Genomic DNA, 144,179 nt, shown 5'->3' with positions numbered 1-144,179 from the left:
GATAGTAGGAAGTGGTTTGCTTCTACTAGCCCTAGCTTTAGGGAGCACTTGGTCCATTGTTCCAGGATCCAAGCTTCCCTGTCCTTTTTGCTTTTTGGCCTGAGCCCTTGTCAAAGCAAAAATATGCCCTGGGATGCCCACCATTGCTGCATGGGCCTCCAACTCCACATCTGACCAAGCTGATGTCTCCAAATCATTCCCTAATAGACAGTCTACAGGTAAATCTGAAGCTACCACAACTTTCTTTGGACCAGTTACCCCCCCCCAGTTGAGATTTACAACAGCCATGGGGTGGCTTTGTGTTATGTTGTGAGCATCGGTTACTTGGTACTGGTGTCCAAGTATGTGTTGTTCAGGGTGCACCAGTTTCTCAATCACCATTGTGACACTGGCACCTGTGTCCCTGTAGGCCTGGACCTCAACACCATTTATTAGGGTTAGTTGCTTGTACTTCTCCAAGTTATGGGGGCAAGCAACCAAAGTGGCTAAGTCAATAGCCCCTTCAGAGACTAAAGTAGCCTCTGTGGTCTCCCTAATCAGACCAACCCCAACTAAATTACCAAAAGTGAGCCCAGCTACTCCCTTGGATTGGCTATTAGTAGGTTTGCTCCCACCACCACTGCTATTAGTAGGGACACTAGGCGTAGCAGTAGGGGTTGTAGTGGTAGGAGCTGTGGTGCCTTTCTTTGGACAACTGGGATCTGTTGTCCAATGGCCTTTTATTTTACATAAATAGCACCATGGTTTCTTTTCCTTGTTCTGATTAAAGGAGAATTTGGGCCCACCACCCCCACCAGAGTGTTTTTGTGGGCCTGATGAAGACTCATTTTTAGATTTGTCCCCACCCTTGTCAGAAGACTTACCATCCTTCTTTTTGTTGCCATCTTTGTCACCCCCTGTATGAACTTTTCTGTTCACTCTTATTCAGAGCGATTTGTCTGCCTTCTTTCCCAAATCTTGGGGAGAGGTTAGATCAGAGTCCACACAGTACTGGTGCAACAAATCAGACACACAATTATTAAGAATATGCTCTCTCAGGATCAAGTTATACAGGCTGTCATAATCAGTAACTTTACTGCCATGTAACCACCCCTCCAAGGCCTTCACTGCCTGGTCAATGAAATCAACCTAGTCTTGTGAAGACTCCTTTTTGGTCTCTCTGAACTTTATCCTGTACTGTTCAGTGGTTAAGCCATAACCATCCAGGAGTGCATTCTTAAGAACTTGGAAATTATTGGCATCATTTTCTTTCACTGTAAGGAGCCTATCCCTACCTTTTCCACTAAATGATAGCCATAGGATAGCAGCCCACTGCTTTTGAGGGACATCCTGTACAGCACAGGCTCTCTCAAGTGCAGCAAACCACTTGTTAATGTCATCCCCCTCCTTATAAGGGGGAACTATCTTGTGCAGATTCCTAGAATCATGCTCTTTTGCAGGATGACTATGGGGAATACTGCTGCTGCCACCATGGGTATCTAAACCCAACTTCTGTCTTTCCCTCTCTATTTCTAAAGACTGTCTATCCAAATCCAGCTGTTGCTTCTTGAGCTTCAGTCTGGTTTGTTCCACTCTCAATCTATTGAGCTCCCTTTCTAACAATCTGTCATCAGGGTGGGTGGGAGGGACATTTCTAGATACAGAGGTATGATGGGAATGAACAGAAGGAGACCTGTCCCTTACAGAGGGCACCCTAACAGCTTGGCTACCAGTATAATGTGAGAGCACACCATTAGTATGGTGTGATTCAACCTCTGTACCAACTATGCTAGACTGTCTAGTAATGGGCAGGCTGAGAAGTTTCTTTCCTGAACCTTTTCCTGGGGGAGTCCCTGGATCAGATTGAGAACCATTAGCTACTTTTTCTACAGATTGGGCACTTATGGCCTTATCCTGTACTCTAAGCATATTAATTAACAGTTCTAAGGAAGGATTCTTCCCTACACTCAAACCTCTCTCTAGGCAGAGACTCCTTGCTCCTTTCCAGCTAAGGTGATCATATGCAAGTTTGGACAGTTCAACATTTTTTCCTGTGCCAGACATTTTTTAGAGAGAGTTAAAGTGATAGAAAAAGAAAAAAAAGTTTTCAGAACTTTTTGGAAAGACAGAAAAAAAACTTTTTAAACTTTTAAGAACTTTTTGAAAGTTTAGAAGTACTTTTCAGCACTTAGAAAAGAGTGAAAAGAGGAAATGCAAAACTTTTTGGCTATGTGTATATACACTGACCTTGTTTTGTATATTTTTCTCTTATGAAAAGTACAATGACAAGAGTGGTAAGTAGTCTCAAGCACTTATCCCACCACTGCACAACCAATGTAGGAGGCTGGACTGGCTTGTAGTGAGTACCAAGGGGTACTTGCACCTTGCACCAGGCCCAGTTATCCCTTATTAGTGTATAGGGTGTCTAGCAGCTTAGGCTGATAGATAATGGTAGCTTAGCAGAGCAGCTTAGGCTGAACTAGGAGACGTGTGAAGATACTACAGTACCACTTAGTGTCATATGCACAATATCATAAGAAAACACAATACACAGTTATACTAAAAATAAAGGTACTTTATTTTTATGACAATATGCCAAAGTATCTTAGAGTGTACCCTCAGTGAGAGGATAGGAAATATACACAAGATATATATACACAATAGCAAAAATATGCAGTATAGTCTTAGAAAACAGTGCAAACAATGTATAGTTACAATAGGATGCAATGGGGAAACATAGGGATAGGGGCAACACAAACCATATACTCCAGAAGTGGAATGCGAACCACGAATGGACCCCAAACCTATGTGACCTTGTAGAGGGTCGCTGGGACTATTAGAAAATAGTGAGAGTTAGAAAAATAACCCTCCCCAAGACCCTGAAAAGTGAGTGCAAAGTGCACTAAAGTTCCCCTAAGGACAAAATAGTCGTGTTAGAGGGAAAATGCAAGGAAAACACAAATCAGCAATGCAACAACGATGGATTCCTGACTGAGGGTACCTGTGGAACAAGGGGACCAAGTCCAAAAGTCACAAGCAACTCGGAGATGGGCAGATGCCCAAGAAATGCCAGCGGTTGGTGCAAAGAAGCTCTTACTAGGCTGAAGAACTGTGAATACTGCAGGAACGACAAGGGCTAGAGACTTCCCCTTTGGAGGATAGATCCCACACGCCTTGAAGAGTCGTGCAGAAGTGTTTCCCGCCGGATGGACGCCAACAAGCCTTGCTACACGCAAATCGTGCGTTTGACGTTTTTGGACGCTGCTGGGGCCCAGGAGGGACCAGGAGGTCGCAAATTGGACCTGCAGAGAGAGGGGACGTCGAGCAAGACAAAGAGCCCTCACTAAAGCAGGTAGCACCCGGAGAAGTGCCAGAAACAGGCACTACGAGGATGCGTGAAACGGTGCTCGCCGAAGTTGCACAAAGGAGTCCCACGTCGCCGGAGACCAACTTAGAAAGTCGTGCAATGCAGGTTAGAGTGCCGTGGACCCAGGCTTGGCTGTGCACGAAGGATTTCCGCCGGAAGTGCACAGGGGCCGGAGTAGCTTGCAAAGTCGCGGTTCCCAGCAATGCAGCCCAGCGAGGTGAGGCAAGGACTTACCTCCACCAAACTTGGGCTGAAGAGTCACTGGACTGTGGGGGTCACTTGGACGGTGTCGCTGGATTCGAGGGACCTCGCTCGTCATGCTGAGAGGAGACCCAAGGGACCGGTAATGCAGCTTTTTGGTGCCTGCGGGTGCAGGGGGAAGATTCCGTCGACCCACGGGAGATTTCTTCGGAGCTTCTGGTGCAGAGAGGAGGCAGGCTACCCCCACAGCATGCACAAGCAGGAAAACAGTCGAGAAGGCGGCAGGATCAGCATTACAGAGTTGCAGTAGTCGTCTTTGCTACTATGTTGCAGGTTTGCAGGCTTCCAGCGCGGTCAGCGGTCGTTTCCTTATCAGAAGGTGAAGAGAGAGATGCAGAGGAACTCGGCTGAGCTCATGCATTCGTTATCTAAAGTTTCCCCAGAGACAGAGACCCTAAATAGCCAGAAAAGAGGGTTTGGCTACCTAGGAGAGAGGAAAGGCTACTAACACCTGAAGGAGCCTATCACAAGGAGTCTCTGACGTCACCTGGTGGCACTGGCCACTCAGAGCAGTCCAGTGTGCCAGCAGCACCTCTGTTTCCAAGATGGCAGAGGTCTGGAGCACACTGGAGGAGCTCTGGACACCTCCCAGGGGAGGTGCAGGTCAGGGGAGTGGTCACTCCCCTTTCCTTTGTCCAGTTTCGCGCCAGAGCAGGGGCTAAGGGGTCCCTGAACCGGTGTAGACTGGCTTATGCAGAATTGGGCACATCTGTGCCCAACAAAGCATTTCCAGAGGCTGGGGGAGGCTACTCCTCCCCTGCCTTCACACCATTTTCCAAAGGGAGAGGGTGTCACACCCTCTCTCAGAGGAAGTTCTTTGTTCTGCCATCCTGGGCCAGGCCTGGCTGGACCCCAGGAGGGCAGCTGCCTGTCTGAGGGGTTGACAGCAGCAGCAGCTGCAGTGAAACCCCAGGAAGGGCAGTCTGGCAGTACCAGGGTCTGTGCTACAGACCACTGGGATCATGGAATTGTACCAACAATGCCAGGATGGCATAGAGGGGGCAATTCCATGATCATAGACATGTTACATGGCCATATTCGGAGTTACCATGGTGAAGCTACATATAGGTAGTGACCTATATGTAGTGCACGCGTGTAACGGTGTCCCCACACTCACAAAGTTCAGTGAATTGGCTCTGAACAATGTGGGGGCACCTTGGCTAGTGCCAGGGTGCCCTCACACTAAGTAACTTTGCACCTAACCTTTACCAGGTAAAGGTTAGACATATAGGTGACTTATAAGTTACTTAAGTGCAGTGTAAAATGGCTGTGAAATAACGTGGACGTTATTTCACTCAGGCTGCAGTGGCAGGCCTGTGTAAGAATTGTCAGAGCTCCCTATGGGTGGCAAAAGAAATGCTGCAGCCCATAGGGATCTCCTGGAACCCCAATACCCTGGGTACCTCAGTACCATATACTAGGGAATTATAAGGGTGTTCCAGTAAGCCAATGTAAATTGGTAGAAATGGTCACTAGCCTGTCAGTGACAATTTGGAAAGAAATGAGAGAGCATAACCACTGAGGTTCTGATTAGCAGAGCCTCAGTGAGACAGTTAGTCACTACACAGGTAACACATTCAGGCACACTTATGAGCACTGGGGCCCTGGGTTACCAGGGTCCCAGTGACACATACAACTAAAACAACATATATACAGTGAAAAATGGGGGTAACATGCCAGGCAAGATGGTACTTTCCTACAGGCCCCTGTGAGAAGGTAGCCTCTTTCTAGCCTTGTTACCCCCACTTTTGGCCTGTTTGTGAGTGTATGTCAGGGTGTTTTGTCACTGTTTTCACTGTCTCACTGGGAACCTGATAGCCAGGCCTCAGTGCTCATAGTGAAAACACCATGTTTTCAGTATGGTTGTTATGTGTCACTGGGATCCTGCTAGTCAAGACCCCAGTGCTCATAGGTTTGTGGCCTATATGTATGTGTCACTGGGACCCTGTCACACAGGGCCCCAGTGCTCATAGGTGTGCATGTATATGTTCCCTGTGTGGTGCCTAACTGTCTCACTGAGGCTCTGCTAACCAGAACCTCAGTGGTGATGCTCTCTCATTACTTTCAAATTGTCACTAACAGGCTAGTGACCATTTTTACCAATTTACATTGGCTTACTGGAACACCCTTATAATTCCCTAGTATATGGTACTGAGGTACCCAGGGTATTGGGGTTCCAGGAGATCCCTATGGGCTGCAGCATTTATTTTGCCACCCATAGGGAGCTCTGACAATTCTTACACAGGCCTGCCACTGCAGCCTGAGTGAAATAACGTCCACGTTATTTCACAGCCATTTTACACTGCACTTAAGTAACTTATAAGTCACCTATATGTCTAACCTTTACCTGGTAAAGGTTAGGTGCAAAGTTACTTAGTGTGAGGGCACCCTGGCACTAGCCAAGGTGCCCCCACATTGTTCAGAGCCAATTCCCTGAACTTTGTGAGTGCGGGGACACCATTACACGCGTGCACTACATATAGGTCACTACCTATATGTAGCTTCACCATGGTAACTCCGAATATGGCCATGTAACATGTCTATGATCATGGAATTGCCCCCTCTATGCCATCCTGGCATTGTTGGTACAATTCCATGATCCCAGTGGTCTGTAGCACAGACCCTGGTACTGCCAGACTGCCCTTCCTGGGGTTTCTCTGCAGCTGCTGCTGCTGCCAACCCCTCAGACAGGCAGCTGCCCTCCTGGGGTCCAGCCAGGCCTGGCCCAGGATGGCAGAACAAAGTACTTCCTCTGAGAGAGGGTGTGACACCCTCTCCCTTTGGAAAATGGTGTGAAGGCAGGGGAGGAGTAGCCTCCCCCAGCCTCTGGAAATGCTTTGTTGGGCACAGATGTGCCCAATTCTGCATAAGCCAGTCTACACCGGTTCAGGGACCCCTTAGCCCCTGCTCTGGCGCGAAACTGGACAAAGGAAAGGGGAGTGACCACTCCCCTGACCTGCACCTCCCCTGGGAGGTGTCCAGAGCTCCTCCAGTGTGCTCCAGACCTCTGCCATCTTGGAAACAGAGGTGCTGCTGGCACACTGGACTGCTCTGAGTGGCCAGTGCCACCAGGTGACGTCAGAGACTCCTGCTGATAGGCTCCTTCAGGTGTTAGTAGCCTTTCCTCTCTCCTAGGTAGCCAAACCCTCTTTTCTGGCTATTTAGGGTCTCTGTCTCTGGGGAAACTTCAGATAACGAATGCATGAGCTCAGCCGAGTTCCTCTGCATCTCCCTCTTCACCTTCTGATAAGGAATCGACCGCTGACCGCGCTGGAAGCCTGCAAACCTGCAACATAGTAGCAAAGACGACTACTGCAACTCTGTAACGCTGATCCTGCCGCCTTCTCGACTGTTTTCCTGCTTGTGCATGCTGTGGGGGTAGCCTGCCTCCTCTCTGCACCAGAAGCTCCGAAGAAATCTCCCGTGGGTCGACGGAATCTTCCCCCTGCAACCGCAGGCACCAAAAAGCTGCATCTCCGGTCCCTTGGGTCTCCTCTCAGCACGACGAGCGAGGTCCCTCGAATCCAGCGACACCGTCCAAGTGACCCCCACAGTCCAGTGACTCTTCAGCCCAAGTTTGGTGGAGGTAAGTCCTTGCCTCACCTCGCTGGGCTGCATTGCTGGGAACCGCGACTTTGCAAGCTTCTCCGGCCCCTGTGCACTTCCGGCGGAAATCCTGTGTGCACAGCCAAGCCTGGGTCCACGGCACTCTAACCTGCATTGCACGACTTTCTAAGTTGGTCTCCGGCGACGTGGGACTCCTTTGTGCAACTTCGGCGAGCACCGTTTCACGCATCCTCGTAGTGCCTGTTTCTGGCACTTCTCCGGGTGCTACCTGCTTCAGTGAGGGCTCTTTGTCTTGCTCGACGTCCCCTCTCTCGGCAGGTCCAATTTGCGACCTCCTGGTCCCTCCTGGGCCCCAGCAGCGTCCAAAAACGCCAAACGCACGATTTGCGTGTAGCAAGGCTTGTTGGCGTCCACCCGGCGGGAAAACACTTCTGCTCAACTCTCCAAGGCGTGGGGGATCCATCCTCCAAAGGGGAAGTCTCTAGCCCTTGTCGTTCCTGAAGTATTCACAGTTCTTCAGCCTAGTAAGAGCTTCTTTGCACCAACCGCTGGCATTTCTTGGGCATCTGCCCATCTCCGAGCTGCTTGTGACTTTTGGACTTGGTCCCCTTGCTCCACAGGTACCTTCAGACAGGAATCCATCGTTGTTGCATTGCTGATTTGTGTTTTCCTTGCATTCTCCCTCTAACACGACTATTTTGTCCTTAGGGGAACTTTGGTGCACTTTGCACTCACTTTTCAGGGTCTTGGGGTGGGTTATTTTGCTAACTCTCACTATTTTCTAATAGTCCCAGCGACCCTCTACAAGGTCACATAGGTTTGGGGTCCATTCGTGGTTCGCATTCCACTTCTGGAGTATATGGTTTGTGTTGCCCCTATCCCTATGTTTCCCCATTGCATCCTATTGTAACTATACATTGTTTGCACTGTTTTCTAAGACTATACTGCATATTTTTGCTATTGTGTATATATATCTTGTGTATATTTCCTATCCTCTCACTGAGGGTACACTCTAAGATACTTTGGCATATTGTCATAAAAATAAAGTACCTTTATTTTTAGTATAACTGTGTATTGTGTTTTCTTATGATATTGTGCATATGACACTAAGTGGTACTGTAGTAGCTTCACACGTCGCCTAGTTCAGCCTGAGCTGCTTTGCTAAGCTACCATTATCTATCAGCCTAAGCTGCTAGACACCCTATACACTAATAAGGGATAACTGGGCCTGGTGCAAGGTGCAAGTACCCCTTGGTACTCACTACAAGCCAGTCCAGCCTCCTACATTGGTTGTGCAGTGGTGGGATAAGTGCTTTGAGACTACTTACCACTCTTGTCATTGTACTTTTCATAAGAGAAAAATATACAAAACAAGGTCAGTGTATATACACATAGCCAAAAAGTTTTGCATTTCCTCTTTTCACTCTTTTCTAAGTGCTGAAAAGTACTTCTAAACTTTCAAAAAGTTCTTAAAAGTTTAAAAAGTTTTTTCTGTCTTTCCAAAAAGTTCTGAAAACTTTTTTTCTCTTTGTCTATCACTTTAACTCTCTCTAAAAATGTCTGGCACAGGCCAAAAAGTTGAACTGTCCAAACTTGCATATGATCACCTTAGCTGGAAAGGAGCAAGGAGTCTCTGCATAGAGAGAGGTTTGAGTGTAGGGAAGAATCCTTCTTTAGAACTGTTAATTAATATGCTTAGAGTACAGGATAAGGCCATAAGTGCCCAATCTGTAGAAAAAGTAGCTAATGGTTCTCAATCTGATCCAGGGACTCCCCCAGGAAAAGGTTCAGGAAAGAAAATTCTCAGCCTGCCCATTACTAGACAGTCTAGCATAGTTGGTACAGAGGTTGAATCACATCATACTGATGATGTGCTCTCACATTATACTGGTAGCCAAGCTGTTAGGGTGCCCTCTGTAAGGGACAGGTCTCCTTCTGTTCATTCCCATCATACCTCTGTATCTAGAAATGTCCCTCCCACCCACCCTGATGACAGATTGTTAGAAAGGGAGCTCAATAGATTGAGAGTGGAACAAACCAGACTGAAGCTCAAGAAGCAACAGCTGGATTTGGATAGACAGTCTTTAGAAATAGAGAGGGAAAGACAGAAGTTGGGTTTAGATACCCATGGTGGCAGCAGCAGTATTCCCCATAGTCATCCTGCAAAAGAGTATGATTCCAGGAATCTGCACAAGATAGTTCCCCCTTATAAGGAGGGGGATGACATTAACAAGTGGTTTGCTGCACTTGAGAGGGCCTGTGCTGTACAGGATGTCCCTCAAAAGCAGTGGGCTGCTATCCTATGGCTATCATTTACTGGAAAAGGTAGGGATAGGCTCCTTACTGTAAAAGAAAATGATGCTAACAATTTCCAAGTTCTTAAGAATGCACTCCTGGATGGTTATGGCTTAACCACTGAACAGTACAGGATAAAGTTCAGAGATACCAAAAAGGAGTCTTCACAAGACTGGGTTGATTTCATTGACCAGGCAGTGAAGGCCTTGGAGGGGTGGTTACATGGCAGTAAAGTTACTGATTATGAAAGCCTGTATAACACAATCCTGAGAGAGCATATACTTAATAATTGTGTGTCTGATTTGTTGCACCAGTACCTGGTAGACTCTGATCTGACCTCTCCCCAAGAATTGGGAAAGAAGGCAGACAAATGGGTCAGAACAAGGGTGAACAGAAAAGTTCATACAGGGGGTGACAAAGATGGCAATAAGAAGAAAGATGGTGAAAAATCTCAAGATAAGCATGGGGATAAGGGTAAAACCAAAGATCCCACTTCAAATCTTAAACACTCTTCAGAGGGTGGGGATAAAACAAATTCTTCCTCTTCTTCCCAACCTGCACACATTAAAAAGCCTTGGTGCTTTGTGTGTAAAAACAGAGGCCATAGGCCAGGGGATAAGTCCTGTCCAGGTAAACCCCCTGAGCCTACCACCACTAATACATCAAGCTCTAGTGCCCCTAGCAGTAGTGGTACTAGTGGTGGGACTGCTGGCAACAGTCAAGCAAAGGGTGTAGTTGGGTTCACTTATGGGTCCATAGTGGAAACTGATGTAATCAGTCCCAAGACAGTTTCTGTCACACCTAGTGGCATTGGCCTTGCCACACTGGCTGCTTGTCCCCTTACAATGGATAAGTACAGGCAGACAGTTTCAATAAATGGTGTTGAGGCCTTGGCCTACAGGGACACAGGTGCCAGTTTCACTTTGGTGACTGAAAACCTAGTGCCTCCTGAACAACACATCATTGGACAACAGTATAAGATTATTGATGTCCATAACTCCACTAAGTTTCTTCCCTTAGCTATAATTCAGTTTAGTTGGGGTGGAGTTACTGGCCCTAAGCAGGTGGTGGTATCACCTAGCTTACCTGTAGACTGTCTCTTAGGTAATGACCTAGAGGCCTCAGGTTGGGCTGATGTAGAGTTTTATGCCCATGCAGCCATGCTGGGCATCCCTGAGGAATTGTTCCCTCTCATTTCAAGTGAAATGAAAAAGCAAAGGAGAGAAGGCCTGAAAACTCAGGACCCCTCTCCATCAACAGGTAAAAAGGGTATCACAGTATCCCCTAACCACCCTACCATTCAGGATACTATTCCTGTGGTGGGAGAAACCTCTCCTGGGGTGGCACCTGTTCCAAGGGAATCATCAGCTGGCAAAGCTGGACTCCCTGAGGTGGAAGTACCTCTCTGTGGGATAACTAACATTGGTGAGAAAAACAGCACCATTTTAGTTAACATGGAGCATCCCTCCAACCCTCCCAGAGAAACTTTAGTGCAGAAACCCTGCACTACCTCACAACACTTAGGACAGCATCCCTGCCCTAGTGTGGAGCTCATAGGACAGCATCCCTGCCCTGCTCCAACTCAAGAGAAACAGCATCCCTGTTCTCTCTTCCAGCCAGATGGACAAAGTTTTTGCCCAGCTATGGCTTTTCTGAGACAGCATCCCTGTCTGGCATTTCCATCACTACAAATAGGTTCAGTGGACAATTCCCACTGCTCTAAACTAAAACTTACTGATAGAAACTCTGAAAATATATCTTCACATTGTTGCTTAGCTAAAAAACTTCAAACAGGGTGGTTTACATCCCCACAGGGAAGTAACCATATAGTGGATGATAAAGGGAGTAACCAGTCTATTGCAGAGCTACTCTCTACTTATCACCACTTAGACAATAAAGTCTCAACTGGCCAAGGTTAGCCTTATTGTCCTTCGTTTGGGGGGGGGTTGTGTGAGAAGGTAGCCTCTTTCTAGCCTTGTTACCCCCACTTTTGGCCTGTTTGTGAGTGTATGTCAGGGTGTTTTGTCACTGTTTTCACTGTCTCACTGGGAACCTGATAGCCAGGCCTCAGTGCTCATAGTGAAAACACCATGTTTTCAGTATGGTTGTTATGTGTCACTGGGATCCTGCTAGTCAGGACCCCAGTGCTCATAGGTTTGTGGCCTATATGTATGTGTCACTGGGACCCTGTCACACAGGGCCCCAGTGCTCATAGGTGTGCATGTATATGTTCCCTGTGTGGTGCCTAACTGTCTCACTGAGGCTCTGCTAACCAGAACCTCAGTGGTGATGCTCTCTCATTACTTTCAAATTGTCACTAACAGGCTAGTGACCATTTTTACCAATTTACATTGGCTTACTGGAACACCCTTATAATTCCCTAGTATATGGTACTGAGGTACCCAGGGTATTGGGGTTCCAGGAGATCCCTATGGGCTGCAGCATTTCTTTTGCCACCCATAGGGAGCTCTGACAATTCTTACACAGGCCTGCCACTGCAGCCTGAGTGAAATAACGTCCACGTTATTTCACAGCCATTTTACACTGCACTTAAGTAACTTATAAGTCACCTATATGTCTAACCTTTACCTGGTAAAGGTTAGGTGCAAAGTTACTTAGTGTGAGGGCACCCTGGCACTAGCCAAGGTGCCCCCACATTGTTCAGAGCCAATTCCCTGAACTTTGTGAGTGCGGGGACACCATTACACGCGTGCACTACATATAGGTCACTACCTATATGTAGCTTCACCATGGTAACTCCGAATATGGCCATGTAACATGTCTATGATCATGGAATTGCCCCCTCTATGCCATCCTGGCATTGTTGGTACAATTCCATGATCCCAGTGGTCTGTAGCACAGACCCTGGTACTGCCAGACTGCCCTTCCTGGGGTTTCTCTGCAGCTGCTGCTGCTGCCAACCCCTCAGACAGGCAGCTGCCCTCCTGGGGTCCAGCCAGGCCTGGCCCAGGATGGCAGAACAAAGTACTTCCTCTGAGAGAGGGTGTGACACCCTCTCCCTTTGGAAAATGGTGTGAAGGCAGGGGAGGAGTAGCCTCCCCCAGCCTCTGGAAATGCTTTGTTGGGCACAGATGTGCCCAATTCTGCATAAGCCAGTCTACACCGGTTCAGGGACCCCTTAGCCCCTGCTCTGGCGCGAAACTGGACAAAGGAAAGGGGAGTGACCACTCCCCTGACCTGCACCTCCCCTGGGAGGTGTCCAGAGCTCCTCCAGTGTGCTCCAGACCTCTGCCATCTTGGAAAAAGAGGTGCTGCTGGCACACTGGACTGCTCTGAGTGGCCAGTGCCACCAGGTGACGTCAGAGACTCCTGCTGATAGGCTCCTTCAGGTGTTAGTAGCCTTTCCTCTCTCCTAGGTAGCCAAACCCTCTTTTCTGGCTATTTAGGGTCTCTGTCTCTGGGGAAACTTCAGATAACGAATGCATGAGCTCAGCCGAGTTCCTCTGCATCTCCCTCTTCACCTTCTGATAAGGAATCGACCGCTGACCGCGCTGGAAGCCTGCAAACCTGCAACATAGTAGCAAAGACGACTACTGCAACTCTGTAACGCTGATCCTGCCGCCTTCTCGACTGTTTTCCTGCTTGTGCATGCTGTGGGGGTAGCCTGCCTCCTCTCTGCACCAGAAGCTCCGAAGAAATCTCCCGTGGGTCGACGGAATCTTCCCCCTGCAACCGCAGGCACCAAAAAGATGCATCTCCGGTCCCTTGGGTCTCCTCTCAGCACGACGAGCGAGGTCCCTCGAATCCAGCGACACCGTCCAAGTGACCCCCACAGTCCAGTGACTCTTCAGCCCAAGTTTGGTGGAGGTAAGTCCTTGCCTCACCTCGCTGGGCTGCATTGCTGGGATCCGCGACTTTGCAAGCTTCTCCGGCCCCTGTGCACTTCCGGCGGAAATCCTGTGTGCACAGCCAAGCCTGGGTCCACGGCACTCTAACCTGCATTGCACGACTTTCTAAGTTGGTCTCCGGCGACGTGGGACTCCTTTGTGCAACTTCGGCGAGCACCGTTTCACGCATCCTCGTAGTGCCTGTTTCTGGCACTTCTCCGGGTGCTACCTGCTTCAGTGAGGGCTCTTTGTCTTGCTCGACGTCCCCTCTCTCTGCAGGTCCAATTTGCGACCTCCTGGTCCCTCCTGGGCCCCAGCAGCGTCCAAAAACGCCAAACGCACGATTTGCGTGTAGCAAGGTTTGTTGGCGTCCATCCGGCGGAAAAACACTTCTGCACGACTCTCCAAGGCGTGGCGGATCCATCCTCCAAAGGGGAAGTCTCTAGCCCTTGTCGTTCCTGCAGTATTCACAGTTCTTCAGCCTAGTAAGAGCTTCTTTGCACCAACCGCTGGCATTTCTTGGGCATCTGCCCATCTCCGAGCTGCTTGTGACTTTTGGACTTGGTCCCCTTGCTCCACAGGTACCTTCAGACAGGAATCCATCGTTGTTGCATTGCTGATTTGTGTTTTCCTTGCATTCTCCCTCTAACACGACTATTTTGTCCTTAGGGGAACTTTGGTGCACTTTGCACTCACTTTTCAGGGTCTTGGGGTGGGTTATTTTGCTAACTCTCACTATTTTCTAATAGTCCCAGCGACCCTCTACAAGGTCACATAGGTTTGGGGTCCATTCGTGGTTCGCATTCCACTTCTGGAGTATATGGTTTGTGTTGCCCCTATCCCTATGTTTCCCCATTGCATCCTATTGTAACTATACATTGTTTGCACTGTTTTCTAAGACTATACTGCATATTTTTGCTATTGTGTATATATATCTTGTGTATATTTCCTATCCTCTCACTGAGGGTACACTCTAAGATACTTTGGCATATTGTCATAAAAATAAAGTACCTTTATTTTTAGTATAACTGTGTATTGTGTTTTCTTATGATATTGTGCATATGACACTAAGTGGTACTGTAGTAGCTTCACACGTCTCCTAGTTCAGCCTGAGCTGCTTTGCTAAGCTACCATTATCTATCAGCCTAAGCTGCTAGACACCCTATACACTAATAAGGGATAACTGGGCCTGGTGCAAGGTGCAAGTACCCCTTGGTACTCACTACAAGCCAGTCCAGCCTCCTACAGCCCCCCTTCACCCAAAAGCTCAGCAGTGTCTGCTTCCAGCTCCTCTGGTGTAGGTTCTGCACAGGGAGGGAATTCTTCTTCCTCAGAAGTAGAATCCACTGTAGAGGGAGGGATAGTAGGAAGTGGTTTGCTTCTACTAGCCCTAGCTTTAGGGAGCACTTGGTCCATTGTTCCAGGATCCAAGCTTCCCTGTCCTTTTTGCTTTTTGGCCTGAGCCCTTGTCAAAGCAAAAATATGCCCTGGAATGCCCATGGCATGGCATTGCTGCATGGGCCTCCAACTCCACATCTGACCAAGCTGATGTCTCCAAATCATTCCCTAATAGACAGTCTACAGGTAAATCTGAAGCTACCACAACTTTCTTTGGACCAGTAACCCCCCCCCAGTTGAGATTTACAACAGCCATGGGGTGGCTTTGTGTTATGTTGTGAGCATCGGTTACTTGGTACTGGTGTCCAAGTATGTGTTGTTCAGGGTGCACCAGTTTCTCAATCACCATTGTGACACTGGCACCTGTGTCCCTGTAGGCCTGGACCTCAACACCATTTATTAGGGTTAGTTGCTTGTACTTCTCCAAGTTATGGGGGCAAGCAACCAAAGTGGCTAAATCAATAGCCCCTTCAGAGACTAAAGTAGCCTCTGTGGTCTCCCTAATCAGACCAACCCCAACTAAATTACCAAAAGTGAGCCCAGCTACTCCCTTGGATTGGCTATTAGTAGGTTTGCTCCCACCACCACTGCTATTAGTAGGGACACTAGGTGTAGCAGTAGGGGTTGTAGTGGTAGGAGCTGTGGTGCCTTTCTTTGGACAACTGGGATCTGTTGTCCAATGGCCTTTTATTTTACATAAATAGCACCATGGTTTCTTTTCCTTGTTCTGATTAAAGGAGGATTTGGACCCACCACCCCCACCAGAGTGTTTTTGTGGGCCTGATGAAGACTCATTTTTAGATTTGTCCCCACCCTTGTCTGAAGACTTACCATCCTTCTTTTTGTTGCCATCTTTGTCGCCCCCTGTATGAACTTTTCTGTTCACTCTTGTTCTGACCCATTTGTCTGCCTTCTTTCCCAATTCTTGGGGAGAGGTCAGATCAGAGTCCACCAAGTACTGGTGAAACAAATCAGACACACAATTATTAAGAATATGCTCTCTCAGGATTAAGTTATACAGGCTGTCATAATCAGTAACTTTACTGCCATGTAACCACCCCTCCAAGGCCTTCACTGCCTGGTCAATGAAATCAACCCAGTCTTGTGAAGACTCCTTTTTGGTCTCTCTGAACTTTATCCTGTACTGTTCAGTGGTTAAGCCATAACCATCCAGGAGTGCATTCTTAAGAACTTGGAAATTATTAGCATCATTTTCTTTCACAGTAAGGAGCCTATCCCTACCTTTTCCACTAAATGATAGCCATAGGATAGCAGCCCACTGCCTTTGAGGGACATCCTGTACAACACAGGCCCTCTCAAGTGCAGCAAACCACTTGTTAATGTCATCCCCCTCCTTGTAAGGGGGAACTATCTTGTGCAGATTCCTGGAATCATGCTCTTTTGCAGGATGACTATGGGGAATACTGCTGCTGCCACCATGGGTATCTAAACCCAACTTCTGTCTTTCCTTGTCTAATTCAAAGGACTGTCTATCCAAATCCAGCTGTTGCTTTTTAAGCTTCAGTCTGGTTTGTTCCACCCTCAACTTATTGAGTTCCCTCTCTAACATTCTGTCATCAGGGTTGGTGGGAGGGACATTCCTAGAAACAGAGCTATGATGGGAATGAACAGAAGGAGACCTGTCCCTTACAGAAGCCACTCTAACAGCTTGGTTAACAGAAACATTACTACCAGTATGGTGAGAGGAAATGCTTTTGCTATGGTGTGAGACAACACTATTTATATGGTGTGGCTCATCATCATTACCATCTATGCTAGATTGTCTAGTAATGGGCAGGCTAGGAAGTTTCTTTCCTGAATCTTTTCCTGGGGGAGTCCCTGAATCAGATTGAGAACTATTAGGTACTTTTTCAACAGATGAGCCACCTATGGCCTTATCCTGTTCTCTAAGCATGTTAAGTAACAGTTCCAAGGAAGGATTCTTCCCTACACTCAAACCTCTCTCTATACAGAGACTCCTTGCTCTTTTCCAGCTAAGGTTGTCATATGCAAGTTTGGACAGATCAACACTTTGGCCTGTGCCAGACATTTTTTAGAGAGAGTTAAAGTGATAGAAAAAGAGAAAAAAGTTTTCAGAACTTTTTGGAAAGACAGAAAAAACTTTTTAAACTTTTAAGAACTTTTTGAAAGTTTAGGAGTACTTTTCAGCACTTAGAAAAGAGTGAAAAGAGGAAATGCAAAACTTTTTGGCTATGTGTATATACACTGACCTTGTTTTGTATATTTTTCTCTTATGAAAAGTACAATGACAAGAGTGGTAAGTAGTCTCAAGCACTTATCCCACCACTGCACAACCAATGTAGGAGGCTGGACTGGCTTGTAGTGAGTACCAAGGGGTACTTGCACCTTGCACCAGGCCCAGTTATCCCTTATTAGTGTATAGGGTGTCTAGCAGCTTAGGCTGATAGATAATGGTAGCTTAGCAGAGCAGCTTAGGCTGAACTAGGAGACGTGTGAATCTACTACAGTACCACTTAGTGTCATATGCACAATATCATAAGAAAACATAATACACAGTTATATTAAAAATAAAGGTACTTTATTTTTATGACAATATGCCAAAGTATCTTAGAGTGTACCCTCAGTGAGAGGATAGGAAATATACACAAGATATATATACACAATAGCAAAAATATGCAGTATAGTCTTAGAGAACAGTGCAAACAATGTATAGTTACAATAGGATGCAATGGGGAAACATAGGGATAGGGGCAACACAAACCATATACTCCAAAAGTGGAATGCGAACCACGAATGGACCCAAACCTATGTGACCTTGTAGAGGGTCGCTGGGACTTTTAGAAAATAGTGAGAGTTAGAAAAATAACCCTCCCCAAGACCCTGAAAAGTGAGTGCAAAGTGCACTAAAGTTCCCCTAAGGACAAAATAGTCGTGTTAGAGGAATAATGCAGGAAAGACACAAACCAGCAATGCAACAACTGTGGATTTCCAATCTAGGGTACCTGTGGAACAAGGGGACCAAGTCCAAAAGTCACAAGCAAGTCGGAGATGGGCAGATGCCCAGGAAATGCCAGCTGCTGGTGCAAAGAAGCTTCTACTGGACAGAAGAAGCTGAGGTTTCTGCAAGAACGAAAAGGGCTAGAGACTTCCCCTTTAGAGAACGGATCCCTCTTGCCGTGGAGAGTCGTGCAGAAGTGTTTTCCCGCCGGAAGGACGCTAACAAGCCTTGCTAGGCGCAAATCGTTCGTTTGGCGTTTTTGGACGCTGCTGGGGTCCAGGAGGGACCAGGAGGTCGCAAATTGGACCTGAAGAGAGAGGGGACGTCGAGCAAGACAAAGAGCACTCACTGAAGCAGGTAGCACCCGGAGAAGTGCCAGAAACAGGCACTACGAGGATGCGTGAAACGGTGCTCGCCGAAGTTGCACAAAGGAGTCCCACGTCGCCGGAGACCAACTTAGAAAGTCGTGCAATACAGGTTAGAGTGCCGTGGACCCAGGCTTGGCTGTGCACAAAGGATTTCCGCCGGAAGTGCACAGGGGCCGGAGTAGCTGCAAAGTCGCGGTTCCTACCAATGCAGCCCAGCGAGGTGAGGCAAGGACTTACCTCCACCAAACTTGGACTGAAGAGTCACTGGACTGTGGGGGTCACTTGGACAGAGTCGCTGGATTCGAGGGACCTCGCTCGTTGTGCTGAGAGGAGACCCAAGGGACCGGTAATGCAGCTTTTTGGTGCCTGCGGTTGCAGGGGGAAGATTCCGTCGACCCACGGGAGATTTCTTCGGAGCTTCTGGTGCAGAGAGGAGGCAGGCTACCCCCACAGCATGCACAAGCAGGAAAACAGTCGAGAAGGCGGCAGGATCAGCGTTACAGAGTTGCAGTAGTCGTCTTTGCTACTATGTTGCAGGTTTGCAGGCTTCCAGCGCGGTCAGCGGTCGTTTCCTTATCAGAAGGTGAAGAGGGAGATGCAGAGGAACTCGGATGAGCTCCTGTATTCGTTATCTAAAGTTTCCCCAGAGACAGAGACCCTAAATAGCCAGAAAAGAGGGTTTGGCTACCTAGGAGAGAGGAGAGGCTACTAACACCTGAAGGAGCCTATCACAAGGAGTCTCTGACGTCACCTGGTGGCACTGGCCACTCAGAGCAGTCCAGTGTGCCAGCAGCACCTCTGTTTCCAAGATGGCAGAGGTCTGGAGCACACTGGAGGAGCTCTGGACACCTCCCAGGGGAGGTGCAGGTCAGGGGAGTGGTCACTCCCCTTTCCTTTGTCCAGTTTCGCGCCAGAGCAGGGGCTAAGGGGTCCCTGAACCGGTGTAGACTGGCTTATGCAGAATTGGGCACATCTGTGCCCAAGAAAGCATTTCCAGAGGCTGGGGGAGGCTACTCCTCCCCTGCCTTCACACCATTTTCCAAAGGGAGAGGGTGTCACACCCTCTCTCAGAGGAAGTTCTTTGTTCTGCCATCCTGGGCCAGGCCTGGCTGGACCCCAGGAGGGCAGATGCCTGTCTGAGGGGTTGGCAGCAGCAGCAGCTGCAGTGAAACCCCAGGAAGGGCAGTTTGGCAGTACCAGGGTCTGTGCTACAGGCCACTGGGATCATGGAATTGTACCAACAATGCCAGGATGGCATAGAGGGGGCAATTCCATGATCATAGACATGTTACATGGCCATATTCGGAGTTACCATGGTGAAGCTACATATAGGTAGTGACCTATATGTAGTGCACGCGTGTAATGGTGTCCCCGCACTCACAAAGTTCAGGGAATTGGCTCTGAATAATGTGGGGGCACCTTGGCTAGTGCCAGGGTGCCCTCACACTAAGTAACTTTGCACCTAACCTTTACCAGGTAAAGGTTAGACATATAGGTGACTTATAAGTTACTTAAGTGCAGTGTAAAATGGCTGTGAAATAACGTGGACGTTATTTCACTCAGGCTGCAGTGGCAGGCCTGTGTAAGAATTGTCAGAGCTCCCTGTGGGTGGCAAAGGAAATGCTGCAGCCCATAGGGATCTCCTGGAACCCCAATACCCTGGGTACCTCAGTACCATATACTAGGGAATTATAAGGGTGTTCCAGTAAGCCAATGTAAATTGGTAAAAATGGTCACTAGCCTGTCAGTGACAATTTGGAAAGAAATGAGAGAGCATAACCACTGAGGTTCTGATTAGCAGAGCCTCAGTGAGACAGTTAGTCACTACACAGGTAACACATTCAGGCACACTTATGAGCACTGGGGCCCTGGGTTACCAGGGTCCCAGTGACACATACAACTAAAACAACATATATACAGTGAAAAATGGGGGTAACATGCCAGGCAAGATGGTACTTTCCTACACAACCCCCCCCCAAACGAAGGACAATAAGACTAGCCATGACCTGATGAGTCTTCATTGTCTAAGTGGAAATATCTGGAGAGTCCATCTGCATTGGAGTGGCTACTCCCAGGTCTATGTTCCACTGTATAGTCCATTCCCTGTAGGGATATGGACCACCTCAACAATTTAGGATTTTCACCTTTCATTTGTTTTAGCCAAAGTAGAGGTTTGTGGTCTGTCTGAACAATGAAGTGAGTGCCAAACAGGTATGGCCTCAACTTCTTCAGAGCCCAGACCACAGCAAAGGCCTCCCTCTCAATGGCAGACCAACGCTTTTCTCTAGGGGTCAACCTTCTACTAATAAAAGCAACAGGTTGATCCTGGCCCTCAGAATTAAGTTGTGATAGGACTGCCCCTACTCCTAATTCAGATACATCAGCTTGGACATAGAATTTTTTTGAATAACAAGGGCTTTTCAGGACAGGTGCAGAGCACATGGCCTGCTTCAGCTCCTCAAAAGCTTTCTGACAGTTTGCTGTCCATAATACCTTTTTAGGCATTTTTTTGGATGTGAGGTCATTAAGAGGGGCTGCAATGGAGCCATAGTTCTTAATGAACCTCCTGTAATACCCAGTGAGGCCTAGGAAGGCTCTCACCTGAGTCTGAGTGGTAGGGGGAACCCAATCAATAATAGTTTGGATTTTCCCCTGAAGTGGTGCAATCTGTTCCCCACCAACAAGGTGTCCCAGATAAACCACCTTACCCTGCCCTATCTGGCACTTTGAAGCCTTGATAGTGAGGCCTGCCTTTTGCAGGGCCTCCAAAACTTTCCATAGGTGGACCAGGTGATCATCCCAGCTGGAGCTAAAGACAGCTATATCGTCCAAATATGCTGCACTGAAAGCTTCCAGCCCTTGCAGGACTGTGTTCACCAACCTCTGAAAAGTGGCAGGTGCATTTTTCAAACCAAAAGGCATTACAGTAAACTGGTAATGTCCTCCAATGGTAGAAAATGCAGTCTTAGGTTTAGCATCTTCTGACAATTTGATCTGCCAATACCCTGCAGTCAAATCAAAAGTGCTTAGATACTTGGCAGATGCCAGTGTATCTATAAGCTCATCTGCCCTGGGTATAGGGTGAGCATCAGTTTTGGTTACCAAGTTGAGACCTCTATAGTCTACACAAAACCGCATTTCCTTCTTTCCATCTTTAGAATTGGGTTTTGGTACCAGTACAACAGGAGAAGCCCATGGACTGTCAGAGTGCTCAACCACTCCTAGTTCCAACATTTTCTGAACTTCTTGCTTTATGCAGTCCCTGACATGGTCAGGCTGCCTATAGATCTTACTTTTGACAGGTAAACTGTCTCCAGTATCTATAGTGTGCTCACACCAAGAAGTGGTGCCTGGCACAGTAGAGAAGAGTTCTGAAAATTGATCTAGGAGATTTATGCAATTATCTTTCTGCTCAGCAGTAAGACAATCAGCCAAAACTACACCTTCCACAAGAGCATCTTGATCTGTGGAAGAGAAGAGATCAGGTAGAGGATCACTGTCTTCTTCCTGTCCCTCATCTGTTGCCATGAGCAGGGTGAGATCAGCCCTGTCATAGTAGGGTTTCAGGCGGTTGACATGGAGCACCCTAAGGGGACTCCTGGCAGTGCCTAAGTCAACCAAGTAGGTGACTTCACCCTTCTTTTCAACAATTGTGTGGGGTCCACTCCATTTATCTTGGAGTGCTCTTGGGGCCACAGGCTCCAAGACCCACACTTTCTGCCCTGGTTGGTACTGAACCAAAACAGCCTTCTGATCATGCCATTGCTTCTGGAGCTCTTGGCTGGCCTGAAGGTTTTTACTGGCCTTTTTCATGTACTCAGCCATCCTTGATCTGAGGCCAAGTACATAGTCCACAATATCCTGCTTAGGAGCTTTTAAAGGTTGTTCCCAACCCTCCTTTACAAGTGTGAGTGGACCCCTAACAGGGTGTCCAAAAAGAAGTTCAAAGGGGCTGAAGCCCACTCCTTTCTGGGGTACCTCCCTGTAGGCAAAAAGGAGGCATGGTAGAAGGATATCCCATCTCCTGCGGAGTTTTTCAGGGAGACCCATAATCATGCCTTTGAGAGTTTTATTAAATCTCTCCACCAGTCCATTTGTTTGTGGATGATAGGGTGTTGTGAACTTGTACGTTACACCACACTCCTTCCACATGGCCTTTAAGTATGCAGACATGAAATTGCTTCCCCTGTCTGATACTACTTCCTTTGGGAAGCCCACCCTGGAAAATATTCCCAGGAGGGCCTTTGCCACTGCAGGAGCTGTAGTGGTCCTTAAAGGAATAGCTTCAGGATATCTTGTGGCATGGTCCACTACCACTAAGATAAACCTATTGCCTGAAGCAGTAGGAGGGTCAAGGGGGCCAACTATGTCAACCCCTACCCTTTCAAAGGGAACCCCAACCACAGGCAGTGGGATAAGGGGTGCCTTTGGGGTGCCACCTGTCTTGCCACTGGCTTGACAGGTTTCACAGGACTTACAAAATTCCTTTGTGTCCTCAGACATTCTAGGCCAATGAAACAGGGGAACAAGCCTGTCCCAAGTTTTCATTTGTCCTAGATGCCCAGCTAAGGGAATGTCATGTGCCAGTGTTAGGAGGAACTTTCTGTACTCCTGAGGAATCACTAATCTCCTGGCAGCTCCAGGTTTAGGATCCCTATGCTCAGTGTACAAGAGGTTGTCCTCCCAGTAAACTCTGTGAGAGTCACTAACATCCCCATTAGCCTGTTTGACAGCTTGCTGTCTGAGACCCTCTAATGTGGGACAGGTTTGCTGTGCCACACTCAGCTCCTCTCTGGCAGGCCCTGTAGGAGGCTGGACTGGCTTGTAGTGAGTACCAAGGGGTACTTGCACCTTGCACCAGGCCCAGTTATCCCTTATTAGTGTATAGGGTGTCTAGCAGCTTAGGCTGATAGATAATGGTAGCTTAGCAGAGCAGCTTAGGCTGAACTAGGAGAAGTGTGAAGCTACTACAGTACCACTTAGTGTCATATGCACAATATCATAAGAAAACACAATACACAGTTATACTAAAAATAAAGGTACTTTATTTTTATGACAATATGCCAAAGTATCTTAGAGTGTACCCTCAGTGAGAGGATAGGAAATATACACAAGATATATATACACAATAGCAAAAATATGCAGTATAGTCTTAGAAAACAGTGCAAACAATGTATAGTTACAATAGGATGCAATGGGGAAACATAGGGATAGGGGCAACACAAACCATATACTCCAGAAGTGGAATGCGAACCACGAATGGACCCCAAACCTATGTGACCTTGTAGAGGGTCGCTGGGACTATTAGAAAATAGTGAGAGTTAGAAAAATAACCCTCCCCAAGACCCTGAAAAGTGAGTGCAAAGTGCACTAAAGTTCCCCTAAGGACAAAATAGTCGTGTTAGAGGGAAAATGCAAGGAAAACACAAATCAGCAATGCAACAACGATGGATTCCTGACTGAGGGTACCTGTGGAACAAGGGGACCAAGTCCAAAAGTCACAAGCAACTCGGAGATGGGCAGATGCCCAAGAAATGCCAGCGGTTGGTGCAAAGAAGCTCTTACTAGGCTGAAGAACTGTGAATACTGCAGGAACGACAAGGGCTAGAGACTTCCCCTTTGGAGGATGGATCCCCCACGCCTTGGAGAGTCGTGCAGAAGTGTTTTCCCGCCGGATGGACGCCAACAAGCCTTGCTACACGCAAATCGTGCATTTGGAGTTTTTGGACGCTGCTGGGGTCCAGGAGGGACCAGGAGGTCACAAATTGGACCTGCAGAGAGAGGGGACGTCGAGCAAGAGAAAGAGCCCTGACTAAAGCAGGTAGCACCCGGAGAAGTGCCAGAAACAGGCACTACGAGGATGCGTGAAACGGTGCTCGCCGAAGTTGCACAAAGGAGTCCCACGTCGCCGGAGACCAACTTAGAAAGTCGTGCAATGCAGGTTAGAGTTCCGTGGACCCAGGCTTGGCTGTGCACGAAGGATTTCTGCCGGAAGTGCACAGGTGCCGGAGTAGCTTGCAAAGTCGCGGTTCCCAGCAATGCAGCCCAGCGAGGTGAGGCAAGGACTTACCTCCACCAAACTTGGGCTGAAGAGTCACTGGACTGTGGGGGTCACTTGGACGGTATCGCTGGATTCGAGGGACCTCGCTCGTCGTGCTGAGAGGAGACCCAAGGGACCGGTAATGCAGCTTTTTGGTGCCTGCGGTTGCAGGGGGAAGATTCCGTCGACCCACGGGAGATTTCTTCGGAGCTTCTGGTGCAGAGAGGAGGCAGGCTACCCCCACAGCATGCACAAGCAGGAAAACAGTCGAGAAGGCGGCAGGATCAGCGTTACAGAGTTGCAGTAGTCGTCTTTGCTACTATGTTGCAGGTTTGCAGGCTTCCAGCGCGGTCAGCGGTCGTTTCCTTATCAGAAGGTGAAGAGAGAGATGCAGAGGAACTCGGCTGAGCTCATCCATTCGTTATCTAAAGTTTCCCCAGAGACAGAGACCCTAAATAGCCAGAAAAGAGGGTTTGGCTACCGAGGAGAGAGGAAAGGCTACTAACACCTGAAGGAGCCTATCACAAGGAGTCTCTGACGTCACCTGGTGGCACTGGCCACTCAGAGCAGTCCAGTGTGCCAGCAGCACCTCTGTTTCCAAGATGGCAGAGGTCTGGAGCACACTGGAGGAGCTCTGGACACCTCCCAGGGGAGGTGCAGGTCAGGGGAGTGGTCACTCCCCTTTCCTTTGTCCAGTTTCGCGCCAGAGCAGGGGCTAAGGGGTCCCTGAACCGGTGTAGACTGGCTTATGCAGAATTGGGCACATCTGTGCCCAACAAAGCATTTCCAGAGGCTGGGGGAGGCTACTGCTCCCCTGCCTTCACACCATTTTCCAAAGGGAGAGGGTGTCACACCCTCTCTCAGAGGAAGTTCTTTGTTCTGCCATCCTGGGCCAGGCCTGGCTGGACCCCAGGAGGGCAGCTGCCTGTCTGAGGGGTTGGCAGCAGCAGCTGCAGTGAAACCCCAGGAAGGGCAGTCTGGCACTACCAGGGTCTGTGCTACAGACCACTGGGATCATGGAATTGTACCAACAATGCCAGGATGGCATAGAGGGGGCAATTCCATGATCATAGACATGTTACATGGCCATATTCGGAGTTACCATGGTGAAGCTACATATAGGTAGTGACCTATATGTAGTGCACGCGTGTAACGGTGTCCCCGCACTCACAAAGTTCAGTGAATTGGCTCTGAACAATGTGGGGGCACCTTGGCTAGTGCCAGGGTGCCCTCACACTAAGTAACTTTGCACCTAACCTTTACCAGGTAAAGGTTAGACATATAGGTGACTTATAATTACTTAAGTGCAGTGTAAAATGGCTGTGAAATAACGTGGACGTTATTTCACTCAGGCTGCAGTGGCAGGCCTGTGTAAGAATTGTCAGAGCTCCCTATGGGTGGCAAAAGAAATGCTGCAGCCCATAGGGATCTCCTGGAACCCCAATACCCTGGGTACCTCAGTACCATATACTAGGGAATTATAAGGGTGTTCCAGTAAGCCAATGTAAATTGGTAGAAATGGTCACTAACCTGTCAGTGACAATTTGGAAAGAAATGAGAGAGCATAACCACTGAGGTTCTGATTAGCAGAGCCTCAGTGAGACAGTTAGTCACTACACAGGTAACACATTCAGGCACACTTATGAGCACTGGGGCCCTGGGTTACCAGGGTCCCAGTGACACATACAACTAAAACAACATATATACAGTGAAAAATGGGGGTAACATGCCAGGCAAGATGGTACTTTCCTACACAACCCCCCCCCAAACGAAGGACAATAAGACTAGCCATTACCTGATGAGTCTTCATTGTCTAAGTGGAAATATCTGGAGAGTCCATCTGCATTGGAGTGGCTACTCCCAGGTCTATGTTCCACTGTATAGTCCATTCCCTGTAGGGATATGGACCACCTCAACAATTTAGGATTTTCACCTTTCATTTGTTTTAGCCAAAGTAGAGGTTTGTGGTCTGTCTGAACAATGAAGTGAGTGCCAAACAGGTATGGCCTCAACTTCTTCAGAGCCCAGACCACAGCAAAGGCCTCCCTCTCAATGGCAGACCAACGCTTTTCTCTAGGGGTCAACCTCCTACTAATAAAAGCAACAGGTTGATCCTGGCCCTCAGAATTAAGTTGTGATAGGACTGCCCCTACTCCTAATTCAGATGCATCAGTTTGGACATAGAATTTTTTAGAGTAACAAGGGCTTTTCAGGACAGGTGCAGAGCACATGGCCTGCTTCAGCTCCTCAAAAGCTTTCTGACAGCTTGCTGTCCATAATACCTTTTTAGGCATTTTCTTGGATGTGAGGTCATTAAGAGGGGCTGCAATGGAGCCATAGTTCTTAATGAACCTCCTGTAATACCCAGTGAGGCCTAGAAAGGCTCTCACCTGAGTCTGAGTAGTAGGGGGAACCCAATCAATAATTGTTTGGATTTTCCCCTGAAGTGGTGCAATCTGTTCCCCACCAACAAGGTGTCCCAGATAAACCACCTTACCCTGCCCTATCTGGCACTTTGAAGCCTTGATAGTGAGGCCTGCCTTTTGCAGGGCCTCTAAAACTTTCCAAAGGTGGACCAGGTGATCATCCCAGCTGGAGCTAAAGACAGCTATATCATCCAAATATGCTGCACTGAAAGCTTCCAGCCCTTGCAGGACTGTGTTCACCAACCTCTGAAAAGTGGCAGGTGCATTCTTCAAACCAAAAGGCATTACAGTAAACTGGTAATGTCCTCCAATGGTAGAAAATGCAGTCTTTGGTTTAGCATCTTCTGACAATTTGATCTGCCAATACCCTGCAGTCAAATCAAAAGTGCTTAGATACTTGGCAGATGCCAGTGTATCTATGAGCTCATCTGCCCTGGGTATAGGGTGAGCATCAGTTTTGGTTACCAAGTTGAGACCTCTATAGTCTACACAAAACCTCATTTCCTTCTTTCCATCTTTAGAATTGGGTTTTGGTACCAGTACCACAGGAGAAGCCCATGGACTGTCAGAGTGCTCAACCACTCCTAGTTCCAACATTTTCTGAACTTCTTGCTTTATGCAGTCCCTGACATGGTCAGGCTGCCTATAGATCTTACTTTTGACAGGTAAACTGTCTCCAGTATCTATAGTGTGCTCACACCAAGAAGTGGTGCCTGGCACAGTGGAGAAGAGTTCTGAAAATTGTCCTAGGAGATTTATGCAATTGTCTTTCTGCTCAGCAGTAAGACAGTCAGCCAAAACTACACCTTCCACAAGAGCATCTTGTTCTGTGGAAGAGAAGAGATCAGGTAGAGGATCACTGTCTTCTTCCTGTCCCTCATCTGTTGCCATGAGCAGGGTGAGATCAGCCCTGTCATAGTAGGGTTTCAGGCGGTTGACATGGAGCACCCTAAGGGGACTCCTGGCAGTGCCTAAGTCAACCAAGTAGGTGACTTCACCCTTCTTTTCAACAATTGTGTGGGGTCCACTCCATTTATCTTGGAGTGCTCTTGGGGCCACAGGCTCCAAGACCCACACTTTCTGCCCTGGTTGGTACTGAACCAAAACAGCCTTCTGATCATGCCATTGCTTCTGGAGCTCTTGGCTGGCCTGAAGGTTTTTACTGGCCTTTTTCATGTACTCGGCCATCCTTGATCTGAGGCCAAGTACATAATCCACAATATCCTGCTTAGGAGCTTTTAAAGGTTGTTCCCAACCCTCCTTTACAAGTGTGAGTGGACCCCTAACAGGGTGTCCAAAAAGAAGTTCAAAGGGGCTGAAGCCCACTCCTTTCTGGGGTACCTCCCTGTAGGCAAAAAGGAGGCATGGTAGAAGGATATCCCATCTCCTGCGGAGTTTTTCAGGGAGACCCATAATCATGCCTTTGAGAGTTTTATTAAATCTCTCCACCAGTCCATTTGTTTGTGGATGATAGGGTGTTGTGAACTTGTACGTTACACCACACTCCTTCCACATGGCCTTTAAGTATGCAGACATGAAATTGCTTCCCCTGTCTGATACTACTTCCTTTGGGAAGCCCACCCTGGAAAATATTCCCAGGAGGGCCTTTGCCACTGCAGGAGCTGTAGTGGTCCTTAAAGGAATAGCTTCAGGATATCTTGTGGCATGGTCCACTACCACTAAGATAAACCTATTGCCTGAAGCAGTAGGAGGGTCAAGGGGGCCAACTATGTCAACCCCTACCCTTTCAAAGGGAACCCCAACCACAGGCAGTGGGATAAGGGGTGCCTTTGGGGTGCCACCTGTCTTGCCACTGGCTTGACAGGTTTCACAGGACTTACAAAATTCCTTTGTGTCCTCAGACATTCTAGGCCAATGAAACAGGGGAACAAGCCTGTCCCAAGTTTTCATTTGTCCTAGATGCCCAGCTAAGGGAATGTCATGTGCCAGTGTTAGGAGGAACTTTCTGTACTCCTGAGGAATCACTAATCTCCTGGCAGCTCCAGGTTTAGGATCCCTATGCTCAGTGTACAAGAGGTTGTCCTCCCAGTAAACTCTGTGAGAGTCACTGACATCCCCATTAGCCTGTTTGACAGCTTGCTGTCTGAGACCCTCTAATGTGGGACAGGTTTGCTGTGCCACACTCAGCTCCTCTCTGGCAGGCCCTGTAGGAGGCTGGACTGGCTTGTAGTGAGTACCAAGGGGTACTTGCACCTTGCACCAGGCCCAGTTATCCCTTATTAGTGTATAGGGTGTCTAGCAGCTTAGGCTGATAGATAATGGTAGCTTAGCAGAGCAGCTTAGGCTGAACTAGGAGAAGTGTGAAGCTACTACAGTACCACTTAGTGTCATATGCACAATATCATAAGAAAACACAATACACAGTTATACTAAAAATAAAGGTACTTTATTTTTATGACAATATGCCAAAGTATCTTAGAGTGTACCCTCAGTGAGAGGATAGGAAATATACACAAGATATATATACACAATAGCAAAAATATGCAGTATAGTCTTAGAAAACAGTGCAAACAATGTATAGTTACAATAGGATGCAATGGGGAAACATAGGGATAGGGGCAACACAAACCATATACTCCAGAAGTGGAATGCGAACCACGAATGGACCCCAAACCTATGTGACCTTGTAGAGGGTCGCTGGGACTATTAGAAAATAGTGAGAGTTAGAAAAATAACCCTCCCCAAGACCCTGAAAAGTGAGTGCAAAGTGCACTAAAGTTCCCCTAAGGACAAAATAGTCGTGTTAGAGGGAAAATGCAAGGAAAACACAAATCAGCAATGCAACAACGATGGATTCCTGACTGAGGGTACCTGTGGAACAAGGGGACCAAGTCCAAAAGTCACAAGCAACTCGGAGATGGGCAGATGCCCAAGAAATGCCAGCGGTTGGTGCAAAGAAGCTCTTACTAGGCTGAAGAACTGTGAATACTGCAGGAACGACAAGGGCTAGAGACTTCCCCTTTGGAGGATGGATCCCCCACGCCTTGGAGAGTCGTGCAGAAGTGTTTTCCCGCCGGATGGACGCCAACAAGCCTTGCTACACGCAAATCGTGCGTTTGGCGTTTTTGGACGCTGCTGGGGTCCAGGAGGGACCAGGAGGTCACAAATTGGACCTGCAGAGAGAGGGGACGTCGAGCAAGAGAAAGAGCCCTGACTAAAGCAGGTAGCACCCGGAGAAGTGCCAGAAACAGGCACTACGAGGATGCGTGAAACGGTGCTCGCCGAAGTTGCACAAAGGAGTCCCACGTCGCCGGAGACCAACTTAGAAAGTCGTGCAATGCAGGTTAGAGTTCCGTGGACCCAGGCTTGGCTGTGCACGAAGGATTTCTGCCGGAAGTGCACAGGGGCCGGAGTAGCTTGCAAAGTCGCGGTTCCCAGCAATGCAGCCCAGCGAGGTGAGGCAAGGACTTACCTCCACCAAACTTGGGCTGAAGAGTCACTGGACTGTGGGGGTCACTTGGACGGTGTCGCTGGATTCGAGGGACCTCGCTCGTCGTGCTGAGAGGAGACCCAAGGGACCGGTAATGCAGCTTTTTGGTGCCTGCGGTTGCAGGGGGAAGATTCCGTCGACCCACGGGAGATTTCTTCGGAGCTTCTGGTGCAGAGAGGAGGCAGGCTACCCCCACAGCATGCACAAGCAGGAAAACAGTCGAGAAGGCGGCAGGATCAGCGTTACAGAGTTGCAGTAGTCGTCTTTGCTACTATGTTGCAGGTTTGCAGGCTTCCAGCGCGGTCAGCGGTCGTTTCCTTATCAGAAGGTGAAGAGAGAGATGCAGAGGAACTCGGCTGAGCTCATCCATTCGTTATCTAAAGTTTCCCCAGAGACAGAGACCCTAAATAGCCAGAAAAGAGGGTTTGGCTACCGAGGAGAGAGGAAAGGCTACTAACACTTGAAGGAGCCTATCACAAGGAGTCTCTGACGTCACCTGGTGGCACTGGCCACTCAGAGCAGTCCAGTGTGCCAGCAGCACCTCTGTTTCCAAGATGGCAGAGGTCTGGAGCACACTGGAGGAGCTCTGGACACCTCCCAGGGGAGGTGCAGGTCAGGGGAGTGGTCACTCCCCTTTCCTTTGTCCAGTTTCGCGCCAGAGCAGGGGCTAAGGGGTCCCTGAACCGGTGTAGACTGGCTTATGCAGAATTGGGCACATCTGTGCCCAACAAAGCATTTCCAGAGGCTGGGGGAGGCTACTGCTCCCCTGCCTTCACACCATTTTCCAAAGGGAGAGGGTGTCACACCCTCTCTCAGAGGAAGTTCTTTGTTCTGCCATCCTGGGCCAGGCCTGGCTGGACCCCAGGAGGGCAGCTGCCTGTCTGAGGGGTTGGCAGCAGCAGCTGCAGTGAAACCCCAGGAAGGGCAGTCTGGCACTACCAGGGTCTGTGCTACAGACCACTGGGATCATGGAATTGTACCAACAATGCCAGGATGGCATAGAGGGGGCAATTCCATGATCATAGACATGTTACATGGCCATATTCGGAGTTACCATGGTGAAGCTACATATAGGTAGTGACCTATATGTAGTGCACGCGTGTAACGGTGTCCCCGCACTCACAAAGTTCAGTGAATTGGCTCTGAACAATGTGGGGGCACCTTGGCTAGTGCCAGGGTGCCCTCACACTAAGTAACTTTGCACCTAACCTTTACCAGGTAAAGGTTAGACATATAGGTGACTTATAATTACTTAAGTGCAGTGTAAAATGGCTGTGAAATAACGTGGACGTTATTTCACTCAGGCTGCAGTGGCAGGCCTGTGTAAGAATTGTCAGAGCTCCCTATGGGTGGCAAAAGAAATGCTGCAGCCCATAGGGATCTCCTGGAACCCCAATACCCTGGGTACCTCAGTACCATATACTAGGGAATTATAAGGGTGTTCCAGTAAGCCAATGTAAATTGGTAGAAATGGTCACTAACCTGTCAGTGACAATTTGGAAAGAAATGAGAGAGCATAACCACTGAGGTTCTGATTAGCAGAGCCTCAGTGAGACAGTTAGTCACTACACAGGTAACACATTCAGGCACACTTATGAGCACTGGGGCCCTGGGTTACCAGGGTCCCAGTGACACATACAACTAAAACAACATATATACAGTGAAAAATGGGGGTAACATGCCAGGCAAGATGGTACTTTCCTACACAACCCCCCCCCAAACGAAGGACAATAAGACTAGCCATTACCTGATGAGTCTTCATTGTCTAAGTGGAAATATCTGGAGAGTCCATCTGCATTGGAGTGGCTACTCCCAGGTCTATGTTCCACTGTATAGTCCATTCCCTGTAGGGATATGGACCACCTCAACAATTTAGGATTTTCACCTTTCATTTGTTTTAGCCAAAGTAGAGGTTTGTGGTCTGTCTGAACAATGAAGTGAGTGCCAAACAGGTATGGCCTCAACTTCTTCAGAGCCCAGACCACAGCAAAGGCCTCCCTCTCAATGGCAGACCAACGCTTTTCTCTAGGGGTCAACCTCCTACTAATAAAAGCAACAGGTTGATCCTGGCCCTCAGAATTAAGTTGTGATAGGACTGCCCCTACTCCTAATTCAGATGCATCAGTTTGGACATAGAATTTTTTAGAGTAACAAGGGCTTTTCAGGACAGGTGCAGAGCACATGGCCTGCTTCAGCTCCTCAAAAGCTTTCTGACAGCTTGCTGTCCATAATACCTTTTTAGGCATTTTCTTGGATGTGAGGTCATTAAGAGGGGCTGCAATGGAGCCATAGTTCTTAATGAACCTCCTGTAATACCCAGTGAGGCCTAGAAAGGCTCTCACCTGAGTCTGAGTAGTAGGGGGAACCCAATCAATAATTGTTTGGATTTTCCCCTGAAGTGGTGCAATCTGTTCCCCACCAACAAGGTGTCCCAGATAAACCACCTTACCCTGCCCTATCTGGCACTTTGAAGCCTTGATAGTGAGGCCTGCCTTTTGCAGGGCCTCTAAAACTTTCCAAAGGTGGACCAGGTGATCATCCCAGCTGGAGCTAAAGACAGCTATATCATCCAAATATGCTGCACTGAAAGCTTCCAGCCCTTGCAGGACTGTGTTCACCAACCTCTGAAAAGTGGCAGGTGCATTCTTCAAACCAAAAGGCATTACAGTAAACTGGTAATGTCCTCCAATGGTAGAAAATGCAGTCTTTGGTTTAGCATCTTCTGACAATTTGATCTGCCAATACCCTGCAGTCAAATCAAAAGTGCTTAGATACTTGGCAGATGCCAGTGTATCTATGAGCTCATCTGCCCTGGGTATAGGGTGAGCATCAGTTTTGGTTACCAAGTTGAGACCTCTATAGTCTACACAAAACCTCATTTCCTTCTTTCCATCTTTAGAATTGGGTTTTGGTACCAGTACCACAGGAGAAGCCCATGGACTGTCAGAGTGCTCAACCACTCCTAGTTCCAACATTTTCTGAACTTCTTGCTTTATGCAGTCCCTGACATGGTCAGGCTGCCTATAGATCTTACTTTTGACAGGTAAACTGTCTCCAGTATCTATAGTGTGCTCACACCAAGAAGTGGTGCCTGGCACAGTGGAGAAGAGTTCTGAAAATTGTCCTAGGAGATTTATGCAATTGTCTTTCTGCTCAGCAGTAAGACAGTCAGCCAAAACTACACCTTCCACAAGAGCATCTTGTTCTGTGGAAGAGAAGAGATCAGGTAGAGGATCACTGTCTTCTTCCTGTCCCTCATCTGTTGCCATGAGCAGGGTGAGATCAGCCCTGTCATAGTAGGGTTTCAGGCGGTTGACATGGAGCACCCTAAGGGGACTCCTGGCAGTGCCTAAGTCAACCAAGTAGGTGACTTCACCCTTCTTTTCAACAATTGTGTGGGGTCCACTCCATTTATCTTGGAGTGCTCTTGGGGCCACAGGCTCCAAGACCCACACTTTCTGCCCTGGTTGGTACTGAACCAAAACAGCCTTCTGATCATGCCATTGCTTCTGGAGCTCTTGGCTGGCCTGAAGGTTTTTACTGGCCTTTTTCATGTACTCGGCCATCCTTGATCTGAGGCCAAGTACATAATCCACAATATCCTGCTTAGGAGCTTTTAAAGGTTGTTCCCAACCCTCCTTTACAAGTGTGAGTGGACCCCTAACAGGGTGTCCAAAAAGAAGTTCAAAGGGGCTGAAGCCCACTCCTTTCTGGGGTACCTCCCTGTAGGCAAAAAGGAGGCATGGTAGAAGGATATCCCATCTCCTGCGGAGTTTTTCAGGGAGACCCATAATCATGCCTTTGAGAGTTTTATTAAATCTCTCCACCAGTCCATTTGTTTGTGGATGATAGGGTGTTGTGAACTTGTAAGTTACACCACACTCCTTCCACATGGCCTTTAAGTATGCAGACATGAAATTGCTTCCTCTGTCTGATACTACTTCCTTTGGGAAGCCCACCCTGGAAAATATACCCAGGAGGGCCTTTGCCACTGCAGGAGCTGTAGTGGTCCTTAAAGGAAAAGCTTCAGGATATCTTGTGGCCTGGTCCACTACCACCAAGATAAACCTATTGCCTGAAGCAGTAGGAGGGTCAAGGGGGCCAACTATGTCAACCCCTACCCTTTCAAAGGGAACCCCAACCACAGGCAGTGGGATAAGGGGTGCCTTTGGAGTGCCACCTGTCTTGCCACTGGCTTGACAGGTTTCACAGGACTTACAAAATTCCTTTGTGTCCTCAGACATCCTAGGCCAATGAAACAATGGTACCAATCTGTCCCAAGTTTTCATTTGACCCAGGTGCCCAGCTAAGGGAATGTCATGTGCCAGTGTTAGGAGGAACTTTCTGTACTCCTGAGGAATCACTAATCTCCTGGCAGCTCCAGGTTTAGGATCCCTATGCTCAGTGTACAAGAGGTTGTCCTCCCAGTAAACTCTGTGAGAGTCACTGACATCCCCATTAGCCTGTTTGACAGCTTGCTGTCTGAGACCCTCTAATGTGGGACAGGTTTGCTGTGCCACACTCAGCTCCTCCCTGGCAGGCCCCCCTTCACCCAAAAGCTCAGCAGTGTCTGCTTCCAGCTCCTCTGGTGTAGGTTCTGCACAGGGAGGGAATTCCTCTTCCTCAGAAGTAGAATCCACTGTAGAGGGAGGGATAGTAGGAAGTGGTTTGCTTCTACTAGCCCTAGCTTTAGGGAGCACTTGGTCCATTGTTCCAGGATCCAAGCTTCCCTGTCCTTTTTGCTTTTTGGCCTGACCCCTTGTCAAAGCAAAAATATGCCCTGGGATGCCCACCATTGCTGCATGGGCCTCCAACTCCACATCTGACCAAGCTGATGTCTCCAAATCATTCCCTAATAGACAGTCTACAGGTAAATCTGAAGCTACCACAACTTTCTTTGGACCAGTTACCCCCCCCCAGTTGAGATTTACAACAGCCATGGGGTGGCTTTGTGTTATGTTGTGAGCATCGGTTACTTGGTACTGGTGTCCAAGTATGTGTTGTTCAGGGTGCACCAGTTTCTCAATCACCATTGTGACACTGGCACCTGTGTCCCTGTAGGCCTGGACCTCAACACCATTTATTAGGGTTAGTTGCTTGTACTTCTCCAAGTTATGGGGGCAAGCAACCAAAGTGGCTAAGTCAATAGCCCCTTCAGAGACTAAAGTAGCCTCTGTGGTCTCCCTAATCAGACCAACCCCAACTAAATTACCAAAAGTGAGCCCAGCTACTCCCTTGGATTGGCTATTAGTAGGTTTGCTCCCACCACCACTGCTATTAGTAGGGACACTAGGCGTAGCAGTAGGGGTTGTAGTGGTAGGAGCTGTGGTGCCTTTCTTTGGACAACTGGGATCTGTTGTCCAATGGCCTTTTATTTTACATAAATAGCACCATGGTTTCTTTTCCTTGTTCTGATTAAAGGAGAATTTGGGCCCACCACCCCCACCAGAGTGTTTTTGTGGGCCTGATGAAGACTCATTTTTAGATTTGTCCCCACCCTTGTCAGAAGACTTACCATCCTTCTTTTTGTTGCCATCTTTGTCACCCCCTGTATGAACTTTTCTGTTCACTCTTGTTCTGACCCATTTGTCTGCCTTCTTTCCCAATTCTTGGGGAGAGGTCAGATCAGAGTCCACCAAGTACTGGTGCAACAAATCAGACACACAATTATTAAGAATATGCTCTCTCAGGATCAAGTTATACAGGCTGTCATAATCAGTAACTTTACTGCCATGTAACCACCCCTCCAAGGCCTTCACTGCCTGGTCAATGAAATCAACCCAGTCTTGTGAAGACTCCTTTTTGGTCTCTCTGAACTTTATCCTGTACTGTTCAGTGGTTAAGCCATAACCATCCAGGAGTGCATTCTTAAGAACTTGGAAATTATTGGCATCATTTTCTTTCACTGTAAGGAGCCTATCCCTACCTTTTCCACTAAATGATAGCCATAGGATAGCAGCCCACTGCTTTTGAGGGACATCCTGTACAGCACAGGCTCTCTCAAGTGCAGCAAACCACTTGTTAATGTCATCCCCCTCCTTATAAGGGGGAACTATCTTGTGCAGATTCCTAGAATCATGCTCTTTTGCAGGATGACTATGGGGAATACTGCTGCTGCCACCATGGGTATCTAAACCCAACTTCTGTCTTTCCCTCTCTATTTCTAAAGACTGTCTATCCAAATCCAGCTGTTGCTTCTTGAGCTTCAGTCTGGTTTGTTCCACTCTCAATCTATTGAGCTCCCTTTCTAACAATCTGTCATCAGGGTGGGTGGGAGGGACATTTCTAGATACAGAGGTATGATGGGAATGAACAGAAGAAGACCTGTCCCTTACAGAGGGCACCCTAACAGCTTGGCTACCAGTATAATGTGAGAGCACACCATTAGTATGGTGTGATTCAACCTCTGTACCAACTATGCTAGACTGTCTAGTAATGGGCAGGCTGAGAAGTTTCTTTCCTGAACCTTTTCCTGGGGGAGTCCCTGGATCAGATTGAGAACCATTAGCTACTTTTTCTACAGATTGGGCACTTATGGCCTTATCCTGTACTCTAAGCATATTAATTAACAGTTCTAAGGAAGGATTCTTCCCTACACTCAAACCTCTCTCTATGCAGAGACTCCTTGCTCCTTTCCAGCTAAGGTGATCATATGCAAGTTTGGACAGTTCAACATTTTTTCCTGTGCCAGACATTTTTTAGAGAGAGTTAAAGTGATAGAAAAAGAAAAAAAAGTTTTCAGAACTTTTTGGAAAGACAGAAAAAAAACTTTTTAAACTTTTAAGAACTTTTTGAAAGTTTAGAAGTACTTTTCAGCACTTAGAAAAGAGTGAAAAGAGGAAATGCAAAACTTTTTGGCTATGTGTATATACACTGACCTTGTTTTGTATATTTTTCTCTTATGAAAAGTACAATGACAAGAGTGGTAAGTAGTCTCAAGCACTTATCCCACCACTGCACAACCAATGTAGGAGGCTGGACAGGCTTGTAGTGAGTACCAAGGGGTACTTGCACCTTGCACCAGGCCCAGTTATCCCTTATTAGTGTATAGGGTGTCTAGCAGCTTAGGCTGATAGATAATGGTAGCTTAGCAGAGCAGCTTAGGCTGAACTAGGAGACGTGTGAAGCTACTACAGTACCACTTAGTGTCATATGCACAATATCATAAGAAAACACAATACACAGTTATACTAAAAATAAAGGTACTTTATTTTTATGACAATATGCCAAAGTATCTTAGAGTGTACCCTCAGTGAGAGGATAGGAAATATACACAAGATATATATACACAATAGCAAAAATATGCAGTATAGTCGTAGAAAACAGTGCAAACAATGTATAGTTACAATAGGATGCAATGGGGAAACATAGGGATAGGGGCAACACAAACCATATACTCCAGAAGTGGAATGCGAACCACGAATGGACCCCAAACCTATGTGACCTTGTAGAGGGTCGCTGGGACTATTAGAAAATAGTGAGAGTTAGAAAAATAACCCTCCCCAAGACCCTGAAAAGTGAGTGCAAAGTACACTAAAGTTCCCTAAGGACAAAATAGTCGTGTTAGAGGTAAAATGCAAGGAAAACACAAATCAGCAATGCAACAACGATGGATTCCTGACTGAGGGTACCTGTGGAACAAGGGGACCAAGTCCAAAAGTCACAAGCAACTCGGAGATGGGCAGATGCCCAAGAAATGCCAGCGGTTGGTGCAAAGAAGCTCTTACTAGGCTGAAGAACTGTGAATACTGCAGGAACGACAAGGGCTAGAGACTTCCCCTTTGGAGGATGGATCCCCCACGCCTTGAAGAGTCGTGCAGAAGGGTTTTCCCGCCGGATGGACGCCAACAAGCCTTGCTACACGCAAATCGTGCGTTTGGGGTTTTTGGACGCTGCTGGGGCCCAGGAGGGACCAGGAGGTCGCAAATTGGACCTGCAGAGAGAGGGGACGTCGATCAAGACAAAGAGCCCTCACTAAAGCAGGTAGCACCCGGAGAAGTGCCAGAAACAGGCACTACGAGGATGCGTGAAACGGTGCTCGCCGAAGTTGCACAAAGGAGTCCCACGTCGCCGGAGACCAACTTAGAAAGTCGTGCAATGCAGGTTAGAGTGCCGTGGACCCAGGCTTGGCTGTGCACGAAGGATTTCCGCCGGAAGTGCACAGGGGCCGGAGTAGCTTGCAAAGTCGCGGTTCCCAGCAATGCAGCCCAGCGAGGTGAGGCAAGGACTTACCTCCACCAAACTTGGGCTGAAGAGTCACTGGACTGTGGGGGTCACTTGGACGGTGTCGCTGGATTCGAGGGACCTCGCTCGTCATGCTGAGAGGAGACCCAAGGGACCGGTAATGCAGCTTTTTGGTGCCTGCGGTTGCAGGGGGAAGATTCCGTCGACCCACGGGAGATTTCTTCGGAGCTTCTGGTGCAGAGAGGAGGCAGGCTACCCCCACAGCATGCACAAGCAGGAAAACAGTCGAGAAGGCGGCAGGATCAGCGTTACAGAGTTGCAGTAGTCGTCTTTGCTACTATGTTGCAGGTTTGCAGGCTTCCAGCGCGGTCAGCGGTCGTTTCCTTATCAGAAGGTGAAGAGAGAGATGCAGAGGAACTCGGCTGAGCTCATGCATTCGTTATCTAAAGTTTCCCCAGAGACAGAGACCCTAAATAGCCAGAAAAGAGGGTTTGGCTACCTAGGAGAGAGGAAAGGCTACTAACACCTGAAGGAGCCTATCACAAGGAGTCTCTGACGTCACCTGGTGGCACTGGCCACTCAGAGCAGTCCAGTGTGCCAGCAGCACCTCTGTTTCCAAGATGGCAGAGGTCTGGAGCACACTGGAGGAGCTCTGGACACCTCCCAGGGGAGGTGCAGGTCAGGGGAGTGGTCACTCCCCTTTCCTTTGTCCAGTTTCGCGCCAGAGCAGGGGCTAAGGGGTCCCTGAACCGGTGTAGACTGGCTTATGCAGAATTGGGCACATCTGTGCCCAACAAAGCATTTCCAGAGGCTGGGGGAGGCTACTCCTCCCCTGCCTTCACACCATTTTCCAAAGGGAGAGGGTGTCACACCCTCTCTCAGAGGAAGTTCTTTGTTCTGCCATCCTGGGCCAGGCCTGGCTGGACCCCAGGAGGGCAGCTGCCTGTCTGAGGGGTTGGCAGCAGCAGCAGCTGCAGTGAAACCCCAGGAAGGGCAGTCTGGCAGTACCAGGGTCTGTGCTACAGACCACTGGGATCATGGAATTGTACCAACAATGCCAGGATGGCATAGAGGGGGCAATTCCATGATCATAGACATGTTACATGGCCATATTCGGAGTTACCATGGTGAAGCTACATATAGGTAGTGACCTATATGTAGTGCACGCGTGTAACGGTGTCCCCACACTCACAAAGTTCAGTGAATTGGCTCTGAACAATGTGGGGGCACCTTGGCTAGTGCCAGGGTGCCCTCACACTAAGTAACTTTGCACCTAACCTTTACCAGGTAAAGGTTAGACATATAGGTGACTTATAAGTTACTTAAGTGCAGTGTAAAATGGCTGTGAAATAACGTGGACGTTATTTCACTCAGGCTGCAGTGGCAGGCCTGTGTAAGAATTGTCAGAGCTCCCTATGGGTGGCAAAAGAAATGCTGCAGCCCATAGGGATCTCCTGGAACCCCAATACCCTGGGTACCTCAGTACCATATACTAGGGAATTATAAGGGTGTTCCAGTAAGCCAATGTAAATTGGTAGAAATGGTCACTAGCCTGTCAGTGACAATTTGGAAAGAAATGAGAGAGCATAACCACTGAGGTTCTGATTAGCAGATCCTCAGTGAGACAGTTAGTCACTACACAGGTAACACATTCAGGCACACTTATGAGCACTGGGGCCCTGGGTTACCAGGGTCCCAGTGACACATACAACTAAAACAACATATATACAGTGAAAAATGGGGGTAACATGCCAGGCAAGATGGTACTTTCCTACAGGCCCCCCTTCACCCAAAAGCTCAGCAGTGTCTGCTTCCAGCTCCTCTGGTGTAGGTTCTGCACAGGGAGGGAATTCTTCTTCCTCAGAAGTAGAATCCACTGTAGAGGGAGGGATAGTAGGAAGTGGTTTGCTTCTACTAGCCCTAGCTTTAGGGAGCACTTGGTCCATTGTTCCAGGATCCAAGCTTCCCTGTCCTTTTTGCTTTTTGGCCTGAGCCCTTGTCAAAGCAAAAATATGCCCTGGAATGCCCATGGCATGGCATTGCTGCATGGGCCTCCAACTCCACATCTGACCAAGCTGATGTCTCCAAATCATTCCCTAATAGACAGTCTACAGGTAAATCTGAAGCTACCACAACTTTCTTTGGACCAGTAACCCCCCCCCAGTTGAGATTTACAACAGCCATGGGGTGGCTTTGTGTTATGTTGTGAGCATCGGTTACTTGGTACTGGTGTCCAAGTATGTGTTGTTCAGGGTGCACCAGTTTCTCAATCACCATTGTGACACTGGCACCTGTGTCCCTGTAGGCCTGGACCTCAACACCATTTATTAGGGTTAGTTGCTTGTACTTCTCCAAGTTATGGGGGCAAGCAACCAAAGTGGCTAAATCAATAGCCCCTTCAGAGACTAAAGTAGCCTCTGTGGTCTCCCTAATCAGACCAACCCCAACTAAATTACCAAAAGTGAGCCCAGCTACTCCCTTGGATTGGCTATTAGTAGGTTTGCTCCCACCACCACTGCTATTAGTAGGGACACTAGGTGTAGCAGTAGGGGTTGTAGTGGTAGGAGCTGTGGTGCCTTTCTTTGGACAACTGGGATCTGTTGTCCAATGGCCTTTTATTTTACATAAATAGCACCATGGTTTCTTTTCCTTGTTCTGATTAAAGGAGGATTTGGACCCACCACCCCCACCAGAGTGTTTTTGTGGGCCTGATGAAGACTCATTTTTAGATTTGTCCCCACCCTTGTCTGAAGACTTACCATCCTTCTTTTTGTTGCCATCTTTGTCGCCCCCTGTATGAACTTTTCTGTTCACTCTTGTTCTGACCCATTTGTCTGCCTTCTTTCCCAATTCTTGGGGAGAGGTCAGATCAGAGTCCACCAAGTACTGGTGAAACAAATCAGACACACAATTATTAAGAATATGCTCTCTCAGGATTAAGTTATACAGGCTGTCATAATCAGTAACTTTACTGCCATGTAACCACCCCTCCAAGGCCTTCACTGAATGGTCAATGAAATCAACCCAGTCTTGTGAAGACTCCTTTTTGGTCTCTCTGAACTTTATCCTGTACTGTTCAGTGGTTAAGCCATAACCATCCAGGAGTGCATTCTTAAGAACTTGGAAATTATTAGCATCATTTTCTTTCACAGTAAGGAGCCTATCCCTACCTTTTCCACTAAATGATAGCCATAGGATAGCAGCCCACTGCCTTTGAGGGACATCCTGTACAACACAGGCCCTCTCAAGTGCAACAAACCACTTGTTAATGTCATCCCCCTCCTTGTAAGGGGGAACTATCTTGTGCAGATTCCTGGAATCATGCTCTTTTGCAGGATGACTATGGGGAATACTGCTGCTGCCACCATGGGTATCTAAACCCAACTTCTGTCTTTCCTTGTCTAATTCAAAGGACTGTCTATCCAAATCCAGCTGTTGCTTTTTAAGCTTCAGTCTGGTTTGTTCCACCCTCAACTTATTGAGTTCCCTCTCTAACATTCTGTCATCAGGGTTGGTGGGAGGGACATTCCTAGAAACAGAGCTATGATGGGAATGAACAGAAGGAGACCTGTCCCTTACAGAAGCCACTCTAACAGCTTGGTTAACAGAAACATTACTACCAGTATGGTGAGAGGAAATGCTTTTGCTATGGTGTGAGACAACACTATTTATATGGTGTGGCTCATCATCATTACCATCTATGCTAGATTGTCTAGTAATGGGCAGGCTAGGAAGTTTCTTTCCTGAATCTTTTCCTGGGGGAGTCCCTGAATCAGATTGAGAACTATTAGGTACTTTTTCAACAGATGAGCCACCTATGGCCTTATCCTGTTCTCTAAGCATGTTAAGTAACAGTTCCAAGGAAGGATTCTTCCCTACACTCAAACCTCTCTCTATACAGAGACTCCTTGCTCTTTTCCAGCTAAGGTTGTCATATGCAAGTTTGGACAGATCAACACTTTGGCCTGTGCCAGACATTTTTTAGAGAGAGTTAAAGTGATAGAAAAAGAGAAAAAAGTTTTCAGAACTTTTTGGAAAGACAGAAAAAACTTTTTAAACTTTTAAGAACTTTTTGAAAGTTTAGGAGTACTTTTCAGCACTTAGAAAAGAGTGAAAAGAGGAAATGCAAAACTTTTTGGCTATGTGTATATACACTGACCTTGTTTTGTATATTTTTCTCTTATGAAAAGTACAATGACAAGAGTGGTAAGTAGTCTCAAGCACTTATCCCACCACTGCACAACCAATGTAGGAGGCTGGACTGGCTTGTAGTGAGTACCAAGGGGTACTTGCACCTTGCACCAGGCCCAGTTATCCCTTATTAGTGTATAGGGTGTCTAGCAGCTTAGGCTGATAGATAATGGTAGCTTAGCAGAGCAGCTTAGGCTGAACTAGGAGACGTGTGAAGCTACTACAGTACCACTTAGTGTCATATGCACAATATCATAAGAAAACATAATACACAGTTATATTAAAAATAAAGGTACTTTATTTTTATGACAATATGCCAAAGTATCTTAGAGTGTACCCTCAGTGAGAGGATAGGAAATATACACAAGATATATATACACAATAGCAAAAATATGCAGTATAGTCTTAGAAAACAGTGCAAACAATGTATAGTTACAATAGGATGCAATGGGGAAACATAGGGATAGGGGCAACACAAACCATATACTCCAAAAGTGGAATGCGAACCACGAATGGACCCAAACCTATGTGACCTTGTAGAGGGTCGCTGGGACTATTAGAAAATAGTGAGAGTTAGAAAAATAACCCTCCCCAAGACCCTGAAAAGTGAGTGCAAAGTGCACTAAAGTTCCCCTAAGGACAAAATAGTCGTGTTAGAGGAATAATGCAGGAAAGACACAAACCAGCAATGCAACAACTGTGGATTTCCAATCTAGGGTACCTGTGGAACAAGGGGACCAAGTCCAAAAGTCACAAGCAAGTCGGAGATGGGCAGATGCCCAGGAAATGCCAGCTGCTGGTGCAAAGAAGCTTCTACTGGACAGAAGAAGCTGAGGTTTCTGCAAGAACGAAAAGGGCTAGAGACTTCCCCTTTAGAGAACGGATCCCTCTTGCCGTGGAGAGTCGTGCAGAAGTGTTTTCCCGCCGGAAGGACGCTAACAAGCCTTGCTAGGCGCAAATCGTTCGTTTGGCGTTTTTGGACGCTGCTGGGGTCCAGGAGGGACCAGGAGGTCGCAAATTGGACCTGAAGAGAGAGGGGACGTCGAGCAAGACAAAGAGCACTCACTGAAGCAGGTAGCACCCGGAGAAGTGCCAGAAACAGGCACTACGAGGATGCGTGAAACGGTGCTCGCCGAAGTTGCACAAAGGAGTCCCACGTCGCCGGAGACCAACTTAGAAAGTCGTGCAATACAGGTTAGAGTGCCGTGGACCCAGGCTTGGCTGTGCACAAAGGATTTCCGCCGGAAGTGCACAGGGGCCGGAGTAGCTGCAAAGTCGCGGTTCCCAGCAATGCAGCCCAGCGAGGTGAGGCAAGGACTTACCTCCACCAAACTTGGACTGAAGAGTCACTGGACTGTGGGGGTCACTTGGACAGAGTCGCTGGATTCGAGGGACCTCGCTCGTTGTGCTGAGAGGAGACCCAAGGGACCGGTAATGCAGCTTTTTGGTGCCTGCGGTTGCAGGGGGAAGATTCCGTCGACCCACGGGAGATTTCTTCGGAGCTTCTGGTGCAGAGAGGAGGCAGGCTACCCCCACAGCATGCACAAGCAGAAAAACAGTCGAGAAGGCGGCAGGATCAGCGTTACAGAGTTGCAGTAGTCGTCTTTGCTACTATGTTGCAGGTTTGCAGGCTTCCAGCGCGGTCAGCGGTCGTTTCCTTATCAGAAGGTGAAGAGGGAGATGCAGAGGAACTCGGATGAGCTCTTGCATTCGTTATCTAAAGTTTCCCCAGAGACAGAGACCCTAAATAGCCAGAAAAGAGGGTTTGGCTACCTAGGAGAGAGGAGAGGCTACTAACACCTGAAGGAGCCTATCACAAGGAGTCTCTGACGTCACCTGGTGGCACTGGCCACTCAGAGCAGTCCAGTGTGCCAGCAGCACCTCTGTTTCCAAGATGGCAGAGGTCTGGAGCACACTGGAGGAGCTCTGGACACCTCCCAGGGGAGGTGCAGGTCAGGGGAGTGGTCACTCCCCTTTCCTTTGTCCAGTTTCGCGCCAGAGCAGGGGCTAAGGGGTCCCTGAACCGTTGTAGACTGGCTTATGCAGAATTGGGCACATCTGTGCCCAAGAAAGCATTTCCAGAGGCTGGGGGAGGCTACTCCTCCCCTGCCTTCACACCATTTTCCAAAGGGAGAGGGTGTCACACCCTCTCTCAGAGGAAGTTCTTTGTTCTGCCATCCTGGGCCAGGCCTGGCTGGACCCCAGGAGGGCAGATGCCTGTCTGAGGGGTTGGCAGCAGCAGCAGCTGCAGTGAAACCCCAGGAAGGGCAGTCTGGCAGTACCAGGGTCTGTGCTACAGACCACTGGGATCATGGAATTGTACCAACAATGCCAGGATGGCATAGAGGGGGCAATTCCATGATCATAGACATGTTACATGGCCATATTCGGAGTTACCATGGTGAAGCTACATATAGGTAGTGACCTATATGTAGTGCACGCCTGTAATGGTGTCCCAGCACTCACAAAGTTCAGTGAATTGGCTCTGAACAATGTGGGGGCACCTTGGCTAGTGCCAGGGTGCCCTCACACTAAGTAACTTTGCACCTAACCTTTACCAGGTAAAGGTTAGACATATAGGTGACTTATAAGTTACTTAAGTGCAGTGTAAAATGGCTGTGAAATAACGTGGACGTTATTTCACTCAGGCTGCAGTGGCAGGCCTGTGTAAGAATTGTCAGAGCTCCCTATGGGTGGCAAAAGAAATGCTGCAGTCCATAGGGATCTCCTTGAACCCCAATACCCTGGGTACCTTAGTACCATATACTAGGGAATTATAAGGGTGTTCCAGTAGCCAATGTAAATTGGTAAAATTGGTCACTAGCCTGTCAGTGACAATTTGAAAGAAATGAGAGAGCATAACCACTGAGGTTCTGATTAGCAGAGCCTCAGTGAGACAGTTAGTCACTACACAGGTAACACATTCAGGCACACTTATGAGCACTGGGGCCCTGGAGAACAGGGTCCCAGTCACACATACAACTAAAACAACATATATACATTGAAAAATGGGGGTAACATGCCAGGCAAGATGGTACTTTCCTACACAACCCCCCCCCCCAAACGAAGGACAATAAGACTAGCCATGACCTGATGAGTCTTCATTGTCTAAGTGGAAATATCTGGAGAGTCCATCTGCATTGGAGTGGCTACTCCCAGGTCTATGTTCCACAGTATAGTCCATTCCCTGTAGGGATATGGACCACCTCAACAATTTAGGATTTTCACCTTTCATTTGTTTTAGCCAAAGTAGAGGTTTGTGGTCTGTCTGAACAATGAAGTGAGTGCCAAACAGGTATGGCCTCAACTTCTTCAGTGCCCAGACCACAGCAAAGGCCTCCCTCTCTATGGCAGACCAACGCTTTTCTCTAGGGGTCAACCTCCTACTAATAAAAGCAACAGGTTGATCCTGGCCCTCAGAATTAAGTTGTGATAGGACTGCCCCTACTCCTAATTCAGATGCATCAGTTTGGACATCGAATTTTTTAGAGTAACAAGGGCTTTTCAGGACAGGTGCAGAGCACATGGCCTGCTTCAGCTCCTCAAAAGCTTTCTGACAGTTTGCTGTCCATAATACCTTTTTAGGCATCTTCTTGGAAGTGAGGTCATTAAGAGGGGCTGCAATGTAGCCATAGTTCTTAATGAACCTCCTGTAATACCCAATGAGGCCTAGGAAGGCTCTCACCTGAGTCTGTGTAGTAGGGGGAACCCAATCAATAATTGTTTGGATTTTCCCCTGTAGTGGTACAATCTGTTCCCCACCAACAAGGTGTCCCAGATAAACCACCTTACCCTGCCCTATCTGGCACTTTGAAGCCTTGATAGTGAGGCCTGCCTTTTGCAGGGCCTCTAAAACTTTCCATAGGTGGACCAGGTGATCATCCCAGCTGGAGCTAAAGACAGCTATATCGTCCAAATATGCTGCACTGAAAGCTTCCATCCCTTGCAGGACTGTGTTCACCAATCTCTGAAAAGTGGCAGGTCCATTTTTCAAGCCAAAAGGTATTACAGTGAACTGGTAATGTCCTCCAATGGTTGAAAATGCTGTTTTAGGTTTAGCATCTTCTGATAATTTGATCTGCCAATACCCTGCAGTCAAATCAAAAGTGCTTAGATACTTGGAAGATGCCAGTGTATCTATGAGCTCATCTGCCCTGGGTATAGGGTGAGCATCAGTTTTGGTTACCAAGTTGAGACCTGTATAGTCTACACAAAACCGCATTTCCTTCTTTCCATCTTTGGAATGGGGTTTTGGTACAAGTACCACAGGAGAAGCCCATGGACTTTCAGAGTGCTCAACCACTCCTAGTTCTAACATTTTCTGGACTTCTTGCTTTATGCAGTCCCTGACATGGTCAGGCTGCCTATAGATCTTACTTTTGACAGGCAAGCTGTCTCCAGTATCTATAGTGTGCTCACACCAAGAAGTGGTACCTGGCACAGTAGAGAAGAGTTCAGAGAATTGATCTAGTTGATTTATGCAATGGTCTTTATGCTCAGCAGTAAGACAATCAGCCAAAACTACACCTTCCACTAGAGCATCTTGTTCTGTGGAAGAGAAGAGATCAGGAAGAGGATCACTGTCTTCTTCCTGTCCCTCATCAGTTGCCATGAGCAGGGTGAGATCAGCCCTGTCATAGTAGGGTTTCAGGCAGTTGACATGGAGCACCCTAAGGGGACTCCTGGCAGTGCCTAAGTCAACTAAATAAGTGACTTCACCCTTTTTCTCAACAATTGTGTGGGGTCCACTCCATTTATCTTGGAGTGCTCTTGGGACCACAGGCTCCAAGACCCACACTTTCTGTCCTGGTTGGTACTGCACCAAAACAGCCTTCTGATCATGCCATTGCTTCTGGAGCTCTTGGCTGACCTGAAGGTTCTTACTGGCCTTTTTCATATACTCAGCCATCCTTGATCTGAGGCCAAGTACATAATCCACAATATCCTGCTTAGGAGCTTTTAAAGGTTGTTCCCAACCCTCCTTTACAAGTGTTAGTGGACCCCTAACATGGTGTCCAAAAAGAAGTTCAAAGGGGCTAAAGCCCACTCCTTTCTGGGGTACCTCCCTGTAGGCAAAAAGGAGGCATGGTAAAAGGATATCCCATCTCCTGCGGAGTTTTTCAGGGAGACCCATAATCATGCCTTTGAGAGTTTTGTTAAATCTCTCCACCAGTCCATTTGTTTGTGGATGATAGGGTGTGGTGAACTTGTAAGTTACCCCACACTCCTTCCACATGGCCTTTAAGTATGCAGACATGAAATTGCTTCCCCTGTCTGATACTACTTCCTTTGGGAAGCCCACCCTGGAAAATATTCCCAGGATGGCCTTTGCCACTGCAGGAGCTGTAGTGGTCCTTAAAGGAATAGCTTCAGGGTATCTTGTGGCATGGTCCACTACCACCAAGATGAATCTATTGCCTGAAGCAGTAGGAGGGTCAAGGGGGCCAACTATGTCAACCCCTACCCTTTCAAAGGGAACCCCAACCACAGGCAATGGAATAAGGGGTGCCTTTGGAGTTCCACCTGTTTTGCCACTGGCTTGACAGGTTTCACAGGACTTACAAAATTCCTTTGTGTCCTCAGACATTCTAGGCCAATGAAACAGGGGAACAAGCCTGTCCCAAGTTTTCATTTGTCCCAGATGTCCTGCTAGGGGAATGTCGTGAGCAAGAGTTAGGAGGAACTTTCTGTACTCCTGAGGGATCACTAATCTCCTGGCAGCTCCAGGTTTAGGATCCCTTGCCTTAGTATACAAGAGATTGTCCTCCCAGTAAACTCTGTGAGAGTCACTGACATCCCCATTAGCCTGTTTGACAGCGTGCTGTCTCAGACCCTCTAATGTGGGACAGGTTTGCTGTGCCACACTCAGCTCCTCTCTGGCAGGCCCCCCTTCACCCAAAAGCTCAGCAGTGTCTGCTTCAAGCTCCTCTGGTGTAGGTTCTGCACAGGGAGGGAATTCTTCTTCCTCAGAAGTAGAATCCACTGTAGAGGGAGGGATAGTAGGAAGTGGTTTGCTTCTACTAGCCCTAGCTTTAGGGAGCACTTGGTCCATTGCTCCAGGATCCAAGCTTCCCTGTCCTTTTTGCTTTTTGGCCTGAGCCCTTGTCAAAGCAAAAATATGCCCTGGGATGCCCAGCATTGCTGCATGGGCCTCCAACTCCACATCTGACCAAGCTGATGTCTCCAAACCATTTCCTAGTAGACAGTCTACAGGTAAATCTGTGGCTACCACAACTTTCTTTGGACCAGTAACCCCCCCCCCCCCCAGTTGAGATTTACAACAGCCATGGGGTGGCTAAGTGTGTTGTTGTGAGCATCGGTTACTTGGTACTGGTGACCAAGTAGGTGTTGTTCAGGGTACACCAGTTTCTCTATGACCATAGTCACACTGATACAAGTGTCCCTGTAGACCTGAACCTCAACACCATTTATTAGGGGTAGCTGCTTGTACTTATCCATATTAAGGGGACAAGCAACTAAGGTGGCTAAATCAATAGCCCCCTCAGAGACTAACACAGCCTCTGTGGTCTCCCTAACAAGACCAACCCCAACTAAGTTACCAATAGTGAGCCCAGCTACTCCCTTGGATTGGCTATTAGTAGGTTTGCTCCCACCACCACTGCTATTAGTAGGGACACTAGGTGTAGCAGTAGGGGTTGTAGTGGTAGGAGCGTTGGTGCTTTTCTTTGGACAACTGGGATCTGTTGTCCAATGGCCTTTTATCTTACATAAATGGCACCATGGTTTCTTTTCCTTGTTCTGATTTGAAGAGGATTTGGGCCCACCACCCCCACCAGAGTGTTTTTGTGGGCCTGATGAAGACTCATTTTTAGATTTGTCCCCACCCTTGTCAGAAGACTTACCATCCTTCTTCTTGCCATCTTTGTCACCCCCTGTATGAACATTTCTGTTCACCCTTGTTCTGACCCATTTGTCTGCCTTCTTTCCCAATTCTTGGGGAGAGGTCAGATCAGAGTCCACCAAGTACTGGTGCAACAAATCAGACACACAATTATTAAGAATATGCTCTCTCAGGATTAAGTTATACAGGCTGTCATAATCAGTAACTTTACTGCCATGTAACCACCCCTCCAAGGCCTTCACTGAATGGTCAATGAAATCAACCCAGTCTTGTGAAGACTCCTTTTTGGTCTCTCTGAACTTTATCCTGTATTGTTCAGTGGTTAAGCCATAACCATCCAGGAGTGCATTCTTAAGAACATGGATATTATTGGCATCACTTTGTTTCACAGTAAGGAGCCTATCCCTACCTTTTCCACTAAATGATAGCCATAGGATAGCAGCCCACTGCCTTTGAGGGACATCCTGTACAACACAGGCCCTCTCAAGTGCAGCAAACCACTTGTTAATGTCATCCCCCTCCTTATAAGGGGGAACTATCTTGTGCAGATTCCTGGAATCATGCTCTTTCACAGGATGACTATGGGGAATACTGCTGCTGCCACCATGGGTATCTAAACCCAACTTCTGTCTTTCCTTCTCTAGTTCAAAAGACTGTCTATCCAAATCCAGCTGTTGCTTTTTAAACTTCAGTCTGGTTTGTTCCACCCTCAACTTATTGAGTTCCCTCTCTAACATTCTGTCATCAGGGTTGGTGGGAGGGACATTCCTAGATACAGAGGTATGATGGGAACTAACAGAAGGAGACCTGTCCCTTACAGAAGCCACCCTAACAGCTTGGTTAACAGAAACATCACTACCAGTATGGTGAGAATAAATGCTTTTGCTATGATGTGAGACAACACTATTTGTATGGTGTGGCTCATCATCATTACCAACTATGCTAGACTGTCTAGTAATGGGCAGGCTAGGAAGTTTCTTTCCTGAATCTTTTCCTGGGGGAGTCCCTGGATCAGATTGGGAACCATTGGCTACTTTTTCACCAGATGGGGCACTTTTTGCCTTATCTTGTTCTCTAAGCAAGTTAATTAACAATTCCAAGGAAGGATTCTTCCCTACACTCAAACCTGTCTCTATGCAGAGACTCCTTGCTCCTTTCCAGCTAAGCTGATCATACGCAATTGTGGACAGATCAACATTTTGGCCTGTGCCAGACATTTTTAGAGAGAGTTAAAGTGATAGAAAAAGAGAAAAAAGTTTTCAGAACTTTTTGGAAAGACAGAAAAAAAACTTTTTAAACTTTTAAGAACTTTTTGAAAGTTTAGAAGTACTTTTCATCACTTAGAAAACAGTGAAAAGAGGAAATGCAAAACTTTTTAGCTATGTGTACACACACTGAACTTGTTTTGTATATTTTTCTCTTATGAAAAGTACAATGACAAGAGTGGTAAGTAGTCTCAAAGCACTTATCCCACCGCTGCACAACCAATGTAGGAGGCTGGACTGGCTTGTAGTGAGTACCAAGGGGTACTTGCACCTTGCACCAGGCCCAGGTATCCCTTATTAGTGTATAGGGTGTCTAGCAGCTTAGGCTGATAGATAATGGTAGCTTAGCAGAGCAGCTTAGGCTGAACTAGGAGACGTGTGAAGCTACTACAGTACCACAAGTGTCACTTGCACAATATCATAAGAAAACACAATACACAGTTATACTAAAAATAAAGGTACTTTATTTTTATGACAATATGCCAAAGTATCTCAGAGTGTACCCTCAGAGTGAGGATAGCAAATATACACAAGTTATATGTACACAGTACTAAAAATATGCAGTATAGTCTTAGAAAACAGTGCAAACAATGTATTGTTACAATAGGATGCAATGGGGACACATAGGGATAGGGGCAACACAAACCATATACTCCAAAAGTGGAATGCGAACCACGAATGGACCCCAAACCTATGTGACCTTGTAGAGGGTCGCTGGGACTATTAGAAAATAGTGAGAGTTAGAAAATTAGCCCTCCCCAAGACCCTGAAAAGTGAGTGCAAAGTGCACTAAAGTTCCCCCAAAGACAAAGAAGTGGTGATAGAGGAATAATGCAGGAAAGACACAAACCAACAATGCAACAACAATGGATTTCCAATTTAGGGTACCTGTGGAACAAGGGGACCAAGTCCAAAAGTCACAAGCAAGTCGGAGATGGGCATATGCCCAGGAAATGCCAGCTGTGGGTGCAAAGAAGCTTCTACTGGACAGAAGAAGCTGGGGTTTCTGCAGGAACGAAAAGGGCTAGAGACTTCTCCTTTGGTGGACCGATCTCTCTCGCCGTGGAGGGTCGTGCAGAAGTATTTTCCCGCTGAAAGAATGCCAACAAGCCTTGCTAGATGCAAATCGTGCGTTTAGCGTTTTTGGACGCTGCTATGGCCCGGAGGGATCAGGAGGTCGCAAATCGGACCAGGAGGAAGAGGGGATGTCGAGCAAGACAAGGAGCCCTCTCAGAAGCAGGTAGCACCCAGAGAAGTGCCAGAAACTGGCACTACGATGATGCGTAAAATGGTGCTCATCCAAAGTTACACAAAGGAGTCCCACGTCGCCGGAGACCAACTTAGAAAGTCGTGCAATGCAGGTTAGAGTGTCGTGGACCCAGGCTTGGCTGTGCACAAAGGATTTCTGCCGGAAGTGCACAGGGGCCGGAGAAGTTGCAAAAGTCGCGGTTACCAACAATGCAGTCTGGCGTGGGGAGGCAAGGACTTACCTCCACCAAACTTGGACTGAAGAGTCACTGGACTGTGGGAGCCTTTTGGACAGAGTTTCTGGATTCAAGGGTCCTCGCTCGTTGTGCTGAGAGGAGAGCCAAGGGACCGGTAATGCAGCTTTTTGGTGCCTGTGGTTGCAGGGGGAAGATTCCGTCGACCCACGGGAGATTTCTTCGCAGCTTCTAGTGCAGAGAGGAGGCAGACTACCCCCACAGCATGCACCACCAGGACAACAGTTGAGAAGGCGGCAGGATCAGCGTTACAGAGTTGCAGTAGTCGTCTTTGCTACTATGTTGCAGTTTTGCAAGCTTCCAGCGCGGTCAGCAGTCGATTCCTTGGCAGAAGGTGAAGAGAGAGATGCAGAGGAACTCTGATGAGCTCTTGCATTCGTTATCTAAAGTTTCCCCAGAGACAGAGACCCTAAATAGCCAGAAAAGAGGGTTTGGCTACCTAGGAGAGAGGATAGGATACTAACACCTGAAGGAGCCTATCAGAAGGAGTCTCTGACGTCACCTGGTGGCACTGGCCACTCAGAGCAGTCCAGTGTGCTGGCAGCACCTCTGTTTCCAAGATGGCAGAGGTCTGGAGCACACTGGAGGCGCTCTGGACACCTCCCAGGGGAGGTGCAGGTCAGGGGAGTGGTCACTCCCCTTCCTTTGTCCAGTTTCGCGCCAGAGCAGGGGCTAAGGGGTCCCTGAACCGGTGTAGACTGGCTTATGCAGAATTGGGCACATCCGTGCCCAAGAAAGCATTTCCAGAGGCTGGGGGAGGCTATTCCTCCCCTGCCTTCACACCATTTTCCAAAGGGAGAGGGTGTAACACCCTCTGTCACACGAAGTCCTTTGTTCTGCCATCCTGGGACAAGCCTGGCTTGACCCCAGGGGGGCAGAAACCTGTCTGAGGGGTTGGCAGCAGCAGCAGCTGCAGTGAAACCCCAGGAAAGGCAGTTTGGCAGTTCCATGGTCTGTGCTACAGACCACTGGGGTCATGGAATTGTCCCAATAATGCCAGGATGGCATAGAGGGGGCAATTCCATGATCTTAGACATGTTACATGGCCATATTCGGAGTTACCATTGTGAAGCTACATATAGGTAGTGACCTATATGTAGTACACGCGTGTAATGGTGTCCCCGCACTCACAAAGTTCAGGGAATTGGCCCTGAACAATGTGGGGGCACCTTGGCTAGTGCCAGGGTGCCCTCACACTAAGTACCTTTGCACCTAACCTTTACCAGGTAAAGGTTAGACATTTAGGTGACTTATAAGTTACTTAAGTGCAGTGTAAAATGGCTGTGAAATAACGTGGACGTTATTTCACTCAGGCTGCAGTGGCAGGCCTGTGTAAGAATTGTCAGAGCTCCCTATGGGTGGCAAAAGAAATGCTGCAGCCCATAGGGATCTCCTGGAACCCCAATACCCTGGGTACCTCAGTACCATATACTAGGGAATTATAAGGGTGTTCCAGAAAGCCAATGTAAATTGGAAAAATTGGTCACTAGCCTGTTAGTGACAATTTGAAAGAAATGAGAGAGCATAACCACTGAGGTTCTGATAAGCAGAGCCTCAGTGAGACAGTTAGTCACTACACAGGTAACACATTCAGGCACACTTATGAGCACTGGGGCCCTGGAGAACAGGGTCCCAGTGACACATACAACTAAAACAACATATATACAGTGAAAAATGGGGGTAACATGCCAGGCAAGATGGTACTTTCCTACACATGTCAATCGCCTAAAACCCTACTATGACTGGGCTGATCTCACCCTGCTCATGGCAACTGATGAGGGACAGGAAGAAGACAGTGATCCTCTTCCTGATCTCTTCTCTTCCACAGAACAAGATGCTCTGGTGGAGGGGGTAGTTTTGGCTGATTGTCTTACTGATGAACAGAAAGACCATTGCATGAATCTCCTGGGTCAGTTTTCTGAACTCTTCTCTACTGTGCCAGGTACCACTTCTTGGTGTGAGCACACTATAGATATTGGAGACAGCTTGCCTGTCAAAAGTAAGATCTATAGGCAGCCTGACCATGTCAGAGACTGCATAAAGCAAGAGGTACAGAAAATGTTAGAACTGGGAGTGGTTGAGCACTCTGAAAGTCCATGGGCTTCTCCTGTGGTACTTGTACCAAAACCCCATTCCAAAGATGGAAAGAAGGAAATGCGGTTTTGTGTAGACTACAGAGGTCTCAACAAGGTAACCAAAACTGATGCTCACCCTATACCTAGGGCAGATGAGCTCATAGATACACTGGCATCTGCCACGTATCTAAGCACTTTTGATTTGACTGCAGGGTATTGGCAGATCAAATTATCAGAAGATGCTAAGCCTAAAACTGCATTTTCAATCGTTGGAGGCCATTACCAATTCACAGTAATGCCTTTTGGATTGAAAAATGCACCTGCCACTTTTCAAAGGTTGGTGAATACAGTCCTGCAAGGGCTGGAAGCTTTCAGTGCAGCATATTTGGATGATATAGCTGTCTTTAGCTCCAGCTGGGATGATCACCTGGTCCACCTATGGAAAGTTTTAGAGGTCCTGCAAAATGCAGGCCTCACTATCAAGGCTTCAAAGTGCCAGATAGGGCAGGGGAAGGTGGTTTATCTGGGATACCTTGTTGGTGGGGAACAGATTGCACCACTTCAGGGGAAAATCCAAACTATTATAGATTGGGTTCCCCCTACTACTCAGACTCAGGTGAGAGCCTTCCTAGGCCTCACTGGGTATTACAGGAGCTTCATTAAGAACTATGGCTCCATTGCAGCCCCTCTTAATGACCTCACATCCAAGAAAATGCCTAAGAAGGTATTATGGACAGCAAACTGTCAGAAAGCTTTTGAGGAGCTGAAGCAGGCCATGTGCTCTGCACCTGTCCTGAAAAGCCCTTGTTACTCTAAACAATTCTATGTCCAAACCGATGCATCTGAATTAGGAGTAGGGGCAGTCCTATCACAACTTAATTCTGAGGGCCAGGATCAACCTGTTGCTTTTATTAGTAGGAGGTTGACCCCTAGAGAAAAGCGTTGGTCTGCCATTGAGAGGGAGGCCTTTGCTGTGGTCTGGGCACTGAAGAAGTTGAGGCCATACCTGTTTGGCACTCACTTCATTGTTCAGACAGACCACAAACCTCTACTTTGGCTAAAACAAATGAAAGGTGAAAATCCTAAATTGTTGAGGTGGTCCATATCTCTACAGGGAATGGACTATACAGTGGAACATAGACCTGGGAGTAGCCACTTGTAGGAGGCTGGACTGGCTTGTAGTGAGTACCAAGGGGTACTTACACCTTGCACCAGGCCCAGGTATCCCTTATTAGTGTATAGGGTGTCTAGCAGCTTAGGCTGATAGATAATGGTAGCTTATCAGAGCAGCTTAGGCTGAACTAGGAGACGTGTGAAGCTACTACTGTACCACAAGTGTCACTTGCACAATATCATAAGAAAACACGATACACAGTTATACTAAAAATAAAGGTACTTTATTTTTATGACAATATGCCAAAGTATCTCAGAGTGTACCATCAGAGTGAGGATAGCAAATATACACAAGTTATATGTACACAGTACTAAAAATATGCAGTATAGTCTTAGAAAATAGTGCAAACAATGTATAGTTACAATAGGATGCAATGGGGACACATAGGGATAGGGGCAACACGAACCATATACTCCAAAAGTGGAATGCGAACCACGAATGGACCCCAAACCTATGTGACCTTGTAGAGGGTCGCTGGGACTATTAGAAAATAGTGAGGGTTAGAAAAATAGCCCACCCCAAGACCCTGAAAAGTGAGTGCAAAGTACACTAAAGTTCCCCAAAAGACAAAGAAGTCGTGATAGAGGAATAATGCAGGAAAGACACAAACCAACAATGCAACAACAATGGATTTCCAATCTAGGGTACGTGTGGAACAAGGGGACCAAGTCCAAAAGTCACAAGCAAGTCGGAGATGGGCAAATGCCCAGGAAATGCCAGCTGTGGGTGCAAAGGAAGTTCTACTGGTCAGAAGAAGCAGAGGTTTCTGCAGGAACGAAAAGGGCTAGAGACTTCCCCTTTGGTGGACGGATCCCTCTCGCCGTTGTGAGTCGTGCACAAGTTTTTTCCCACCAAAAAAACGCCAAAAAGCCTTGCTAGCTGCAAATCGTGCGGTTAGCGTTTTTGGACGCTGCTGTGGCGCAGGAGGGACCAGGAGGTTGCAAATTGGACCAGGAGGTAGAGGGGACGTCGACCAAGACAAGAAGCCCTCTCAGCTGCAGTTAGCACCCGGAGAAGTGCCAGAAACAGGCACTACGAGGATGCGTGAAACGGTGCTCACCTGAAGTTACACAAAGGAGTCCCACGTCGCCGGAGACCAACTTAGAAAGTCGTGCAATGCAGGATAGAGTGCCGTGGACCCAGGCTTGGCTGTGCACAAAGGATTTCTGCCGGAAGTGCACAGGGGCCGGAGAAGTTGCAAAAGTCGCGGTTTCCAACAATGCAGTCTGGCGTGGGGAGGCAAGGACTTACCTCCACCAAACTTGGACTGAAGAGTCACTGGACTGTGGGAGTCACTTGGACAGAGTTGCTGGATTCAAGGGACCTCGCTCGTTGTGCTGAGAGGAGACCCAAGGGACCGGCAATGCAGCTTTTTGGTGCCTGCGGTTGCAGGGGGAGGATTCCGTCGACCCACAGGAGATTTCTTCGGAGCTTCTAGTGCAGAGAGGAGGCAGACTACCCCCACAGCATGCACCACCAGGAAAACAGTCGAGAAGGCGGCAGGATCAGCGTTACAGAGTTGCAGTAGTCGTCTTTGCTACTATGTTGCAGTTTTGCAGGCTTCCAGCGCGGTCAGCAGTCGATTCCTTGGCAGAAGGTGAAGAGAGAGATGCAGAGGAACTCTGATGAGCTCTTGCATTCGTTATCTAAAGTTTCCCCAGAGACAGAGACCCTAAATAGCCAGAAAAGAGGGTTTGGCTACTTAGGAGAGAGGATAGGCTACTAGCACCTGAAGGAGCCTATCAGAAGGAGTCTCTGACGTCACCTGGTGGCACTGGCCACTCAGAGCAGTCCAGTGTGCCAGCAGCACCTCTGTTTTCAAGATGGCAGAGGTCTGGAGCACACTGGAGGAGCTCTGGACACCTCCCAGGGGAGGTGCAGGTCAGGGGAGTGGTCACTCCCCTTTCCTTTGTCCAGTTTCGCGCCAGAGCAGGGGCTAAGGGGTCCCTCAACCGGTGTAGACTGGCTTATGCAGAATTGGGCATATCTGTGCCCAAGAAAGCATTTCCAGAGGCTGGGGGAGGCTACTCCTCCCCTGCCTTCACACCATTTTCCAAAGGGAGAGGGTGTAACACCCTCTCTCAGAGGAAGTCCTTTGTTCTGCCATCCTGGTACAAGCCTTGCTTGACCCCAGGGCGGCAGAAACCTGTCTGAGGGGTTGGCAGCAGCAGCAGCTGCAGTGAAACCCCAGGAAAGGCAGTTTGGCAGTACCAGGGTCTGTGCTACAGACCACTGGGATCATGGAATTGTGCCAACAATGCCAGGATGGCATAGAGGGGGCAATTCCATGATCTTAGACATGTTACATGGCCATATTCGGAGTTACCATTGTGAAGCTACATATAGGTATTGACCTATATGTAGTGCACGCGTGTAATGGTGTCCCCGCACTGACATAGTTCAGGGAATTGGCCCTGAACAATGTGGGGGCACCTTGGCTAATGCCAGGGTGCCCTCGCACTAAGTAACTTTGCACCTAACCTTTACCAGCTAAAGGTTAGACATATAGGTGACTTATAAGTTACTTAAGTGCAGTGTAAAATGGCTGTGAAATAACGTGGACGTTATTTCACTCAGGCTGCAGTGGCAGGCCTGTGTAAGAATTGTCAGAGCTCCCTATGGGTGGCAAAATAAATGCTGCAGCCCATGGGGATCTCATGGAACCCCAATACCCTGGGTACCTCAGTACCATATACTAGGGAATTATAAGGGTGTTCCAGTAAGCCAATGTAAATTGGAAGAATTGGTCACTAGCCTGTTAGTGACAATTTGAAAGAAATGAGAGAGCATAACCACTGAGGTTCTGATTAGCAGAGCCTCAGTGAGACAGTTAGTCACTACACAGGTAACACATTCAGGCACACTTATGAGCACTGGGGCCCTGGAGAACAGGGTCCCAGTGACACATACAACTAAAACAACATATATACAGTGAAAAATGGGGTAACATGCCAGGCAAGATGGTACTTTCCTACACAACCCCCCCCCCAAACGAAGGACAATAAGACTAGCCATGACCTGATGAGTCTTCATTGTCTAAGTGGAAATATCTGGAGAGTCCATCTGCATTAGAGTGGCTACTCCCAGGTCTATGTTCCACTGTATAGTCCCTTCCCTGTAGGGATATGGACCACCTCAACAATTTAGGATTTTCACCTTTCATTTGTTTTAGCCAAAGTAGAGGTTTGTGGTCTGTCTGAACAATGAAGTGAGTGCCAAACAGGTATGGCCTCAACTTCTTCAGTGCCCAGACCACAGCAAAGGCCTCCCTCTCTATGGCAGACCAACGCTTTTCTCTAGGGGTCAACCTCCTACTAATAAAAGCAACAGGTTGATCCTGGCCCTCAGAATTAAGTTGTGATAGGACTGCCCCTACTCCTAATTCAGATGCATCAGTTTGGACATAGAATGTTTTAGAGTAACAAGGGCTTTTCAGGACAGGTGCAGAGCACATGGCCTGCTACAGATCCTCAAAAGCTTTCTGACAGTTTGCTGTCCATAAGACCTTTTTAGGCATCTTCTTGGAAGTGAGGTCATTAAGAGGGGCTGCAATGGAGCCATAGTTCTTAATGAACCTCCTGTAATACCCAGTGAGGCCTAGGAAGGCTCTCACCTGAGTATGTGTAGTAGGGGGAACCCAATCAATAATTGTTTGGATTTTCCCCTGAAGTGGTGCAATCTGTTCCCCACCAACAAGGTGTCCCAGATAAACCACCTTACCCTGCCCTCTCTGGCACTTTGAAGCCTTGATAGTGAGGCGTGCCTTTTGCAGGGCCTCCAAAACTTTCCATAGGTGGACCAGGTGATCATCCCAGCTGGAGCTAAAGACAGCTATATCGTCCAAATATGCTGCACTGAAAGCTTCCAGCCCTTGCAGGACTGTGTTCACCAACCTCTGAAAAGTGGCAGGTGCATTCTTCAAACCAAAAGGCATGACAGTGAACTGGTAATGTCCTCCAATGGTTGAAAATGCTGTTTTAGGTTTAGCATCTTCTGATAATTTGATCTGCCAATACCCTGCAGTCAAATCAAAAGTGCTTAGATACTTGACAGATGCCAGTGTAACTTTGAGCTCATCTGCCCTGGGTATAGGGTGAGCATCAGTTTTGGTTACAAGGTTGAGACCTCTATAGTCTTCACAAAACCGCATTTCCTTCTTTCCATCTTTGGAATGGGGTTTTGGTACAAGTACCACAGGAGAAGCCCATGGACTTTCAGAGTGCTCAACCACTCCTAGTTCTAACATTTTCTGGACTTCTTGCTTTATGCAGTCCCTGACATGGTCAGGCTGCCTATAGATCTTACTTTTGACAGGCAAGCTGTCTCCAGTATCTATAGTGTGCTCACACCAAGAAGTGGTACCTGGCACAGTAGAGAAGAGTTCAGAGAATTGATCTAGGAGATTTATGCAATGGTTTTTCTGCTCAGCAGTAAGACAATCAGCCAAAACTACACCTTCCACTAGAGCATCTTGTTCTGTGGAAGAGAAGAGATCAGGTAGAGGATCACTGTCTTCTTCCTGTCCCTCATCAGTTGCCATGAGCAGGGTGAGATCAGCCCTGTCATAGTAGGGTTTCAGGCGGTTGACATGGAGCACCCTAAGGGGACTCCTGGCAGTGGCTAAGTCAACTAAATAAGTGACTTCACCCTTTTTCTCAACAATTGTGTGGGGACCACTCCATTTATCTTGGAGTGCTCTTGGGGCCACAGGCTCCAAGACCCACACTTTCTGCCCTGGTTGGTACTGAACCAAAACAGCCTTCTGATCATGCCATTGCTTCTGGAGCTCTTGGCTGGCCTGAAGGTTCTTACTGGCCTTTTTCATATACTCAGCCATCCTTGATCTGAGGCCAAGTACATAATCCACAATATCCTGCTTAGGAGCTTTTAAAGGTTGTTCCCAACCCTCCTTCACAAGTGTTAGTGGACCCCTAACAGGGTGTCCAAAAAGAAGTTCAAAGGGGCTAAAGCCCACTCCTTTTTGGGGTACCTCCCTGTAGGCAAAAAGGAGGCATGGTAAAAGGATATCCCATCTCCTGCGGAGTTTTTCAGGGAGACCCATAATCATGCCTTTGAGATTTTTGTTAAATCTCTCCACCAGTCCATTTGTTTGTGGATGATAGGGTGTGGTGAACTTGTAAGTTACCTCACACTCCTTCCACATGGCCTTTAGTATGCAGACATGAAATTGCTTCCCCTCTCTGATACTACTTCTTTTGGGAAGCCCACACTGGAAAATATTCCCAGGAGGGCCTTTGCCACTGCAGGAGCTGTAGTGGTCTTTAAAGGAATAGCTTCAGGGTATCTTGTGGCATGGTCCACTACCACCAAGATGAATCTATTGCCTGAAGCAGTAGGAGGGTCAAGGGGGTCAACTATGTCAACCCCTACGCTTTCAAAGGGAACCCCAACCACAGGCAGTGGAATAAGGGGTGCCTTTGGAGTTCCACCTGTCTTGCCACTGGCTTGACAGGTTTCACAGGACTTACAAAATTCCTTTGTGTCCTCAGACATTCTAGGCCAATGAAACAGGGGAACAAGCCTGTCCCAAGTTTTTATTTGTCCTAGATGCCCAGCTAGGGGAATGTCGTGTGCCAGGGTTAGGAGGAACTTTCTGTACTCCTGAGGAATCACTAATCTCCTGGCAGCTCCAGGTTTTGGATCCCTATGCTCAGTGTACAAGAGGTTGTCCTCCCAGTAAACTCTGTGAGAGTCACTGACATCCCCATTAGCCTGTTTGACAGCTTGCTGTCTCAGACCCTCTAATGTGGGACAGGTTTGCTGTGCCACACTCAGCTCCTCTCTGGCAGGCCCCCCTTCACCCAAAAGCTCAGCAGTATCTGCTTCAAGCTCCTCTGGTGTGGGTTCTTCACAGGGAGGGAATTCTTCTTCCTCGGAAGTAGAATCCACTGTAGAGGGAGGGATAGTAGGAAGTGTTTTGCTTCTACTAGCCCTAGCTTTAGGGAGCACTTGGTCCATTGTTCCAGGATCCAAGCTTCCCTGTCCTTTTTGCTTTTTGGCCTGAGCCCTTGTCAAAGCAAAAATATACCCTGGAATGCCCAGCATTGCTGCATGAGCCTCCAACTCCACATCTGACCAAGCTGATGTCTCCAAATCATTTCCTAGTAGACAGTCTACAGGTAAATCCGTGGCTACCACAACTTTCTTTGGGCCAGTAACCCCCCCCCAGTTGAGATTTACAACAGCCATGGGGTGGCTAAGTGTGTTGTTGTGAGCATTGGTTACTTGGTACAGGTGACCAAGTAGGTGTTGTTCAGGGTGGACCAGTTTCTCTATGACCATAGTCACACTGGCACCAGTGTCCCTGTAGGCCTGAACCTCAACACCATTTATTAGGGGTAGCTGCTTGTACTTATCCATATTAAGGGGACAAGCAACTAAGGTGGCTAAATCAATAGCCCCCTCAGAGACTAGCACAGCCTCTGTGGTCTCCCTAACAAGACCAACCGCAACTAAGTTACCAATAGTGAGCCCAGCTACTCCCTTGGATTGGCTATTAGTAGGTTTGCTCCCACCACCACTGCTATTAGTAGGGACACTAGGTGTAGCAGTAGGGGTTGTAGTGGTAGGAGCGTTGGTGCTTTTCTTTGGACAACTGGGATCTGTTGTCCAATGGCCTTTTATCTTACATAAATAGCACCATGGTTTCTTTTCCTTGTTCTGATTTGAAGAGGATTTGGGCCCACCACCCCCACCAGAGTGTTTTTGTGGGCCTGATGAAGACTCATTTTTAGATTTGTCCCCACCCTTGTCAGAAGACTTACCATCCTTCTTCTTGCCATCTTTGTCACCCCCTGTATGAACTTTTCTGTTCACCCTTGTTCTGACCCATTTGTTTGCATTCTTTCCCAATTCTTGGGGAGAGGACAGATCAGAGTCCACCAAGTACTGGTGCAACAAATCAGACACACAATTGTTAAGAATATGCTCTCTCAGGATCAAGTTATACAGGCTGTCATAATCAGTAACTTTACTGCCATGTAACCACCCCTCCAAGGCCTTCACTGAATGGTCAATGAAATCAATCCAGTCTTGTGAAGACTCCTTTTTGGTCTCTCTGAACTTTATCCTGTATTGTTCAGTGGTTAAGCCATAACCATCCAGGAGTGCATTCTTAAGAACATGGAAATTATTGGCATCACTTTCTTTCCCAGCAAGGAGCCTATCCCTACCTTTTCCACTAAATGATAGCCATAGGATAGCAGCCCACTGCCTTTGAGGGACATCCTGTAAAACACAGGCCCTCTCAAGTGCAGCAAACCACTTGTTAATGTCATCCCCCTCCTTATAAGGGGGAACTATCTTGTGCAGATTCCTGGAATCATGCTCTTTTACAGGATGACTATGGGGAATACTGCTGCTGCCACCATGGGTATCTAAACCCAACTTCTGTCTTTCCTTCTCTAGTTCAAAAGACTGTCTATCCAAATCCAGCTGTTGCTTTTTAAGCTTCAGTCTGGTTTGTTCCACCCTCAACTTATTGAGTTCCCTCTCTAACATTCTGTCATCAGGGTTGGTGGGAGGGACATTCCTAGATACAGAGGTATGATGGGAATGAACAGAAGGAGACCTGTCCCTTACAGAAGCCACCCTAACAGCTTGGCTGACAGAAACATCACTACCAGTATGGTGAGAATAAATGCTTTTGCTATGATGTGAGACAACACTATTTGTATGGTGTGGCTCATCATCATTACCAACTATGCTAGACTGTCTAGTAATGGGCAGGCTAGGAAGTTTCTTTCCTGAATCTTTTCCTGGGGGAGACCCTGAATCAGATTGGGAACCATTAGGTACTTTTTCAACAGATGGGGCACTTATAGCCTTATCTTGTTCTCTAAGCATGTTAATTAACAATTCCAAGGAAGGATTCTTCCCTACACTCAAACCTCTCTCTATGCAGATACTCCTTGCTCCTTTCCAGCTAAGGTGATCATATGCAAGTTTCGACAGATCAGCATTTTGGCCTGTGCCAGACATTTTTAGAGACAGTTAAAGTGATAGAAAAAGAGAAAAAAGTTTTCAGAACTTTTTGGAAAGACAGAAAAAAAACTTTTTAAACTTTTAACAACTTTTTGAAAGTTTAGAAGTACTTTTCAGCACTTAGAAAACAGTGAAAAGAGGAAATGCTAAACTTTTTATCTATGTGTACATACACTGAACTTGTTTTGTATATTTTTCTCTTATGAAAAGTACAATGACAAGAGTGGTAAGTAGTCTCAAAGCACTTATCCCACCGCTGCACAACCAATGTAGGAGGCTGGACTGGCTTGTAGTGAGTACCAAGGGGTACTTACACCTTGCACCAGGCCCAGGTATCCCTTATTAGTGTATAGGGTGTCTAGCAGCTTAGGCTGATAGATAATGGTAGCTTATCAGAGCAGCTTAGGCTGAACTAGGAGACGAGTGAAGCTCCTACAGTACCACTAGTGTCACTTGCACAATATCATAAGAAAACACAATACACAGATATACTAAAAATAAAGGTACTTTATTTTTATGACAATATGCCAAAGTATCTCAGTGAGTACCCTCAGTATGAGGATAGCAAATATACACAAGATATATGTACACAATACACAAAATATACAGTATAGTCTTAGAAAACAGTGCAAACAATGTATAGTTACAATAGGATTCAATGGGGACACATAGGGACAGTGGCAACACAAACCATGTACTCCAAAAGTGGAATGCGAACCACGAATGGACCCCAAGCCTATTGACCTTGTAGAGGGTCGCTGGGACTGTAAGACAACAGTGAGGGTTACAAAAATAGCCCACCCCAAGACTCTGAAAAGTGCACTAAAGTTCCCCAAAGAGCACAGAAGTCGTGATAGGGGAATTCTGCAGGAAAGACACAAACCAGCAATGCAACAACAATGGATTTCCAAACAAGGGTACCTGTGGAACAAGAGGACCAAGTCCAAAAGTCACAAGCAAGTCGGAGATGGGCAGATGCCCAGGAAATGCCAGCTGTGGGTGCAAAGAAGCTGCTACTAGGCAGTAGAAGCTGAGGATTCTGCAGGAACGACAAGGGCTAGAGACTTCCCCTTTGGAGGATGGATGTCCCCCCTCGTGAAGAGTCGTGCAGAAGTGCTTTCCCGCCAAAAGACCACCAACAAGCCTTGCTAGCTGCAAATCGTGCCGTTAGGGTTTTTGGATGCTGCTGTGGCCCAGGAGGGACCAGGATGTCGCCAATTGTGTCAGGGGACAGAGAGGGCGCCCAGCAAGACAAGGAGCCCTCTCAGAAGCAGGCAGCACACGCAGAAGTGCCAGAACAGGCACTACAAATAGGAGTGAAACGGTGCTCACCCAAAGTTGCACAAAGGAGTCCCACACCGCCGGAGGACAACTTAGAAAGTGGTGCAATGCAGGTTAGAGTGCCGTGGACCCAGGCTTGGCTGTGCACAAAGGATTTCCGCCGGAAGTGCACACAGGCTGGAGTAGCTGCAAAAGTCGCAGTTCCCAGCAATGCAGTCTGGTGTTGGGAGGCAAGGACTTACCTCCACCAAACTTGGACTGAAGAGTCACTGGACTGTGGGAGTCACTTGGACAGAGTTTCTGGATTCAAGGGACCTCGCTCGTCGTGCTGAGAGGAGACCCAGGGGACTGGTGATGCAGTTCTTTGGTGCCTGCGGTAGCAGGGGGAAGATTCCGTCGACCCACGGGAGATTTCTTCGGAGCTTCTAGTGCAGAGAGGAGGCAGACTACCTCCACAGCATGCACCACCAGGAAAACAGTCGAGAAGTCGGCAGTGTAGGAAAGTACCATCTTGCCTGGCATGTTATCCCCATTTTTCACTGTATATATGTTGTTTTAGTTGTATGTGTCACTGGGACCCTGGTAACCCAGGGCCCCAGTGCTCATAAGTGTGCCTGAATGTGTTACCTGTGTAGTGACTAACTGTCTCACTGAGGCTCTGCTAATCAGAACCTCAGTGGTTATGCTCTCTCATTGCCTTCCAAATTGTCACTAACAGGCTAGTGACCATTTTTACCAATTTACATTGGCTTACTGGAACACCCTTATAATTCCCTAGTATATGGTACTGAGGTACCCAGGGTATTGAGGTTCCAGGAGATCCCTATGGGCTGCAGCATTTCTTTTGCCACCCATAGGGAGCTCTGACAATTCTTACACAGGCCTGCCACTGCAGCCTGAGTGAAATAACGTCCACGTTATTTCACAGCCATTTTACACTGCACTTAAGTAACTTATAAGTCACCTATATGTCTAACCTTTACCTGGTAAAGGTTAGGTGCAAAGTTACTTAGTGTGAGGGCACCCTGGCACTAGCCACGGTGCCCCCACATTGTTCAGAGCCAATTCCCTGAACTTTGTGAGTGCGGGGACACCATTACACGCGTGCACTACATATAGGTCACTACCTATATGTAGCTTCACAATGGTAACTCCGAATATGGCCATGTAACATGTCTATGATCATGGAATTACCCCCTCTATGCCATCCTGGCATAGTTGGCACAATCCCATGATCCCAGTGGTCTGTAGCACAGACCCTGGTACTGCCAAACTGCCCTTCCAGGGGTTTCACTGCAGCTGCTGCTGCTGCCAACCCCTCAGACAGGCATCTGCCCTCCTGGGGTCCAGCCAGGCCTGGCCCAGGATGGCAGAACAAAGAACTTCCTCTGAGAGAGGGTGTGACACCCTCTCCCTTTGGAAAATGGTGTGAAGGCAGGGGAGGAGTAGCCTCCCCCAGCCTCTGGAAATGCTTTCTTGGGCACAGATGTGCCCAATTCTGCATAAGCCAGTCTACACCGGTTCAGGGACCCCTTAGCCCCTGCTCTGGCGCGAAACTGGACAAAGGAAAGGGGAGTGACCACTCCCCTGACCTGCACCTCCCCTGGGAGGTGTTCAGAGCTCCTCCAGTGTGCTCCAGACCTCTGCCATCTTGGAAACAGAGGTGCTGCTGGCACACTGGACTGCTCTGAGTGGCCAGTGCCACCAGGTGACGTCAGAGACTCCTGCTGATAGGCTCCTTCAGGTGTTAGTAGCCTATCCTCTCTCCTAAGTAGCCAAACCCTCTTTTCTGGCTATTTAGGGTCTCTGTCTCTGGGGAAACTTTAGATAACGAATGCAAGAGCTCATCCGAGTTCCTCTGCATTTCCCTCTTCACCTTCTGATAAGGAAACGACCGCTGACCGCGCTGGAAGCCTGCAAACCTGCAACATAGTAGCAAAGACGACTACTGCAACTCTGTAACGCTGATCCTGCCGCCTTCTCGACTGTTTTCCTGCTTGTGCATGCTGTGGGGGTAGCCTGCCTCCTCTCTGCACCAGAAGCTCCGAAGAAATCTCCCGTGGGTCGACGGAATCTTCCCCCTGCAACCGCAGGCACCAAAAAGCTGCATTACCAGTCCCTTGGGTCTCCTCTCAGCACGACAAGCGAGGTCCCTCGAATCCAGCGACTCTGTCCAAGTGACCCCCACAGTCCAGTGACTCTTCAGTCCAAGTTTGGTGGAGGTAAGTCCTTGCCTCACCTCGCTGGGCTGCATTGCTGGGAACCGCGACTTTGCAGCTACTCCGGCCCCTGTGCACTTCCGGCGGAAATCCTTTGTGCACAGCCAAGCCTGGGTCCACGGCACTCTAACCTGCATTGCACGACTTTCTACGTTGGTCTCCGGCGACGTGGGACTCCTTTGTGCAACTTCGGCGAGCACCGTTTCACGCATCATTGTAGTGCCTGTTTCTGGCACTTTTCCGGGTGCTACCTGCTTCAATGAGGGCTCTTAGTTTTGCTCGACGTCCCCTCTCTCTTCAGGTCCAATTTGCCACCTCCTGGTCCCTCCTGGGCCCCAGCAGCGTCCAAAAACGCCAAAGGCACGATTTGCGTCTAGCAAGGCTTGTTGGCGTCCTTTCGGCAGGAAAACATTCTGCACGACTCTCCACGGCAAGAGGGATCCATCTACCAAAGGGGAAGTCTCTAGCCCTTTTTGTTCCTGCAGAAACCTCAGCTTCTTCTGTCCAGTCGAAGCTTCTTTGCACCCGCAGCTGGCATTTCCTGGGCATCTGCCCATCTCCGACTTGCTTGTGACTTTTGGACTTGGTCCCCTTGTTCCACAGGTACCCTAGATTGGAAATCCACAGTTGTTGCATTGCTGGTTTGTGTCTTTCCTGCATTATTCCTCTAACACGACTTCTTTGTCCTTAGGGGAACTTTAGTGCACTTTGCACTCACTTTTCAGGGTCTTGGGGAGGGTTATTTTTCTAACTCTCACTATTTTCTAATAGTCCCAGCGACCCTCTACAAGGTCACATAGGTTTGGGGTCCATTCGTGGTTCGCATTCCACTTTTGGAGTATATGGTTTGTGTTGCCCCTATCCCTATGTTTCCGCATTGCATCCTATTGTAACTATACATTGTTTGCACTGTTTTCTAAGACTATACTGCATATTTTTGCTATTTGTGTATATATATCTTGTGTATATTTCCTATCCTCTCACTGAGGGTACACTCTAAGATACTTTGGCATATTGTCATAAAAATAAAGTACCTTTATTTTTAGTATAACTGTGTATTGTGTTTTCTTATGATATTGTGCATATGACACTAAGTGGTACTGTAGTAGCTTCACACGTCTCCTAGTTCAGCCTAAGCTGCTCTGCTAAGCTACCATTATCTATCAGCCTAAGCTGCTAGACACCCTATACACTAATAAGGGATAACTGGGCCTGGTGCAAGGTGCAAGTACCCCTTGGTACTCACTACAAGCCAGTCCAGCCTCCTACAGGCAGGATCAGCGTTACAGAGTTGCAGTAGTCGTCTTTGCTACTTTGTTGCAGTTTTGCAGGCTTCCAGCGCGGTCAGCAGTCAATTCCTTGGCAGAAGGTGAAGAGAGAGATGCAGAAGAACTCTGATGAGCTCTTGCATTCGTTATCTAAGGAATGCCCCAAGGCAGACACCCTAAATAGCCAGAAAAGAGGGTTTGGCTACTTAGGAGAGAGGATAGGCTAGCAACCCCTGAAGGAGCCTATCAGAAGGAGTCTCTGACGTCACCTGCTGGCCCTGGCCACTCAGAGCAGTCAAGTGTGCCAGCAGCACCTCTGTTTCCAAGATGGCAGAGGTCTGGAGCACACTGGAGGAGCTCTGGGCACCTCCCAGGGAAGGTGCAGGTCAGGGGAGTGGTCACTCCCCTTCCCTTTGTCCAGTTTCGTGCCAGAGCAGGGCTGAGGGGTCCCTGAACCAGTGTAGACTGGCTTATGCAGAAATGGGCACCATCTGTGCCCATGAAAGCATTTCCAGAGGCTGGGGGAGGCTACTCCTCCCCTGCCTTAACACCTTTTTCCAAAGGGAGAGGGTGTAACACCCTCTCTCTGAGGAAGTCCTTTGTTCTGCCTTCCTGGGCTAAGCCTGGCTAGACCCCAGGAGGGCAGAAACCTGCCTGAGGGGTTGGCAGCAGCAGCAGCTGCAGTGAAACTCCTGCAAAGGCAGTTTGGCAGTACCCGGGTCTGAGCTACAGACCCGTGGGATCATGGGATTGTGCCAACAATGCCAGGATGGCATAGAGGGGGCAATTCCATGATCTTAGACATGTTACATGGCCATATTCGGAGTTACCATTGTGAAGGTACACATAGGTATTGACCTATGTGTAGTGCACGCGTGTAATGGTGTCCCCGCACTCACAAAGTCCAGGGAATTTGCCCTGATCTATGTGGGAGCACCTGGGCTAGTGCCAGGGTGCCCACACACTAAATAACTTAGCACCCAAACTTTACTAAGTAAAGGTTAGACATATAGGTGACTTATAAGTTACTTAAGTGCAGTGAAAATGGCTGTGAAATAATGTGTCATTATTTCACTCAGGCTGCAGTGGCAGGCCTGTGTTAGAATTGTCAGAGCTCCCTATGGGTGGCAAAAGAAATGCTGCAGCCCATAGGGATCTCCTGGAACCCCAATACCCTGGGTACCTTAGTACCTTATACGAGGGAATTATAAGGGTGTTCCAGTAAGCCAATGTGAATTGGTGAACTTGGTCACTATATCATCACTAATGGTGTGGGGTAGTAGGAAATAAAGATAAGACTAGGTCAGTCTTTTTACAGTGGTGTTAATAAGGTCACTATAGATCCTCAGGTCGGGAAGTCATAGTTGGAAGAATGTCCAAGCTAGGGGGTGCTGTGTTGTCCTACAGGATGAAGGGGGATTTCCCTTACGGACTAGGTGGTCTCACACACATAATAGTGTCTTGCTTCATCATATGACCACCTAGCCCCACCCAAGTAAGATGATACTACTTGGGCGGACTCGACCTCGTGGTTAAAAGAACCCGAGGGAGTGCTGAAATTAAACTGGCTGGATATTTACATTGATCCAGAAGGGGTGAATAATAAAATTACCAAGCATGTCGCCAGTGGCTTCTACTAATTTTAATAAAGGTGCATGCTGGTAAGGCTAAAACTAAGGGGGAAAGGCTTGTTGGAGAGTAATGTCTCTTGGAGTCTAAAAGAAAAAGTGGATGACCAACATGTTTCTGCCCTCACTCAGTGCTGGTAGGTCAGGGGCATTCGTCAGGGTCTGAGCACACACAGTAAGTGGGGTACTCAAAATGAAAAATGTGTATGGCCTACCTGAACGAGTAGTTCACGGTGGGGTAGGCCTGTAAAAAATAAATGCATCAATAGATAAGCCACTGATAGTTCAGAAAATATATGGGGTGAAAAAACCGTGGCAAACCACTGCAAAGCACACAGCAAAAATGTGAACAAATTGTGTCAGGCACTCACAAACACATGCAAGGGTGACTTACCCCAGAGTAAGGGGCAATTTGCCTCTGGTCTGGCTAGTGCCAGGGGGGGGGGGGGGTTTCCCTTGTAGTCACACTCTGGGGAGATTAAAGGGATTAGGAAGGATAGAGGTGAAGGGTCATGAGAAGAAAAGAGGAGGCACAAGACTTAAGGGAAAAAGTAAACAGAAGAGAACCAAGCTTACGCCAGAGGAAAAGCACATGGGAAGAAGAGAGACAAGGAAGCAGAAAATGGGGAAAAGAGAAGGGGGTAGAGGGAGAGCGAAGGGCTGCAGAAGGGTGGGGAAACAGGGAAAAAAACAGAAAAAAAAGAAAGAAAACGGGCCCGAAGGGGCCTCACTTACCACTCCAAAGGGAATACCAAGTGGGGGTACCTACATGCCGGAGCCAGGCCGCTCTGGTGCTGACTGTATGGTAGGTCTGGAATATATGTGGATCAAGAGCCAATCAGCGGGGGCGCCGGGCGCAATCTAATTAAGGAATTGTCAGGTGGATCGGGCATTGTTGCGGGACCACGCCCTGAATCCGGCCGCACCCTCTCGGGGACTGTGCCGGTATGCAATGCTTGAATTAGCCACCCGCTCGGTAAATATGGCCGTCGGTATTAGACCCGCGGGACCGTTGAGTTATAGAGGCCCGCTGGTTGGAGTGTGCCAAGCAATATAGAAATGACTGGCTCGAGTAGAGCGTTTGCACCGCGATGCGGTTTGCAAACGCGGGGGGCGCCCTGTGATGACACGCTGCGAGGAGCGCGGCGCGTCCTATGGGCACACGGGACTCTGGGAATTGGAGTCCCGTGTTGCCGGTATACGTCGTCCGGCTCAGACGACATGAAAAACGGGGGGGAGGGGTGGGGGAGAATATACAAGGAAAGAGAGAGTGGGAGGGGGAGGAAAGGAAGCAGGAGGGGGAAGGAGGGGGGAGGGAAGGGAAAAAGAAGCATACAAGAAAAAAGAGAAAAGAGAAGACAAAGAGGAGAAAGAAAAGAGGAAGAGGTTTAGGTGGGAAGAGAGGGTGAAAAAGAAGGAAAGAAGAGAAAAGAAAGGAGGAAAGAGAGGCAAAGCAAGCAGACAAAGGAGGCAAGGGGAAAAGAGGGGAAAAGAAGGAAAGAAGAAACATAATAGAGGGCCTACAAGGCCTATACAAGAAAAGAGAGAACACAGAAAGAAAGGGAGGGGGAAACAGTGAGGGGCAGAGGGAAAGAAAGGGGGGAGGGGGGAGAGGGGGAAAAAAAGGGGGGGAAAAACACAGGGCAGAGGAGGAGGGAGGACTCATAATAGGTGGAGAGAAAAGGGAGGAGCGAGGGGAAGCTGGGACCTGGAAGCTGAAGTACAGATAAAGAAAAGAAAAGGTGTGAAAGATGGGAGACAATAGCTACAATGGCAGGGGTTATGGAAATAACTCTGAACGAATGGATGCTGCCCAGGTCAGAGATAGTGACATGGGGCATTGGTGGTGAGACCCCCGATGGGACCTTAGGGGGAACCTCACATGGGAAAGGGTCGCCATAGTTTTAGTTCTCATCTTAGAGCTGACCACTGTATATTATCGTTCAATCCTCTAATGTCCGTTTGCAACCTCCATATCCACCTTTGTTCATACAGTAAAAGTTTTTGTGTGGCATTAGTTGCTGTTGATTTTAGTTGGTCCAACACTACCCATTGCATGTGATCAGGATGGTGATTGCTGGACACATAATGCTCGGTGAGTCTTGTGGCATCTCTCTTGCATCGGATGGTGCTCCTATGATCGCAGATGCGTGTGCCCACTCTTCTTGTCGTCATCCCAATGTATCTTTTATCACAGGGGCATGTGATCATATACACCACGTTTTTGCTGTTACAGTTCGTGAGTTGTCTAAGTTCCCAGGGTGTCCGTAGTCCCACATCAAGTGTAAGAGTTTTTTTTGGTAAATGCGCAGACACTGCAGCTGCCGCATGGAAAGTGGCCTTTAGCGGGAGGGAGGTCCCAGAGTGTCCTTTGTTTGTTCGGGATGAGGTTTACCCGCGGGCGGGTGTGCACAATCATGTCCCGGATACTTTTAGCTTTTTTATAAGCATTCATTGGGATCTGAAAGGGAAGACCCCCAGATGTGAGGATTTTCCAATCTTCATTGAGTATCTTTTTGATCACATTAGACGCTGGGTTGAATGTAGTCACACAGATCAATGGGTCTTTCTTGCTGGTTCTGCTGCTGGGATGTAGCAAAGTTTCCCTAGGGCTCACACGAGCACGTTTGTCAGCCCTCCTCAGAAGGTGGTCTGGGTACCCTCTGGCTCGAAGTTTGCTCGTGAGTTGCTGAGCATGCTTTTTGTAATCCGTTAATTCGGTACAATTCCGCCGAAGACGGAGAGACTGACCCACTGGGAGGTTTTCCCTGAGGGAGCGTGGGTGGAAGCTCTGGAACTGCAGGAGAGTGTTCCGGTCAGTGGGTTTATAAAAGACTTCTGTTATCAAGGAGCCATTGTTTTCGGATATTACTAGGTCAAGAAAGGAGACAGCTGGGTCACCTAGTGTGGCTGTAAATCTCAGAAAGGGGTTCAAGGTGTTTAACCAATTAATGAAGGTGGTTGCTTCTTCCCTTGTACCTCTCCAGATTATCAGGATGTCATCGATGTACCTTTTCCATAACCTGATCTGGTTGAAGTACGGGTTCTCTTCAGTGAGAACCATTTCTTTCTCAAAGTGATCTACATATAGACATGCCAAGCTGGGTGCAAAAGTGCTCCCCATCGAAGTGCCTTGGATCTGTAGAAAGAAGTTCTTATCGAATTCAAAGAAATTCCTGGTGAGGGCCAAATGGGCTAAGTCCAGGATGAATTCTGGAGGGGTGATGTAGTTCCACACACCCCTATTGAGTAGGTCACTGATCACTTCCAAGGTTGCCTCCTGTGGAATGTTGGTATATAGTGATTCTACATCCAGTGTCATGAGATGTTCTCTGTCTTTGTCAAAATCTAGGGTATCGATAAGGGAAAGCAAGTCTGTTGTATCTTTTAGGTATGTGGGGATTTGTTTCACAAATGGTTGGAGGAACCAGTCGCAAAATTGGGATAGTGGTTCCAGGATGGAGCCAATCCCAGAGACGATTGGTCTTCCCGGGGGTGGATGTTTATTTTTATGGATTTTAGGCAAAATATAAAAGTATGGGGTTTTAGGGTTGGGTTGGATGAGGAAGGCAGCCTCATGTTTGGTGATCCAACCGTTGTTCATACCCTTCTCGATCAAGAAAGTGATCTCTTCTCTGACCTCTTCTGTCGGATCCCTTGATAGTCTCTTATAGTGGTGCTCATTGTTTAGTAGACGTAGACATTCAGTATTGTACATTACTGTGGACATTATCACTATGGCACCACCCTTATCCGCTGGTTTAATGGTGATGGAAGAGTCATTGCTCAGGTTGTGAAGGGCTGTAAGTTCTTCGGTGCTAATGTTGTGAAAGATCTCCCTTTGTGTGTTCTGGAGGTCGTCGATCTTCCTGCTCACTGATTTTTCAAATGCCAGAACTTCAGGTGGCATCAGTTGGGAGGGAGGAGTAAACTTTGATTTGGGACGTAACCCGGTGTTCCTTTCTTGTTCTGTATTAGGTTCCGGGTTCATGAGGAAAAAGGTTCTTAGCCTAATCTTACGAAAAAATTCTGCTAGTTCTATCCTTAGTTTAAAGATGTCAAGTTTGGGGGTAGGGACAAAACCCAGACCTTTCTCTAGGGCTTGGAGTTCGTTGTTGTTTAATACTCTTGGGCTTAGGTTCACAACGGTAGTGGACCCCTTATTTAAACCCTGCTTGTGCTGGGTGATTCGTCGTCCGTTGGTCCTTCCTTCAGGTTCCAACTGACTCCTTTTTTCCTGCCCCTTCCCCGTCCGGGGCCTCTCCCAAAAAAAGGAACATTGGGATAGGACCAGGTTGTTTGTGGCTGGGGATACATAGGGGCTTGGAACTGGTTTAGTGGCCCATATGGGGAGGGCCAAGCCCAGGGAGGCATATTAAGTAGCGGGGGCCTGTACATGGTGTAGGCCAATTATTCTGAGTATTCCCCCTCCTACCCCGTCTTGGCCGTGTTGTCTGTGTGCGGCCGGCGTCGGAGTCCGAGCTAGAGTAGCCCCCGGAGGATGTATCGGAGGGCAACGAGGATTGGACTGCAAAGTCTTCCCTTGAGTAGGGATGTACCCTCTCCAGGGAAAACTTATCTAAGTCTTTCTGAAATTTGGCAATTTTCCGGTGGGTCAGATACTCTTTAAACTCACTGATGGTCTTGTTAGTTTCCTCTAGTTTCTTCTTAAATGATGCAGCCGTAAGTCCGGTTTTCAGGTTACTTTCTGCCGTTTTGATTTGAAGCACTAGAGCATCTGATAGTCTGGTAGCTGTCTTGATGATCAGAATTAGCCAATCACGTGTGCATTTCCAGGCTATCAGAGACCAGTCCTTCCTAAATTCTTTGTCCTCTAGGAAGATACGTGGTTCAGTGGTGATAATCAGACCATTTGGTGCAGCGTTTTTTCTTAAATATTCGGTAAGGACAGCCCCGTGCAATATTGTTTTCACTTGTGTCCTCTTTAGTTCTATCAGAGTGTCCCAATCCCCTAGTTGGGCTATTGTCTTGGAAAGTGAAGAATCTCCTAGGAGTGAAGGTGCAGCAAGGATGGCCTGAAGCTCCTCCTCGCTGAAGGCAAGCCCTTCAGCCATATTCAAGAAGGGAAGCGGGGATTTCTAATACTCCTGTGCGTATGTCGCAGGGTTTAGAGAATAAGTAAACTAAGCTCTCACAGCTTGCGCTGCGCTCACTATATGTACACAAAAGGAGAGCAATGGGAGTGTTGCTAGCCCACACCGCCTCCCTACAGAAATTATATCATCACTAATGGTGTGGGGTAGTAGGAAATAAAGATAAGACTAGGTCAGTCTTTTTACAGTGGTGTTAATAAGGTCACTATAGATCCTCAGGTCGGGAAGTCATAGTTGGAAGAATGTCCAAGCTAGGGGGTGCTGTGTTGTCCTACAGGATGAAGGGGGATTTCCCTTACAGACTAGGTGGTCTCACACACATAATAGTGTCTTGCTTCATCATATGACCAACTAGCCCCAGCCAAGTAAGATGATACTACTTGGGCGGACTCGACCTCGTGGTTAAAAGAACCCGAGGGAGTGCTGAAATTAAACTGGCTGGATATTTACATTGATCCAGAAGGGGTGAATAATAAAATTACCAAGCATGTCGCCAGTGGCTTCTACTAATTTTAATAAAGGTGCATGCTGGTAAGGCTAAAACTAAGGGGAAAAGGCTCGTTGGAGAGTAATGTCTCTTGGAGTCTAAAAGAAAAAGTGGATGACCAACATGTTTCTGCCCTCACTCAGTGCTGGTAGGTCAGGGGCATTCGTCAGGGTCTGAGCACACACAGTAAGTGGGGTACTCAAAATGAAAAATGTGTATGGCCTACCTGAACGAGTAGTTCACGGTGGGGTAGGCCTGTAAAAAATAAATGCATCAATAGATAAGCCACTGATAGTTCAGAAAATATATGGGGTGAAAAAACCGTGGCAAACCACTGCAAAGCACACAGCAAAAATGTGAACAAATTGTGTCAGGCACTCACAAACACATGCAAGGGTGACTTACCCCAGAGTAAGGGGTAATTTGCCTCTGGTCTGGCTAGTGCCGGGGGGGGGTTTCCCTTGTAGTCACACTCTGGGGAGATTAAAGGGATTAGGAAGGATAGAGGTGAAGGGTCATGAGAAGAAAAGAGGAGGCACAAGACTTAAGGGAAAAAGTAAACAGAAGAGAACCAAGCTTACGCCAGAGGAAAAGCACATGGGAAGAAGAGAGACAAGGAAGCAGAAAATGGGGAAAAGAGAAGGGGGTAGAGGGAGAGCGAAGGGCTGCAGAAGGGTGGGGAAACAGGTAAAAAAACAGAAAAAAAAGAAAGAAAACGGGCCCCAAAGGGGCCTCACTTACCACTCCAAAGGGAATACCAAGTGGGGGTACCTACATGCCGGAGCCAGGCCGCTCTGGTGCTGACTGTATGGTAGGTCTGGAATATATGTGGATCAAGAGCCAATCAGCGGGGGCGCCGGGCGCAATCTAATTAAGGAATTGTCAGGTGGATCGGGCATTGTTGCGGGACCACGCCCTGAATCCGGCCGCACCCTCTCGGGGGCTGTGCCGGTATGCAATGCTTGAATTAGCCACCCGCTCGGTAAATATGGCCGTCGGTATTAAACCCGCGGGACCGTTGAGTTATAGAGGCCCGCTGGTTGGAGTGTGCCAAGCAATATAGAAATGACGGGCTCGAGTAGAGCGTTTGCACCGCGATGCGGTTTGCAAACGCGGGGGGCGCCCTGTGATGACGCGCTGCGAGGAGCGCGGCGCGTCCTATGGGCACACGGGACTCTGGGAATTGGAGTCCCGTGTTGCCGGTATACGTCGTCCGGCTCAGACGACATGAAAAACGGGGGGGGAGGGGGGGGGGGAGAGTATACAAGGAAAGAGAGAGGGGGAGGGGGAGGAAAGGAAGCAGGAGGGGGAAGGAGGGGGGAGGGAAGGGAAAAAGAAGCATACAAGAAAAAAGAGAAAAGAGAAGACAAAGAGGAGAAAGAAAAGAGGAAGAGGTTTAGGTGGGAAGAGAGGGTGAAAAAAAAGGAAAGAAGAGAAAAGAAAGGAGGAAAGAGAGGCAAAGCAAGCAGACAAAGGAGGCAAGGGGAAAAGAGGGGAAAAGAAGGAAAGAAGAAACATAATAGAGGGCCTACAAGGCCTATACAAGAAAAGAGAGAACACAGAAAGAAAGGGAGGGGGAAACAGTGAGGGGCAGAGGGAAAGAAAGGGGGGAGGGGGGAGAGGGGGGAAAAAAAAAGGGGGGAAAAACACAGGGCAGAGGAGGAGGGAGGACTCATAATAGGTGGAGAGAAAAGGGAGGAGCGAGGGGAAGCTGGGACCTGGAAGCGGAAGTACAGATAAAGAAAAGAAAAGGTGTGAAAGATGGGGGACAATAGCTACAATGGCAGGGGTTATGGAAATAACTCTGAACGAATGGATGCTGCCCAGGTCAGAGATAGTGACATGGGGCATTGGTGGTGAGACCCCCGATGGGACCTTAGGGGGAACCTCACATGGGAAAGGGTCGCCATAGTTTTAGTTCTCATCTTAGAGCTGACCACTGTATATTATCGTTCAATCCTCTAATGTCCGTTTGCAACCTCCATATCCACCTTTGTTCATACAGTAAAAGTTGTTTTCCCCCCCCTCTCCCCACCTCACCCCTCCCCACTTTCTTTCCCTCTGCCCCTCACTGTTTCCCCCTCCCTTTCTTTCTGTGTTCTCTCTTTTCTTGTATAGGCCTTGTAGGCCCTCTATTATGTTTCTTCTTTCCTTCTTTTCCCCTCTTTTCCCCTTGCCTCCTTTGTCTGCTTGCTTTGCCTCTCTTTCCTCCTTTCTTTTCTCTTCTTTCCTTCTTTTTCACCCTCTCTTCCCACCTAAACCTCTTCCTCTTTTCTTTCTCCTCTTTGTCTTCTCTTTTCTCTTTTTTCTTGTATGCTTCTTTTTCCCTTCCCTCCCCCCTCCTTCCCCCTCCTGCTTCCTTTCCTCCCCCTCCCCCTCTCTCTTTCCTTGTATACTCTCCCCCCCCCTCCCACCTGTTTTTCATGTCGTCTGAGCCGGACGACGTATACCGGCAACACGGGACTCCAATTCCCAGAGTCCCATGTGCCCATAGGACGCGCCGCGCTCCTCGCAGCGCGTCATCACAGGGCGCCCCCCGCGTTTGCAAACCGCATCGCGGTGCAAACGCTCTACTCGAGCCCGTCATTTCTATATTGCTTGGCACACTCCAACCAGCGGGCCTCTATAACTCAACGGTCCCGCGGGTCTAATACCGACGGCCATATTTACCGAGCGGGTGGCTAATTCAAGCATTGCATACCGGCACAGCCCCCGAGAGGGTGCGGCCGGATTCAGGGCGTGGTCCCGCAACAATGCCCGATCCACCTGACAATTCCTTAATTAGATTGCGCCCGGCGCCCCCGCTGATTGGCTCTTGATCCACATATATTCCAGACCTACCATACAGTCAGCACCAGAGCGGCCTGGCTCCGGCATGTAGGTACCCCCACTTGGTATTCCCTTAGGAGTGGTAAGTGAGGCCCCTTCGGGGCCCGTTTTCTTTCTTTTTTTTCTGTTTTTTTCCCTGTTTCCCCACCCTTCTGCAGCCCTTCGCTCTCCCTCTACCCCCTTCTCTTTTCCCCATTTTCTGCTTCCTTGTCTCTCTTCTTCCCATGTGCTTTTCCTCTGGCGTAAGCTTGGTTCTCTTCTGTTTACTTTTTCCCTTAAGTCTTGTGCCTCCTCTTTTCTTCTCATGACCCTTCACCTCTATCCTTCCTAATCCCTTTAATCTCCCCAGAGTGTGACTACAAGGGAAACCCCCCCCTGCACTAGCCAGACCAGAGGCAAATTGCCTCTTACTCTGGGGTAAGTCACCCTTGCATGTGTTTGTGAGTGCCTGACACAATTTGTTCACATTTTTGCTGTGTGCTTTGCAGTGGTTTGCCACGGTTTTTTCACCCCATATATTTTCTGAACTATCAGTGGCTTATCTATTGATGCATTTATTTTTTACAGGCCTACCCCACCGTGAACTACTCGTTCAGGTAGGCCATACACATTTTTCATTTTGAGTACCCCACTTACTGTGTGTGCTCAGACCCTGACGAATGCCCCTGACCTACCAGCACTGAGTGAGGGCAGAAACATGTTGGTCATCCACTTTTTCTTTTAGACTCCAAGAGACATTACTCTCCAACGAGCCTTTCCCCCTTAGTTTTAGCCTTACCAGCATGCACCTTTATTAAAATTAGTAGAAGCCACTGGCGACATGCTTGGTAATTTTATTATTCACCCCTTCTGGATCAATGTAAATATCCAGCCAGTTTAATTTCAGCACTCCCTCGGGTTCTTTTAACCACGAGGTCGAGTCCGCCCAAGTAGTATCATCTTACTTGGGTGGGACTAGGTGGTCATATGATGAAGCAAGACACTATTATGTGTGTGAGACCACCTAGTCCGTAAGGGAAATCCCCCTTCATCCTGTAGGACAACACAGCACCCCCTAGCTTGGACATTCTTCCAACTATGACTTCCCGACCTGAGGATCTATAGTGACCTTATTAACACCACTGTAAAAAGACTGACCTAATCTTATCTTTATTTCCTACTACCCCACACCATTAGTGATGATATAATTTCTGTAGGGAGGCGGTGTGGGCTAGCAACACTCCCATTGCTCTCCTTTTGTGTACATATAGTGAGCGCAGCGGCTAGCTGTGAGAGCTTAGTTTACTTATTCTCTAAACCCTGCGACATACGCACAGGAGTATTAGAAATCCCCGCTTCCCTTCTTGAATATGGCTGAAGGGCTTGCCTTCAGCGAGGAGGAGCTTCAGGCCATCCTCGCTGCACCTTCACTCCTAGGAGATTCTTCACTTTCCAAGACAATAGCCCAACTAGGGGATTGGGACACTCTGATAGAACTAAAGAGGACACAAGTGAAAACAATATTACACGGGGCTGTCCTTACCGAATATTTAAGAAAAAACGCTGCACCAAATGGTCTGATTATCACCACTGAACCACGTATCTTCCTAGAGGACAAAGAATTTAGGAAGGACTGGTCTCTGATAGCCTGGAAATGCACACGTGATTGGCTAATTCTGATCATCAAGACAGCTACCAGACTATCAGATGCTCTAGTGCTTCAAATCAAAACGGCAGAAAGTAACCTGAAAACCGGACTTACGGCTGCATCATTTAAGAAGAAACTAGAGGAAACTAACAAGACCATCAGTGAGTTTAAAGAGTATCTGACCCACCGGAAAATTGCCAAATTTCAGAAAGACTTAGATAAGTTTTCCCTGGAGAGGGTACATCCCTACTCAAGGGAAGACTTTGCAGTCCAATCCTCGTTGCCCTCCGATACATCCTCCGGGGGCTACTCTAGCTCGGACTCCGACGCCGGCCGCACACAGACAACACGGCCAAGACGGGGTAGGAGGGGGAATACTCGGAATAATTGGCCTACACCATGTACAGGCCCTCCGCCCCCGCTACTTAATATGCCTCCCTGGGCTTGGCCCTCCCCATATGGGCCACTAAACCAGTTCCAAGCCCCTATGTATCCCCAGCCACAAACAACCTGGTCCTATCCCAATGTTCCTTTTTTTGGGAGAGGCCCCGGACGGGGAAGGGGCAGGAAAAAAGGAGTCAGTTGGAACCTGAAGGAAGGACCAACGGACGGCGAATCACCCAGCACAAGCAGGGTTTAAATAAGGGGTCCACTACCGTTGTGAACCTAAGCCCAAGAGTATTAAACAACAACGAACTCCAAGCCCTAGAGAAAGGTCTGGGTTTTGTCCCTACCCCCAAACTTGACATCTTTAAACTAAGGATAGAACTAGCAGAATTTTTTCGTAAGATTAGGCTAAGAACCTTTTTCCTCATGAACCCGGAACCTAATACAGAACAAGAAAGGAACACCGGGTTACGTCCCAAATCAAAGTTTACTCCTCCCTCCCAACTGATGCCACCTGAAGTTCTGGCATTTGAAAAATCAGTGAGCAGGAAAATCGACGACCTCCAGAACACACAAAGGGAGATCTTTCACAACATTAGCACCGAAGAACTTACAGCCCTTCACAACCTGAGCAATGACTCTTCCATCACCATTAAACCAGCGGATAAGTGTGGTGCCATAGTGATAATGTCCACAGTAATGTACAATACTGAATGTCTACGTCTACTAAACAATGAGCACCACTATAAGAGACTATCAAGGGATCCGACAGAAGAGGTCAGAGAAGAGATCACTTTCTTGATCGAGAAGGGTATGAACAATGGTTGGATCACCAAACATGAGGCTGCCTTCCTCATCCAACCCAACCCTAAAACCCCATACTTTTATATTTTGCCTAAAATCCATAAAAATAAACATCCACCCCCGGGAAGACCAATCGTCTCTGATATTGGCTCCATCCTGGAACCACTATCCCAATTTTGCGACTGGTTCCTCCAACCATTCGTGAAACAAATCCCCACATACCTAAAAGATACAACAGACTTGCTTTCCCTTATCGATACCCTAGATTTTGACAAAGACAGAGAACATCTCATGACACTGGATGTAGAATCACTATATACCAACATTCCACAGGAGGCAACCTTGGAAGTGATCAGTGACCTACTCAATAGGGGTGTGTGGAACTACATCACCCCTCCAGAATTCATCCTGGACTTAGCCCATTTGGCCCTCACCAGGAATTTCTTTGAATTCGATAAGAACTTCTTTCTACAGATCCAAGGCACTTCGATGGGGAGCACTTTTGCACCCAGCTTGGCATGTCTATATGTAGATCACTTTGAGAAAGAAATGGTTCTCACTGAAGAGAACCCGTACTTCAACCAGATCAGGTTATGGAAAAGGTACATCGATGACATCCTGATAATCTGGAGAGGTACAAGGGAAGAAGCAACCACCTTCATTAATTGGTTAAACACCCTGAACCCCTTTCTGAGATTTACAGCCACACTAGGTGACCCAGCTGTCTCCTTTCTTGACCTAGTAATATCCGAAAACAATGGCTCCTTGATAACAGAAGTCTTTTATAAACCCACTGACCGGAACACTCTCCTGCAGTTCCAGAGCTTCCACCCACGCTCCCTCAGGGAAAACCTCCCAGTGGGTCAGTATCTCCGTCTTCGGCGGAATTGTACTGAATTAACGGATTACAAAAAGCATGCTCAGCAACTCACGAGCAAACTTCGAGCCAGAGGGTACCCAGACCACCTTCTGAGGAGGGCTGACAAACGTGCTCGTGTGAGCCCTAGGGAAACTTTGCTACATCCCAGCAGCAGAACCAGCAAGAAAGACCCATTGATCTGTGTGACTACATTCAACCCAGCGTCTAATGTGATCAAAAAGATACTCAATGAAGATTGGAAAATCCTCACATCTGGGGGTCTTCCCTTTCAGATCCCAATGAATGCTTATAAAAAAGCTAAAAGTATCCGGGACATGATTGTGCACACCCGCCCGCGGGTAAACCTCATCCCGAACAAACAAAGGACACTCTGGGACCTCCCTCCCGCTAAAGGCCACTTTCCATGCGGCAGCTGCAGTGTCTGCGCATTTACCAAAAAAACTCTTACACTTGATGTGGGACTACGGACACCCTGGGAACTTAGACAACTCACGAACTGTAACAGCAAAAACGTGGTGTATATGATCACATGCCCCTGTGATAAAAGATACATTGGGATGACGACAAGAAGAGTGGGCACACGCATCTGCGAGCATAGGAGCACCATCCGATGCAAGAGAGATGCCACAAGACTCACCGAGCATTATGTGTCCAGCAATCACCATCCTGATCACATGCAATGGGTAGTGTTGGACCAACTAAAATCAACAGCAACTAATGCCACACAAAAACTTTTACTGTATGAACAAAGGTGGATATGGAGGTTGCAAACGGACATTAGAGGATTGAACGATAATATACAGTGGTCAGCTCTAAGATGAGAACTAAAACTATGGCGACCCTTTCCCATGTGAGGTTCCCCCTAAGGTCCCATCGGGGGTCTCACCACCAATGCCCCATGTCACTATCTCTGACCTGGGCAGCATCCATTCGTTCAGAGTTATTTCCATAACCCCTGCCATTGTAGCTATTGTCTCCCATCTTTCACACCTTTTCTTTTCTTTATCTGTACTTCTGCTTCCAGGTCCCAGCTTCCCCTCGCTCCTCCCTTTTCTCTCCACCTATTATGAGTCCTCCCTCCTCCTCTGCCCTGTGTTTTTCCCCCCCTTTTTTTCCCCCCTCTCCCCCCCCTCCCCCCTTTCTTTCCCTCTGCCCCTCACTGTTTCCCCCTCCCTTTCTTTCTGTGTTCTCTCTTTTCTTGTATAGGCCTTGTAGGCCCTCTATTATGTTTCTTCTTTCCTTCTTTTCCCCTCTTTTCCCCTTGCCTCCTTTGTCTGCTTGCTTTGCCTCTCTTTCCTCCTTTCTTTTCTCTTCTTTCCTTCTTTTTCACCCTCTCTTCCCACCTAAACCTCTTCCTCTTTTCTTTCTCCTCTTTGTCTTCTCTTTTCTCTTTTTTCTTGTATGCTTCTTTTTCCCTTCCCTCCCCCCTCCTTCCCCCTCCTGCTTCCTTTCCTCCCCCTCCCCCTCTCTCTTTCCTTGTATACTCTCCCCACCCCCTCCCCCCCGTTTTTCATGTCGTCTGAGCCGGACGACGTATACCGGCAACACGGGACTCCAATTCCCAGAGTCCCGTGTGCCCATAGGACGCGCCGCGCTCCTCGCAGCGCGTCATCACAGGGCGCCCCCCGCGTTTGCAAACCGCATCGCGGTGCAAACGCTCTACTCGAGCCCGTCATTTCTATATTGCTTGGCACACTCCAACCAGCGGGCCTCTATAACTCAACAGTCCCGCGGGTCTAATACCGACGGCCATATTTACCGAGCGGGTGGCTAATTCAAGCATTGCATACCGGCACAGCCCCCGAGAGGGTGCGGCCGGATTCAGGGCGTGGTCCCGCAACAATGCCCGATCCACCTGACAATTCCTTAATTAGATTGCGCCCGGCGCCCCCGCTGATTGGCTCTTGATCCACATATATTCCAGACCTACCATACAGTCAGCACCAGAGCGGCCTGGCTCCGGCATGTAGGTACCCCCACTTGGTATTCCCTTTGGAGTGGTAAGTGAGGCCCCTTCGGGGCCCGTTTTTTTTCTTTTTTTTCTGTTTTTTTCCCTGTTTCCCCACCTTTCTGCAGCCCTTCGCTCTCCCTCTACCCCCTTCTCTTTTCCCCATTTTCTGCTTCCTTGTCTCTCTTCTTCCCATGTGCTTTTCCTCTGGCGTAAGCTTGGTTCTCTTCTGTTTACTTTTTCCCTTAAGTCTTGTGCCTCCTCTTTTCTTCTCATGACCCTTCACCTCTATCCTTCCTAATCCCTTTAATCTCCCCAGAGTGTGACTACAAGGGAAACCCCCCCCCGGCACTAGCCAGACCAGAGGCAAATTGCCCCTTACTCTGGGGTAAGTCACCCTTGCATGTGTTTGTGAGTGCCTGACACAATTTGTTCACATTTTTGCTGTGTGCTTTGCAGTGGTTTGCCACGGTTTTTTCACCCCATATATTTTCTGAACTATCAGTGGCTTATCTATTGATGCATTTATTTTTTACATGCCTACCCCACCGTGAACTACTAGTTCAGGTAGGCCATACACATTTTTCATTTTGAGTACCCCACTTACTGTGTGTGCTCAGACCCTGACGAATGCCCCTGACCTACCAGCACTGAGTGAGGGCAGAAACATGTTGGTCATCCACTTTTTCTTTTAGACTCCAAGAGACATTACTCTCCAACGAGCCTTTCCCCCTTAGTTTTAGCCTTACCAGCATGCACCTTTATTAAAATTAGTAGAAGCCACTGGCGACATGCTTGGTAATTTTATTATTCACCCCTTCTGGATCAATGTAAATATCCAGCCAGTTTAATTTCAGCACTCCCTCGGGTTCTTTTAACCACGAGGTCGAGTCCGCCCAAGTAGTATCATCTTACTTGGGTGGGGCTAGGTGGTCATATGATGAAGCAAGACACTATTATGTGTGTGAGACCACCTAGTCCGTATGGGAAATCCCCCTTCATCCTGTAGGACAACACAGCACCCCCTAGCTTGGACATTCTTCCAACTATGACTTCCCGACCTGAGGATCTATAGTGACCTTATTAACACCACTGTAAAAAGACTGACCTAGTCTTATCTTTATTTCCTACTCCGCATGTGTTTCAGCAGGGCAGACAACACTCTGGACAACACGTTGGAAAACATAGGATGGGACATCCCTGATGCCATGGCCACTGTTGTTTGAAATGACCCACTTGCAAGGAAATGGAGCACTGATAGCACCTGCACTTGAAGGTGGATCCCTGAGGGATGGCGGATTACTGACATCAGGTCAGGCTCCAACTGGGTACACAGTTCCTGGATTGTGGCACAGTCAAACCTGTAGGTGATGATTAAATGTCGCTCCTCCATTGTCAACAGGTCCACCAGCGGTTGGTACACCGGAGGATTCCGCCATCTCCTCACATGTCTCAGTGGACGGTGCCTAGGAAGGACAACATCGACCACAGAGTCAAACAACTCAGAGGTATGTACCCACAGTCTACACAGAACACGAAACATAATTCAAAAAGTTGCCTGTATGTGTGTTGAGTCTAGGCCTAGGTATGTGTGACGCAGTTGAAAAAGAAGACATGTGGGCCCCTGAAATGTCGGCTGCCTGACCTCTAAACTGGGACAATGGGATGTGAGGTAACTGCGCTGGCGTTGTACATCGTCGCGGTAGGCGGCCGAAGACCGCGGCACAATGCTGCATTGGTTAACATTGGACCCTATGGGTCCCAGGAGCCAATGACGAAGTGCGCCGGTGGTGATGATATGCACCGCCGCGGACGTGACCGCCATTTTCTAGCTGTTCAATCACTCAATACCTGATCTTCGACAGGAGAGGACCTACACTGCAAGTGCTGCTGTGACCTCGGTCTGGAAGAGACAATGGCCCTTGCGTCTGAAGAAAGGGCTCCTGCCTTCACTGCACAAGAGCTCGTGGACGGGGTCCTCCCCCAGTACATGCTACTCTACGGTCCTCCAGACCAACAGGTAAGTACACAGGGAGCACATTGTATGGGCTATGCCTGAGTGGAGAGGGCTGGTTGTAAGAAGGAAGGGGCCACAGTTCTGCGTGCATGAAGGACTGTGAATGCATGTGCCACATGGCAAGGCTAGGGATGTGGGCCACTCACTTCGACGGTGCAGTTGCTAATGACTTCTCTTCTTCCCCTGTACATTTCATGTAGGTCAGCGCCCACCAGAAGAAGGATATTTGGCGTGCCATCGCCAAGGACGTCCGGACCCTGGAGGTCCAACACAGACGGGGCACCCACTGCCGGAAAAGATGGGAGGACATTCGCCGCTGGAGCAAGAAGACAGTGGAGGCTCAGTTGGGGATGGCCTCCCAATGTGGGAGGGGCGCCCGTCGAACCATGACCTCCATGATGTTCTGGATCCTGGCGGTGGCCTACCCTGAGTTGGATGGGTGCTTGAGGGCATCACAGCAGACACAAGGGGGTGAGTACAACATCATTCTGCTGTCTTTGCGCACAGTGAAGGTGTCTGGGTGGGGGAGGAGGGGTGTGGGTACCCCTAGGCCAGGGCGAGTTCCGTAGGCTAGGCCCCTCCGTAATGCAGGCCATGTGGCACTCCACCCCACCTCTGTAGAGTGCCAAGTACAGGTATACATGCCCCTGTTCCATCTATGTGTGCAGATGTCGACCATAGCCATGTAGGACATATCCCAGGAACTGCATCTGTAGAGCCCAACAGCGCGGCGTAGTCAGGGGGCTGCTGTGTCTGTATTGTCCGCCAAAGGTAGCGGTAAGCCATGCACTCAACCTGTCTTTCTTCTGTCGTCCCCCCCTCTTTTTGTGGTCTCCCTGTTCTTGTGTGCATCAGCATCATCAGGCGGAGGTACAGTGGCCCCGGAGCACGAGGGAGCTGCATCCCACATGGCCATGGAGGGCCACACTACGGACTCGGAATACACAAGTGGGACGGAGGGCGAGTGGAGCTTCACGGCGGTCACAGGATCAGCAACCAGCGACACGGACTCGTCCTCCGATGGGAGCTCCCTTGTGGTGGCGGCTAAATCTGTGCCCCCAACTTCTACAGCTAGAGCCGCCATCCCCCCTACCAGCACCGCCCTCCCAGCAGCCCCTCAGCCTTCAACCGTGCCCGTTCACCCAGGAGGGTGGGCATCACCTTCGCCCCTGGCACCTCAGCCCCTGCCCCTGTCACCTCTGCTGCCCTCAGTGAGGAGGCCATTGACCTCCTCAGGTCCCTCACTGTTGGGCAGTCTACCATTTGAATGCCATCCAGGGTGTAGAAAGGGAATTGCAACACACAAATGCATTCCTGGAGGGCATTCATTCTGGTCAGGCTGCCCTTCATCGAACCCTGCAAACTCTGGCCTCAGCACTGATGGCAGCCATTGTCCCTGTCTCTAGCCTCCCACCTCCAACTTCCTCCACATGAACCCAATCCCCTGTACCCCAGCCTATCCCAAGCACACCATCAGACCAGCCTGCACACACCTCACCACACAAGGGAAGCTCAGGCAAACATAAGCACCACACATCCCACAGGCACTCACGCAAGCATCACACACATACAGACACAGCACCATCCACTGCCTCCACTGTGTCACTGTAGGAGGCTGGACTGGCTTGTAGTGAGTACAAAGGGGTACTTACACCTTGCACCAGGCCCAGGTATCCCTTATTAGTGTATAGGGTATCTAGCAGCTTAGGCTGATAGATAATGGTAGCTTAGCAGAGCAGCTTAGGCTGAACTAGGAGACGTGTGAAGCTACTACAGTACCACTAGTGTCACTTGCACAATATCATAAGAAAACACAATACACAGTTATACTAAAAATAAAGGTACTTTATTTTTATGACAATATGCCAAAGTATCTCAGAGTGTACCCTCAGTGAGAGGATAGGAAATATACACAAGATATATGTACACAGTACTAAAAATATGCAGTATAGTCTTAGAAAACAGTGCAAACAATGTATAGTTACAATAGGATGCAATAGGGACACATAGGGATAGGGGCAACACAAACCATATACTCCAAAAGTGGAATGCGAACCACGAATGGACCCCAAACCTATGTGACCTTGTAGAGGGTCGCTGGGACTATTAGAAAATAGTGAGGGCTAGAAAAATAGCCCACCCCAAGACCCTGAAAAGTGAGTGCAAACTGCACTAAAGTTCCCCCAAAGGACGTAGAAGTCGTGATAGGGGAAATCTGCAGGAAAGACACAAACCAGCAATGCAACAACGATGGATTTCCAGTTGAGGGTACCTGTGGAACAAGGGGACCAAGTTCAAAAGTCACGAGCAAGTCGGAGACAGGCAGATGCCCAGGAAATGCCAGCTGTGGGTGCAAAGAAGCTTCTACTGGACAGAAGAAGCTGAGGTTTCTGCAGGAACGAAAAGGGCTAGAGACTTCCCCTTTGGTGGACGGATCCCTCTCGCCGTGGAAAGTCGTGCACAAGTGATTTCCTGCCGAAAGAACGCCAACAAGCCTTGCTAGCTGCAAATCGTGCGGCTAGCGTTTTTGGACGCTGCTGTGGCCCAGGAGGGACCAGGAGGTCGCAAATTGGACCAGGGGATAGAAGGGACGTCGAGCAAGACAAGGAGCCCTCTTAGCAGGAGGTAGCACCCGGAGAAGTGCCAGAAACAGGCACTACAAGGATGTGTGAAACGGTGCTCACCCGAAGTTACACAAAGGAGTCCCACGTCGCCGGAGACCAACTTAGAAAGTCGTGCAATGCAGGTTAGAGTGCAGTGGACCCAGGCTTGGCTGTGCACAAAGTATTTCCACCGGAAGTGCACAGGGGCCGGAGAAGTTGCAAAAGTCGCGGTTACCAACAATGCAGTCTGGCGTGGGGAGGCAAGGACTTACCTCCACCAAACTTGGACGGAAGAGTCACTTTGACTGTGGGAGTCACTTGGACAGAGTTGCTGGATTCAAGGGACCTCGCTCATCGTGCTGAGAGGAGACCCAAGGGTAACCCAGGGCCCCAGTGCTCATAAGTGTGCCTGAATGTGTTACCTGTGTAGTGACTAACTGTCTCACTGAGGCTCTGCTAATCAGAACCTCAGTGGTTATGCTCTCTCATTTCTTTCCAAATTGTCACTGACAGGCTAGTGACCATTTTTACCAATTTACATTGGCTTACTGGAACACCCTTATAATTCCCTTGTATATGGTACTGAGGTACCCAGGGTATTGGGGTTCCAGGAGATCCCTATGGGCTGCAGCATTTCTTTTGCCACCCATAGGGAGCTCTGACAATTCTTACACAGGCCTGCCACTGCAGCCTGAGTGAAATAACGTCCACGTTATTTCACAGCCATTTTACACTGCACTTAAGTAACTTATAAGTCACCTATATGTTTAACCTTTACCTGGTAAAGGTTAGGTGCAAAGTTACTTAGTGTGAGGGCACCCTGGCACTAGCCAAGGTGCCCCCACATTGTTCAGAGACAATTCCCTGAACTTTGTGAGTGCGGGGACACCATTACACGCGTGCACTACATATAGGTCACTACCTATATGTAGCTTCACCATGGTAACTCCGAATATGGCCATGTAACATGTCTATGATCATGGAATTGCCCCCTCTATGCCATCCTGGCATTGTTGGTACAATTCCATGATCCCAGTGGTCTGTAGCACAGACCCTGGTACTGCCAAACTGCCCTTCCTGGGGTTTCACTGCAGCTGCTGCTGCTGCCAACCCCTCAGACAGGCATCTGCCCTCCTGGGGTCCAGCCAGGCCTGGCCCAGGATGGCAGAACAAAGAACTTCCTCTGAGAGAGGGTGTGACACCCTCTCCGTTTGGAAAATGGTGAGAAGGCAGGGGAGGAGTAACCTCCCCCAGCCTCTGGAAATGCTTTCTTGGGCACAGATGTGCCCAATTCTGCATAAGCCAGTCTACACCGGTTCAGGGACCCCTTAGCCCTGCTCTGGCGCGAAACTGGACAAAGGAAAGGGGAGTGACCACTCCCCTGATCTGCACCTCCCCTGGGAGGTGTCCAGAGCTCCTCCAGTGTGCTCCAGACCTCTGCCATCTTGGAAACAGAGGTGCTGCTGGCAGACTGGACTGCTCTGAGTGGCCAGTGCCACCAGGTGACGTCAGAGACTCCTTCTGATAGGCTCCTTCAGGTGTTGCTAGCCTATCCTCTCTCCTAGGTAGCCAAACCCTCTTTTCTGGCTATTTAGGGTCTCTGGGGAAACTTTAGATAACGAATGCATGAGCTCATCAGAGTTCCTCTGCATCTCTCTCTTCACCTTCTGCCAAGGAATCGACTGCTGACCACGCTGGAAGCCTGCAAAACTGCAACATAGTAGCAAAGACGACTACTGCAACTCTGTAACGCTTATCCTGCCGCCTTCTCGACTGTTTTCCTGGTGGTGCATGCTGTGGGGGTAGTCTCCTCCTCTCTGCACTAGAAGCTCCGAAGAAATCTCCCGTGGGTCGACGGAATCTTCCCCCTGCAACCGCAGGCACCAAAAAGCTGCATTACCAGTCCCTTGGGTCTCCTCTCAGCACAACGAGCGAGGTCCCTTGAATCCAGCGACTCTGTCCAAGTGACCCCCACAGTCCAGTGACTCTTCAGTCCAAGTTTGGTGGAGGTAAGTCCTTGCCTCACCTCGCTGGGCTGCATAGCTGGGAACCGCGACTTTGCAGCTACTCCGGCCCCTGTGCACTTCCGGTGGAAATACATTGTGCACATCCAAGCCTGGGTCCACGGCACTCTAACCTGCATTGCACGACTTTCTAAGTTGGTCTCCGGCGACGTGGGACTCCTTTGTGCAACTTCGGCGAGCACAGTTTCACGCATCCTCGTAGTGCCTGTTTCTGGCACTTCTCCGGGTGCTACCTGCTTCAGTGAGGGCTCTTTGTCTTGAACGACGTCCCCTCTCTCTTCAGATCCAATTTGCGACCTCCTGGTCCCTCCTGGGCCCCAGCAGCGTCCAAAAACGCCAAACGCACGATTTGCGTCTAGTAAGGCTTGTTGGCGTCCTTCCGGCGGAAAAACACTTCTGCACGACTCTCCAAGGCGAGAGGGATTTGTCCACTAAAGGGGACGTCTCTAGCCTTTTTCGTTCCTGCAGAAACCTCAGCTTCTTCTGTCCAGTCGAAGCTTCTTTGCACCCGCAGCTGGCATTTCCTGGGCATCTGCCCATCTCCGACTTGCTTGTGACTTTTGGACTTGGTCCCCTTGTTCCACAGGTACCCTAGATTGGAAATCCACAGTTGTTGCATTGCTGGTTTGTGTCTTTCCTGCATTATTCCTCTAACACGTCTACTTTGTCCTTAGGGGAACTTTAGTGCACTTTGCACTCACTTTTCAGGGTCTTGGGGAGGGTTATTTTTCTAACTCTCACTATTTTCTAATAGTCCCAGCGACCCTCTACAAGGTCACATAGGTTTGGGGTCCATTCGTGGTTCGCATTCCACTTTTGGAGTATATGGTTTGTGTTGCCCCTATCCCTATGTTTCCCCATTGCATCCTATTGTAACTATACATTGTTTGCACTGTTTTCTAAGACTATACTGCATATTTTTGCTATTGTGTATATATATCTTGTGTATATTTCCTATCCTCTCACTGAGGGTACACTCTAAGATACTTTGGCATATTGTCATAAAAATAAAGTACCTTTATTTTTAGTATTACTGTGTATTGTGTTTTCTTATGATATTGTGCATATGACACTAAGTGGTACTGTAGTAGCTTCACACGTCTCCTAGTTCAGCCTAAGCTGCTCTGCTAAGCTACCATTATCTATCAGCCTAAGCTGCTAGACACCCTATACACTAATAAGGGATAACTGGGCCTGGTGCAAGGTGCAAGTACCCCTTGGTACTCACTACAAGCCAGTCCAGCCTCCTACATTGGTTGTGCAGCGGTGGGATAAGTGCTTTGAGACTACATACCACTCTTGTCATTGTACTTTTCATAAGAGAAAAATATACAAAACAAGGTCAGTGTATATACACATAGCCAAAAAGTGTTGCATTTCCTCTTTTCACTCTTTTCTACGTGCTGAAAAGTACTTCTAACTTTCTAAAAAGTTCTAAAAAGTTTTAAAAGTTTTTTTCTCTGTCTTTCTAAAAGCTCTGACAAACTTTTTATCTTTTACTATCACTTTAACTCTCTCTAAAAAATGTCTGGCACAGGCCAAAATGTTGATCTGTCCAAACTTGCATATGATCACCTTAGCTGGAAAGGAGCAAGGAATCTCTGCATAGAGAGAGGTTTGAGTGTAGGGAAGAATCCTTCCTTAGAACTGTTAATTAACATGCTTAGAGTACAGGATAAGGCCATAACTGCCCAATCTGTTGAAAAAGTAGCTAATGGTTCTCAATCTGATCCAGGGACTCCCCCAGGAAAAGATTCAGGAAAGAAACTTCCTAGCCTGCCCATTACTAGACAGTCTAGCATAGTTGGTAATGATGATGAGCCACACCATATAAATAGTGTTGTCTCACATCATAGCAAAAGCATTTATTCTCACCATACTGGTAGTGATGTTTCTGTTAGCCAAGCTGTTAGGGTGGCTTCTGTAAGGGACAGGTCTCCTTCTGTCCATTCTCACCATACTTCTGTTTCAAGGCATGTCCCTCCCACCCACCCTGATGACAGATTGTTAGAAAGGGAGCTCAATAGATTGAGAGTGGAACAAACCAGACTGAAGCTCAAGAAGCAACAGCTGGATTTGGATAGACAGACTTTAGAAGTAGAGAAGGAGAGACAGAAACTGGGTTTAGAAACCCATGGTGGCAGCAGCAGTATTCCCCATAGTCATCCTGCAAAAGAGCATGATTCCAGGAATCTGCATAAGATAGTTCCCCCTTATAAGGAGGGGGATGACATTAACAAGTGGTTTGCTGCACTTGAGAGGGCCTGTGTTGTACAGGATGTCCCTCAAAGGCAGTGGGCTGCTATCCTATGGCTATCATTTAGTGGAAAAGGTAGGGATAGGCTCCTTACTGTGAAAGAAAATGATGCTAAGAATTTCCAAGTTCTTAAGAATGCACTCCTGGATGGTTATGGCTTAACCACTGAACAGTACAGGATAAAGTTCAGAGAGACCAAAAAGGAGTCTTCACAAGACTGGGTTGATTTCATTGACCATTCAGTGAAGGCCATGGAGGGGTGGTTAGATGGCAGTAAAGTTACTGATTATGACAGCCTGTATAACTTGATCCTGAGAGAGCATATTCTTAATAATTGGGTGTCTGATTTGTTGCACCAGTACTTGGTGGACTCTGATCTGACCTCTCCCCAAGAATTGGGAAAGAAGGCAGACAAATGGGTCAGAACAAGAGTGAACAGAAAAGTTCATACAGGGGGTGACAAAGATGGCAACAAAAAGAAGGATGGTAAGTCTTCTGACAAGGGTGGGGACAAATCTAAAAATGAGTCTTAATCAGGCCCACAAAAACACTCTGGTGGGGGTTGTGGGCCCAAATCCTCTTTTAATCAGAACAAGGAAAATAAACCATGGTGCTATTTATGTAAAATAAAAGGCCATTGGACAACAGATCCCAGTTGTCCAAAGAAAGGCACCAAGCCTCCTACCACTACAACCCCTACTGCTACACCTAGTGTCCCTACTAATAGCAGTGGTGGTGGGAGCAAACCTACTAATAGCCAATCCAAGGGAGTAGCTGGGCTCACTATTGGTAACTTAGTTGGGGTTGGCCTTGTTAGGGAGGCCACAGAGGCTGTGTTAGTCTCTGAGGGGGCTATTGATTTAGCCACCTTAGTTGCTTGTCCCCTTAATATGGATAAGTACAAGCAGCTACCCCTAATAAATGGTGTTGAGGTTCAGGCCTACAGGGACACTGGTGCCAGTGTGACTATGGTCATAGAGAAACTGGTCCACCCTGAACAACACCTACTTGGTCACCAGTACCAAGTAACCGATGCTCACAACAACACACTTAGCCACCCCATGGCTGTTGTTAATCTCAACTGGGGGGGGGGTTACTGGTCCAAAGAAAGTTGTGGTAGCTTCAGATTTACCTGTAGACTGTCTATTAGGGAATGATTTGGAGACATCAGCTTGGTCAGATGTGGAGTTGGAGGCCCATGCAGCAATGCTGGGCATCCCAGGGCATATTTTTGCTTTGACAAGGGCTCAGGCCAAAAAGCAAAAAGGACAGGGAAGCTTGGATCCTGGAACAATGGACCAAGTGCTCCCTAAAGTTAGGGCTAGTAGAAGCAAACCACTTCCTACTATCCCTCCCTCTACAGTGGATTCAACTTCTGAGGAAGAAGAATTCCCTCCCTGTGCAGAACCTACACCAGAGGAGCTGGAAGCAGACACTGCTGAGCTTTTGGGTGAAGGGGGGCCTGCCAGAGAGGAGCTGAGTGTGGCACAGCAAACCTGTCCCACATTAGAGGGTCTCAGACAGCAAGCTGTCAAACAGGCTAATGGGGATGTCAGTGACTCTCACAGAGTCTACTGGGAGGACAACCTCTTGTACACTGAGCATAGGGATCCTAAACCTGGAGCTGCCAGGAGATTAGTGATTCCTCAGGAGTACAGAAAGTTCCTCCTAACCCTGGCACATGACATTCCCCTAGCTGGACACCTGGGTCAAATGAAAACTTGGGACAGATTGGTTCCATTGTTTCATTGGCCTAGGATGTCTGAGGACACAAAGGCATTTTGTAAGTCCTGTGAAACCTGTCAAGCCAGTGGCAAGACAGGTGGCACCCCAAAGGCACCCCTTATTCCACTGCCTGTGGTTGGGGTTCCCTTTGAAAGGGTAGGGGTTGACATAGTTGGCCCCCTTGACCCTCCTACTGCTTCAGGCAATAGATTTATCTTGGTGGTAGTGGACCATGCCACAAGATATCCTGAAGCTATTCCTTTAAGGACCACTACAGCACCTGCAGTGGCAAAGGCCCTCCTGGGAATATTTTCCAGGGTGGGCTTCCCAAAGGAAGTAGTATCAGACAGGGGAAGCAATTTCATGTCTGCATACTTAAAGGCCATGTTGAAGGAGTGTGGTGTAACGTACAAGTTCACAACACCCTATCATCCACAAACAAATGGACTGGTGGAGAGATTTAATAAAACTCTCAAAGGCATGATTATGGGTCTCCCTGAAAAACTCCGCAGGAGATGGGATATCCTTCTACCATGCCTCCTTTTTGCCTACAGGGAGGTGTGAGAAGGTAGCCTCTTTCTAGCCTTGTTACCCCCACTTTTGGCCTGTTTGTGAGCGTATGTCACGGTGTTTGTCACTGTTTTCACTGTCTCACTGGGATCCTGATAGCCAGGCCTCAGTGCTCATAGTGAAAACACTATGTTTTCAGTATGTTTGTTATGTGTCACTGGGATCCTGCTGGTCAGGACCCCAGTGCTCATAGGTTTGTGGCCTATATGTATGTGTCACTGGGACCCTGTCACACAGGGCCCCAGTGCTCATAGGTGTGCATGTATATGTTCCCTGTGTGGTGCCTAACTGTCTCACTGAGGCTCTGCTAACCAGAACCTCAGTGGTTATGCTCTCTCATTACTTTCAAATTGTCACTAACAGGCTAGTGACCAATTTTACCAATTTACATTGGCTTACTGGAACACCCTTATAATTCCCTAGTATATGGTACTAAGGTACCCAGGGTATTGGGGTTCCAGGAGATCCCTATGGGCTGCAGCATTTATTTTGCCACCCATAGGGAGCTCTGACAATTCTTACACAGGCCTGCCACTGCAGCCTGAGTGAAATAACGTCCACGTTATTTCACCGCCATTTTACACTGCACTTAAGTAACTTATAAGTCACCTATATGTCTAACCTTTACCTGGTAAAGGTTAGGTGCAAAGTTACTTAGTGTGAGGGCACCCTGTCACTAGCCAAGGTGCCCCCACATTGTTCAGAGCCAATTCCCTGAACTTTGTGAGTGCGGGGACACCATTACACGCGTGCACTACATATAGGTCACTACCTATATGTAGCTTCACAATGGTAACTCCGAATATGGCCATGTAACATGTCTATGATCATGGAATTGCCCCCTCTATGCCATCCTGGCATTGTTGGTACAATTCCATGATCCCAGTGGTCTGTAGCACAGACCCTGGTACTGCCAAACTGCCCTTCCTGGGGTTTCACTGCAGCTGCTGCTGCTGCCAACCCCTCAGACAGGCATCTGCCCTCCTGGGGTCCAGCCAGGCCTGGCCCAGGATGGCAGAACAAAGAACTTCCTCTGAGAGAGGGTGTGACACCCTCTCCCTTTGGAAAATGGTGTGAAGGCAGGGGAGGAGTATCCTCCCCCAGCCTCTGGAAATGCTTTGTTGGGCACAGATGTGCCCAATTCTGCATAAGCCAGTCTACACCGGTTCAGGGACCCCTTAGCCCCTGCTCTGGCGCGAAACTGGACAAACTAAAGGGGAGTGACCACTCCCCTGACCTGCACCTCCCCTGGGAGGTGTCCAGAGCTCCTCCAGTGTGCTCCAGACCTCTGCCATCTTGGAAACAGAGGTGCTGCTGGCACACTGGACTGCTCTGAGTGGCCAGTGCCACCAGGTGACGTCAGAGACTCCTTGTGATAGGCTCCTTCAGGTGTTGCTAGCCTATCCTCTCTCCTAGGTAGCCAAACCCTCTTTTCTGGCTATTTAGGGTCTCTGTCTCTGGGGAAACTTTAGATAACGAATGCATGAGCTCAGCCGAGTTCCTCTGCATCTCTCTCTTCACCTTCTGATAAGGAAACGACCGCTGACCGCGCTGGAAGCCTGCAAACCTGCAACATAGTAGCAAAGACGACTACTGCAACTCTGTAACGCTGATCCTGCCGCCTTCTCGACTGTTTTCCTGCTTGTGCATGCTGTGGGGGTAGGCTGCCTCCTCTCTGCACCAGAAGCTCCGAAGAAATCTCCCGTGGGTCGACGGAATCTTCCCCCTGCAACCGCAGGCACCAAAAAAGCTGCATCACCGGTCCCTTGGGTCTCCTCTCAGCACGACGAGCGAGGTCCCTCGAATCCAGCGACTCTGTCCAAGTGACCCCCACAGTCCAGTGACTCTTCAGCCCAAGTTTTGTGGAGTTAAGTCCTTGCCTCACCTCGCTGGGCTGCATTGCTGGGAACCGCGACTTTGCAGCTACTCCGGCCCCTGTGCACTTCCGGCGGAAATCCTTCGTGCACAGCCAAGCCTGCGTCCACGGCACTCTAACCTGCATTGCATGACTTTCTACGTTAGTCTCCGGCGACGTGGGACTCCTTTGTGCAACTTCGGCGAGCACCGTTTCACGCATCCTCGTAGTGCCTGTTTCTGGCACTTCTCCGGGTGCTACCTGCTTCAGTGAGGGCTCTTTGTCTTGCACGACGTCTCCTCTCTCTTCAGGTTCAATTTGCGACCTCCTGGTCCCTCCTGGGCCCCGGCAGCGTCCAAAAACGCCAAATGCACGATTTGCATCTAGCAAGGCTTGTTGGCGTCCTTCCGGCGGGAAAACACTTCTGCACGACTCTCCAAGGCGAGGGGGATCAGTCCATCAAAGGGGAAGTCTCTAGCCCTTTTCGTTCCTGCAGAAACCTCCGCTTCTTCTGTCCAGTCGAAGCTTCTTTGCACCCGCAGCTGGCATTTCCTGGGCATCTGCCCATCTCCGACTTGCTTGTGACTTTTGGACTTGGTCCCCTTGTTCCACAGGTACCCTAGATTGGAAATCCACAGTTGTTGCATTGCTGGTTTGTGTCTTTCCTGCATTATTCCTCTAACACGACTATTTTGTCCTTAGGGGAACTTTAGTGCACTTTGCACTCACTTTTCAGGGTCTTGGGGAGGGTTATTTTTCTAACTCTCACTATTTTCTAATAGTCCCAGCGACCCTCTACAAGGTCACATAGGTTTGGGGTCCCTTCGTGGTTCGCATTCCACTTTTGGAGTATATGGTTTGTGTTGCCCCTATCCCTATGTTTCCCCATTGCATCCTATTGTAACTATACATTGTTTGCACTGTTTTCTAAGACTATACTGCATATTTTTGCTATTGTGTATATATATCTTGTGTATATTTCCTATCCTCTCACTGAGGGTACACTCTAAGATACTTTGGCATATTGTCATAAAAATAAAGTACCTTTATTTTTAGTATAACGGTGTATTGTGTTTTCTTATGATATTGTGCATATGACACTAAGTGGTACTGTAGTAGCTTCACACGTCTCCTAGTTCAGCCTAAGCTGCTCTGCTAAGCTACCATTATCTATCAGCCTAAGCTGCTCGACACCCTATACACTAATAAGGGATAACTGGGCCTGGTGCAAGGTGCAAGTACCCCTTGGTACTCACTACAAGCCAGTCCAGCCTCCTACATTGGTTGTGCAGTGGTGGGATAAGTGCTTGAGACTACTTACCACTCTTGTCATTGTACTTTTCATAAGAGAAAAATATACAAAACAAGGTCAGTGTATATACACATAGCCAAAAAGTTTTGCATTTCCTCTTTTCACTCTTTTCTAAGTGCTGAAAAGTACTCCTAAACTTTCAAAAAGTTCTTAAAAGTTTAAAAAGTTTTTTTTCTGTCTTTCCAAAAAGTTCTGAAAACTTTTTTCTCTTTTTCTATCACTTTAACTCTCTAAAAAATGTCTGGCACAGGCCAAGGTGTTGATCTGTCCAAACTTGCATATGACAACCTTAGCTGGAAAAGAGCAAGGAGTCTCTGTATAGAGAGAGGTTTGAGTGTAGGGAAGAATCCTGCCTTGGAACTATTACTTAACATGCTTAGAGAACAGGATAAGGCCATAGGTGCCCCATCTGTTGAAAAAGTACCTAATAGTTCCCAATCTGATTCAGGGACTCCCCCAGGAAAAGATTCAGGGAAGAAACTTCCTAGCCTGCCCATTACTAGACAATCTAGCATAGATGGTAATGATGATGAGCCACACCAAATAGTGTTGTCTCACATCATAGCAAAAGCATTTATTCTCACCATACTGGTAGTAATGTTTCTGTAAACCAAGCTGTTAAGTTGGCTTCTGTAAGGGACAGGTCTCCTTCTGTTCATTCCCATCATAGCTCTGTTTCTAGAAATGTCCCTCCCACCAACCCTGATGACAGAATGTTAGAGAGGGAACTCAACAAGTTGAGGGTGGAACAAACCAGGCTGAAGCTTAAAAAGCAACAGCTGGATTTGGATAGACAGTCTTTTGAATTAGAGAAGGAAAGACAGAAGTTGGGTTTAGATACCCATGGTGGCAGCAGCAGTATTCCCCATAGTCATCCTGCAAAAGAGCATGATTCCAGGAATCTGCACAAGATAGTTCCCCCTTATAAGGAGGGGGATGACATTAACAAGTGGTTTGCTGCACTTGAGAGGGCCTGTGTTGTACAGGATGTCCCTCAAAGGCAGTGGGCTGCTATCCTATGGCTATCATTTAGTGGAAAAGGTAGGGATAGGCTCCTTACTGTGAAAGAAAGTGATGCCAATAATTTTACAGTTCTTAAGAATGCACTCCTGGATGGTTATGGCTTAACCACTGAACAGTACAGGATAAAGTTCAGAGAGACCAAAAAGGAGTCTTCACAAGACTGGGTTGATTTCATTGACCATTCAGTGAAGGCCTTGGAGGGGTGGTTACATGGCAGTAAAGTTACTGATTATGAAAGCCTGTATAACACAATCCTGAGAGAGCATATACTTAATAATTGTGTGTCTGATTTGTTGCACCAGTACCTGGTAGACTCTGATCTGACCTCTCCCCAAGAATTGGGAAAGAAGGCAGACAAATGGGTCAGAACAAGGGTGAACAGAAAAGTTCATACAGGGGGTGACAAAGATGGCAATAAGAAGAAAGATGGTGAAAAATCTCAAGATAAGCATGGGGATAAGGGTAAAACCAAAGATCCCACTTAAAATCTTAAACACTCTTCAGAGGGTGGGGATAAAACAAATTCTTCCTCTTCTTCCCAACCTGCACACATTAAAAAGCCTTGGTGCTTTGTGTGTAAAAACAGAGGCCATAGGCCAGGGGATAAGTCCTGTCCAGGTAAACTCCCTGAGCCTACCACCACTAATACATCAAGCTCTAGTGCCCCTAGCAGTAGTGGTACTAGTGGTGGGACTGCTGGCAACAGTCAAGCAAAGGGTGTAGTTGGGTTCACTTATGGGTCCATCATAGAAACTGGGGTAGTCAGTCCCAAGACAGTTTCTGTCACACCTAGTGGCATTGGCCTTGCCACACTGGCTGCTTGTCCCCTTACAATGGATAAGTACAGGCAGACAGTTTCAATAAATGGTGTTGAGGCCTTGGCCTACAGGGACACAGGTGCCAGTTTCACTTTGGTGACTGAAAACCTAGTGCACCCTGATCAACACATCATTGGACAACAGTATAAAATTATTGATGTCCATAACTCCACTAAGTTTCTTCCCTTAGCTATAATTCAGTTTAGTTGTGGTGGAGTTACTGGCCCTAAGCAAGTGGTGGTATCGCCTAGCTTACCTGTAGACTGTCTCTTAGGTAATGACCTAGAGGCCTCAGGTTGGGCTGATGTAGAGTTTTATGCCCATGCAGCCATGCTGGGCATCCCTGAGGAATTGTTCCCTCTCATTTCTACTGAAATGAAAAAGCAAAGGAGAGAAGGCCTGAAAACTCAGGATCCCTCTCCATCAACAGGTAAAAAGGGTATCACAGTATCCCCTAACCACCCTACCATTCAGGATACCATTCCTGTGGTGGGAGAAACCTCTCCTGGGGTGGCACCTGTTCCAAGGGAATCATCAGCTGGCAAAGCTGGACTCCCTGAGGTAGAAGTACCTCTCTGTGGGATAACTGACATTGGTGACAAAAAGAGCACCATTTTAGTTAACATGGAGCATCCCTCCAACCCTCCCAGAGAAACTTTAGTGCAGAAACCCTGCACTGCCTCACAACACTTAGGACAGCATCCCTGCCCTAGTGTGGAGCTGATAGGACAGAATCCCTGCCCTGCTCCAACCCAAGAGAAACAGCATCCCTGTTGTCTCTTCCAGCCATATGGACAAAGTTTTTGCCCAGCTGTGGCTTTTCTGAGACAGCATCTCTGTCTGGCATTTCCATCACTACAAATAGGTTCAGAGAACAATTCCCACTGCTCTAAACTAAAACTTACTGATATAAACTCTGAAAATACATCTTCACATTGTTGCTTAGCTAAAAAATTTCAAACAGGTTGGTTTACATCCCCACAGGGAAGTAACCATATAGTGGATGATAAAGGGAGTAACCAGTCTATTGCAGAGCTACTCTCTACTTATCACACACTTAGACAATAAAGTCTCAACTGGCCAAGGTTAGCCTTATTGTCCTTCGTTTGGGGGGGGGTTGTGTGAGAAGGTAGCCTCTTTCTAGCCTTGTTACCCCCACTTTTGGCCTGTTTGTGAGTGTATGTCAGGGTGTTTGTCACTGTTTTCACTGTCTCACTGGGATCCTGATAGCCAGGCCTCAGTGCTCATAGTGAAAACACTATGTTTTCAGTATGTTTGTTATGTGTCACTGGGATCCTGCTGGTCAGGACCCCAGTGCTCATAGGTTTGTGGCCTATATGTATGTGTCACTGGGACCCTGTCACACAGGGCCCCAGTGCTCATAGGTGTGCATGTATATGTTCCCTGTGTGGTGCCTAACTGTCTCACTGAGGCTCTGCTAACCAGAACCTCAGTGGTTATGCTCTCTCATTACTTTCAAATTGTCACTAACAGGCTAGTGACCAATTTTACCAATTTACATTGGCTTACTGGAACACCCTTATAATTCCCTAGTATATGGTACTAAGGTACCCAGGGTATTGGGGTTCCAGGAGATCCCTATGGGCTGCAGCATTTCTTTTGCCACCCATAGGGAGCTCTGACAATTCTTACACAGGCCTGCCACTGCAGCCTGAGTGAAATAACGTCCACGTTATTTCACAGCCATTTTACACTGCACTTAAGTAACTTATAAGTCACCTATATGTCTAACCTTTACCTGGTAAAGGTTAGGTACAAAGTTACTTAGTGTGAGGGCACCCTGGCACTAGCCAAGGTGCCCCCACATTGTTCAGAGCCAATTCCCTGAACTTTGTGAGTGCGGGGACACCATTACACGCGTGCACTACATATAGGTCACTACCTATATGTAGCTTCACAATGGTAACTCCGAATATGGCCATGTAACATGTCTATGATCATGGAATTGCCCCCTCTATGCCATCCTGGCATTGTTGGTACAATTCCATGATCCCAGTGGTCTGTAGCACAGACCCTGGTACTGCCAAACTGCCCTTCCTGGGGTTTCACTGCAGCTGCTGCTGCTGCCAACCCCTCAGACAGGCATCTGCCCTCCTGGGGTCCAGCCAGGCCTGGCCCAGGATGGCAGAACAAAGAACTTCCTCTGAGAGAGGGTGTGACACCCTCTCCCTTTGGAAAATGGTGTGAAGGCAGGGGAGGAGTAGCCTCCCCCAGCCTCTGGAAATGCTTTGTTGGGCACAGATGTGCCCAATTCTGCATAAGCCAGTCTACACCGGTTCAGGGACCCCTTAGCCCCTGCTCTGGCGCGAAACTGGACAAAGGAAAGGGGAGTGACCACTCCCCTGACCTGCACCTCCCCTGGGAGGTGTCCAGAGCTCCTCCAGTGTGCTCCAGACCTCTGCCATCTTGGAAACAGAGGTGCTGCTGGCACACTGGACTGCTCTGAGTGGCCAGTGCCACCAGGTGACGTCAGAGACTCCTTGTGATAGGCTCCTTCAGGTGTTGCTAGCCTATCCTCTCTCCTAGGTAGCCAAACCCTCTTTTCTGGCTATTTAGGGTCTCTGTCTCTGGGGAAACTTTAGATAACGAATGCATGAGCTCAGCCGATTTCCTCTGCATCTCTCTCTTCACCTTCTGATAAGGAAACGACCGCTGACCGCGCTGGAAGCCTGCAAACCTGCAACATAGTAGCAAAGACGACTACTGCAACTCTGTAACGCTGATCCTGCCGCCTTCTCGACTGTTTTCCTGCTTGTGCATGCTGTGGGGGTAGCCTGCCTCCTCTCTGCACCAGAAGCTCCGAAGAAATCTCCCGTGGGTCGACGGAATCTTCCCCCTGCAACCGCAGGCACCAAAAAAGCTGCATCACCGGTCCCTTGGGTCTCCTCTCAGCACGACGAGCGAGGTCTCTCGAATCCAGCGACTCTGTCCAAGTGACCCCAACAGTCCAGTGACTCTTCAGCCCAAGTTTGGTGGAGGTAAGTCCTTGCCTCACCTCGCTGGGCTGCATTGCTGGGAACCGCGACTTTGCAGCTACTCCGGCCCCTGTGCACTTCCGGCGGAAATCCTTCGTGCACAGCCGAGCCTGGGTCCACGGCACTCTAACCTGCATTGCACGACTTTCTAAGTTGGTCTCCGGCGACGTGGGACTCCTTTGTGCAACTTCGGCGAGCACCGTTTCATGCATCCTCGTAGTGCCCGTTTCTGGCACTTCTCCGGGTGCTACCTGCTTCAGTGAGGGCTTTTTTTCTTGCTCGACGTCCCTTCTCTCTTCAGGTCCAATTTGCGACCTCCTGGTCCCTCCTGGGCCCCGGCAGCGTCCAAAAACGCCAAACGCACGATTTGCGTCTAGCAAGGCTTGTTGGCGTCCTTCCGGCGGGAAAAAACTTCTGCACGACTCACCAAGGCGAGAGGGATCCGTCCACCAAAGGGGAAGTCTCTAGCCCTTTTCGTTCCTGCAGAAACCTCCGCTTCTTCTGTCCAGTTGAAGCTTCTTTGCACCCGCAGCTGGCATTTCCTGGGCATCTGCCCATCTCCGACTTCCTTGTGACTTTTGGACTTGGTCTCCTTGTTCCACAGGTACCCTAGATTGGAAATCCACAGTTGTTGCATTGCTGGTTTGTGTCTTTCCTGCATTATTCCTCTAACACGACTATTTTGTCCTTAGGGGAACTTTAGTGCACTTTGCACTCACTTTTCAGGGTCTTGGGGAGGGTTATTTTTCTAACTCTCACTATTTTCTAATAGTCCCAGCGACCCTCTACAAGGTCACATAGGTTTGGGGTCCATTCGTGGTTCGCATTCCACTTTTGGAGTATATGGTTTGTGTTGCCCCTATCCCTATGTTTCCCCATTGCATCCTATTGTAACTATACATTGTTTGCACTGTTTTCTAAGACTATACTGCATATTTTTGCTATTGTGTATATATATCTTGTGTATATTTCCTATCCTCTCACTGAGGGTACACTCTAAGATACTTTGGCATATTGTCATAAAAATAAAGTACCTTTATTTTTAGTATAACGGTGTATTGTGTTTTCTTATGATATTGTGCATATGACACTAAGTGGTACTGTAGTAGCTTCACACGTCTCCTAGTTCAGCCTAAGCTGCTCTGCTAAGCTACCATTATCTATCAGCCTAAGCTGCTAGACACCCTATACACTAATAAGGGATAACTGGGCCTGGTGCAAGGTGCAAGTACCCCTTGGTACTCACTACAAGCCAGTCCAGCCTCCTACAGGAGGTACCCCAGAAAGGAGTGGGCTTCAGCCCCTTTGAACTTCTTTTTGGACACCCTGTTAGGGGTCCACTCACACTTGTAAAGGAGGGTTGGGAACAACCTTTAAAAGCTCCTAAGCAGGATATTGTGGATTATGTACTTGGCCTCAGATCAAGGATGGCTGAGTACATGAAAAAGGCCAGTAAAAACCTTCAGGCCAGCCAAGAGCTCCAGAAGCAATGGCATGATCAGAAGGCTGTTTTGGTTCAGTACCAACCAGGGCAGAAAGTGTGGGTCTTGGAGCCTGTGGCCCCAAGAGCACTCCAAGATAAATGGAGTGGTCCCCACACAATTGTTGAAAAGAAGGGAGAAGTCACCTATTTAGTTGACTTAGGCACTGCCAGGAGTCCCCTTAGGGTGCTCCATGTCAACCGCCTGAAACCCTACTATGACAGGGCTGATCTCACCCTGCTCATGGCAACTGATGAGGGACAGGAAGAAGACAGTGATCCTCTACCTGATCTCTTCTCTTCCACAGAACAAGATGCTCTTGTGGAAGGTGTAGTTTTGGCTGATTGTCTTACTGCTGAGCAGAAAGATAATTGCATAAATCTCCTAGATCAATTCTCTGAACTCTTCTCTACTGTGCCAGGTACCACTTCTTGGTGTGAGCACACTATAGATACTGGAGACAGTTTACCTGTCAAAAGTAAGATCTATAGGCAGCCTGACCATGTCGGGGACTGCATAAAGCAAGAGGTCCAGAAAATGTTAGAACTAGGAGTGGTTGAGCACTCTGACAGTCCATGGGCTTCTCCTGTGGTACTGGTACCAAAACCGCATTCCAAAGATGGAAAGAAGGAAATGCGGTTTTGTGTAGACTATAGAGGTCTCAACTTGGTAACCAAAACTGATGCTCACCCTATACCCAGGGCAGATGAGCTCATAGATACACTGGCATCTTCCAAGTATCTAAGCACTTTTGACTTGACTGCAGGGTATTGGCAGATCAAATTGTCAGAAGATGCAAAACCTAAGACTGCATTTTCAACCATTGGAGGACATTACCAGTTTACTGTAATGCCTTTTGGTTTGAAAAATGCACCCGCCACTTTTCAGAGGTTGGTGAACACAGTCCTGCAAGGGCTGGAAGCTTTCAGTGCAGCATATTTGGACGATATAGCTGTCTTTAGCCCCAGCTGGGATGATCACCTGGTCCACCTATGGAAAGTTTTGGAGGCCCTGCAAAAGGCAGGCCTCACTATCAAGGCTTCAAAGTGCCAGATAGGGCAGGGTAAGGTGGTTTATCTGGGACACCTTGTTGGTGGGGAACAGATTGCACCACTTCAGGGGAAAATCCAAACAATTATTGATTGGGTTCCCCCTACCACTCAGACTCAGGTGAGAGCCTTCCTAGGCCTCACTGGGTATTACAGGAGGTTCATTAAGAACTATGGCTCCATTGCAGCCCCTCTTAATGACCTCACATCCAAGAAAATGCCTAAGAAGGTATTATGGACAGCAAACTGTCAGAAAGCTTTTGAGGAGCTGAAGCAGGCCATGTGCTCTGCACCTGTCCTGAAAAGCCCTTGTTACTCTAAAAAATTCTATGTCCAAACTGATGCATCTGAATTAGGAGTAGGGGCAGTCCTATCACAACTTAATTCTGAGGGCCAGGATCAACCTGTTGCTTTTATTAGTAGGAGGTTGACCCCTAGAGAAAAGCGTTGGTCTGCCATTGAGAGGGAGGCCTTTGCTGTGGTCTGGGCTCTGAAGAAGTTGAGGCCATACCTGTTTGGCACTCACTTCATTGTTCAGACAGACCACAAACCTCTACTTTGGCTAAAACAAGTGAAAGGTGAAAATCCTAAATTGTTGAGGTGGTCCATATCCCTACAGGGAATGGACTATACAGTGGAACATAGACCTGGGAGTAGCCACTCCAATGCAGATGAACTCTCCAGATATTTCCACTTAGACAATGAAGACTCATCAGGTCATGGCTAGTCTTATTGTCCTTCGTTTGGGGGGGGGTTGTGTAGGAAAGTACCATCTTGCCTGGCATGTTACCCCCATTTTTCACTGTATATATGTTGTTTTAGTTGTATGTGTCACTGGGACCCTGGTAACCCAGGGCCCCAGTGCTCATAAGTGTGCCTGAATGTGTTACCTGTGTAGTGACTAACTGTCTCACTGAGGCTCTGCTAATCAGAACCTCAGTGGTTATGCTCTATCATTTCTTTCCAAATTGTCACTGACAGGCTAGTGACCATTTTTACCAATTTACATTGGCTTACTGGAACACCCTTATAATTCCCTAGTATATGGTACTGAGGTACCCAGGGTATTGGGGTTCCAGGAGATCCCTATGGGCTGCAGCATTTCTTTTGCCACCCATAGGGAGCTCTGACAATTCTTACACAGGCCTGCCACTGCAGCCTGAGTGAAATAACGTCCACGTTATTTCACAGCCATTTTACACTGCACTTAAGTAACTTATAAGTCACCTATATGTCTAACCTTTACCTGGTAAAGGTTAGGTGCAAAGTTACTTAGTGTGAGGGCACCCTGGCACTAGCCAAGGTGCCCCCACATTGTTCAGAGCCAATTCCCTGATCTTTGTGAGTTCGGGGACACCATTACACGGGTGCACTGCATATAGGTCACTACCTATATGTAGCTTCACAATGGTAACTCCGAATATGGCCATGTAACATGTCTATGATCATGGAATTGCCCCCTCTATGCCATCCTGGCATTGTTGGTACAATTCCATGATCCCAGTGGTCTGTAGCACAGACCCTGGTACTGCCAAACTGCCCTTCCTGGGGTTTCACTGCAGCTGCTGCTGCTGCCAACCCCTCAGACAGGCATCTGCCCTCCTGGGGTCCAGCCAGGCCTGGCCCAGGATGGCAGAACAAAGAACTTCCTCTGAGAGAGGGTGTGACACCCTCTCCCTTTGGAAAATGGTGTGAAGGCAGGGGAGGAGTAGCCTCCCCCAGCCTCTGGAAATGCTTTGTTGGGCACAGATGTGCCCAATTCTGCATAAGCCAGTCTACACCGGTTCAGGGACCTCTTAGCCCCTGCTCTGGCGCGAAACTGGACAAAGGAAAGGGGAGTGACCACTCCCCTGACCTGCACCTCCCCTGGGAGGTGTCCAGAGCTCCTCCAGTGTGCTCCAGACCTCTGCCATCTTGGAAACAGAGGTGCTGCTGGCACACTGGACTGCTCTGAGTGGCCAGTGCCACCAGGTGACGTCAGAGACTCCTTGTGATAGGCTCCTTCAGGTGTTGCTAGCCTATCCTCTCTCCTAGGTAGCCAAACCCTCTTTTCTGGCTATTTAGGGTCTCTGTCTCTGGGGAAACTTTAGATAACGAATGCATGAGCTCAGCCGAGTTCCTCTGCATCTCTCTCTTCACCTTCTGATAAGGAATCGACTGCTGACCGCGCTGGAAGCCTGCAAACCTGCAACATAGTAGCAAAGACGACTACTGCAACTCTGTAACGCTGATCCTGCCGCCTTCTCGACTGTTTTCCTGCTTGTGCATGCTGTGGGGGTAGTCTGCCTCCTCTCTGCACCAGAAGCTTCAAAGAAATCTCCCGTGGGTCGACTGAATCTTCCCCCTGCAACCGCAGGCACCAAAAAGCTGCATTAACGGTCCCTTGGGTCTCCTCTCAGCACGACGAGCGAGGTCCCTCGAATCCAGCGACTCTGTCCAAGTGACCCCCACAGTCCAGTGACTCTTCAGTCCAAGTTTGGTGGAGGTAAGTCCTTGCCTCACCTCGCTGGGCTGCATTGCTGGGAACAGCGACTTTTGCAGCTACTCCGGCCCCTGTGCACTTCCGGCAGAAATCCTTTGTGCACAGCCAAGCCTGGATCCACGGCACTCTAACCTGCATTGCACGACTTTCTAAGTTGGTCTCCGGCGACGTGGGACTCCTTTGTGCAACTTCGGCGAGCACCGTTTCACGCATCCTCGTAGTGCCTGTTTCTGGCACTTCTCCGGGTGCTACCTGCTTCAGAGAGGGCTCCTTGTCCTGCTCGACGTCCCTTCTCTCTGCTGGTCCAATTTGAGACCTCCTGGTCCCTCCTGGGCCTCAGCAGCGTCCAAAAACGCTAACCGCACGATTTGCAGCTAGCAAGGCTTGTTGGCATTCTTTCGGCGGAAAATCACTTTTGCACGACTCTCCACGGCGAGAGGGATCGTTCCACCAAAGGGGAAGTCTGTAGCCCTTTTCGTTTCTGCAGAAACCTCAGCTTCTTCTGTCCAGTAGAAGCTTCTTTGCACCCGCAGCTGGCATTTCCTGGGCATCTGCCCATCTCCGACTTGCTTGTGACTTTTGGACTTGGTCCCCTTGTTCCACAGGTACCCTAGATTGGAAATCCACAGTTGTTGCAATGCTGGTTTGTGTCTTTCCTGCATTATTCCTCTAACACGACTTCTTTGTCCTTAGGGGAACTTTAGTGCACTTTGCACTCACTTTTCAGGGTCTTGGGGAGGGTTATTTTTCTAACTCTCACTATTTTCTAATAGTCCCAGCGACCCTCTACAAGGTCACATAGGTTTGGGGTCCATTCGTGGTTCACATTCCACTTTTGGAGTATATGGTTTGTGTTGCCCCTATCCCTATGTTTCCCCATTGCATCCTATTGTAACTATACATTGTTTGCACTGTTTTCTAAGACTATACTGCATATTTTTGCTATTGTGTATATATATCTTGTGTATATTTCCTATCCTCTCACTGAGGGTACACTCTAAGATACTTTGGCATATTGTCATAAAAATAAAGTACCTTTTTTTTTAGTATAACTGTGTATTGTGTTTTCTTATGATATTGTGCAAGTGACACTTGTGGTACTGTAGTAGCTTCACACGTCTCCTAGTTCAGCCTAAGCTGCTCTGCTAAGCTACCATTATCTATCAGCCTAAGCTGCTAGACACCCTATACACTAATAAGGGATAACTGGGCCTGGTGCAAGGTGCAAGTACCCCTTGGTACTCACTACAAGCCAGTCCTGCCTCCTACAGTAAGTACAAGCAACTTCTCCTAATAAATGGTGTTGAGGTTGAGGCCTACAGGGATACCGGAGCCAGTGTCACTATGGTGATTGAGAAACTGGTTCACCCTGATCAACACCTACTTGGTCAACAGAACCAAGTGACTGATGCTCATAACAATACTCTTAGCCACCCCATGGCTGTTGTGAATCTCAACTGGGGGGGGGGGGGTTACTGGTCCAAAAAAAAGTTGTGGTAGCCACTGATTTACCTGTAGATTGCTTACTAGGCAATGATTTGGAGACATCAGCTTGGGCGGAAGTGGAGTTGGAGGCTCATACAGCAATGCTGGGCATTTTTGGGCATATCTTTGCTTTGACAAGGGCTCAGGCCAAGAAGCAAAGAGGACAGGGAAGCTTGGATCCTGGAACAATTGACGAAGTGCTCCCAAAAGCTAGGGGTAGAAAGGTTAAATCCTTGCCTACTATCCCTCCCACTCCAGAAGATTCCCCTTTTGAGGAAGAGGAATCCTCTTCCTGTGCCGATCCTACAACAGATGAGCTGGCAGCAGACACTGCTGAGCTTTTGGGTGCAGGGGGGCCTGCTAGGGAAGAGCTGAGTGTGGCACAGCAGACCTGTCCCACACTGGAGGGTTTGAGACAGCAAGCTGTCAATCAGCAGAATGGGGATGTCAGTGATAGCCATAAGGTTTATTTGGAAGACAACCTCCGTTATACTGAGTCAAGGGACCCTGAACCTGGAGCTGCCAGGAGAATGTTCATCCCTTTGCAGTATAGGGAGTTTCTTCTGACCTTGGCACATGCCATTCTTTTGGCTGGTCATTTAGGCCAGGGCAAAACTTGGGACAGACTTGTTCCATTGTTTCACTGGCCTCATATGACAGAGGACACTAAAGGGTTTTGTCGCTCTTGTGTGACCTGCCAAGCCAGTGGCAAGACTGCTGGCACTCCTATGGCCCCGTTAATTCCACTCTCAAGTGTTTGGGGTGCCCTTTGAAAGGGTAGGGGTTGACATAGGTGGCCCCCTTGACCCTCCAAACAGCTTCAGGAAATAGGTTTATCCTTGTGGTAGTTGACCATGAAACTAGGTATCATGAAGCAATTCCCTTAAAGACCACCACAGCTCCTGCAGTGGCAAAGGCCCTCCTGGGAATTTTTTCCAGAGTGGGTTTCCCTAAGGACGTGGTGTCAGACAGAGGTAGTAACTTCATGTCTGCATACCTCAAAGCTATGTGGAAGGAGTGCGGTGTAACTTATAAGTTCAATACACCTTATTGTCCACAGACAAATGGTCTGGTTGAGAGGTTTAATAAAACTCTCAAAGGTATGATTATGGGACTCCCTGAAAAACTCAGAAGGAGATGGGATGTCCTGTTGCCGTGCCTCCTTTTTGCTTACAGGGATGTACCCCGAAAAGGAGTGGGCTTCAGCCCCTTTGAACTCCTCTTTGGGCACCCTGTAAGAAGTCCCCTTGCACTTGTGAAGGAGGGTTTGGAACAACCTTTAAAAGCTCCAAATCAAGTGTAGTTAAGTACCATCATGCCTGGCATGTTACCCCCATATTTCACTGTATCTATGTTGTTTTAGTCTATGTGTCACTGGGACCATGCCAGGCAGGGCCCCAGTGCTCATAAGTATGTGCCCTGTATGTGTTCCATGTCTGATGACTAACTGTCTCACTGAAGCTCTGCTAACCAGAGCCTCAGTGGTTATGCTCACAAAGTCCAGGGTATTTGCCCTGAACAATGTGGGGGAACCTTGGCTAGTGCCAGGGTGCCCACACACTAAGTAACTTTGCACCCAACCTTCACCAAGTGAAGGTTAGACATACAGGTGACTTATAAGTTACTTAAGTGCAGTGGTAAATGGCTGTGAAATAACGTGGACGTTATTTCACTCAGGCTGCAAGGGCAGGCCTGTGTAAGAATTGTCAGAGCTCCCTATGGGTGGCAAAAGAAATGCTGCAGCCCATAGGGATCTCCTGGAATCCCAATACCCTGGGTACCTCAGTACCATATACTAGGGAATTATAAGGGTGTTCCAGTATGCCAATGTGAATTGGTGGAATTGGTCACTAGCCTGTTAGTGACAATTTGTAAAGCAGAGAGAGCATAACCACTGAGGTTCTGGTTAGCAGAGCCTCAGTGAGACAGTTAGGCATCACACAGGGAACACATACATATAGGCCACAAACTTATGAGCACAGGGGTCCTGGCTAGCAGGATCCCAGTGAGACATAACACCCACACTTACAACATAGGGGTTTCACTATGAACACTGGGCCCTGGCTAGCAGGATCCCAGTGAGACAGTAAAAACACCCTGACATACTCACACACAACCAAAAGTGGGGGGTAACAAGGCTAGAAAGATGCTACTTTCTCACCCCCCCAAAACGAAGGACAATAAGGCTAACCTTGGCCAGTTGAGTCTTTATTATCTAAGTGGTGATAAGTGGAGAGTAGCTCTGCAATAGACTAGTTACTCCCTTTATCATCCACTATATGGTTACGTCCCTGTGGGGATGTAAACCACCCTGTTTGAAGTTTTGTAGCTAACCAACAATGTGAAGATATATTTTCAGAGTTTCTATCAGTAAGTTTTAGTTTTGAGCAGTGGGAATTGTCCACTTAACCTATTTCTAGTGATGAGAATGCCAGACAGGGATGCTGTCTCAGTAAAGCCATAGCTGGGCAAAAACTTTGTCCATATGGCTGGAAGAGAGAACAGGGATGCTGTTTCTCTTGAGCTGGAGCAGGGCTGGAATGTTGTCCTATGAGCTCCACACTAGGGCAGGGCTGCTGTCCTAAGTGTTGTGAGGCAATGCAGGGTTTCTGCACTAAAGTTTCTCTGGGAGGGTTGGAGGGATGCTCCATGTTAACTAAAATGGTGCGCTTTTTCTCACCAATATTAGTTATCCCACAGAGAGGTACTTCTACCTCAGGGAGTACAGCTATGCAAGCTGATGATTCCCTTGGTACAGGTGGCACCCCAGGAGAGGTTTCTCCCATCACAGGAATGGTATCCTGAATGGCAGGGTGGTTAGGGGATACTGTGATACCCTTTTTACCTGTAGTTGGAGAGGGAACCTGAGTTTTCAGGCTTTTTTCTCTCCTTTGCTTTTTCATTTCATTAGAAATGAGAGGGAACAATTCCTCAGGGATACCCAGCATGGCTGCATGGGTATAAAACTCTACCTCAGCCCAACCTGTCACCAGTCACCTATATTTCTAACTTTTACCTGGTAAAGGTTGGGTGCTGAGTTACTTAGTGTGTGGGCACCCTGGCACTAGCCAAGGTGCCCCCACATCGTTCAGGGCAAATTCCCTGGACTTTGTGAGTGCGGGGACACCATTACACACGTGCACTATACATAGGACACTACCTATGTGTAGCTTCACAATGGTAACTCCGAATATGGCCATGTAACATGTCTAAGATCATGGAATTGCCCCCTCTATGCCATCCTGGCATTGTTGGCACAATCCCATGATCCCACGGGTCTGTAGCACAGACCCTGGTACTGCTATCCCCATCTGCATTGGAGTGGGTACTCCCAGGTCTATGTTCCACTGTATAGTCCATCCCCTGTAGAGATATGGACCACCTCAATAATTTAGGGTTTTCACCTTTCATTTGTTTTAGCCAAAGTAGAGGTTTGTGGTCTGTCTGAACAATGAAGTGAGTGCCAAACAGGTATGGCCTCAACTTCTTCAGTGCCCAGACCACAGCAAAGGCCTCCCTCTCTATGGCAGACCAACGCTTTTCTCTAGGGGTCAACCTCCTACTAATAAAAGCAACAGGTTGATCCTGGCCCTCAGAATTAAGTTGTGATAGGACTGCCCCTACTCCTAATTCAGATGCATCAGTTTGGACATATAATTTTTTAGAGTAACAAGGGCTTTTCAGGACAGGTGCAGAGCACATGGCCTGCTTCAGCTCCTCAAAAGTTTTCTGACAGTTTGCTGTCCATAATACCTTTTTAGGCATTTTCTTGGAGGTGAGGTCATTAAGAGGGGCTGCAATGGAGCCATAGTTCTTTATGAACCTCCTGTAATACCCAGTGAGGCCTAAAAAGGCTCTCACTTGAGTCTGAGTAGTAGGGGGAACCCAATCTAAAATAGTTTGGATTTTCCACTGCAGTGGTGCAATCTGTTCTCCACCAACCAGGTGTCCCAGATAAACCACCTTCCCCTGCCCTATCTGGCACTTTGAAGCCTTGATAGTGAGGCCTGCCTTTTGCAGGGCCTCCAAAACCTTCCATAGGTGGACCAGGTGTTCATCCCAACTGGAGCTAAAGACAGCTATATCGTCCAGATATGCTGCACCAAAAGCCTCCAGCCCTTGCAGGACTGTATTCACCAACCTTTGAAAAGTGGCAGGTGCATTTTATAATCCAAAAGGCATTACTGTGAATTGGTAATGGCCTCCAATGGTTGAAAATGCAGTTTTTGCTTTTGCATCTTCTGATAATTTGATCTGCCAATACCCTGCAGTCAAGTCAAAAGTGCTTAGATACTTGGCAGATGCCAGTGTATCTATGAGCTCATCTGCCCTGGGCATTGGGTGAGCATCAGTTTTGGTTACCTGGTTGAGACCTCTGTAGTCAACACAAAACCGCATTTCCTTCTTTCCATCCTTGGAATGAGGTTTTGGTACAAGTACCACAGAAGAGGCCCATGGACTTTCAGAGTGCTCAACCACTCCCAGTTCTAACATTTTCTGCACCTCTTGCTTTATGCAGTCTCTGACATGTTCAGGCTGCCTATAGATCTTACTTTTGACAGGCAAGCTGTCTCCAGTATCTATAGTGTGCTCACTCCAAGAAGTGGTACCTGGCACAGTAGAGAAGAGTTCAGAAAACTGACCCAGGAGATTTATGCAGTGGTCTTTCTGCTCAGCAGTAAGACAATCTGCCAGTACAACACCTTCCACTAGAGCATCTTGATCTATGGAAGAGAAGAGATCAGGGAGAGGATCACTGTCTTCTTCCTGTCCCTCATCAGTTGCCATGAGCAGGGTGAGATCAGCCCTGTCATAGTAGGGTTTCAGGCGATTGACATGGAGCACCCTAAGGGGACTCCTGGCAGTGCCTAAGTCAACTAAGTAGGTGACTTCACCCTTTTTCTCAACAATTGTGTGGGGTCCACTCCATTTATCTTGGAGTGCTCTTGGAGCCACAGGCTCCAAGACCCACACTTTCTGCCCTGGTTGGTACTGAACCAAAACAGCCTTCTGATCATGCCATTGCTTTTGGAGCTCTTTGCTGGCCTGAAGGTTTTTACTGGCCTTTTTCATGTACTCAGCCATCCTTGATCTGAGGCCAAGTTCATAGTCCACCATGTCTTGCTTTGGAGCTTTTAAAGGTTGTTCCCAACCCTCCTTAACAAGTGTTAGAGGACCTCTTACAGGGTGACCAAATAGGAGTTCAAAGGGGCTGAAGCCCACTCCTTTCTGGGGTACCTCCCTGTAGGCAAAAAGGAGGCATGGTAAAAGGATATCCCATCTCCTGCGGAGTTTTTCAGGGAGTCCCATAATCATGCCTTTGAGAGTTTTGTTAAATCTCTCCACCAATCCATTTGTTTGTGGATGATAGGGTGTGGTGAACTTGTATGTAACACCAAACTCCTTCCACATGGCCTTTAAGTAAGCAGACATGAAATGGCTTCCCCTGTCTGATACTACCTCTTTTGGGAAGCCCACCCTGGAAAAGATTCCCAGGAGGGCCTTTGCCAATGCAGGAGCTGTAGTGGTTCTTAGAGGAATTGCTTCAGGGTATCTCGTGGCATGGTCCACTACCACCAAGATAAACCTATTGCCTGAAGCAGTAGGAGGGTCAAAGGGGCCAACTATGTCAACCCCTACCCTTTCAAAGGGAACCCCAACCACAGGCAGTGGAATAAGGGGTGCCTTTGGAGTGCCACCTGTCTTGCCACTGGCTTGACAGGTTTCACAGGATTTACAAAATTCCTTTGTGTCCTCAGACATTCTAGGCCAATGAAACAAGGGAAGAAGCCTGTCCCAAGTTTTCATTTGCCCCAAATGTCTAGCAAAGTGAATGTCGTGAGCAAGAGTTAGGAGGAACTTTCTGTACTCCTGAGGAATCACCAATCTCCTGGCAGCTCCAGGTTTTGGATCCCTTGCTTCAGTGTACAAGAGGTTGTCCTCCCAGTAAACTCTGTGAGAGTCACTGACATCCCCATTTGCTTGTTTGACAGCTTGCTGTCTTAGACCCTCTAGTATGGGACAGGTCTGCTGTGCCACACTCAGCTCCTTCCTGGCAGGCCCCCCTTCACCCAAAATCTCAGCAGTGTCTGCTTCCAGCTCCTCTGGTGTAGGTACTGCACAGGGTGGAAATTCTTCTTCCTCAGAATTAGAATCCACTGTAGAGGGAGGGATAGTAGGTAGTGCTTTACTTCTACTAGCCCTAGCTTTAGAGAGCCCTTGGTCCATTGTTCCAGGATCCAAGTCACCCTGTCCTTTTTGCTTTTTGGCCTGAGCCCTGGTGTAGGAGGCTGGACTGGCTTGTAGTGAGTACCAAGGGGTACTTGCACCTTGCACCAGGCCCAGTTATCCCTTATTAGTGTATAGGGTGTCTAGCAGCATAGGCTGATAGATAATGGTAGCTTAGCAGAGCAGCTTAGGCTGAACTAGGAGACGAGTGAAGCTCCGACAGTACCACTAGTGTCACTTGCACAATATCATAAGAAAACACAATACACAGATATACTAAGAATAAAGGTACTTTATTTTTATGACAATATGCCAAAGTATCTCAGAGTGTAACCTCAGTATGAGGATAGCAAATATACACAAGATATATGTACACAATACCAAAAATATGCAGTAAAGTCTTAGAAAACAGTGCAAACAATGTATAGTTACAATAGGATGCAATGGGGACACATAGGGATAGGGGCAACACAAACCATATACTCCAAAAGTGGAATGCGAACCATGAATGGACCCCAAACCTATGTGACCTTGTAGAGGGTCGCTGGGACTATTAGAAAATAGTGAGGGTTAGAAAAATAGCCCACCAAAAGACCCTGAAAAGTGAGTGCAAAGTGCACTAAAGTTCCCCAAAGGACATAGAAGTCGTGATAGGGGAATTCTGCAGGAAAGACACAAACCAGCAATGCAACAACAATGGATTTCCAGTCGAGCGTACGTGTGGAACAAGGGGACCAAGTCCAAAAGTCACAAGCAAGTCGGAGATGGGCAGATGCCCAGGAAATGCCAGCTGTGGGTGCAAAGAAGCTTCTACTGGACAGAAGAAGCTTAGGTTTCTGCAGGAACGACAAGGGCTAGAGACTTCCCCTTTGGAGGACGTATTCATCACGCCGTGGACAGTTGTGCACAAGTGTTTTCCTGCCGAAAGACCGCCAACAAGCCTTTCTAGCTGCAAATCGTGCAGTTAGAGTTTTTGGATGCTGCTGTGGCCCAGGAGGGACCAGGATGTCGCAAATTGCGTCAGGAGACCGAGGGCACATCGAGCAAGACAAAGAAACCTCTCAGCAGCAGGTAGCACCCAGAGAAGTGCCAGAAACAGGCACTACGAGGATGCGTGAAACGGTGCTCACCCAAAGTTACACAAAGGAGTCCCACGTCGCCGGAGACCCACCTAGAAAGTTGTGCAATGCAGGTTAGAGTGCCGTGGACCTAGGCTTGGCTGTGCACAAAGGATTTCCGCCGGAAGTGCACAGGGGCCGGAGTAGCTGCAAAAGTCGCGGTTCCCAGCAATGCAGTCTGGCGTGGGGAGGCAAGGACTTACCTCCACCAAACTTGGACTGAAGAGTCACTGGACTGTGGGAGTCACTTGGACAGAGTTGCTGGATTCAAGGGACCTCGCTCGTCGTGCTGAGAGGAGACCCAGAGGACCAGTGATGCAGTTCTTTGGTGCCTGCGGTTGCAGGGGGAAGATTCCGTCGACCCACTGGAGATTTCTTTGGAGCTTCTAGTGCAGAGAGGAGGCAGACTACCCCCCACAGCATGCACCACCAAGAAAACAGTGGAGAAGGCGTCAGGATCAGCGTTACAAGGTCGCAGTAGTTGTCTTTGCTACTTTGTTGCAGTTTTGCAGGCTTCCAGCGCGGTCAGCAGTCGATTCCTTGGCAGAAGGTGAAGAGAGAGATGCAGAGGAACTCTGATGAGCTCTTGCATTCGTTATCTAAGGAATTCCCAAAAGCAGAGACCCTAAATAGCCAGAAAAGAGGGTTTGGCTACTTAGGAGAGAGGATAGGCTAGCAACACCTGAAGGAGCCTATCAGAAGGAGTCTCTGACGTCACCTGCTGGCCCTGGCCACTCAGAGCAGGCCAGTGTGCCAGCAGCACCTCTGTTTCCAAGATGGCAGAGGTCTGGAGCACACTGGAGGAGCTCTGGGCACCTCCCAGGGGATGTGCAGGTCAGGGGAGTGGTCACTCCCCTTTCCTTTGTCCAGTTTCGCGCCAGAGCAGGGCTGGGGGATCCCTGAACCGGTGTAGACTGGCTTATGCAGAAATGGTCACCATCTGTGCCCATCAAAGCATTTCCAGAGGTTGGGGGAGGCTACTCCTCCCAAGCCCTAACACCTTTTTCCAAAGGGAGAGGGTGTAACACCCTCTCTCTGAGGAAGTCCTTTGTTCTGCCTTCGTGGGCCAAGCCTGGCTGGACCCCAGGAGGGCAGAAACCTGTCTGAGCGGTTGGCAGCAGCAGCAGCTGCAGTGAAACCCCGGGAAAGGCAGTTTGGCAGTACCCGGGTCTGTGCTAGAGACCCGTGGGATCATGGGATTGTGCCAACAATGCCAGGATGGCATTGAGGGGGCAATTCCATGATCATAGACATGTTACATGGCCATATTCGGAGTTACCATTGTGAAGCTATACATAAGTAGTGACCTATGTATAGTGCACACGTGTAATGGTGTCCCCGCACTCACAAAGTCCGGGGAATTTGCCCTGAACCATGTGGGGGCACCTTTGCTAGTGCCAGGGTGCCCACAACCAGGTAAAGGTTAGACATATAGGTGACTTATAAGTTACTTAAGTGCAGTGGTAAATGGCTGTGAAATAACGTGGATGTTATTTCACTCAGGCTGCAATGGCAGGCCTGTGTAAGAATTGTCAGAGCTCCCTGTGTTTGAGAAAGAAATGCTGCAGCCCATAGGGATCATGGTGAAGCTACACATAGGTAGTGACCTATATGTAGTGCACGCGTGTAATGGTGTCCCCGCACTCACAAAGTTCAGGGAATTGGCTCTGAACAATGTGGGGGCACCTTGGCTAGTGCCAGGGTGCCCTCACACTAAGTAACTTTGCACCTAACCTTTACCAGGTAAAGGTTAGACATATAGGTGACTTATAAGTTACTTAAGTGCAGTGTAAAATGGCTGTGAAATAACGTGGACGTTATTTCACTCAGGCTGCAGTGGCAGGCCTGTGTAATAATTGTCAGAGCTCCCTATGGGTGGCAAAAGAAATGCTGCAGCCCGTAGGGATCTCCTGGAACCCCAATACCCTGGGTACCTCAGTACCATATACTAGGGAATTATAAGGGTGTTTCAGTATGCCAATGTAAATTGGTGAAATTGGTCACTAGCCTGTTAGTGACAATTTGGAAAGAAATAAGAGAGCATAACCACTGAGGTTCTGGATACCAGAGCCTTAGTGAGACAGTTAGTCATAACACATGTAACACATACAGGGCACACTTATGAGCACTGGGGCCCTGGCTGGCAGGGTCCCAGTGACACATACAACTAAAACAACATATATACAGTGAAATATGGGGGTAACATGCCAGGCAAGATGGTACTTTCCTACACCTCTCCCTTTGGAAATAGGTGTTAAGGGCTGGGGAGGAGAAGCCTCCCCCAGTCTCTGGAAATGCTTTGAAGGGCACAGATGGTGCCCTCCTTGCATAAGCCAGTCTACACCGGTCCAGGCATCCCCCAGCCACTGCCCTGGTGCGAAACTGGACAAAGGAAAGGGGAGTGACCACTCCCCTGTCCATCACCACCTCAGGGCTGGTGCCCAGAGCTCCTTCAGTGTGTCCCAGACCTCTGCCATCTTGAATGCAGATCTGTGAGGGCACAATGGAGGCCTCTGAGTGGCCAGTGCCAGCAAGTGACGTCAGAGACCCCTCCTGATAGGTGCTTACCTGGCTAGGTGTCAATCCTTCTCTGAGGGCTATTTTGGGTCTCTCCTTTGGGTTTCTCGTCAGATAACAAATGCAAGAGCTCACCAGAGTTCCTCTGCATCTCCCTCTTCGACTTCTGCCAAGGATCGACCGCTGACTGCTCCAGGACGCCTGCAAAACTGCAACAAAGTAGCAGTACTAACGAATGTCACACACTTGCCCAAAGCCCCTTAGCCCAGATGTACACAGGAACTGAACTCACATTATCAGATGGGCAATAGAATTTTCAAAATAAACACACTTTGACCAGTGCGTTTCAATGCGTTTCAATGGGTGAGGCTCCATTTGGGGCTACAGAGGTAAACTAACTAAAGTTTAAAGTGAAAAATAGGAACACTTCAATTGGAACTCACTTTACTGAACTGACTTACATCGATCACTCACAAACACACTACATATTGCCAACTGTGCATGTGTACAAGTTTGGTATGAGCCACCTTAGGACAACCTCTCATCATACACAGTTTAGGACTGAAAGTTTTAGTCACATTTTTGGTGCAGGCATAGCCAGCACTGTCAATGGCAGCAGAAGGCCCATGGTCCCTATCCTCCCTCTGAAGGATGGGTCAAAGTTTGAGGCTCTAACCCAAATATTTCTCACCTGTCACATGCTGAGAAAAGTCCAATTGATCTACAGTTTGCCATGACCAAAGGGAAGGGTGATGTTGCTACTTGGAGAGTTATTATTGGTCAAGTCTCCTGTTTCTGAGAATTAGATCAATGATTTCACCGTACGTGCAGAGCTGGCAGGAATCTCAATGTTAGATTTGTCATCCCTAGGGTGGTCTTCTCCCAAACATTTTGCCTGTTTGCCTCACTTGTTTGTTGGCCCTAGTGCTCTGAACACTTTACCACTGCTGATCACTGCTAAAGTGCATGTGCTTCTCCCCTAAGCATGGTAAGATTAGTGTATCCACAATTAGCATATTCAATTGACTTGTAAGTCCCTTGTAATGTGGTATACCATATACCCTAGGCCTGTAAATTAAATGCTACTAGTGGGCCTGCAGCACTGATTGTGATACTGTGAGAAGGTAGCCTCTTTCTAGCCTTGTTACCCCCACTTTTGGCCTGTTTGTGAGTGTATGTCAGGGTGTTTGTCACTGTTTTCACTGTCTCACTGGGATCCTGATAGCCAGGCCTCAGTGCTCATAGTGAAAACACTATGTTTTCAGTATGTTTGTTATGTGTCACTGGGATCCTGCTGGTCAGGACCCCAGTGCTCATAAGTTTGTGGCCTATATGTATGTGTCACTGAGACCCTGTCACACAGGGCCCCAGTGCTCATAGGTGTGCATGTATATGTTCCCTGTGTGGTGCCTAACTGTCTCACTGAGGCTCTGCTAACCAGAACCTCAGTGGTTATGCTCTCTCATTACTTCCAAATTGTCACTGACAGGCTAGTGACCATTTTTACCAATTTACATTGGCTTACTGGAACACCCTTATAATTCCCTAGTATATGGTACTGAGGTACCCAGGGTATTGAGGTTCCAGGAGATACCTACGGGCTGCAGCATTTCTTTTGCCACCCATAGGGAGCTCTGACAATTCTTACACAGGCCTGCCACTGCAGCCTGAGTGAAATAACGTCCACGTTATTTCACAGCCATTTTACACTGCACTTAAGTAACTTATAAGTCACCTATATGTCTAACCTTTACCTGGTAAAGGTTAGGTGCAAAGTCACTTAGTGTGAGGGCACCCTGGCACTAGCCAAGGTGCCCCCACATTGTTCAGAGCCAATTCCCTGAACTTTGTGAGTGCGGGGACACCATTACACGCGTGCACTACATATAGGTCACTACCTATGTGTAGCTTCACCATGGTAACTCCGAATATGGCCATGTAACATGTCTATGATCATGGAATTGCCCCCTCTATGCCATCCTGGCATTGTTGGTACAATTCCATGATCCCAGTGGTCTGTAGCACAGACCCTGGTACTGCCAAACTGCCCTTCCTGGGGTTTCACTGCAGCTGCTGCTGCTGCCAACCCCTCAGACAGGCATCTGCCCTCCTGGGGTCCAGCCAGGCCTGGCCCAGGATGGCAGAACAAAGAACTTCCTCTGAGAGAGGGTGTGACACCCTCTCCCTTTGGAAAATGGTGTGAAGGCAGGGGAGGAGTAGCCTCCCCCAGCCTCTGGAAATGCTTTCTTGGGCACAGATGTGCCCAATTCTGCATAAGCCAGTCTACACCGGTTCAGGGACCCCTTAGCCCCTGCTCTGGCGCGAAACTGGACAAAGGAAAGGGGAGTGACCACTCCCCTGACCTGCACCTCCCCTGGGAGGTGTCCAGAGCTCCTCCAGTGTGCTCCAGACCTCTGCCATCTTGGAAACAGAGGTGCTGCTGGACTGCTCTGAGTGGCCAGTGCCACCAGGTGACGTCAGAGACTCCTTGTGATAGGCTCCTTCAGGTGTTAGTAGCCTCTCCTCTCTCCTAGGTAGCCAAACCCTCTTTTCTGGCTATTTAGGGTCTCTGTCTCTGGGGAAACTTTAGATAACGAATGCAAGAGCTCATCCGAGTTCCTCTGCATCTCCCTCTTCACCTTCTGATAAGGAAACGACCGCTGACCGCGCTGGAAGCCTGCAAACCTGCAACATAGTAGCAAAGACGACTACTGCAACTCTGTAACGCTGATCCTGCCGCCTTCTCGACTGTTTTCCTGCTTGTGCATGCTGTGGGGGTAGCCTGCCTCCTCTCTGCACCAGAAGCTCCGAAGAAATCTCCCGTGGGTCGACGGAATCTTCCCCCTGCAACCACAGGCACCAAAAAGCTGCATTACCGGTCCCTTGGGTCTCCTCTCAGCACGACGAGCGAGGTCCCTCGAATCCAGCGACTCTGTCCAAGTGACCCCCACAGTCCAGTGACTCTTCAGTCCAAGTTTGGTGGAGGTAAGTCCTTGTCTCACCTCGCTGGGCTGCATTGCTGGGAACCACGACTTTGCAAGCTACTCCGGCCCCTGTGCAATTCCGGCGGAAATCCTTTGTGCACAGCCAAGCCTGGGTCCACGGCACTCTAACCTGCATTGCACGACTTTCTAAGTTGGTTTCCGGCGAAGTGGGACTCCTTTGTGCAACTTCGGCGAGCACCGTTTCACGCATCGTCGTAGTGCCTGTTTCTGGCACGTCTCCGGGTGCTACCTGCTTCAGTGAGGGCTCTTTGTCTTGCTCGACGTCCCCTCTCTTTTCAGGTCCAATTTGCGACCTCCTGGTCCCTTCTGGGCCCCAGCAGGGTCCTAAAACTCCAAATGCACGATTTGCATATAGCAAGGCTTGTTGGCGTCCTTCCGGCGGGAAAACACTTTTGCACGACTCTTCACGGCGAGAGGGATTCGTCCACCAAAGGGGAAGTCTCTAGCCCTTTTTGTTCCTGCAGAAACCTCAGCTTCTTCTGTCCAGTCGAAGCTTCTTTGCACCCGCAGCTGGCATTTCCTGGGCATCTGCCCATCTCCGACTTGCTTGTGACTTTTGGACTTGGTCCCCTTGTTCCACAGGTACCCTAGATTGGAAATCCACAGTTGTTGCATTGCTGGTTTGTGTCTTTCCTGCATTATTCCTCTAACACGACTTCTTTGTCCTTAGGGGAACTTTAGTGCACTTTGCACTCACTTTTCAGGGTCTTGGGGAGGGTTATTTTTCTAACTCTCACTATTTTCTAATAGTCCCAGCGACCCTCTACAAGGTCACATAGGTTTGGGGTCCATTCGTGGTTCGCATTCCACTTTTGGAGTATATGGTTTGTGTTGCCCCTATCCCTATGTTTCCCCATTGCATCCTATTGTAACTATACATTGTTTGCACTGTTTTCTAAGACTATACTGCATATTTTTGCTATTGTGTATATATATCTTGTGTATATTTCCTATCCTCTCACTGAGGGTACACTCTAAGATACTTTGGCATATTGTCATAAAAATAAAGTACCTTTATTTTTAGTATAACTGTGTATTGTGTTTTCTTATGATATTGTGCATATGACACTAAGTGGTACTGTAGTAGCTTCACACGTCTCCTAGTTCAGCCTAAGCTGCTCTGCTAAGCTACCATTATCTATCAGCCTAAGCTGCTAGACACCCTATACACTAATAAGGGATAACTGGGCCTGGTGCAAGGTGCAAGTACCCCTTGGTACTCACTACAAGGCAGTCCAGCCTCCTACATTGGTTGTGCAGTGGTGGGATAAGTGCTTGAGACTACTTACCACTCTTGTCATTGTACTTTTCATAAGAGAAAAATATACAAAACAAGGTCAGTGTATATACACATAGCCAAAAAGTTTTGCATTTCCTCTTTTCACTCTTTTCTAAGTGCTGAAAAGTACTCCTAAACTTTCAAAAAGTTCTTAAAAGTTTAAAAAGTTTTTTTCTGTCTTTCCAAAAAGTTCTGAAAACTTTTTTCTCTTTTTCTATCACTTTAACTCTCTCTAAAACATGTCTGGCACAGGCCAAAGTGTTGATCTGTCCAAACTTGCATATGACAACCTTAGCTGGAAAAGAGCAAGGAGTCTCTGTATAGAGAGAGGTTTGAGTGTAGGGAAGAATCCTTCCTTGGAACTGTTACTTAACATGCTTAGAGAACAGGATAAGGCCATAGGTGCCCCATCTGTTGAAAAAGTACCAAATAGTTCCCAATCTGATTCAGGGACTCCCCCAGGAAAAGATTCAGGAAAGAAACTTCCTAGCCTGCCCATTACTAGACAGTCTAGCATAGATGGTAATGATGATGAGCCACACCATAGAAATAGTGTTGTCTCACATCATAGCAAAAGCATATATTCTCACCATACTGGTAGTAATGGTTCTGTAAACCAAGCTGTTAGGGTGGCTCCTGTAAGGGACAGGTCTCCTTCTGTTCATTCCCATCATAGCTCTGTTTCTAGAAATGTCCCTCCCACCAACCCTGATGACAGAATGTTAGAGAGGGAACTCAATAAGTTGAGGGTGGAACAAACCAGACTGAAGCTTAAAAAGCAACAGCTGGATTTGGATAGACAGTCTTTTGAATTAGAGAAGGAAAGACAGAAGTTGGGTTTAGATACCCATGGTGGCAGCAGCAGTATTCCCCATAGTCATCCTGCAAAAGAGCATGATTCCAGGAATCTGCACAAGATAGTTCCACCTTATAAGGAGGGGGATGACATTAACAAGTGGTTTGCTGCACTTGAGAGGGCCTGTGTTGTACAGGATGTCCCTCAAAGGCAGTGGGCTGCTATCCTATGGCTATCATTTAGTGGAAAAGGTAGGGATAGGCTCCTTACTGTGAAAGAAAATGATGCTAATAATTTCCAAGTTCTTAAGAATGCACTCCTGGATGGTTATGGCTTAACCACTGAACAGTACAGGATAAAGTTCAGAGAGACCAAAAAGGAGTCTTCACAAGACTGGGTTGATTTAATTGACCATTCAGTGAAGGCCTTGGAGGGGTGGTTACATGGCAGTAAAGTTACTGATTATGAAAGCCTGTATAACACAATCCTGAGAGAGCATATACTTAATAATTGTGTGTCTGATTTGTTGCACCAGTACCTGGTAGACTCTGATCTGACCTCTCCCCAAGAATTGGGAAAGAAGGCAGACAAATGGGTCAGAACAAGGGTGAACAGAAAAGTTCATACAGGGGGTGACAAAGATTGCAATAAGAAGAAAGATGGTGAAAAATCTCAAGATAAGCATGGGGATAAGGGTAAAACCAAAGATCCCACTTCAAATCTTAAACACTCTTCAGAGGGTGGGGATAAAACAAATTCTTCCTCTTCTTCCCAACCTGCACACATTAAAAAGCCTTGGTGCTTTGTGTGTAAAAACAGAGGCCATAGGCCAGGGGATAAGTCCTGTCCAGGTAAACCCCCTGAGCCTACCACCACTAATACATCAAGCTCTAGTGCCCCTAGCAGTAGTGGTACTAGTGGTGGGACTGCTGGCAACAGTCAAGCAAAGGGTGTAGTTGGGTTCACTTTTGGGTCCATAGTAGAAACTGGGGTAGTCACTCCCAAGACAGTTTCTGTCTCACCTAGTGGCATTGGCCTTGCCACACTGGCTGCTTGTCCCCTTACAATGGATAAGTACAGGCAGACAGTTTCAATAAATGGTGTTGAGGCCTTGGCCTACAGGGACACAGGTGCCAGTTTCACTTTGGTGACTGAAAACCTAGTGCACCCTGATCAACACATCATTGGACAACAGTATAAGATTATTGATGTCCATAACTCCACTAAGTTTCTTCCCTTAGCTATAATTCAGTTTAGTTGGGGTGGAGTTACTGGCCCTAAGCAGGTGGTGGTATCACCTAGCTTACGTGTAGACTGTCTCTTAGGTAATGACCTAGAGGCCTCAGGTTGGGCTGATGTAGAGTTTTATGCCCATGCAGCCATGCTGGGCATCCCTGAGGAATTGTTCCCTCTCATTTCTACTGAAATGAAAAAGCAAAGGAGAGAAGGCCTGAAAACTCAGGATCCCTCTCCATCAACAGGTAAAAAGGGTATCACAGTATCCCCTAACCACCCTACCATTCAGGATATCATTCCTGTGGTGGGAGAAACCTCTCCTGGGGTGGCACCTGTTCCAAGGGAATCATCAGTTGGCAAAACTGTACTCCCTGAGGTGGAAGTACCTCTCTGTGGGATAACTAACATTGGTGAGAAAACCAGCACCATTTTAGTTAACATGGAGCATCCCTCCAACCCTCCCAGAGAAACTTTAGTGCAGAAACCCTGCATTACCTCACAACACTTAGGACAGCATCCCTGCCCTAGTGTGGAGCTTATAGGACAGCACCCCTGCCCTGCTCCAACTCAAGAGAAACAGCATCCCTGTTCTCTCTTCCAGCCAGATGGACAAAGTTTTTGCCCAGCTATGGCTTTTCTGAGACAGCATCCCTGTCTGGCATTTCCATCACTACAAATAGGTTCAGTGGACAATTCCCACTGCTCTAAACTAAAACTTACTGATAGAAACTCTGAAAATACATCTTCACATTGTTGCTTAGCTAAAAAAACTTCAAACAGGGTGGTTTACATCCCCACAGGGAAGTAACCATATAGTGGATGATAAAGGGAGTAACCAGTCTATTGCAGAGCTACTCTCTACTTATCACCACTTAGACAATAAAGTCTCAACTGGCCAAGGTTAGCCTTATTGTCCTTCGTTTGGGGGGGGGGTTGTGTGAGAAGGTAGCCTCTTTCTAGCCTTGTTACCCCCACTTTTGGCCTGTTTGTGAGTGTATGTCAGGGTGTTTGTCACAGTTTTCACTGTCTCACTGGGATCCTGATAGCCAGGCCTCAGTGCTCATAGTGAAAACACTATGTTTTCAGTATGTTTGTTATGTGTCACTGGGATCCTGCTGGTCAGGACCCCAGTGCTCATAAGTTTGTGGCCTATATGTATGTGTCACTGGGACCCTGTCACACAGGGCCCCAGTGCTCATAGGTGTGCATGTATATGTTCCCTGTGTGGTGCCTAACTGTCTCACTGAGGCTCTGCTAACCAGAACCTCAGTGGTTATGCTCTCTCATTACTTCCAAATTGTCACTGACAGGCTAGTGACCATTTTTACCAATTTACATTGGCTTACTGGAACACCCTTATAATTCCCTAGTATATGGTACTGAGGTACCCAGGGTATTGGGGTTCCAGGAGATCCCTACGGGCTGCAGCATTTCTTTTGCCACCCATAGGGAGCTCTGACAATTCTTACACAGGCCTGCCACTGCAGCCTGAGTGAAATAATGTCCACGTTATTTCACAGCCATTTTACACTGCACTTAAGTAACTTACAAGTCACCTATATGTCTAACCTTTACCTGGTAAAGGTTAGGTGCAAAGTTACTTAGTGTGAGGGCACCCTGGCACTAGCCAAGGTGCCCCCACATTGTTCAGAGCCAATTCCCTGAACTTTGTGAGTGCGGGGACACCATTACACGCGTGCACTACATATAGGTCACTACCTATGTGTAGCTTCACCATGGTAACTCCGAATATGGCCATGTAACATGTCTATGATCATGGAATTGCCCCCTCTATGCCATCCTGGCATTGTTGGTACAATTCCATGATCCCAGTGGTCTGTAGCACAGACCCTGGTACTGCCAAACTGCCTTTCCTGGGGTTTCACTGCAGCTGCTGCTGCTGCCAACCCCTCAGAAAGGCATCTGCCCTCCTGGGGTCCAGCCAGGCCTGGCCCAGGATGGCAGAACAAAGAACTTCCTCTGAGAGAGGGTGTGACACCCTCTCCCTTTGGAAAATGGTGTGAAGGCAGGGAAGGAGTAGCCTCCCCCAGCCTCTGGAAATGCTTTCTTGGGCACAGATGTGCCCAATTCTGCATAAGCCAGTCTACACCGGTTCAGGGACCCCTTAGCCCCTGCTCTGGCGCGAAACTGGACAAAGGAAAGGGGAGTGACCACTCCCCTGACCTGCACCTCCCCTGGGAGGTGTCCAGAGCTCCTCCAGTGTGCTCCAGACCTCTGCCATCTTGGAAACAGAGGTGCTGCTGGCACACTGGACTGCTCTGAGTGGCCAGTGCCACCAGGTGACGTCAGAGACTCCTTGTGATAGGCTCCTTCAGGTGTTAGTAGCCTCTCCTCTCTCCTAGGTAGCCAAACCCTCTTTTCTGGCTATTTAGGGTCTCTGTCTCTGGGGAAACTTTAGATAACGAATGCAAGAGCTCATCCGAGTTCCTCTGCATCTCCCTCTTCAATTTCTGATAAGGAAACGACCGCTGACCGCGCTGGAAGCCTGCAAACCTGCAACATAGTAGCAAAGACGACTACTGCAACTCTGTAACGCTGATCCTGCCGCCTTCTCGACTGTTTTCCTGCTTGTGCATGCTGTGGGGGTAGCCTGCCTCCTCTCTGCACCAGAAGCTCCGAAGAAATCTCCCGTGGGTCGACGGAATCTTCCCCCTGCAACCGCAGGCACCAGAAAGCTGCATTACCGGTCCCTTGGGTCTCCTCTCAGCACAACGAGCGAGGTCCCTCGAATCCAGCGACTCTGTCCAAGTGACCCCCACAGTCCAGTGACTCTTCAGTCCAAGTTTGGTGGAGGTAAGTCCTTGCCTCACCTCGCTGGGCTGCATTGCTGGGAACCGCGACTTTGCAAGCTACTCCGGCCCCTGTGCACTTCCGGCGGAAATCCTTTGTGCACAGCCAAGCCTGGGTCCACGGCACTCTAACCTGCATTGCACGACTTTCTAAGTTGGTCTCCGGCGACGTGGGACTCCTTTGTGCAACTTCGGCGAGCACCGTTTCACGCATCCTCGTAGTGCCTGTTTCTGGCATTTCTCCGGGTGCTACCTGCTTCAGTGAGGGCTTCTTGTCTTGCTCGATGTCCCGTCTCTCTTCAGGTCCAATTTGCGACCTCCTGGTCCCTCCTGGGCCCCAGCAGTGTCCAAAAACGTTAAGCGCACGATTTGCGTGTAGCAAGGCTTGTTGGCGTCCTTTCGGCGGGAAAACACTCCTGCACGACTCTCCACGGCAAACGGGATCCGTCCACCAAAGGGGAAGTCTCTAGCCCTTTTTGTTCCTGTAGAAACCTCAGCTTCTTCTGTCCAGTTGAAGCTTCTTTGCACCCGCAGCTGGCATTTCCTGGGCATCTGCCCATCTCCGACTTGCTTGTGACTTTTGGACTTGGTCCCCTTGTTCCACAGGTACCCTAGATTGGAAATCCACAGTTGTTGCATTGCTGGTTTGTGTCTTTCCTGCATTATTCCTCTAACACGACTTCTTTGTCCTTATGGGAACTTTAGTGCACTTTGCACTCACTTTTCAGGGTCTTGGGGAGGGTTATTTTTCTAACTCTCACTATTTTCTAATAGTCCCAGCGACCCTCTACAAGGTCACATAGGTTTGGGGTCCATTTGTGGTTCGCATTCCACTTTTGGAGTATATGGTTTGTGTTGCCCCTATCCCTATGTTTCCCCATTGCATCCTATTGTAACTATACATTGTTTGCACTGTTTTCTAAGACTATACTGCATATTTTTGCTATTGTGTATATATATCTTGTGTATATTTCCTATCCTCTCACTGAGGGTACACTCTAAGATACTTTGGCATATTGTCATAAAAATAAAGTACCTTTATTTTTAGTATAACTGTGTATTGTGTTTTCTTATGATATTGTGCATATGACACTAAGTGGTACTGTAGTAGCTTCACACGTCTCCTAGTTCAGCCTAAGCTGCTCTGCTAAGCTACCATTATCTATCAGCCTAAGCTGCTAGACACCCTATACACCAATAAGGGATAACTGGGCCTGGTGCAAGGTGCAAGTACCCCTTGGTACTCACTACAAGCCAGTCCAGCCTCCTACAGATACCCACTTAAGCAGCCCTGTAAACACGTCTCAGGCCTGATACTTCAAAGCCTGTGTGTGCAGTTTCATAGCTACTTTGACTTGCCATTTAAACCTCTTGCCAAGCCTTAAACTCCCCCTTTATTACATATGTCACCCCTAGGGTAGGCCATAGGTAGCCTGTAGGGCATGGTGCTATATATGTAAAAGTCAGGACATGTACTTTTAAGATGTGACATGACCTGGTAGTGGAAAAACTCCTAAAGTTGTTTTTCACCACTGTGGGGCCTACTCCTCCTATTGGCCAGCATTGGGAATTCCTAAATATACTTTTAAGTTGTAATTCCTGAACATAAAGGAGTAGCTACATCACTTTTAATATCATTGGAATGGTAATTATAAATCCTCTTTACTGTTAAAGTCAAATTTTAGCATTACTATTTTAAAAATGCCAATTTTAGAAAATGGGCATTTCTCTGCTCTTACTGATCTGTTTGTCTTGCAGCCTGTCTCTAATACACGTCTGGGGTAGGTAACAGCTACACTTTGTGCAATCCCACTTGGCAGCACAAACACAGGAAGGGTGGGTGTGACAAAAGACTCATCTACATTCTGATGGTCCTTCCTGAGGAGGAACGGTGGAGGGAGCTGACACACTTTAATAAGAAAGTGCCTGTTCCCAAACAGAGCGCTGATTACCCCCTACTGATAGTCTGGAGGCAGGGACGGGATGTAAGGGGGGACCTGAGCACTTTAAGGAGCTGCTTTGAAGTCACCCCCACTTCAAGGGCACATTTGGGTATAAGTACTGGGGCTCTGACCCTCCCAAACTGGTACACTACTAGACCTGGGAATAACTCTGCTGGAGTAATGACTATTTGGTAAGGATTGCCACTGACCTGACTTGTCAGTGAAATATTGTGAGAAAGTAGCCTCTTTCTAGCCTTGTTACCCCCACTTTTGGCCTGTTTGTGAGTGTATTTCAGGGTGTTTTCACTGTCTCACTGGGACCCTGCTAGCCAGGGCCCAGTGCTCATAGTGAAAACCATATGTTTTCAGTATGTTTGTTATGTGTCACTGGGACCCTGCTAGTCAGGAGCCCAGTGCTCATAAGTTTGTGGCCTATATGTATGTGTTCCCTGTGTGATGCCTCACTGTCTCACTGAGGCTCTGCTAACCAGAACCTCAGTGGTTATGCTCTCTCATTTCTTTCAAATTGTCACTAACAGGCTAGTGACCAATTTTACCAATTCACATTGGCTCACTGGAACACCCTTATAATTCCCTAGTATAGGGTACTGAGGTATCCAGGGTATTGGGGTTCCAGGAGATCCCTATGGGCTGCAGCATTTCTTTTGCCACCCATAGGGAGCTCTGACAATTCTTACACAGGCCTGCCACTGCAGCCTGAGTGAAATAACGTCCACGTTATCTCACAGCCATTTTTACACTGCACTTAAGTAACTTATAAGTCACCTATATGTCTAACCTTTATCTGGTAAAGGTTAGGTGCAAAGTTACTTAGTGTGAGGGCACCCAGGCACTAGCCAAGGTGCCCCCACATTGTTCAGGGCAAATTCCCCGGACTTTGTGAGTGCGGGGACACCATTACACGCGTGCACTACACATAGGTCACGACCTATGTGTAGATTCACAATGGTAACTCCGAATATGGCTATGTAACATGTCTATGATCATGGCATTGCCCCTCTGTGCCATCCTGGCATAGTTGGCACACTCCCATGATCCCAGTGGTCTGTAGCACAGACCCTGGTACTGCCAAACTGCCTTTTCAGGGGTTTCACTGCAGCTGCTGCTGCTACCAACCCCTCAGACAGGTTTCTGCCCTCCTGGGGTCCAGCCAGGCCTGGCCCAGGATGGCAGAACAAAGGACTTCCTCTGAGAGAGGGTGTTACACCCTCTCCCTTTGGAAAATGGTGTGAAGGCAGGGGAGGACTAGCCTCCCCCAGCCTCTGGAAATGCTTTCATGGGCACAGATGGTGCCCATTTCTGCATAAGCCAGTCTACACTGGTTCAGCGACCCCTCAGCCCTGCTCTGGCGCGAAACTGGACAAAGGAAAGGGGAGTGACCACTCCCCTGACCTGCACCTCCCCTGGGAGGTACCCAGAGCTCATCCAGTGTGCTCCAGACCTCTGCCATCTTGGAAACAGAGGTGCTGCTGGCACACTGGACTGCTCTGAATGGCCACTGCCACCAGGTGACGTCAGAGACTCCTTCTGATAGGCTCCTTCAGGTGTTGCTAGCCTATCCTCTCTCCTAAGTAGCCAAACCCTCTTTTCTGGCTATTTAGGGTCTCTGTCTCTGGGGATTCCTTAGATAACGAATGCATGAGCTCATCAGAGTTCCTCTGCATCTCTCTCTTCACCTTCTGCCAAGGAATCGACTGCTGACCGCGCTGAAAGCCTGCAAAACTGCAACAAAGTAGCAAAGACGACTACTGCAACTCTGTAACGCTGATCCTGCCGCCTTCTCGACTGTTTTCCTGGTGGTGCATGCTGTGGGGGTAGTCTGCCTCCTCTCTGCACTAGAAGCTCCGAAGAAATCTCCGGTGGGTTGATGGAATCTTCCCCCTGCAACCGCAGGCACCAAAGAACTGCATCACCGGTACCCTGGGTCTCCTCTCAGCACGACGAGCGAGGTCCCTTGAATCCAGCAACTGTGCCCAAGTGACTCCCACAGTCCAGTGACTCTTCAGTCCAAGTTTGGTGGAGGTAAGTCCTTGCCTCCACACGCCAGACTGCATTGCTGGGAACCGCGACTTTTGCAGCTACTCCGTCCTCTGTGCACTTCCGGCGGAAATCCTTTGTGCACAGCCAAGCCTGGGTCCACGGCACTCTAACCTGCATTGCATGACTTTCTAAGTTGGTCTCCTGCGACGTGGGACTCCTTTGTGCAACTTCTGGTGAGCACCGTTTCACTCTTCTTCGTAGTGCCTGTTCCAGCACTTCTGTGGGTGCTGCCTGCTTCTGAGAGGGCTCCTTGTCTTGCTCGATGGCCCCTCTGTCCCCAGACGCAGTTGGCGACATCCTGGTCCCTCCTGGGCCAAAGCAGCATCCAAAAACGCTAACCGCACAACTTGCAGCTAGCAAGGCTTGTTGGCAGTCTTTCGGCGGTAAAACACTTCTGCACGACTCTTCACGGCGTGGGGGATCGACCCTCCAAAGGGGAAGTCTCAAGACCTTGTCGTTCCTGCAGAATCCTCAGCTTCTACTGTCCAGTAGCAGCTTCTTTGCACCCACAGCTGGCATTTTCTGGGCATCTGCCCATCTCCGACTTGCTTGTGACTTTTGGACTTGGTCCCCTTGTTCCACAGGTACCCTCAACTGGAAATCCATTGTTGTTGCATTGCTGGTTTGTGTCTTTCCTGCAGAATTCCCCTATCACGACTTCTTTGTCCTTAGGGGAACTTTAGTGCACTTTGCACTCACTTTTCAGGGTCTTGGGGAGGGTTATTTTTCTAACTCTCACTATTTTCTAATAGTCCCAGCGACCCTCTACAAGGTCACATAGGTTTGGGGTCCATTCGTGGTTCGCATTCCACTTTTGGAGTATATGGTTTGTGTTGCCCCTATCCCTATGTGTCCCCATTGCATCCTATTGTAACTATACATTGTTTGCACTGTTTTCTAAGACTATACTTCATATTTTTGGTATTGTGTACATATATCTTGTGTATATTTGCTATCCTCATACTGAGGGTACACTCTGAGATACTTTGGCATATTGTCATAAAAATAAAGCACCTTCATTTGTAGTATATCTGTGTATTGTGTTTTCTTATGATATTGTGCAAGTGACACTAGTGGTACTGTAGGAGCTTCACTCGTCTCCTAGTTCAGCCTAAGCTGCTCTGCTAAGCTACCATTATCTATCAGCCTATGCTGCTAGACACCCTATACACTAATAAGGGATAACTGGGCCTGGTGCAAGGTGCAAGTACCCCTTGGTACTCACTACAAGTCTGTCCAGCCTCCTACATTAGTTGTGCAGCGGTGGGATAAGTGCTTTGAGACTACTTACCACTCTTGTCATTGTACTTTTCATAAGAGAAAAATATACAAAACAAGTTCAGTGTGTGTACACATAGCTAAAAAGTTTAGCATTTCCTCTTTTCACTCTTTTCTAAGTGCTGAAAAGTACTTCTAAACTTGCTAAAAAGTTATAAAAAGTTTAAAACGTTTTTTTTTCTGTCTTTCTAAAAGTTCTGAAAAACTTTTTCTTCACTTTTTCTATCACTTAAACTCTTTCTAAAATGTCTGGCACAGGCCAAAATGTTGATCTGTCCAAACTTGCATATGACCACCTTAGCTGGAAAGGAGCAAGGAGTCTCTGTGTAGAAAGAGGTTTGAGTGTAGGGAAGAATCCTTCCTTGGAATTGTTACTTAACATGCTTAGAGAACAGGATAAGGCCAAAAGGGCCCCATCTGTTGAAAAAGTTGCTAATGGTTCCCAATCTGATCCAGGGACTCCCCTAGGAAAAGATTCAGGAAAGAAACTTCATAGCCTGCCCATTACTAGACAGTCAAGCATAGTTGGTACTGATGTGGAGTCACACCATACAGATGGTGGTGTCTCACATCATAGCAAGAGAATTCCTTCTCACCACAGTAGAAGTGATGTTTCTGTTAACCAAGCTGTTAGGGTGCCTTCTGTAAGGGACAGGTCTCCTTCTGTCCATTCTCACCACACTTCTGTTTCAAGGCATGTCCCTCCCACCCACCCTGGTGACAGAATGTTAGAAAGAGAGCTCAATAGATTGAGAGTGGAACAAACCAGACTGAAGCTCAAGAAGCAACAGCTGGATTTGGATAGACAGACCTTAGAAGTAGAGAAGGAGAGACAGAAACTGGGTTTTGAAACCCATGGTGGCAGCAGCAGTATTCCCCATAGTCATCCTGCAAAAGAGCATGATTCCAGGAATCTGCACAAGATAGTTCCCCCTTATAAGGAGGGGGATGACATTAACAAGTGGTTTGCTGCACTTGAGAGGGCCTGTGCTGTACAGGATGTCCCTCAAAGGCAGTGGGCTGCTATCCTATGGCTATCATTTAGTGGAAAAGGTAGGGATAGGCTCCTTACTGTGAAAGAAAATGAAGCCAATGATTCAAAGTTCTTAAGAATGCACTCCTGGATGGTTATGGCTTAACCACTGAACAATACAGGATAAAGTTCAGAGAGACCAAAAAGGAGTCTTCACAAGACTGGGTTGATTTCATTGACTATTCAGTGAAGGCCTTGGAGGGGTGGTTACATGGCAGTAAAGTTACTGATTATGACAGCCTGCATAACATGATACTGAGACAGCATATTCTTAATAATTGTGTGTCTGATTTGTTGCACCAGTACTTGGTGGACTCTGATCTGACCTCTCCCCAAGAATTGGGAAAGAAGGCAGACAAATGGGTCAGAACAAGGGTGAACAGAAAAGTTCATACAGGAGGTGACAAAGAGAACAATAAGAAGAAAGATGGTGAAAAATCTCAAGATAAGCATGGGGACAAGGGTAAAACCAAAGATCCTACTTCAAATCTTGAACACTCTTCAGGGGGTGGGGATAAAACAAATTCTTCCTCTTCTTCTCAACCTACACAATTTAAAAAGCCTTGGTGCTTTGTGTGCAAAAACAGAGGCCATAGGCCAGGGGATAAGTCCTGTCCAGGTAAACCCCCTGAGCCTACCACCACTAATACATCAAGCTCTAGTGCCCTTAGCAGTAGTGGTACTAGTGGTGGGACTGCTGGCAACAGTCAAGTTAAGGTTGTAGTTGGGTTCACTTATGGGTCCATAGTAGAAACTAGGGTAGTCAGTCCCAAGACAGTTTCTGTCACACCTAGTGGCATTGGCCTTGCCCCACTGGCTGCTTGTCCCCTTAGAAAGGATAAGTACAGGCAGACAGTTTCAATAAATGGTGTTGAGGCCTTGGCCTACAGGGACACAGGTGCCAGTATCACTTTGGTGACTGAAAACCTAGTGCACCCTGATCAACACATCATTGGACAACAGTATAAGATTATTGATGTCCACAACTCCACTAAGTTTCTTCCCTTAGCTATAATTCAGTTTAGTTGGGGTGGAGTTACTGGCCCTAAGCAGGTTGTGGTATCACCTAGCTTACCTGTAGACTGTCTCTTAGGTAATGACCTAGAGGCCTCAGGTTGGGCTGATGTAGAGTTTTATGCCCATGCAGCCATGCTGGGCATCCCTGAGGAATTGTTCCCTCTCATTTCTACTGAAATGAAAAAGCAAAGGAGAGAAGGCCTGAAAACTCAGGATCCCTCTCCATCAACAGGTAAAAAGGGTATCACAGTATCCCCTAACCACCCTACCATTCAGGATACCGTTCCTGTAGTGGGAGAAACCTCTCCTGGGGTGGCACCTGTTCCAAGGGAATCATCAGCTGGCAAAGCTGGACTCCCTGAGGTAGAAGTACCTCTCTGTTGTATAACTAACATTGGTGAGAAAAAGAGCACCATTTTAGTTAACATGGAGCATCCCTCCAACCCTCCCAGAGAAACTTTAGTGCAGAAACCCTGCACTGCCTCACAACACTTAGGACAGCATCCCTGCCCTAGAGTGGAGCTCATAGGACAGCATCCCTGCCCTGCTCCAACTCAAGAGAAACAGCATCCCTGTTCTCTCTTCCAGCCATATGGACAAAGTTTTTGCCCAGCTATGGCTTTTCTGAGACAGCATCTGTAGGAAAGTACCATCTTGCCTGGCATGTTACCCCCATTTTTCACTGTATATATGTTGTTTTAGTTGTATGTGTCACTGGGACCCTGGTAACCCAGGGCTCCAGTGCTCATAAGTGTGCCTGAATGTGTTACCTGTGTAGTGACTAACTGTCTCACTGAGGCTCTGCTAATCAGAACCTCAGTGGTTATGCTCTCTCATTGCTTTCCAAATTGTCACTGACAGGCTAGTGACCATTTTTACCAATTTACATTGGCTTACTGGAACACCCTTATAATTCCCTAGTATATGGTACTGAGGTACCCAGGGTATTGGGGTTCCAGGAGATCCCTATGGGCTGCAGCATTTCTTTTGCCACCCATAGGGAGCTCTGACAATTCTTACACAGGCCTGCCACTGCAGCCTGAGTGAAATAACGTCCACGTTATTTCACAGCCATTTTACACTGCACTTAAGTAACTTATAAGTCACCTATATGTCTAACCTTTACCTGGTAAAGGTTAGGTGCAAAGTTACTTAGTGTGAGGGCACCCTGGCACTAGCCAAGGTGCCCGCACATTGTTCAGAGCCAATTCACTGAACTTTGTGAGTGCGGGGACACCATTACACGCGTGCACTACATATAGGTCACTACCTATATGTAGCTTCACCATGGTAACTCCGAATATGGCCATGTAACATGTCTATGATCATGGAATTGCCCCCTCTATGCCATCCTGGCATTGTTGGTACAATTCCATGATCCCAGTGGTCTGTAGCACAGACCCTGGTACTGCCAGACTGCCCTTCCTGGGGTTTCACTGCAGCTGCTGCTGCTGCCAACCCCTCAGACAGGCAGCTGCCCTCCTGGGGTCCAGCCAGGCCTGGCCCAGGATGGCAGAACAAAGAACTTCCTCTGAGAGAGGGTGTGACACCCTCTCCCTTTGGAAAATGGTGTGAAGGCAGGGGAGGAGTAGCCTCCCCCAGCCTCTGGAAATGCTTTGGTGGGCACAGATGTGCCCAATTCTGCATAAGCCAGTCTACACCGGTTCAGGGACCCCTTAGCCCCTGCTCTGGCGCGAAACTGGACAAAGGAAAGGGGAGTGACCACTCCCCTGACCTGCATCTCCCCTGGGAGGTGTCCAGAGCTCCTCCAGTGTGCTCCAGACCTCTGCCATCTTGGAAACAGAGGTGCTGCTGGCACACTGGACTGCTCTGAGTGGCCAGTGCCACCAGGTGACGTCAGAGACTCCTTGTGATAGGCTCCTTCAGGTGTTAGTAGCCTTTCCTCTCTCCTAGGTAGCCAAACCCTCTTTTCTGGCTATTTAGGGTCTCTTTCTCTGGGGAAAGTTTAGATAACGAATGCATGAGCTCAGCCGAGTTCCTCTGCATCTCTCTCTTCACCTTCTGATAAGGAAACGACCGCTGACCGCGCTGGAAGCCTGCAAACCTGCAACATAGTAGCAAAGACGACTACTGCAACTCTGTAACGCTGATCCTGCCGCCTTCTCGACTGTTTTCCTGCTTGTGGATTCTGTGGGGGTAGCCTGCCTCCTCTCTGCACCAGAAGCTCCGAAGAAATCTCCCGTGGGTCGACGGAATCTTCCCCCTGCAACGGCAGGCACCAAAAAGCTGCATTACCGGTCCCTTGGGTCCCCTCTCAGCACGACGAGCGAGGTCCCTCGAATCCAGCGACACTGTCCAAGTGACCCCCACAGTCCAGTGACTCTTCAGCCCAAGTTTGGTGGAGGTAAGTCCTTGCCTCACCTCGCTGGGCTGCATTGCTGGGAACCGCGACTTTGCAGCTACTCCGGCCCCTGTGCACTTCCGGCGGAAATCCTTTGTGCACAGCCAAGCCTGAGTCCACGGCACTCTAACCTGCATTGCACGACTTTCTAAGTTGGTCTCCGGTGACGTGGGACTCCTTTGTGCAACTTCGGCGAGCACCGTTTCACGCATCCTCGTAGTGCCTGTCTCTGGCACTTTTCCGGGAGCTACCTGCTTCAGTGAGGGCTCTTTGTCTTGCTCGACATCCCCTCTCTCTTCAGGTCCAATTTGCGACCTCCTGGTCCCTCCTGGGCCCCAGCAGCGTCCAAAAACGCCAAACGCACGCTTTGCGTCTAGCAAGGCTTGTTGGCATCCTTTCGGCGGGAAAACACTTCTGCACAACTCTCCACGGCGAGTTGGATCGGTCCTCCAAAGGGGAAGTCTCTAGCCCTTTTCGTTCCTGCAGAAACCTCAGCTTCTTCTGTCCAGTCGAAGCTTCTTTGCACACGCAGCTGGTATTTCCTGGGCATCTGCCCATCTCCGACTTGCTTGTGACTTTTGGACTTGGTCCCCTTGTTCCACAGGTACCCTAGATTGGAAATCCACAGTTGTTGCATTGCTGGTTTGTGTCTTTCCTGCATTATTCCTCTAACACGACTACTTTGTCCTTAGGGGAACTTTAGTGCACTTTGCACTCACTTTTCAGGGTCTTGGGGAGGGTTATTTTGCTAACTCTCACTATTTTCTAATAGTCCCAGCGACCCTCTACAAGGTCACATAGGTTTGGGGTCCATTCGTGGTTCGCATTCCACTTTTGGAGTATATGGTTTGTGTTGCCCCTATCCCTATGTTTCCCCATTGCATCCTATTGTAACTATACATTGTTTGCACTGTTTTCTAAGACTATACTGCATATTTTTGCTATTGTGTATATATATCTTGTGTATATTTCCTATCCTCTCACTGAGGGTACACTCTAAGATACTTTGGCATATTGTCATAAAAATAAAGTACCTTTATTTTTAGTATAACTGTGTATTGTGTTTTCTTATGATATTGTGCATATGACACTAAGTGGTACTGTAGTAGCTTCACACGTCTCCTAGTTCAGCCTAAGCTGCTCTGCTAAGCTACCATTATCTATCAGCCTAAGCTGCTAGACACCCTATACACTAATAAAGGATAACTGGGCCTGGTGCAAGGTGCAAGTACCCCTTGGTACTCACTACAAGCCAGTCCAGCCTCCTACAGCATCCCTGTCTGGCATTTCCATCACTACAAATAGGTTCAGTGGACAATTCCCACTGCTCTAAACTAAAACTTACTGATAGAAACTCTGAAAATACATCTTCACATTGTTGCTTAGCTACAAAACTTCATACAGGGTGGTTTACATCCCCACAGTGAAGTAACCATATAGTGGATGATAAAGGGAGTAACCAGTCTATTGCAGAGCTACTCTCTACTTATCACCACTTAGACAATAAAGTCTCAACTGGCCAAGGTTAGCCTTATTGTTCTTCGTTTGGGGGGGGGGGTTGTGTGAGAAAGTAGCCTCTTTCTAGCCTTGTTACCCTCACTTTTGGCCTGTTTGTGAGTGTATGTCAGGGTGTTTTCACTGTCTCACTGGGACCCTGCTAGCCAGGGCCCAGTGCTCATATTGAAAACCATATGTTTTCAGTATGTTTGTTATGTGTCACTGGGACCCTGCTAGTCAGGACTCCAGTGCTCATAAGTTTGTGGCCTATATGTATGTGTTACCTGTGTGATGCCTAACTGTCTCACTGAGGCTCTGCTAACCAGAACCTCAGTGGTTATGCTCTCTCATTTCTTTCAAATTGTCACTAACAGGCTAGTGACCAATTTTACCAATTCACATTGGCTCACTGGAACACCCTTATAATTCCCTAGTATATGGTACTGAGGTACCCAGGGTATTGGGGTTCCAGGAGATCCCAATGGGCTGCAGCATTTCTTTTGCCACCCATAGGGAAGCTCTGACAATTCTTACACAGGCCTGCCACTGCAGCCTGAGTGAAATAACGACCACGTTATTTCACAGCCATTTACCACTGCACTTAAGTAACTTATAAGTCACCTGTATGTCTAACCTTTACCTGGTAAAGGTTAGGTGCAACGTTACTTAGTGTGAGGGCACCCTGGCACTAGCCAAGGTGCCCCCACATTGTTCAGGGCAAATTCCCCGGACTTTGTGAGTGCGGGACACCATTACACGCGTGCACTACACATAGGTCACTACCTATGTGTAGCTTCACAATGGTAACTCCGAATATGGCCATGTAACATGTCTATGATCATGGAATTGCCCCCTCTATGCCATCCTGGCATAGTTGGCACACTCCCATGATCCCAGTGGTCTGTAGCACAGACCCTGGTACTGCCAAACTGCCTTTTCAGTGGTTTCACTGCAGCTGCTGCTGCTGCCAACCCCTCAGACAGGTTTCTGCCCTCCTGGGGTCCAGCCAGGCCTGGCCCAGGATGGCAGAACAAAGGACTTCCTCTGAGAGAGGGTGTTACACCCTCTCCCTTTGGAAAATGGTGTGAAGGCAGGGGAGGAGTAGCCTCCCCCAGCCTCTGGAAATGCTTTCATGGGCACATTTGGTGCCCATTTCCGCATAAGCCAGTCTACACCGGTTCAGGGACCCCTTAGCCCTGCTCTGGCGCGAAACTGGACAAAGGAAAGGGGAGTGACCACTCCCCTGACCTGCACCTCCCCTGGGAGGTGTCCAGAGCTCCTCCAGTGTGCTCCAGACCTCTGCCATCTTGGAAACAGAGGTGCTGCTGGCACACTGGACTGCTCTGAGTGGCCAGTGCCACCAGGTGACGTCAGAGACTCCTTCTGATAGGCTCCTTCAGGTGTTGCTAGCCTATCCTCTCTCCTAAGTAGTCAAACCGTCTTTTCTGGCTATTTAGGGTCTCTGTCTCTGGGGATTCCTTAGATAACGAATGCATGAGCTCATCAGAGTTCCTCTGCATCTCTCTCTTCACCTTCTGCCAAGGAATCGACTGCTGACCGCGCTGGAAGCCTGCAAAACTGCAACAAAGTAGCAAAGACGACTACTGCAACTCTGTAACGCTGATCCTGCCACCTTCTCGACTGTTTTCCTGGTGGTGCATGCTGTGGGGGTAGTCTGCCTCCTCTCTGCACTAGAAGCTCCGAAGAAATCTCCCATGGGTCGACGGAATCTTCCCCCTGCAACCGCAGGCACCGAAGAACTGCATCACCTGTCCCTTGGGTCTCCTCTCAGCACGACGAGCGAGGTCCCTTGAATCCAGCAACTGTATCCAAGTGACTCCCACAGTCCAGTGACTCTTCAGTCCAAGTTTGGTGGAGGTAAGTCCTTGCCTCCCCACGCCAGACTGCATTGCTGGGAACCGCGACTTTTGCAGCTACTTCGGCCTCTGTGCACTTCCGGCAGAAATCCTTTGTGCACAGCCAAGCCTGGGTCCACGGCACTCTAACCTGCATTGCACGACTTTCTAAGTTGGTCTCCGGTGACGTGGGACTCCTTTGTGCAACTTCGGGTGAGCACCATTTCACTCTTCTTTGTAGTGCCTGTTCTTGCACTTCTGCGGGTGCTGCCTGCTTCTGAGAGGGCTCCTTGTCTTGCTCGATGTCCCCTCTGTCCCCAGACGCAATTGGCGACATCCTGGTCTCTCCTGGGCCACAGCAGCATCCAAAAACGCTAGCCGCACAACTTGCAGCTAGCAAGGCTTGTTGGCGGTCTTTCGGTGGTAAAACACTTCTGTACAACTCTCCACGGCGTGTGGGATCCATCCTCCAAAGGGGAAGTCTCTAGCCCTTGTCGTTCTTGCAGAATCCTCAGCTTCTACTGTCCAGTAGCAGTTTCTTTGCACCCACAGCTGGCATTTCCTGGGCATCTGCCCATCTCCGACTTGCTTGTGACTTTTGGACTTGGTCCCCTTGTTCCAAAGGTACCCTCGACTGGAAATCCATCGTTGTTGCATTGCTGGTTTGTGTCTTTCCTGCAGAATTCCCCTATCACGACTTCTTTATCCTTTGGGGAACTTTAGTGCACTTTGCACTCACTTTTCAGGGTCTTGGGGTGGGCTATTTTTCTAACCCTCACTATTTTCTAATAGTCCCAGCGACCCTCTACAAGGTCACATAGGTTTGGGGTCCATTCATGGTTCGCATTCCACTTTTGGAGTATATAGTTTGTGTTGCCCCTATCCCTATGTGTCTCCATTGCATCCTATTGTAACTATACCTTGTTTGCACTGTTTTCTAAGACTATACTGCATATTTTTGGTATTATGTACATATATCTTGTGTATATTTGCTATCCTCATACTGAGGGTACACTCTGAGATACTTTGGCATATTGTCATAAAAATAAAGCACCTTTATTTTTAGTATATCTGTGTATTGTGTTTTCTTACGATATTGTGCAAGTGACACTAGTGGTACTGTGGGAGCTTCACTTGTCTCCTAGTTCAGCCTAAGCTGCTCTGCTAAGCTACCATTATCTATCAGCCTATGCTGTTAGACACCCTATACACTAATAAGGGATAACTGGGCCTGGTGCAAGGTGCAAGTACCCCTTGGTACTCACTACAAGCCAGTCCAGCCTCCTACAAATATATTTTCTGCTTTGCTGAGCTGCCCTGCTGCCTGCTGATCTCTGACCTGCTGAGGACAAGGACTGGGCCCATCTCACTTGAACCCAGAGTGGCTTGAAGGGCTTGCCCCATGTTCTCCTGCAGTGTCAGGGACATCAAAGACTGTCTCCAACTCTTCTGGCGCTGCTGGACTCTGCCATCTGTGAGCCTTACCCTTACCTGAGGTGCCCCTTTCAGTCCTGGGCCTGAAATGATGCATCTCATTCATCTCAACAGAGCTCGATGCCGATGCAGGACCCAACTACGAGGTTGGACGATGATGCATCTACCCAACTCCGTGGATTGGAACCAAAGCATCGAGTCTTCGAAGCCAATGCTTGCTCCATCCAAGGTACTTTCTCAGTGGACCGTGCATGGGTTCTGTAGCTGGGCCTGCCCTCCATCGCGGTAGGCCTGAGCTTTGGATTTGCATTGTTTTCCCATGACCTCAAGTAACCTTTTGACTGCTAGTGACTTCTAAGCACTATTTTAGTTTATTCTCATAAAAATTTATATCTTGCCTTCTTCTGATTGGATTTCTGTCATACCCAAGGAGTGCAGAAGTGGATGGTGCTGCGTAACTAATTATAATAGAGGAATCTCCATCACATCAGAATGAGTGGGTTTCAGGTCAGCTTGATCTCATGTAGTTGACTTGATTCTGTTGGCATCAGCCTTACTTGAATTCTTCTGGTTGCAGCATATAAATGTTCCTTCAAGAGCATTTACATTTCTTATTATTCTGTCTCCTGCAGCTAAATGTCAGGGAACTGACTGAGCCACCACCAAACACGTTGATCAGAAACTAGTATAAATGTATAACACATAGGATTTTGTAATCCCTGAATAAACAGCAGTCCTTAATTGTTTTATAATCGGCTACATGTGATGCACCAAGTTGTCAATTATAAAGAAAACTCGTCAGGATTCGGATATCAAAGTTATTACAGTCGAGCTCCGATGTCACAATACCTGCTGCCAGAGTTAGCAGCCAGGGTCAAAAGCAGGTCAGTCCATGGTGCTTTATAAAGCAGGTGTTTAAAGCAACAAACAAAACTTTGCCTTTTTCTGCTTTATTTTGATGTGTTACAATTTAAAGCAGGTAGAATATGTTTATTTTTTGCACTCCTTAGATGTAGAAAAGCCAAAATCTTTCTGCTAGTTTGTACACATTCCGAGCTACTGCAGCTTTTCGTTAAGTGACTTGTATTGAACTGTTTATAAAGTCTGTTTGCTACCAGGTTTTTATTGTGTTTAATTTTGCACTAGGAGTTTTATTTGTATTCTTCATGTTTGAAAACATGCTCGCTCTTTCATATGAAACGACTACACACCAAGGTTTTAAGTGGTTTGTGGGGAAGGTGATTGTGTGACCACGTATTACATGGGATAAAGTACCCCCGGCATACGTGATAAGTATGTTGCA

This window comes from Pleurodeles waltl, unplaced genomic scaffold (assembly GCF_031143425.1).
Source record: "Pleurodeles waltl isolate 20211129_DDA unplaced genomic scaffold, aPleWal1.hap1.20221129 scaffold_65, whole genome shotgun sequence".
NCBI classification, from domain to species: domain Eukaryota; kingdom Metazoa; phylum Chordata; class Amphibia; order Caudata; family Salamandridae; genus Pleurodeles; species Pleurodeles waltl.
This window is presented reverse-complemented; position numbering follows the sequence as displayed.